Source organism: Melanerpes formicivorus, unplaced genomic scaffold (assembly GCF_026170545.1).
Source record: "Melanerpes formicivorus ecotype bairdi unplaced genomic scaffold, bMelFor1.0.p_v2 SCAF_3, whole genome shotgun sequence".
Lineage (NCBI taxonomy): Eukaryota > Metazoa > Chordata > Aves > Piciformes > Picidae > Melanerpes > Melanerpes formicivorus.
The window spans coordinates 33,242,316-33,364,211 of NW_027142355.1; the positions used below are offsets into that span (position 1 = coordinate 33,242,316).

The 121,896-nt window shown below is 42.8% G+C and overlaps 2 protein-coding genes across 4 annotated transcripts; both read right to left on the reverse strand.

Annotated features, from left to right (window-relative positions):
- Positions 1-26,339: 26,339 nt before the first annotated feature.
- Positions 26,340-66,966, reverse strand: GXYLT1 (glucoside xylosyltransferase 1). 2 transcript variants are annotated; one of them, XM_068170223.1, is made up of 8 exons: positions 66,683-66,966; positions 58,379-58,471; positions 43,242-43,416; positions 42,149-42,274; positions 41,075-41,326; positions 34,192-34,315; positions 32,950-33,122; positions 26,340-31,453 (listed from the first exon to the last, which is right to left on the reverse strand). In XM_068170223.1, the coding sequence occupies exons 1-8, from the start codon at positions 66,901-66,903 to the stop codon at positions 31,292-31,294; spliced, it is 1,326 nt and encodes a 441-aa protein (XP_068026324.1). In that variant the 5' UTR covers positions 66,904-66,966; the 3' UTR covers positions 26,340-31,291. The 2 variants fall into 2 exon arrangements, with proteins under 2 accessions (XP_068026324.1, XP_068026332.1); XM_068170231.1 differs by lacking the exon at positions 58,379-58,471 and having other exon boundaries at positions 66,683-66,965.
- A 9,975-nt stretch (positions 66,967-76,941) lies between these two features.
- Positions 76,942-120,762, reverse strand: YAF2 (YY1 associated factor 2). 2 transcript variants are annotated; one of them, XM_068170281.1, is made up of 4 exons: positions 120,456-120,762; positions 120,153-120,278; positions 89,521-89,673; positions 76,942-86,559 (listed from the first exon to the last, which is right to left on the reverse strand). In XM_068170281.1, exons 1-4 carry the CDS (start codon positions 120,479-120,481, stop codon positions 86,322-86,324), a joined length of 543 nt encoding a protein of 180 aa, XP_068026382.1. In that variant the 5' UTR covers positions 120,482-120,762; the 3' UTR covers positions 76,942-86,321. The 2 variants fall into 2 exon arrangements, with proteins under 2 accessions (XP_068026382.1, XP_068026385.1); XM_068170284.1 differs by lacking the exon at positions 120,153-120,278.
- Positions 120,763-121,896: the final 1,134 nt, after the last annotated feature.

Here is a 121,896-nt window from a genome sequence, read left to right on the forward strand (position 1 = left end):
AGAGGGAAGCAGAGCACCATCTGCTGTACAGCTGTGCAAATGTTTCAGAACAAAAAACACTTTTTAAACACTGTAAGTGTTTAAAAAGAGACTGGATGAGGCACTTAGTACCAGGGTTTAGTTGATTAGATGGTGACAGGTTGGACTCGATGATTTCAAAGGTCTCTTCCAACCTGGTTAATTCTGTATGAAGGATGGGTATTCACTTGTCACAATGTCCCTTTCCAAGGGATTCTTTCTTTAGAGAAGGGTCACTGAGATTTCTAAGCCAGCTTGAGCAGTTTTTTCTTCTGCAGTTACCACCATGAAACATAACCACAATGGAGAAGATGCAGTCTTTTTCTGTCTGTACTTTATGACATTTGTCTTGTGATTCATAAGAAGTGATTCTCACTTTCCAACCTGCCCCTCTTCCTGAAGGCTTCCTGTTCAGAGTTGATTGATAAATGAATGCATTTTCCAGACATGCTTTATTGCTTTTTTCCCCCCCCCCCCCCTCCTTTCCTTCCTTATTTATGAAATGAAGCAGTGAGGGGGAAGAAATGGTCTGTAAATGAGGCACAAAACCAGAGATTTATTGAAAGGTAAGAGCAGAATCAAGGGCCTCCAGGTAAAAATAGTGTAATTAGCATAATATCATATGATTAAACAGCTCCTGCTCCATCACCACCATGTTTGCACCCATTCCAGAACTGGGGGCAAGACTCTCACCCAAAATACCACACAGAGGAGCTCAGCCCCAGTAAGGAGGCCCAGCCAGCACCCATGGATAACACTGGAGGGGGCATCAATGCTCTTCCTACCTAACCGGGGGGCCACTAGGCCCCCCGGCCTTTGTTGTCACCACCACCATCACCCAGTGCGTGCCATGGGGACTCACCAGTGATGAGAGGAGGATCCTCAGCCCAGATGGGCTCAGCTTAGGGCTTCTGCTTTTCCTGGTGGGGATTAAATAGGGGAGTGGGTGGGGAGGGCCAAGTGGCCACACCTGGGGTGGGAGGAGATTCCAACAGAGCCCAGGTGCTCTGGGATTTGAGGGGAAAAAGGGGCAGGTGAGGGACTTTCAGGGTGTCAGGTAATGATAGGACTAGGGGGAATGGAGAAAATAAATAGAAATGGATAGATTCAGATTGGATGTTAGGAAGAAATTCTTCACCATGAGGGTGGAGAGACATTGGAATGGTTTGCCCAGGGAGGTTGGACTTGATGATCTCAAAGGTCTTTTCCAACCTGGTTAATTCTGTGATTCTGTGAAAAGGCAAAAGATAATACAACCAACACAGCCTTTCCATATAGTTAGGACATAACGAAGGCCATTTTAATGCAGTGTTGCATGACCATGAGCTTGAGATGGACACAGACTAACCTTAGAGAGAGACATGAAGAGCCAGGTTTCAGAGTTAGCCATCAGAAGCTACACGGAGGAAACAAAATAAGGCATGGTTGTGAGTTTTTAAAGTACAGAATTTGACTACCTATGTATGTATGTATGCCTCTATCTACCTATCTATCTCTATATACACTACTGTACTGACATCCTGTTTAGTAGACTCATTTGCCCAGACTAAAGCACTGTTGTGAAAAAATGCCCAGAAGTTGTGTTAGTATGCCTACACCTCATGAAAAAGCTAAATTATTATGCTCAGGGTCCACTGTCAGCACTGCTGTGCAATTCCTCATCATTTATAAGGGGCTGGTAACCTTTTGAAGAAGAGCCTTTGGGGAGGCTTTTATTTGGGAAAGTTAAAGTTCTCTGTGGGGATCTCCAAAAGCAGAGCAGGCTTGGGCATGCTCATCACACAAGGATGCAAGAGTTAGGAAAAGAGATGCCAGTGACTCCAGAGACACTCAGCAAGCCTGAGGGTAACCTGCAATCCAGCACCTTCACTGTGAGCCACTGATGAGTACAAGAGTCATGGAAAGTGATTGATTTCCATCCTAACTATAGAAAAGAAAAATCACTTTTCATACTACCAGCAGCCTCAATCGAGACCATCACCCCTAGCAGATAAGGAAAAGCTACTTCTAGGACTGTAGAGTTCAAATGTACATGGTTGTGTGCATGATATTACCAAAGACACTTTGTTTCTTTGATTATGGAAGGAGAAGACTATTCCAAAGATGAGGCATTTTTCATGAGCTGGGTGACAGGTAACAGAATGAAGCCACCACAATCCAAGGGGAAATGGCTAGTGACCTACTGCACCACTTGGACATACACAAGTCTATGGGGCTGGATGGGATCCAGCCAAAGGAGATGTCAGAAGTGCTCATCAAACCACTTTCCATCATTCATCAGCAGTCCTGGCTAACCAGAGAGGTCCCAGCTGACTGGAGGTAAAAAACTGTGATACCCATCTACAAGAAGAGACAGAGCAAGGACCCAGGGAACTACAGGCCTGTTAGTCTGACCATTAGAGCCAGGGAAGGCCATGGAATAGACCATTCTGAGTACCATGACACAGCACATACAGGGCAACCAGGTGATAAGGACAGCCAACATGGGTTTATGAAAGGCAGGTCCTGTCTGACGAACCTGATCTCCCTTCTTCATTGAAAGGGCTATGAAGCATTGGAACAGGCTGCCCATTATTGCACACACACAAAAATGTAGATAATCAGAAGCTGTTGCAAAGGCTTGCACAAACCCCCCACAACCTGACATCGTGATACAAGTAAAGACTGGCTAATTAATCATTATATCATTACAAGAGGAGCAATAATGAAGGGAAGAGGACATTATGAGGAGCCTCTCAGGTGGATGGATATGAATGAATTAAGTAAGTAGCAGTAGCGGAAGCAGAAGCTGGTCCCAGTTCTGGGCCCCTCAGTATAAGAAGGACATCGAAACACTTGAACGTGTCCAGAGAAGGGCAACAAGGCTGGGGAGAGGCCTTGAGCACAAGCCCTGTGAGGAGAGGCTGAGGGAGCTGGGATTGTTTAGCCTGGAGAAGAGGAGGCTCAGGGGTGACCTCATTGCCCTCTACAACTACCTGAAAGGTGGTTGTAGCCGGGAAGGGGTTAGTCTCTTCTCCCAGGCAACCAGCACCAGAACAAGGGGACACAGTCTCAAGCTGCACCAGGGGAGGTTTAGACTCGAGGTGAGGAGGAAGTTCTTCACCAAGCGAGTCATTCGTCATTGGAATGGGCTGCCCAGGGAGGTGGTGGAGTCACCATCCCTGGAGGCGTTCAAGAGGAGACTGGATGTGGCACTTGGTGCCATGGTCTAGTCATGGGGTCTGTGTTGATAGGTTGGACTCGATGATCCTCGAGGTCCTTTCCAACCTAAGTTACACTGTGATACTGTGATTTCCCCACACACGCATTCCCTTCTGCCGTGGACACTTTCTCAAGACAGAAGGCAGCCCACAATAAAATGAGCTAATTTCAAGAAGGCACAGAAAAAGAAGCTCAGTAACCAATCAGGAAGGTCCCTTGGGAAATAAATTGCAGAAGAAGGTCAGGTTATTGCATACAAGTACAAAATATCCTAATGTAAAGACATGAAGCATAATAAAAGTCAGTTTGGTCCAGTCATGCCTTCTTCAATGATCTTACATACAAATAATTGTACAAACAGCAGAAATCAGGTCAAATTATCAGGGATAACAGAATATAAAAGAAAACAACAAAAATGTAACAGCTAAACCAGAAAAGGATAAAAGTCATAAAACAAGAAGGATTATAAACAACAAAAAAGCTGTCGATGGAAATACCTCAGCTGGAAGGGAAGAAGAAAGGCTAATGAGTGTGCTAAGGAAGATTAAATATCCAACACTTCTTTTTGTTTCAGTCTTCACTTAAAAGGTCACCCAGGTGACAGAGCTAACACTAGTTCCACAGAGCCTGCATGTCAGGTTCTGCTTCCAAACTGACAGTCAACTTATGCACACACAATTAAGGCTTAAAACTATACCAGGGCAGCTGAATGTGACCTTTCTGGTTTCAAACAAAAGAAAGAAAAGCATTTTCTCTCTCACCATGTCAAGGGTGGGAACGTTCATGGGGTGTGATAAAGTGTATCTGCACAGCTGTCCTTCAGCTCAGGTTAGTGAACTGACTCTCTTGGATCTCTGAGAGATGTAAGATAAATACATTAATAGTAAGAGGAAGGGGAAGGAAAACCTCCACTCCTTGGTGGATACGGAGGGGAACATTGTAACCAAGGATAAGGAAAAGGCAGAGATACTTAACACCTTCTTTGCCTCAATTTTTACTAGAAGGGCAGAACGTCTTCCTGACAGCTGGCCTGCAGAGCTAGCAGAAGGAGCCAGGGAGCTGCACAGTTTCCCTGTGTTCCATGAGGCGGTAGTTGGAACTCTCCTTAGCAGCTTGGATCCCCACAAGTCCATGGGACCAGATGGGATTCATCCTAGGGTGCTGAGAGAGCTGGCAGATGAGCTGGCCAAGCCACTCTCCATAATTTTCCAGCAGTCCTGGCTCACTGGCGAGGTCCCAGAGGACTGGAAGCTGGCCAACGTGGTGCCCATCCATAAGAAGGGCCGGTTGGATGAGCCAGGGAATTACAGGCCTGTCAGCCTGACCTCAGTGCCAGGCAAGATCATGGAACAGGTCATCCTGAGTTCAATAACACAACACTTACAGGATGGCCAAGGGATCAGGCCTAGCCAGCATGGATTTAGGAAGGGCAGGTCCTGCCTGACCAACCTGATCTCCTTCTATGATCAGGTGACCCGCCTGGTGGATGTGGGGAGGCCTGTTGATGTAGTCTACCTGGACCTCAGCAAGGCCTTTGACACCGTCCCCCATAGCAAACTGCTGGCCAAGCTGTCAGCCCATGGCTTGGACGGGAGCACACTGCGATGGGTTAGGAACTGGCTGGAGGGCCGAGCCCAGAGAGTGGTGGTGAATGGTGCCACATCCAGCTGGCAACCAGTCACTAGTGGTGTGCCCCAAGGATCACTGCTGGGCCCTGTGCTCTTTAACATCTTTATTGATGATCTGGATGAGGGCATTGAGTCCATCATCAGTAAATTTGCTGACGACACCAAGCTGGGGGCAAGAGTTGATCTGCTAGAGGGTAGAGAGGCTCTGCAGAGAGACCTGGACAGGCTGGACAGATGGGCAGAATCCAACGGCATGAGATTTAACACATCCAAATGCCGGGTTCTGCACATTGGCCACAACAACCCCATGCAGTGCTACAGGCTGGGGTCAGAGTGGCTAGAGAGCAGCCAGGCAGAGAGGGACCTGGGGGTGCTGGTTGATGGTAGGCTTAACATGAGCCTGCAGTGTGCCCAGGCAGCCAAGAGGGCCAATGGCATCCTGGCCTGCATCAAGAACAGTGTGGCCAGCAGGAGCAGGGAGGTCATTCTGCCCCTGTACACTGCACTGGTTAGGCCACACCTCGAGTACTGTGTCCAGTTCTGGGCCCCTCAGTTTAGGAAGGATGTTGACTTGCTGGAACGAGTCCAGAGAAGAGCAACAAAGTTGGTGAGGGGTTTGGAACACAAGCCCTATGAGGAGAGGCTGAGGGAGCTGGGGCTGCTTAGCCTGGAGAAGAGGAGACTTAGGGGTGACCTTATCACTCTCTACAACTACCTGAAGGGAGGTTGTAGACAGGCTGATGATGGTCTCTTCTCCCAGGCACCCAGTACCAGAACAAGAGGACACAGTCTCAAGCTGCGCCAGGGGAGGTTCAGGTTGGATGTTAGGAAGAAGTTCTATACAGAAAGAGTGATTGCGCTATGGAATGGGTTGCCCGGGGAGGTGGTGGAGTCGCCGTCATTGAAGGTGTTCAGAAGGAGACTTGACGGGGTGCTTGGTGCCATGGGTTAGCTGTTTGGGTGGGTTGGATTGGTTGATGGGTTGGACACGATGATCTTGAAGGTCTCTTCCAACCTGGTTTGGTTTATTCTAATAAAGTTTATTCTAATAAAGAGACCAGATTCTTCTGTTTCATCACAGCATAAGCCAAGAACAACTCTGCTTGTAAAGTACAATGCAAAATTGCAAGTAACCAGCGCTAAGAACATGGCACATGTTCTGTCTTTTCTTAATAACTCATCATTTTACCATTTAGCCTTTCATTTGACTGAACTTTTGGGATCCTGGCCTTAAGGAAAATCTTACTGCCAGCAAGTCAGTAGGAACTCCATTGGAGGTCACAGATGTTCTAAAAAATGAAAGGGACCAGACCCTTCCTCTGTTCTGGGAGTAAAGTGAAATGGTAGAGGTGAAGCTGGCTCCATTGTGTTCCACCCAAGGATGTGCTGTGGGAACAGGCTCAAAGCAAGCAGGAGGATGTTGTGTGGGTGTTCAGAGGCTTGCTTATCAAATGCCCTTTAATTTGTGCAGATGTATAGTCAGTTCAGCTGCAGATACACAGGCACAGGCTTCAGTCCAAGACTTTTACATCTTGAGTCAGATTTTAAATTGCAGTTTCCTAGGGAATTAATACAGCAAATCTCAGTCTCTCAAGTGTGCTTGTCTAGCTGCTTTCTAATTTAACACTGGTCTGCCAGAAAAAGCAAACATGACAATATTAGTGATACTGGCTAGGGCTGAAGTTAGCGTAGTTGTGTGTGAAATTATCAAACCACATTGTCAGAGCTCCTAAAATGTTGAGATGAAATTTGGGATCATGGGAAGAAGCTTATGAAGTGTCAGCAGTGGTTTCATTTTTCTGACTAAAGCAGGTGAAGGATTCATTATTAGTGCACAGACATGAATTTGTTACCCTCACAGGGAAATTCAGATGGCTCTTGCTTAATGACTGTAGGCCAGGACCTTCAAGGTAGAAGGCCAATACTTCAATAGTTGTGTTTATAGCTTGTCCAGACAGGCCATGCTTTCAAAAAAATACCCAGAAGGGTGCTACACTTCTAGAGAGATAAAGAAACAGTAAGACCAAAAGCTATAGGTCATTTATTAGCAGATGTCTCCAGAGATAAATCAGAAATGCACTGGCTACCCAGAGATGCAGCTAGAGTATTATCTTGGAGAAATCAGTAATCCGTCAGTTTGAGAGAGGCAAGCTCCACAACCAGCTCTGCAGACCTGGTCATGCAATGCCATTTGTTCACCCACCCTACACAAGAAGCCAATGTACAATACATCTGGACTGATGTCCAGAACCCTTGACAGGGTGCTCTACACTCGCATGAATCCACCATTTAGCAGAGCAGAAACTGTGACTCTAAGGGTAGATGTAGAACCTCACTGAAAAGACATGGAGGCAATTTGCTTAATTATTACTACTGCCATTGGGATTAAGAAAATCAAATTGCCTGTGAAACACTGAAGAAATCCATTGCAAACAGTCCGCTTTGTACTTAACTTTGCAACAGGAGGAATTTCCAGCTCTCTGCTTCTCAGCATGCAGCCATGCTGCTGGCAATGGGTAGCCAGATGTGTTCATTATCACCCCACAAGTCACCCATGTAGCAGAACCAGTAAACATAGAAACTTTTATACACAAACCTACATACAAGCTCATATACAAGTTTCCCAGCAACACATCTCCACTCCTTTCACATCTCTGTGACCTGTTGGAAAAGGCAAGAGCTGTTCTGCTCACTTCAGCCCTGCAGCTTACTTAGTGTGGTTTCAGTGATGTTATAGGAAAGGCTGGTTCAGTCTTTCTCTGCTCTTAAGAGTAGTAGAAATGTTTTGATTGTTTTCTACTGAGCACCATATCACACCCTTGATAGGTCAGGGTAGTTTATTGCCTTGACCTGCCAGAAGAAACACAAGGTACACACAAGGACACGGTCTCAGGCTGCGCCAGGGGAGGTTCAGGCTGGAGGTCAGGAGGAAGTTTTACACAGAGAGAGTGATTGCCCACTGGAATGGGCTGCCCGGGGAGGTGGTGGAGTCACCATCACTGGAGGTGTTCAGGAGGAGACTTGACAGGGTGCTTGGTTGCATGGGTTAGTTGATTAGGTGGTGTTGGATGATAGGTGCCTCATCCAGTCTTATTTTAAACACTTTCAGGGACAGTAACTCCACCACCTCCCTGGGCAGCCCATTCCAATGGCCAATCACTCTTTCTGTGGAGAATTTCTTCCTAACATCCAGTCCAAACCTCCCCTGGCACAGCTTGAGACTGTGTCCTCTTGTTCAGTAGGAAAAACAGAAAACCACCAAAATTAGGCAGATTTCACCCTGTCCTGGTCTGAGTTATGATAGAATTAATTCCATCTGGTGATTTTACTTTTCAGCTCAGTCTCTTCAAAGTAGCTACATTTTCTGTAATTAACAGCACGTTTTTACAGACATTGTCTCCTAATGACAGTTGGACTCAATGATCTTGGAGGTCTTTTCCAACTGAAACCATTCTATAATTCTATGATTCTAGTAGTGATGATGCTTAATGTTTCTGGTTAGTACTGAGGATTGGTATGGAAGTGGACAAGGTCACTGCTAAATTTTGTGTATCATGTTTGAGGGTTTGGAGTGAAAAGCTGCACCTGCAGGGAGGAGTGGACAGGACACATAACACTAACAGACCAGTGAGGTATCCTATTCAATATACATCATATTCAGTACAAAGCTGAGGGATTACAAGGGTCAATCTCTCTTCTTCAATGGCCAATGTCTGAGGAAGAGTCTGACCATTCTGCCTTCCATCCGGTGGAATCCACTGTGAAAACCTTCTTCAACAAAATTAAGGCTTTGAGCATCAAAAATCCATCCATGCTCCTTTCGGTTTACTCCAGACCATAGGAATATGTTCATCTCATGGAACAACAGAAACTAAATTTATGTACAATTAATGTGTTTTCTTAGAAAATTCTGATTCAGACCAAGTAACCTCTCTTACAAATATAGTTGAGAAGGGACTTCCAAGAGCACAGCTTGTAGTAGCACCTCTACAGCAAAATTAGAAGGTAAAACAAAAAGCCTGAAATAAACACACATCCGATGCTATTAAAGCTGTACTGTTGCACTCTCCTTCCCCTGAGATTCTGCTGAATCTAGGGCTGCTAGATGGCTGTGAGCAGTAATGGTCTCTTACAAATGTGAAAGAAATGCAAAGCAGTTTGTGAACTTTTCCCGGCCGTAGAACAAATTGCATTATTAAAGACTGCCAAAACATTCTGTACTCTAATTGCTGCTCATGATTTAACTGCGCCCTGAAAAATAAACTTCTGTTTCCTTTTCAATTAGTGCCCAAGAGACATTTAAGAAAAAAAGCTGCACAGAAACAGTGATAGTTACTTGAGGTTCTATTGAGAAGAGTGCCACTTAATTCTCTTAATTTCATGCATTTCCCAAACGGGCATAACATCTAATTCTTTGCCAGTCCTGCATTCTGTACAATTCACAAGTGTACCTCATCGATTTTCAGTCCACAGAGTGCAGGGTGAAGATAAACAATAACTTTATATAGAAAATATTGATTTAAACCCATTGATTCAAAGCCCTAGGGTATCAAAAGATTAGTTACTTTTATGGAAAGTACTAAAGGTGACTTTTGGCTACTTTGTTATTGAAAAACACAAAGAAAATAAACCCTGCTATTCAAAGCAGCGAGATACTAGTGCAGAAGATGTTGCAAAGCGAATCAGTTTGACACAAACTAGATGAATAGAAAGAGACCAAACAGGCACTGGCAGCGACTGTTTCTGTGATAAAATAGAAATGCTACATCTTCAAGAGAGAAGGAAAAACAACCAACCAATCGACTCTTGGTGGTTTCATTGTAATCTCCAGCTAAAAAGGGAACAGCACAGAAAAAATCATTGTTCTGATATAAAATCCCCACAAGAACGTCTCCAAGCATATGATGGACCAGTAAAATAGGACAATGGAGTTGCCATCTGGTAGGCATCACTGCTTCCTCTTGCAGTGGCTAGGATTCAGGGACTCTCAGTACCTACAGCTGTGATATGATGGGGTTCCATACTAACCCCCTAAATCCAGGGCTGCTGCTGGTACCCTGACCCTCACCAGCATGGCCATGTGGCCCATTCTGGGCACTGCTGTCAGAGACAGGCTACCTGGGTGATGCCAGGAGGTTGTCTTGCACATAATGGGGAGAAAAGCAGGAGCATGAGGCATGTGTGGGCACATACAGATACATGGCAGAGATCATAGTATCATAGTATCAGTCAGAGTTGGAAGGGACCACAAGGATCATCTAGTTCCAACCCCCCTGCTATGGGCAGGGACACCCCACACTAGATCAGGCTGACCAGAGCCTCATCCAGCCTGGTCTTAAACGCCTCCAGGGACAGGGCCTCAACCACCTCCTTGGACAACCCATTCCAGGGCTTCACCACTCTCACGGGGAAGAACCTCCTCCTCACATCCAGCCTGAATCTCCCCACCTCCAGCTTCATTCCATTCCCCCTAGTCCTATCACTACCTGATATCCTGAGAAGTCCCTCCCCAGCCTTCTTGTAGGCCCCCTTCAGATACTGGAAGGCCACAACTGATGGTACACAGTGATTGTATACAACGATGGTACACAATTCACTGCTCCCTGGAACCGCCCTTGGGGAAGACAAAAAGCCTGATAGTACCAAAGGAAAAATATTTAATCCATTTATAAACTACTTCCACAATGTCCTTATAAAACCCAGGACTACATATAGTGAGGGAGGGCTATCATAGCTATATCTTCCATTATCTGTTAATTTGGTCATCTGCTTGTTCAGTTCTAACAAGTCTTGCTTCTGTCAACAGTTTCCTTTTCTTAGCACATTCTGATGCCACCTTTCAGTTGCAAAGGGACTCTGTGATAAGGAGAAAGATGACCAAAAGAAAACAAGCAGTAATCACTTGTCAGAAAGTGCCTTTCTTTCAAGTACAGCAGCCTCACAAGCATGCCTGCCTCTTTCAGTAGTCCTTTAAATGATGGAAAGGGAAGATAGTTTATCCCTAAATGGATGCACTTCACAGTCTATTTGCTGTTTATATTCACATTCACACTGTGCCGACAGTACAGCCTTGCTTAAACTCAGAGACCCCTACACATCTTGTTTGCTCTGCACAAGGCATAATTCTCTCCCACATGGTATAAACCTATGGGAGAACTTGCCAACACTCACCCAAGCATAAAACTGAAAGGTCAGAAATGGGAGTGGGCAGATGTTGAAGGTAATTCAACAAAGTGCACTTTGAAGATTATACAATTTCTTCTAAACCTTTCTCTTGTTCCCCATCAACTGTCCACATGTGGAGAACAGTGGTCATCACAACCTTCTCTCAGAAAACAAGAAAGCAAGATTGAACTGACCTCCAGTCTGCAAATGTCAGCTGAAAGACTGTGCCCAAAGGGCACTCCACCTAGCAGCCTTACTTATGTGGAAGGAATTTTATGTGCAGAGATTGTGCCAGGTTATAATTATGAACTACACAAGCAGGTTCCACCTTTCCTGTATTGCTGTCTTGCAAGCCTTCTTGTCATGTGTGATTCAGGAGGATGGTCTTATTCATAATCTGCTAAAATCAAAGTTGAAGAAGAGGAGGCTCAGGGGTGACCTCATTGCCCTCTACAACTACCTGAAAGGTGGTTGTAGCCAGGAGGGGCTTGGTCTCTTCTCCCAGGCAACCAGCACCAGAACAAGGGGACACAGTCTCAAGCTGTGCCAGGGGAGGTTTAGACTCCAGGTGAAGAGGAAGTTCTTCACCGAGTGAGTCATTCCTCATTGGAACAGGTTGCCCAGGGAGGTGGTTGAGTCATCGACCCTGGAGGTGTTCAAGAGGAGATTGGATGTGGCACTTGGTGCCATGGTCTAGTCATGGGGTCTGTGTTGATAGGTTGGACTCAATGATCCTTGAGGCCCTTTCCAACCTAAGTGATACTGTGATACTGTGATTGTTTCTGTGGCAGAAGCAACAACTCACTTTAGAGGAGCGAGGAGTCCTAACCAAGGAAATTCTAATGTTCAGTGCATGTAATGTCCTCTACTGCACATGAATAGGGTTTGTGAAGAAAGACAGAATGATCATCCTTCAGGACAAATAGTACTCATATAACCATGGGTGGAGATTTTATGCAGAAACCTTATCCTAGAAAAATCCAAACATACAAGAGATTAGACAGAAGAGTCCCTTTAAGCTTTTAAACTCAGATTTCACAGTAGTACAGGCTTTCCAGATGTTAAGAGCAGATGTTTTTAAGCAAATATACTACAGAAACACTAAAGAAAACCAAAACTGTTTCTACAAGCAGGCATAAAGACAAAAATGACTGTCAAAATAACTTTTACTAAGTTAATGGAATGGTTCCAAGTTTTGTATTTACTGTATCTCCTAAACTGACATGGGGAAGGTTTCCCTGGGGACAACTGATCCTTGCCCCTACACTAAGCTAAACACTGAGATCATGTTTTATCTTAGATCATGTTTTATGTACATGTCTGTCTTGCTGTTGACACAAATATTTCTCACTGCAAGTGAACAAACCCACTCTAATTATCTGAACCATCCACAATATGATGGTGCTTGAGATTCGGAGAGATGATCTTGGGGATTGACAGGAAAAAGTAGAAACTGTCATGACTGCAAACAAGAAAGAAGGTAAATAGAATGTCATGGGCAGAAATGGTAGTTATGATATTTAATTTATCACCTTCTGTAATGTACTCAGGCTGAGGGTCTAAGTGGAGGCTTGTTTCACAGAATCACAGAAACCTTCAGGTTGGAAAAGACCCTAGGGATCACCAAGTCCAACTGATAACCTTACTCTACAAGGTTCACTCCTAAATCCTATCCCCAAGCACCACATCCAAATGACCTTTAAACACATCCAGAGTTGGTGACTCAACCACCTCCCTGGGCAGCCCATTCCATTGTCTGACCATTCTTGCCATGAAAAAAATTTTCCTAATGTCCAGTCTAAACCTACCCAGTCACAGCTTGAGGCTATTTCCTCTTGTTCTATCACTAATTAGGTGGGAGAAGGAACCAGCACCAGCCTCTCTACAATGTCCTTTCATGTAGTTGTAGGGAGTGATGAGGTCTCCCCTCAGCCTCCTCTTTTCCAAATTAACCATCCCCAGCTCCTTCAGTTGCTCTTCATAAGATTTATTCTCCAGGCCCTTCCCCAGCTTCATTGCCTTCCTCTGCACTTGCTCCACACCTCAACATCTCTCTTGTATTGAGGCGCCCAAAACGGACACATTACTCAAGTTGTGGCCTCACCAGATCTGAGTACAATTTCATACAGTTTCATATAGACTCATCCTGGAATCAGAAAAGTATCTGAGTTGTCTCAATGACAGGTGCAGGGAAAAAGACCTTAACCTCCCAGCTTACAGAGAAGCGGATATGACATATCCCATGTAGAAAATCATCTTTAGAATGCTGTCATTACCCATTGATGATTTGATAAAGTAAAACCTAAGGATGTCCAGAAGGTAAATGACTGATAGGAAGGCTTGAATCCACCACATGGTGTCCATAGATTCACTGTCCCAAAATACCCCAGAAGTCACTGTTGAGTTGGATTTACCATAACCATAAGGGAGCACTCTGCTTCTACTTTGAGGACATTTAAATGCAAACATCAATGTATGAGCAGTCAAATACACTTTGGGCTTTGAGGTGACTGGAGAGGGCTAATTTTAAACTGCTTGGAGAACCAGAAGAGCATGACTAAATTGAATGGCACTATTTTTACAGATTTTTGCATCATCAAGAATTTTTCAGGACAGGGATGACTACAAGTCATTAACTTCATTGTTTTCTTATTCGTCATTTGATTTCTCTCAACTACTGTCTTAACTACTTAATAAATCCCCGATATGGCCTTGACATTTACTACTCTCTTCCAAATAACTGGGGAAGAGGAATGTTTATGTCCACAGTTTATTGGATACGAGCTTCTATTCAGCCCTTGATCACAAGACAGTGGGTGGGACAGTGAATACTGTTTCCACAATGCAGATAACAAATGCAGATCTTGAGTACAACATTCGGCAGAGAGTTGTTCAAGCTGCCGGCTGCCAGTAATTACAAGCACACACAGAGCACAAGTGAAAAAGTAGCTTTTGGAAACTTCCTAATTGATCTTGTTGGGCTAGATGGATTCCTTCCCAGAAATGAAAGACAGAAGGGTCTTATGCCAGTCTCTGAAGCTCAAACTTTTTTATTCTAATCATGTAATATGAACATAAAGGCCTTTTCTGATCAAAGTGCTGTTGGCAAGCTGGAACTGGCAGCCAGAATTAGAAATGCTGACTGAAGAGCAGAAGTAAAGGTAACCACTATTCAGCCAAAACTTTCAACAATACCCTACACATGCAATGTGCAGATGCTGTAACATTCAGTTGACTGAAGTTAGTTTGCTTTAAAATCACAGAATCATAGAATATCACAAGTTGGAAGGGACCCACCAGGATCATCAAGTCCAAGTCCCTGCTCCCTGCAGGACTACCTAAAACTAAATGACATGACTAAGAGCATTTTCCAGATGTTTCTTGAACTCAGGCAGTGCCATGATCCATTTCCTTGGGAAGGTGTTACTGTGACTGAACACCCTCTCTGTGAAGAACCTGTACCTGAAGTCCACTCTGAACATCTTTGATCATTGCTAAATCACCTTAAAGGTTACTAACATGAGCAGCCCAGTTCTGTGCCCCATGTTCACGAGTAGTTGAAACACAAAGGAATAAACTGTAAATGGACCCAGTTTTGGCTGGGATTCATCTTAGCTCACATTACCAGCCTGCACTGTGGCACTACCTTCTGAGCTAGAAAGGAAAAACCAACTAGAATACAATTTATTTAATTTATGGATTATGAGTGTCAATATTACTGAAGTGAGAAACAAGAATTGAGCAGTAGCTAAATTTTACATGGAAAGAACAGCAATAACTATAAGCTGCTTCAGAACAGGTTATCCAATATAAGCATACACAAGACCATTAAAAATAATTACATGGTTTTGTATCAATACAAGATTGCAACTTAAATGATTGCCATATAAAAAGTAATCTTCTACAGGCCTGCTCAAGGGCAGCTCAGACAAAAGCTAGGGCACGCTGATGGAAATTACTCTGACTGTACCATTATTAGGGTCTTCACTGCAGCAGAAATGTTTGCATGGAAAGAACGTCTCCATTCCTCTGAAGTTCATGATCTGTTTATTTCTTAGTATTTTGCTGAGAATAGAATAGAATAGAATAGAATAGAATAGAATAGAATAGAATAGAATAGAATAGAATAGAATAGAATAGAATAGAATAGAATAGAATAGAATAGAATTAACCCGTTTGGAAAAGTGTTCCGAGTTCACTGAGTCCAACACTAATCAGCTAAACCATGGCACCAAGCGCCCCATCCAGTCTCTTCCTAAACGCCTCCAGTGATGGTGACTCCACCACCTCCCTGGGCAGCCCATCCCAATGGCAAATCACTCTTTCTGTGAAGAGCTTCTTCCTAACATACAGCCTAAACCTTTCCTGGCACAGCCTGAGACTGTGTCCTCTTGTTCTGGTGCTGGTTGCCTGGGAGAAGAGACCGACCCCACCTGGCTATAACCTCCTTTCAGGTAGGTGTAGACAGCAATAACGTCTCCTCTGAGCTTCCTCTTGTCCAAGCTAAACAACCCCAGCTTCCTCAGCCTCTCTTCATAGGGCTTGTCTTCCAAACCCCTCACCAGCTTTGCTGCCCTTCTCTGGACACCTTCCAGCAACTCAACATCTTTCCTAAAGTGCAGGGCCCAGAACTGGACACAGGACTCAAGGCGTGGCCTAAACAGTGCAGTGTACAGAGGCAGAATGACCTCCCTGCTCCTGCTGGCCATACTGTTCCTGATGCAGGCCAGGATGCCATTGACCTTCTTGGCCGTCTGGGCACACTGCTGGCTTGTGTTCAGCTTGTGTTCTGCAGAGCTATCCTACCCTCTAACAGATCAACACCTGTCCCCAGCTTGGTGTCATCTGCAAATGTACTGATGATGGACTCAATCCATCAACCAGATCACCAATGAAGATATTAAACAGGATGGGGCCCAGAAATGATCCCTGGGGAACACCACTAGTGACTGGCTGCCAGCTGGATGTGGCACCATTCACCACCACTCTCTGGGCTCGGCCCTCCAGCCAGTTCCTAACCCAGCACAGTGGTCCTGTCCAAGCCACAGACTGACAGCTTGGCCAGGAATTTGCTGTGGGGGACAGTATCAAAGGCCTTGCTGAAGTCCAGGTAGACTACATCCATAGCCATCCCCACATCCGCCAGGCGGGTCACCTGGTCATAGAAGGAGATCAGGTTGGTCAGGCAGGACCTGCCCTTCCTATAGCCATGCTGATTCGGCCTGATCCCTTGGCCATCCTGTAAGTGTTGTGTGATTGCACTCAAGATGACCTGTGCCATAATCTTGCCTAGCACTGAGGTCAGGCTGACAGGTCTGTAATTCCCTGGCTCCTCCAACTGGCCCATCTTGTGGATGGGCATCATGTTGGCCAGATTCCAGTCATCTGGGACCTCTCCAGTGCACCAGGACTGTTGAAAAATGATGGAGAGTGGCTTGGCCAGCTCATCTGCCAGCTCTCTCAGTACCCTAGGATGGATCCCATCTGGTCCCATGGACTTGTGGGGATCCATGAGATACCATGATTAGACAGTTAACTCTAAGGAGAAAATACACTGCAAGGCACAAACTGTTCTGAAGCAGGCACTGGCCTGTCAGGTAAGGTCACAGTCTAAAGGGACATTAGTTGATTAGATTGTGTTGGCTGATGATCTTGAAGGTATTCTCCAACCTGCTAATTCTGTGATTCTGTGATTGGGTGTCAGGTACGTTCTCAAAAGAGTTTAGTTTTCAAGAATTTTAACAAGAGACAATGAACACAAATTGAAACACAAGAAGTTCCCTTTGAACACCAGGAAACACTTTTTTTATTGTGAGGATGAACAGCCACTGCCACAGGTTGCCCATGGAATCTCCATCCTTGGGAATATTCAAAAGCCATCTAGACATGGTCCAGGGCAACCACCTCTAGACAGCCCTGTCTGACAAGGGGATGGGACCAGATGAGCTCCAGAGGTGCCTTCCAACCTCAACTCTCCAGCAATTTTTTAGACTATTAAGAGCTCCTTTTCTTGTTACTGTTTGTAACCTGCATTCTGTCTCTGCTGCTTAGGCTCTACGATGTCTTTCCTCTTACTCACATTACCAGCTATTTTACATCCATAAGAAGTGGGTGCAGCATTTGCCAACATCAGTCATTTGTCTCAGAAGTTACTTTTTCAGTGTCACGTCTCTGTTCAATCAGGATATTAAAACATCAGAAGCTGCAGGAGGGAGTGTTGCGCTTCATTGTGTCTTTGTATTGATCATCCCCACACATGTACAGACAATTTTTTGTGCAAAAAACCCAAGGACAATAGGGGACATTATTTGTTTAATACCATAGCCTTTCTGAACCTTGCAGCATGATGCCAAAGGAAACAGAAAATTAAGGTATCTCCTCTTTTGGACAAGATGCCCAAAACATCTCCAAGACATTAGCTCTAAGATGATATTATGGCATTTTTGCTTACCATATGAGCAGAATTGAAAAGCAAAACTTCTTCACATACACATCCCCCTCACACCTCCCTTCCTCCTGCATGCTGATTATAGCAGACTTCAAATCTGTTGATTCTCCTGGGTGGAATCTCCTATACCAAGTTGGTTAGCCTGCTTCCTATTTTGTGTGTGAACACAGGAGGTCAAACATTGGAAAGTAAAGCTTTATCCTCTGGAGCAGTTTGAGTTTCATTAAACCTGGGATGAAAAGATTCAGAGAGTAACTGCAGGGTGTCCACAGGGAGAGGGGCTCCTTATAAGGGAGTGCAGTGACAGTATGAAGGGTAATGGTTTTAAACAGGATGAAGGTAGATACAATAAAGAAGTTCTTCACTGTGAGGGGGGTGAGGCACTGGAAGAGGTTACCCAGAGATAATGGTAGATATCCCTTCCCTGGAACTATTCAAGACCAAGTTGGATGGTGCTTTGAGTGACCCACTCTAGTGGAAGGTGTTCCTGCCCATGGCAGGGAGATTGAAACTAGATGAGATTTAAGACCCTTTCCAATTCAAATCATTCCATAATTCTAAGAAAACTTAAACGGCATGGGGTTTAGTGACAGAGTTCATGAGCTCAGTTTTGTTTGCTTACCCATAAGGAAACTGAGTGACTTGATGTGGGGAAGGCTGTTGATATAGTCTACCTGGACTTCAGCAAGGCTTTTGACACCGTTCCCCACAGCAAACTCCTGGCCAAGCTGTCAGCTCGTGGCATGGACAGGAGCACTCTGTGCTGGGTTAGGAACTGGGCTGGAGGGATGAGCCCAGGGAGTGGTGGTGAATGGTGCCACATCCAGCTGGCAGCCAGTCACTAGTGGTGTGCCCCAAGGATCAGTGCTGGGCCCTATCCTGTTTAATATCTTGATGATCTGGAAGAGGGGATTGAGTCAGTCATCAGTAAATTTGCAGATGACACCAAGTTGGGAGCAGACATGGACTGGTTAGAGGGTGGATGGGTTCTCCAGAGGGATCTTGACCAGCTGGACAGATGGGCAGAGTCCAACATGATGACATTCAATAAGTCCAAGTGCTGAGTGCTGCACTTTGGCCAAAAAAACCCCATGCAGAGCTACAGGCTGGGGCCGGAGTGGCTGGAGAGCTGCCAAACAGAAAGGGACCTGGAGATACTGATTGATCGCTGGCTGAATATGAGCCAGCAGTGTGCCCAGGTAGCCAAGAAGGCCAATGGCATCCTGGCCTGTATCAGGAATGGTGTGGCCAGCAGGAGCAGGGAAGTCATTGCACCCCTGTACTCAGCACTGGTTAGGCCACACCTTGAGTACTGTGTCCACTTCTGGGCCCCCCAGTTTAAGAACATTGAGACTCTTGAATGTGTCCAGAGAAGGGCAGCAAGGCTGGTGAGAGGCCTCAAGCACAAGCCCTACGAGGAGAGGCTGAGGGAGCTGGGATTGTTTAGCCTGCAGAAGAGGAGACTCAGGGGTGACCTTATTGCCCTCTACAACTACCTGAAGGGTGGTTGTAGCCAGGAGAGGGTTGGTCTCTTCTCCCAGGCAACCAGCACCAGAACAAGAGGACACAGTCTCAAGCTGTGCCAGGGGAGGTTTAGGCTCGAGGTGAGGAGAAAGTTCTTCACAGAGAGAGTTGTTAGCCATTGGAATGTGCTGCCTAGGGAGGTAGTGGAATCACCATCCCTGGAGGTGTTCAAGAGGGGATTGGACGTGGCACCTGAAGCCATGGTTTAGTAGTCATGAGGTCTGTGGTGGCAGGTTGATGATCTTTGAGGTCTTTTCCAACCTTACTGATTCTATTATTACAATATCCAAATACCTCCAACAGGAGAAGCTGCAGGTTACTAAGGACACTTTGTCTGGTGGAGAGAGGCATTAAAAATAATCAATGGCTGGAGGCTCATGCCAGAAAAATTCAAATAAGACATGAGGGACACAGTCATCATCATGAGAATGATGAACAATAGCAACAAACTGGCAAAACAAAGTATTTTCCCTCCTCATGCCTTCAAACTAGGACTGGATGTTTATCTGAAAGGTGTAATTTAGGAGGACACAAGTTATGCTTTAGCCAAACTATTGAGCCCAGCACAGAGGTAACAGAGAGAAATCTAAGAGCTTGTGATATATGACAGATGAAACTAGATGAACTAACACACCCCAAGGCTGAATTCTACTAATAGATGTATTGGTGCTTTATGCTGCCATCCACTGCTATGGCATCTGAGCACATTTGTATTAAATCAATAGCAACAGTGAAATCCCTCGTGGAGTTCAAGGAGCTTCTGGAACTTTCAGGAGTAAAATCAAATAGAGGAGGATTTTTGAGGTTTTCTAGAGGAGTTAGTAAGGTCTGCAGTTACTGTTCTTGTTATAGACTGCATATTACTATATAAACACAGAGGAAATACAGTATTTCAAAGCTGTGAGTTAGTGATTTCAGTCAGGCACAGTACTGGGGCTCTTACCCTTGTCTAGTTAGAGATGCCTCTGCTCACTGCAAGGGGGTAGGACTAGATGGCCCTTAGAGGTTTCTTCCAATCCAAAGCATTCTGTGATTTTTCCAGCACCTACAACAACAGGGCAGCACCAGGGCAAGCCCTTCACTGCAAAACAGGTGCCATGGCTCTTGTTTGTTCATGCTATTCTCCAAAGCCCCATTGAGTGTGTCTGCTTCAGGCAGGCAGAGTGTTTCAGAGCATCTCTGTTTACTTCATCAGCTAAGCTTTCTGACTGAAAGCATGCCTCTAGTAAAAAAGCCTTTATCTACACAGAAAAAAAATATTAAAATTTCATAATAGTCTACACTAAGCTGGAAGGAAAACTAAATTAGTTCTGCAAGCTACAGCCAAGAAACACATAACAGTGCTTACAACCTACTTGAGGTCCAGAGCAGCTTACATGCATAGATATGCTCATCCACGAGCACTGTGGAGAAGGCAGCACACCCACTCCAGGCAACCCTCTTAGAGGCTCAAAATTACACAGTTTGCAGATGACAGTAAAAGCTCAGTTCTGAAAGCATGTACCTGGTGGCAGAAGCAATATTGGCTAATGAGTGTTCCAGCCACCAAGATCCAGAAAGACTATTGTGAGAAGAGCAATTCTTCCGAGCTCAAGATCAGAGCATCCTGAAGTATAGGAAATCATGAAAGGGAGCCAGGTGACATGGCTAAACAGGGAACTGCTGGGAAAACTCAAGTGGAAGAAGAGGGTCTACAGCTCATGGAAGTAGGGGCTGGCCACTTGGGAGGAATGTAAGACTGTTGTCAGAAGATGTAGGGAGGTAACTAGGAAAGCTAAGGCCTCCCTGAAATTTAATGTTGAGAGAGGTCAGGGACAAGAGAAAGAGCTTTAAATACATTGCAGACAAAAGTAGCACTAGAGACGATGTAGGCTCACTGCTGAATGAGGTGCATACCTTGGTGACAGAGGATAAAAAGAAGACAGAGCTACTGAAAGCCTTCTTTGTGTCTCTCTATATTGCTGGAGACTCTCCTCAGGAGCCCCAGACCCCTGAGGCCCCAGAGTAAGTCAGGAGAAAGGAGTTTGCCTTGGTTGATAGGGACTGGGTTAGGGATCAATTAGGAATCTGGATCAATTAGGCAATGCGCTCCTGTATGATCTACTCTAGGTGATCCTGCTCTGGCAAAGAGGTTGGACTAGATGATCTTTCAAGGTCCCTTCCAGGACCTAACATTCTGTGAGTGACACTAAACCCTGCAAGAGACAGGCAGCAAGGAGACTGGAGGGATGGTGAAGAAAGCAGGCAAGCCAGGAACTGCAAGCAGGGAAGGTGAGTGCCTATGACAGACAGTGAACTCCCAATACATCAAGTTTATCGACTAGACTAGTGAAAAAAAACCCAAACCCAACTGTGGCAATGCCAGCAATGAGCAGTGTGAGCAATCTGGCAGTGCAGGACTAGAGCCTGACATGGTGGTAGGTCATGCTCAGCATAAGTGCAGAGCCAGCTAGCAGTGTAGCAAAACAGTGCTGTGCCTGCAGCATGTAACTAAAACAAGGCCCTGGTAGCTATAAACATGGACAGTTATCTTGGGACAACAGGACATGCACCTGCATCAACAAACCTTGCGTGCCGTTAGTAGCTGGACCAATAATCTATAACAGTGCAATGTGTGGTCATCATAGGGAACCAATGAAGCCATGCCAACAAGGCACTCTGAGTTTATATAAGTTGTAGAAGTTCCCTTGATATGCACTTCTGCCTTTCCTGTCTCTTCTTCTTCTACACTTTAGTTTACTGTGCTATACTTGCACTACAGGCCTGCACCATAGGCCTGCAACACTGGAACAATAAAGGAACAATACTTGATCATATTAGTCAGCCGTATTGATTCCAATCTCCATCGCCCATACCCAACAACATATATATATATACATATATATTTTTTTATTATATATTTATATATTTATATATTTATTTAATATTTATTTAACTATATAAATATTTAATATTTATATATTTTTATATATTTTATTTTATAAAAAAATATATCTATTTTATATATATATATATAAAAAACAAACCTGGGTAGCAAAAATGGTTTCATTTCTTGGGTTTGGCTCTGTAACCCAGATTCACTTTGGATAACACTAACCATGGCATAAAAATGTAAAGCAAGCCAGAACACTTTAAAATTCAAAAATAGGAGTACTGGTGACTTGTCAGAAAGTACCTGACATCATCATTCCTAAGTTTCACTATGGCAAGCATTTGTACCAGCTGCCCAGTGACAATACAGGAAGTTAGCATTCCAAAGCTAAAACATCAGCTTTAATTAAATTTAATTTCCTAGTCTTAAATCAGGAGTTAAAACTGATTATACAACTTTCATTTTCTTGGAAGCCTAAAAAAGCTGTGTGCCCTAAATCCTCATTAATTCAACAATAAAGATTTGGGTTTTCAGGTAACTTCTGCTTTTGTATTCAATTCATATGAATATTACAGACTGATTTGCTCCAGTAAGATGTGTAAACAAACGACTGGCAGAACATTCAGATTCTTAAGACACAGACATACAAGAAAAAATTAACTTGTGGTACCCAGATTATAAATCTAAGAATGAAGATATGATATTAAAATGGCCTAAAGGAAGAATAGGAGAGGAAGTGACCCCCTAGAATGTAGTAGAAAATACATTACACTAATAAATTGTTCATCTCAGTTGGTTTCATAGCTTAATGCAAACTAGATAAAATAAGAAAGGCCCTTTAGGAATACATGAAAAGCACTTTTAGGTATCAGTGTTCAATGCTAGAAATAAGTGAGGAAATTAACGACAGCGCAATCTAACAGCACTTCTCCAAGAAGTGAGGAAACTGCAAGTTAAGTTCCACATGTGCACTTCGTGACCTTACAGAAATCTGAAACACAAACCTTGAGCACTCCTGCTCTTGCAGAGCTATTTGGATAAACAGTGCATGGAACTATCCCAGCTTCAGTTCTATGGGTAAGGCCCATGACCCCTGACAGCATATGCATTTGACTGAACCAAGGATGCTAAGCATTACATCTACCAAATCAGAAATTAGGCTAGAAATTAGGATAGAATTAGCAGAAATGAGGATAGAATACTATTCTAAAATTGTTAATTATTTTTCACAATTTGGTAGTTCTCTGAGCTGTTGTGAAAACATCTGCATTCCTCATTGGAACACAAGCCCTGCGAGGAGAGACTGAGGGAGCTGGGGTTGCTTAGCCTGGAGAAGAGGAGACTCAGGGGTGACCTTATTGCTCTCTACAACTACCTGAAGGGAAGTTGTAGACAGGCAGAGGTTGGTCTCTTCTCCCAGGCAGCCAGTACCAGAACAAGAGGACACAGTCTCAGGCTGCGCCAGGGGAGGTTCAGGTTGGATGTTAGGAAGAAGTTCTATACAGAGAGAGTGATTGCCCATTGGAATGGGCTGCCCGAGGAGGTGGTGGAGTCTCCATCATTGGAGGTGTTCAGGAGGAGACTTGATGGGGCGCTTGGTGCCATGGGTTAGTTGTTTAGGTGGGTTGGATTGGTTGATGGGTTGGACGCGATGATCTTGAAGGTCTCTTCCAACCTGGTTGTTTTTAATATTATTGTTATTATTGTTGTTGTTGTTGTTGTTATTATTATTATTAATGTATTTTATCCCTGTGAGGACAGTTGGAAATTGAAATAGGAAAATTAAGTCAAAGATGGACATCTAAAAGAGAAAATGGTAGGTCCCTGGTTTGTGCAACTCAAGTGGCATTCAGATATGGGATGAGCATTTAAAATCCAGATCTAGAAGTGACAGTTGCTGCTTTGATTAAAGGATCTTTCAATCATATAGATCAAGAAAGAAGACAGTAGCCAAGCATCTATCATAAGAGTGGACAGGGATAATATTAACTGATTGAAGGAAGAAGGCACCACTTCAGCAGCCCAGAAACAAAATTACTTTACTAAATGCTCGAAAATTCCTTTTACCAAAACATCCTCAAATAGCAATCTGAAGAGGGAAAAAAAAGAAATCCAAACACAGCAGGGCTACTGGTCCTCTTTTAATTACAGGTCTCTGCAAAGACAGCTGCAATATCTCCCACAATCCTTATAAGCATTCAAATGAAAGAAGAGCTGAGTGATTACCTTATAAAGGCAGCGCAGTGCAGGGAAAAGGGGGAGAGAAGAAAGAAGCCTGGTAGAAATTTGCTAGTAAATATACAGGAAGGTGCACATTCATAAATTTAAATGAGGACTCTCTAAAGAATTGGATGCAGCTGTGCATAAAGGAACAACAAAACTGAAGAGACACAACTGAACTTCTTCATGCGAGAATTTCCAATTACTTAATATTCCTTCAAGAAACTTAAAAAATTAATAGGTCCACAAAGGCTTTTAAAATGCATTGGAGGACCACAAATCTTAAATTTTATGACAATGTCGGAGGACAAGCTGTTCTCATACAGATCAAATAAGTGGTTACAAGAGAGAGATTGAGAACTGTTTTAAAATGAGTTTTCCTCCTCACTTCCAGAAGTGGAAAATTCATTGCTACCTCTGCAAACATCATCTTCTTTAAAACTGAAATAATACTTTCTAGTAGCCTACTAGGACTACAAAGCAATGGTGAGGCCATCTGCATGTCTATAGAAAATCATCCTGCAGCACTTCACATGTGGCAGTTAAAATACAGAAAACAAGTTGTGCTTCTCTTTGGAGTTAAACTTGGATCAAACAACATTTTTGTTTTTTCCTAAGGGAACCTAAAATGCTTACACTAGTGTAGTGGTTTGAGCCTTAACTGAGAGTTAAAAGCTCAAATGGGGAAAAGGCTGAGAATCTCTTCCCCACTCCCCCGCCCTCCTCCCTCCAAACAGGGAGAAGGAAAAAAAAGGGTAAGGAGCAAATCCACTAAACAACAATCTGGAGTCAGCTTGGAAGTAGAGAGGGGAATGATTTTTTTCTTCAAATTATATATATGACAATAACAGGAAAAAAAAAAAAAAAAGGTTCACAAGGGCAAGGAACAAGAATGGATGGGAGGGGGACAGAAAAGAATAATACAAAACCAGTCTTTCTCTGAGGAGCTGCGGAGGCAGCAGGGAAAAGGATCAGGTCTGGCCAGGCCACGTGGCTGAGGAGCAGGAGGGCAGCTGCAGTAGCTCTCATCCAGCAGAGGCAGGAGCCAAAAGGGAGATCCAACAGCTATGATGTCCTGCTTTTTATACCCTAGCTGGGCAGGGAGGGGGGAGTGGAACAGACTCAGCTTTCCCAGGGGAAACGCCCTGCAGGGAGGGTAAAGTACCCGCAAGCCCTCCACCCTGCTTTGTTCTTTTGTTTTCAGAAAAAGGTGTTAACCCACCACAACTAGGTGTTTGCATTTTTGCATATTTGATTTGCTGGGTTCGTTCTCTGCCCACTTGGACAACTTGAGCAAATAACTTGTCTGTGATTTGCACAAAACTGTGTAAGAATTTAAATTATTTTTCTCAAATACATACAGAGTCTCAAGCTGCACCAAGGGCTGGTTTAGGCTGGATGTTAGGAAGAAGTTCTTCACAGAAAAGAGTGACTGGCCATTGGAATGGGCTGCCCAGGGAGGTGGTGGAGTCACCATCACTGGAGGTGCTTAGGAAGAGATTGGATGGGTCGCTTGGTGCCGTGGTAGAATAGCATAGCATAGCATAGCATAGCATAGAATAGAATAGGTTGGAAGAGACCTTTGAGATCATCGAGTCCAACCTATCATCCAACACCATCTAATCAACTAAACCACGGCACCAAGCACCCCATCAAGTCTCTTCCTAAACACCTCCAGTGATGGTGACTCCATCACTGAGGGCCTTGTCCAGTCAAGCTGAAATGCCCACGAAGATAAGTGTCCCGCCCAGCCTCTCCACACAACCTGCTCCAATATTTAATTGCCTTGACTATGAAGATTTTCCTCATGTTTGTTAGGTATGTAAAATTAGTTTTCAGATGTAGTGCTTGAAAGAACATGCTAAACACAGGTACATCAGAAAGTGTTTACAGTATCATTGTTGCTTCTCATACTGCAATGCTCGTCATATAGTATTGGATGATAGGTTGGACTCGATGATCACAAAGGTCTTTTCCAACCTGGTTAATTTTATTCTACAAATTCATCTGGACACAACTAAGTGCTCCCCTCCCCCCCCCCCCAAAAAAAAAAAAAAGTACCAGAATATATTTGAAACATGACAGAAAGATACTTAAGGTTCCTTATGAACAAATTATGATGTGACTCCTGAGTGTTTCTGCGCACAGAATTGCTGTCTCACAGCAACAGCCACAAATGACACATCTGAGATCTCTTCCAAGACCCATGGTGAAAAGAACCTCCCTGTTACTTCACACTTCTAATGTCAATGCTACAAAAGAATCTACTTCCTGCTAATAAAGAAAATGCCACACCCTCACATGATAGTTCTCTGCAACTTACTTTAATAGACAAAGTTCCAAATCCCAACTATTCACAAAGCAGTGAAGTGGGCAGGGAAGCTATGACAACTCCAATAATCACAGTAGAAACAACAGATAAAGAGTGTAAAAGTAGTAGATATTCAAAATGGATCATTTATTTTTAAAATGCATAAATGGAGACACAAACAGGCTACACACTCATTTCAATTATGCAGGAGTGTTCCACTTAAACCAGTTGACAAGGTCAATGAATGGATTTTGTTAAACCTGCTTGATTTTCTCATTTCCAATTATAAGATTTTTCAACTACAAAAAGAACTTAAAACTTGTAAGAAATGGCAATGCTGTGTGTTTAGAGACAATTTTATAAACCAAGCAGGAAAACCCAAATGTCTAGCGTTTTTCTACAGATAAGCTAAAATGTAAGAGCCTGATTTTGCCCCTCAGCACATCCGTAACTGTGGGTAAACAAGCAGCAGCACTTAATAATAAAAAAAGCCCTATAATAATAATAGAACAATAACAGAATAAACCAGGTTGGAAGAGACCTTCAAGATCATCGTGTCCAACCCATCAACCAATCCAACCCACCTAAACAACTAACCCATGGCACCAAGCACCCCATCAAGTCTCCTCCTGAACACCTCCAATGATGGCGACTCCACCACCTCCCTGGGCAGCCTATTCCAATGGGCAATCACTCTCTCTGTATAGAACTTCTTCTTGACATCCAGCCTGAACCTCCCCTGGCGCAGCCTGAGACCGTGTCCTCTTGTTCTGGTACAGGCTGCCTGGGAGAAGAGACCAACATCCGCCTGTCTACGACCTCCCTTCAGGTAGCTGTAGAGAGCAATAAGGTCACACCTGAGTCTCCTCTTCTCCAGGCTAAGCAACCCCAGCTCCCTCAGCCTCTCCTCATAGGGCTTGTGTTCCAAACCCCTCACCAACTTCTTTGCCCTTCTCTGGACTCGTTCCAGCAAGTCAACATCCTTCCTAAACTGAGGGGCCCAGAACTGGACACAGTACTCGAGGTGTGGCCTAAGCAGTGCAGTGTACAGGGGAAGAATGACCTCCCTGCTCCTGCTGGCCACACTGTTCTTGATGCAGGCCAGGATGCTATTGGCCCTCTTCGCTGCCTGGGCACACTGCAGGCTCATGTTCAGCCTATCATCGACCAGTACCCCCCAGGTCCCTCTCTACCTGGCCACTCTCCAGCCACTCTGACCCCAGCCTGTAGCTCTGCCTGGGGTTGTTGTGGCCAATGTGCAGAACCCAGCACTTGGATGTGTTAAAATAATATAATGCACATATAGACCATTTCTTACACCTTCGGCTTTGCCTCTTACATGTTCTGCTTTTAAACCTTCCAAGCAGACCCTGATCCTTCCCTCCTCCCACCACTACGTTGCAGTTATTTCCTTTTCCATGCTGTCTAGATGGAAGGCACAATCTTGGAGAAGGAAAGAAAGATTGGCTTCTGTCGTCCTGGTACAAAAAGTACACAGATGGAAGCTGTGCAAACTCGGCTGGATTACATCTAATATAGACAGAAAGCTGGTACAGCCCCAGGCCCCAGACCTGGGGTTCTTCATGCTGGAAAAGAGATGACTGAGAGGTGATATTCTCAATGCATATAAATATCTGAACAGTGAGGATCACGAGGGTCAGGATCTTTTCAGTGGTGACCAGTGAGAGGACAAAGGGCAACAGGTACAAACTAGAACATAGCTTTCTCTTGAACTCAAGGAGAAACTTTACTTTGAGGGTGATAAAAGCACTGGAATGGGCTGCCCAAAGAGGTTGTGGAGTCCCCTTCTCTGAAGACTTCTAAAAGCCACCTGGACGTGTTTGTGTGCAACTTGATGCGGGCATACCTGTGTAAGCAGGGGACGGGTGGACGGGATGATCTCTAGAGGTCCCTTCCAACCCCTACCATTCTATGATTCTATTACATAAGGAGAGAATCTTATGATTCTGTTCATAAGGATGTCCCTCATCAAGGGACAGCTGGCCTTTTATACGACCTACAAAGAGAGACAGAATTTTGTGCAAATGAGAGAACACATCTTCAAACAGATCACTTCACCGTGAGACTGCGATCCCTTTGAAAATGGACAGAACAATGGTACATGAAACATGAAATGTAACCTGAATGTACATTTCCTACATTAATTTTTGCTATGAAACTACACTTCTGTCAGCATTGAGTAATTTTTCAATAAAGAAATCAGTAAAAATGGGATTTATAAAGTTCTGTAAGTTGTCAGGTCTTATTTTGTTGTTGTTGTTACTTAGTCCATCTGCAGAAAAAGCAAAGCTTCCAAAGCTAGACAGCAATAAAGATTCATTGGCTAGATGAAGGTTTCCACACCTGCATACACCTTACCAAGCAGGTATTGAAATGTTTGGGAGTGTAACTGGTTTCTATCACACTACTTGATTTTTTTTTAAGTCTTCTTGCTATCTCCAAATGCTTTCTTTGTAAGTCAGATTGTTTTTTAAAAGGAAAGTCATCTTTCTAAATTTCAGAAACAGGGATTAGAGAACTAAAAATCTATTCCAAACCAGACAAATACTCTGGAGAGTTACTTAATGGAAACTACTAAGCAACTTGATGGTTTTTAAAGATCTTCCAAGTGTTCATGGGAACTATTGCTTGGGAACAGATAGTTGAGGTGAGCAGTTTACATTTATATTACTAAAAATGAACCAAAAACTATGGCACAAGACAACATATTCTGCTACTTGTAATATGTTAAGTAAACATCTCATGAAACAAGCACAAAGTACTCTTTTATCCTATAAAAAGCTTCCATATTAACCCTTTTTATTTTAATCCCTCACAAAAATTGAAATTGAAGTGGAAAGGTTGCTGCTAGTCTTCACATTCCCACTTTTTTCTATAATGACTCACTGGGTTTTAAGCAGGATCTTCCCATGCATACAACCAACCTACTAAAAAGCCAGTTCAAAACTGAAACTTTCTGCCAGGACAAAGAGAGGCTGAAAAAAAAAGTTTTTGAATAAGAACGCACAGTACAAAAAAGCTGAAGACAAGCAGATATAAAAACCAGTATTTATGTAAAAAAATAATGCATTGCATATTGTAAAGTCAGTCAACAACAGCATTCACCTTTACACAGATTTCTAGATTTTCAGATTTCAAAAGGTTACATAGCAAGGAAAAGAGATCGTAACTACATATAAGGCAGGCTCCTTCCTAGTTTCCATCCCAGAAATTTATACCCTGAGCCAGCAGGGAGATAAGGAGTAGAATATGGACTCTGCTTACAACAGAGTATGTCCTTTGTACTCCTGCAGTATTTTCCCAGCTCCCATGGATCTGGGAGTCAGAGCCAGCCTGCCTTTGTCAAAGAGCGAGCTACAACAATTAAGCTTCTAAAACTGGGTTGGAATGTAGGTGCAAGTCAGTGAGCGGATCCTCCACCTTCAACACACAGGAACCTTTTCTGGAATCCAAAACCTCACTGTATGAAGACTTCATCTCAGTTCAAACAGATTATCCATGTTCAAATACACTTTATAAATGCATTTCATACCATGCAAGTTTAAATAATGTTTTACTGTAACACCAGAACTCAGCCTTTTTCTTCATATTTTCCTCTGAAAAAGAGTTTGTATTACATAAGCAGAACTTCATTTTTGTTTTACTAAGATAATTAAAGAAAGCCTAATCCTTAATCTGCTGTAAATCACTATCACCCTACTGACAACAATGCATTCAGGTAATTTCTAGTCAGGAGGTCTGTGTTGATAGGGTGGACTCGATGATCCTCGAGGTCTCTTCCAACCTTAGTTATACTGTGATACTGTGATGTAGTTGAGACTCTGCCCCCAAACTCTTTTAAAGCCATGTTATTACAAAAAATATGGCAGCAGGATATAAACCCTAAGAAAGCCATCTAATAGACAGTTTGATGAAGCATCAGAACTCTGATTACAGCTCTTTGCTTACATGTACTAAATACTCTATAATCATCATGGAGGTCTTTTCCAAACAAAACAATTCTATGATTCTATCACCATTCTTAGGAATTTCCACTTGTTTGGGGTTTGGGTATTTTTCTACTTACAAAATGCTCATAACACCTATAAAGGTACAAAATCATGTAATTGAAAAAAACAAAATAATGTAGAATAGACAACTTCAATCTGAATTTCTCCTAAAAACACAACAAAACCAACCTCAACTCTGCTCTGCCTTTTGGCCACAGTGGCTTAACAGCATTGAAACAAATACCGCCTATTAAAAAGTCTCTGTATCAAGAAAACAGAGAAATCTACTATCACAGACTAGTCATTCATTTCTCATTGTATTTAGTGTGCAGTTTATATCTAAGATTGTCAAAACAGTACTTCAGCACGTAAGAGATGAACATACAAAGGCACAGATTGTCGATGATTAAATCACATTTCATTAAAAACAGTCTTTTCTGCACTTGTAAACAACTTTGTTTACACAAAGGCTCACACCTTTTAAAGTGAGGTTAACGCTGCTGAATCATTTATTGCTACATTCACAGTTTAACAGAATTTTAGACAATATATGAGGTATACTCCCAAATAGAGCCATCTTCATTTCTTCCTTGTTCATTTGATCACTAGAGAACTGGATTATGCAGACTAAAACTACTGACCACAGAAGCCAGTAACACCCAGCTCGCTGGGTGACTACAAGATAAACCTTAGCAGTGATTAAACTTCAAAAGAGCAAAGTCACCTTCGCAGAAAAAAGGTCCTGTTCTTCATTACATGAATATTTTCTTCATTTTTATGCATTCTAGGTAAGCTCTGGGCACATTAAGAGCTGATTCAAGCCATATTAGAAATTTTGCACCTTTTGACCAGTATGTTAATTCAATCTCTTGATTTAACAGTTTGGAGTAAAGATCACCTTCCCTTTGATCTTCTGGCATACAAGTCTCTTATGCTTTTTGTTAGCTGCTTTATGAACACTCTGTGTACTCTCCCACAGTATGTGTGCATGGTTTTCTGTAATTCCAGTTCGAGGGGCTGCAACAGGGAACGGACCAGATCATCTCCAAATGAATACTGCAGAGGTTAAGAAAGGAAGATTTATGGTCAACGTGGCAGAATGTCACTCAGACTTATTAAAGAGCTTCATAAAACTGCCTTTGAATATTGTCTTTTCTTCCCATAGGTTTATTAAACATTTCCCAGAACTCAGCTTTTGAATGAAATGTTTAGAATAGTCTATAATGCTTTCAGTAAGCCTAACCAGCAAGGTTTCTTTTAAGAAACCCACAACACAAGGAAATTAAAATATGTAGACAGGCCACAAGGAAATTCAAAATTAAAAGTTTGCAGACCAAAATGATTTCTGGTCATTTGTCTGCTGAAGAGCAACTTTCTTGAATGAATGCCATATAGCTTTTTTAAGGAACACAATTTCTTGGAACAATCAAATTGTAATGAAAACAGCAGTATGAACAAGTGGCACTGCTGAAGTTTTCATTCAGCTGAGTGATGGTCAAACACATACAATGTTTAACATGGACATGAAATGAAGTTGTTAATTCAACAGCACAATAGTTTTGTATAAAGAAATGAGAAGCTAAACCAGCATTTCAAAGCAGTGTTAGTTTGTTCATCTTATTACCACTGAATCTGTAGTGGTTTGCATACTTTTCTCTGACACGTTCATAAAGCAAATGGGATCATAAATAAAAAGAAACAAATTTTTTCTTCTGCTTTTGACAGTGCTCAGAGGAAACAAAGAAATCTTATTTTTATGGAGAAACACTCACTTTCCCCGCAATGTATTCTCAGACCCCCAAAAGTACTTCCTTCACTTTTATATCCATATGACAACACGCAATAAAGCACCATTAAAATATACTATTGATTTTTTGAAGGTTATACACACACAATAGCCTGCTATATTAAAATGGGCATCAGTGCTAAATTTTACAGCTCTTCAGTGAGTATACTGCTGCAGTGATAAATAGTTTATTAGATGACTTATTTGCAGAATGAAATGCAGTCATCAGGCTTAGAATTTAAAGGAGCAGCAACGTATTAATAGACTGAATCCCTACAAAAAGTCAAAACACAGTTATTAAAAGCAATTATTTTCTACAATCCAAATCTAGCTGCAATTAAATGTTAACATGCTGCAGTAAATACTAAACCAGCTTTACGAGGAAAAGGATTTTTCTGCTTTTTAAAACCTCCAGAAAAATGAAGCAGCTGGTGAGCTCCAAATGCTCATGCAAAGTTTACTACATGTACTTACTAAAGGAACAGGAAATAGTGTCTTTTAAATAGACACTGACAACTATAGGCAATGTTTTAGAATCCCAGCCTAGACATATTCTGTACCATGTGTCAAAAGATGTTCCTCACAAAAGGAATGTATTCAAGCAGTGAGTGAAAAAAAATCAGTGAAATACTCAACACCACTTAAAAGAGACAAAACAATTGTTGCAAAGAAGGTAAGCATCCACAACACATACAAAATGCATGCATCACTGTTAAAGAAAATACCTAAAAAGGCTTCACACAGCTATGGTACTGAAAACACTTACATTTTTTATTGCTTCATAGACAGCCCTAAACGTTGGTTGTTTATCATCATGGTAAACACCTCTATTTCCATGAAGAATAAATATCCCTTCTTCTTCAGCTTCCTTACAATTGCTTCCATAGATACAGTGGTCAGGCCGATAATTCCATTGGCAAGGAAAGATGTAAAGGCTTTCTGCAGAAAAATAACAACTCTGGATTAAGTATAAAAGAAACCCAAAACATTTTAGGTAATACACTGATCTTCCCCTCCCTTTTTTTTTTTTCTTAGCCTGCTTCATAGATTTCTATACAGTTGTTTTGAAACTTAACACAAGCATCCTCCAGTACTGTTTCTCCCAGTAAACACTTCCAGGAAATTATGCAAGTTAAAAGTCCCTGGAATACTTTCACTGAAAAGTCTGCTAGAAATATTTTCCTGGATTTTTTAATATCAGAAACGTTGTTAGATGAACATGAGCCTGCAGTGTGCCCAGACGGCAGAGAAGGCCAATGGCATCCTGGCCTGTATCAGGAATAGTGTGGCCAGCAGGAGCAGGGAAGTCGTTGTGCCCCTGTACTCAGCACTGGTTGCGCCACACCTTGAGTCCTGTGTCAAGTTCTGGGCCCTGCAGTTTAGGAAAGATGTTGAGTTGCTGGAAGGTGTCCAGAGAAGGGCAACAAAGTTGGTGAGGGGTTTGGGGCACAAGCCCTATGAGGAGAGGCTGAGGGAGCTGGGGTTGCTTAGCTTGGAGAAGACGAGGCTCAGAGGAGGCTCAGGGGTGACCTTATTGCCATCTACAACTACCTGAAGGGAGGTTGTAGCCAGGTGGGGGTTCGTCTCTTCTCCCAGGCAGCCAGCACTAGAACAAGAGGACACAGTCTCAAGCTGCACCAGGGGAGGTTTACGCTGGATGCTAGGAAGAAGTTCTTCACAGAAAGAGTAATTGGCCATTGGAATGGGCTGCCCAGGGAGGTGGTGGAGTCACCATCATTGGACGTGTTCAAGAGGGGATTGGACGTGGCACTTGGTGCCATGATCTGGTCATGAGGTCTGTGGTGACAGGTTGGACTCAATGATCTTTGAGGTCTCTTCCAACCTTAATGATACTGTGAAATGTTTAGGAAGAGACTGGATGGGGCACTTGGTGCCATGGTTTAGTTGATTAGAAACTGTTGGGTGAAAGGTTGGACTCAGTGAACATGGAGGTCTTTTCCAACCTGGTTTATTCTATTCTATTAGACTTAAAATTAAGTGGATTTACCTGGATTATGAAAAAACATAATGTTCAGCAGATCCTGATCACCCCACGTTATGTTCAACTTGTACTTCTTCAGCAGTGGCATAAGAATTTCTCCCCATTGTAACCGGACTGAGGTCATATCATTCTATTGAAGAAAGCAATGCAAAACACCACATATTCAGCACAACTCTAACTATAAAGAAGGAAATTCCCTACAGAATCACAGTAATTTGCTTTTCAGTGTTACAAATCTCAAAAGTATAAATGGTTTCTTTCTTTTAAACAAATGAGCACATCTAAGGAAAACAGTTCTGGACATTTCCAATACATCAACTTATTATTATCTTATATGGAAAACTATATATATCATGGCTTCACCAAGGGCAAATCCTGCCTGACAAACCTGGTGGCCTTCTATGAACAGGTGACAACATTAATAGATGAGGGGCCAAGCAACTGATGTAATTTACCTGGACCTAAGCAAAGCCTTTGACACTGTCCCACACCACATCCTGGTCTCCAAACTGGTGACACATGGGTTTGATGGGTGGACCATCAGATGGATAAAGAACTGGCTTGATGGCCGCACCCAAAGAGTGGCTGTCAATGGCTCCATGTCCCAGTGGAGGCCAGTAACAAGCAGAGTCCCTCAGGGATCAGTCCTGGGACCAGTCTTGTTCAACATCTTTGTCGGTGACATGGACAGCTGATGTCATAGGACATGGAATACCCCTTTGGTCACTTTGGGTCAGCTGGCCTGGCCATGTCCCCTCCCAAGATTTTGCCCACCCCCCAAGCCCACTATTGTTGGAGGGGAATGCTGGAAAAGCACAGCCTTGGTGCTGTGCAAGCAGTAGCCAAAACTGCTGTGTTATCAACGCCCTTCCAGCTGCCACTGCAAAACACAGCACTACAGAAGATGCTATGGGGAGAACCAATTTAATCTCAGCCAAACCCAACACAGCACGTGTATGTGTCTGTATATATGCATACACATACATACATGTGTGCATATATTTGTATATATAATGTACTGTACATATACAGAGTCTCAAAACACACAAGACAGATAGTTAGGACCAGAAGAGACAATTTCCATTAGGCACCAAAGAGAGCCAGATAGCTATGATGCTTGTCTGAAATGAATAGCCTTGACAGTTCTGAGAAGATTGAAACTTGAATTAATAAGTGTCTAAAAGACAACTTAATCCTGGAGCAGTACACAGAAATACAGGTTTTCTGCCTCTCAGGTAAGCACTATAACCATTGGCTCAACTTTCCAGTTCTCCTTTTCATTTACCCATCTTCTAGGCTCCTCCAACACAACAACAGAGAAAGATGTTTAAAAGGCCTCAAGCAGCTCAGCCTGTGATTTTGGACTGAAGAAACCACAAAACCCAAACTGATCCAAAACTTTCACAGTTTAAATGAGTGCTCTTGCCAGTAGAGAGCCACATAGAAAGGTCAACAGGCAGCTCTTTAAAAGTACAAAAATTCCCAGATTTATGTGCTTGAATGAGTGTCCTGAAAGAATATAAACAAATGTGGACCTTCCTATAAGGCAATGAAGCATTTTCTAGTTCTACTGTGTTTGAAAGAGTTAAGGAAACACAACATGTGAGGGTATCTAAAAGGACCAAAAGCATTTGTAGCACTTCTAGCAAGGGGTATTAGGATAGTCCCTATCCTCTAACTTGGTTTACCTCGCTTCTAAAGGCTTCAGACTAGTAGCTCCTTTGCTGTCAGTTACAAGGAAAGCTATGCTCTATCACACCTACCATGTACAGTCTCAACTACAATAAACCCTTTTCAAAGTTCTGCTGTGAGGCTGCAGTTTTTCATATTGACCAATCTGCCTTTTCAGACATTCAAGGAATCTGAAGATGAAATGAAAGTCTCTGCACAACAATACAGACAACTCCACAAACAGCAGAGTTTTTGTAATAAAGCTTGCACATGTTGGGGCCCTGTGACACTCCGCAAACTTCTGGGACCACACTCTAGGTACTAGAGGTGCATAAACTAAGTGGTTCCCCTGTTGAGTGCCCTCTAAGTCAATACTTTGATGATCAATATCATACAAAAGAAACTAATTTCCTGCTTAGGAAATTACCCAGGCTGCACTATCTAGCCAAGATATGAGAGGAGAATGATCCAGCACTATCATTCTCAAGTTTAGGTAACCTAGGACCTCTGATTAGACATCCTCAAACTTTTCTGACTGGGCTGAGCATACTACTGCAAGTATGTGATACTGTAGGACAATTCTCCAATCTGTCCAATAGGTGGAAGGACTAAGCAGCATGGGTTAGACATCATGAGGAAGTCCCCTGTCAGAAATAACTCTGAGCCTGCAAATAACAAAAAGTGTCCACTGATAAGTATGGTGATCACAGGCAAGATGATCTAACACAGTCTTAGTAAGCCAACCATATTCTAGAGAGTATCTCTACCAATTCAAAGCTTGAACAAGTAACAAACATTACACTTTCCAGAAATACACAAAGGCAGAGGCAAAACACCTGGATACTCAGCATTTGTTATACATGGGCCTGAAAGATACTCAGCTAAGGTTTTAAATCATGAAGAGCACCCAAAGAAGCCATTTCAAAATGCTTCTGCTGAACCAGAAAATTCACACTGAAACACCATGCATCAGAACACTGTATCTGTATTTACTAGTCAAGATAATCGGGCTAAGGCTCCAGGATAAACAAACAGGATGATGAAAGCAGGAGAGGAAAAGATAGAGCAACTGAAGGAAGAATGATGAAATTCAAGCAAGAAATATGCTCTGAACAGCCATGTTAAAACCTGCAAAACAAGTAAAATCAAATACATAAAAAACCCAACACTTTCCCCTCCAATCTTCAGGAAAAAAACCAACTACACAGAACACACCATTGGTTTTATTTCTTTTCTTCTTGCTTTTTACTATCAAATGAGAGTGAAAGAGCATTGATTTGCATCACTACTCTCAAACATTTGAGGAAAAGCCACAGTGCATACACATGGACTTCTGGACAAGTATGAAGGTACAAAGACATGCATTATTCTTAAATTCTCTGTATTTCCACAACAAAACAGCACCAAAACAAGAGGACACAGTCTCAGGCTGCACCAGGGGAGGTTCAGGCTGGAGGTCAGGAGGAAGTTTTACACAGAGAGAGTGATTGCCCACTGGAATGGGCTGCCTGGGGAGGTGGTGGAATCGCCATCACTGGAGGTGTTCAGGAGGAGACTTGACAGGGTGCTTGGTTGCATGAGTGAGTTGGTTAGGTGGTGTTGGATGATAGGTTGGACGCGATGATCTTGAAGGTCTCTTCCAACCTATTCTATTCTATTCTATTCTATTCTATTCTATTCTATTCTATTCTATTCTATTCTATTCTATTCTATTCTATTCTATTCTATTCTATTCTATTCTATTCTAAAAATACTTCACTTTCATCTTAACATTCTCGCTAAGTAGCTTTTAAATTAGAAATGGGGGAAAAGTCTAGTTGTTGGAGAATGGCCTAGAGTGAGAGGACAGGGACCCCTAGAAGCGTTGCACAACCCAGGCTTTGACGCTGATCAGGCTATTAGCATAAGAATTGGCCGAGCTGGAGGTCGATCAGCAAGCTCTCAAGGATGGCCTGCCCTTGAGAACTTGGTAAACCACTTGGGTGGTGCTGAGAATCAGGTAGAAGAGGAAGTAAACCACAAGTAGGAGGGTATGTGAGCATGACCTTTTGGGTTAGAGCCAATAAGACAATGACAAGTAGGCATACATTATCGTACGGTTATAAAAGTCTGATGCGAACCCAATAAAGTTGAACTTGCTTTATCACTCATATTGACTCGGCCGCTTGTTCCGCCACGTGAAAACTCCTCCACATCTACTGACAAGTTCATATTGCCCTTCCTACGGGTGCACCTTCCACTAGTTTCTGGCTGCATGATTTTTTCCCCTCCCTTAAGCAAACTTCTCTTAAGCGATAGGTTTTCCCCCTCGCACAACCTGCTTTTGTACTTCGGTTTCAAGTACACAAGAAAAAAAGTCCCATCGGTGAAGCAGTGCCCCTGTACCCTGCTTTGGTTAGGCCGCACCTTGAGTACTGTGTCCAGTTCTGGAACCCTCAGTTTAAGAAGGATGTCGAAACACTTGAACGTGTCCAGAGAAGGGCAACAAGGCTGATGAGAGGCCTTGAACACAAGCCCTATGAGGAGAGGCTGAGGGAGCTGGGATTGTTTAGCCTAGAGAAGAGCAGGCTCAGGGGTGACCTCATTGCTCTCTACAACTACCTGAAAGGAGGTTGTAGCCAGGAAGGGGTTGGTCTCCTCCCAGGTAACCAGCACCAGAACAAAGGGACACAGTCTCAGGTTGCACCAGGGGAGGTTTAGACTCGAGATGAGGAGGAAGTTCATCACTGAGCGAGTCGTTCGTCATTGGAACGGGTTGCCCAGGGACGTGGTTGAGTCACCATCCCTGGAGGTGCTCAAGAGGAGATTGGACGTGGCACTTGGTGCCATGGTCTAGTCATGGGGTCTGTGTTGATAGGTTGGACTCGATGATCCTCGAGGTCCTTTCCAACCTAAGTTATACTGTGATACTGTGACCATTTCTGCTGCTGTGCACACTGCTTTAGTGAGTACACTTATTGTGAACTGATTTCCCTACAAAAACTACAGCTTCAAAAGGTTCTTAGAGCAACAATCCCCTGATTACAATTTTAAAAGATCAAAACTTGTAAGATGTACAGTTAAAACAACTTACCAAATGCTTTAGCACCACCTCCTGGCCACTCTACTACACTAAGTTAGTTTACAGTACACATGAACTGTTTTCTGGGACCTCTGTTATCAACAGACTATCAACTCACAAGCTCTCTCAGAACTAAGAAAAATTAAAACAATGAAGTAGACACTTGAAATTCAGGAATTCCAGGTCTTACCGTTTTAGGCTGTGTCTTTAAGAAAGGGACAGTGGCTGGAACACTCTGGCTGAATATTTGGAAAACAAAGATAGGTCTAAACGAATTTCCTTGGTAGATAGGTAAGATGCGACTTTAAGTTTTAGTTCAGTTTGAGTCTGTCTCTGTTCCAGTCTGTTCTGCCTTTCTAGCCTGTCTGCTTCTGAGCAACTAGCTGGAGCTGACCTTGAGATAAGAAAACTAATCCTTGCATGCGCTTTTGAAGCCTAACAAAATTTCATCCTTATTACCTTTTCTCTCTCTATAGCCCTTTTTGGGAAAAAAGGGAGGTAAGGGGAGAGAGGGGGGACAGGGAGGGAACCCTCCTCTATCAAGAGGAGGGAGTTTTGTTCTGTATTACTTTCTTTGCTGTGTATTTCTGTGTGTATTGTAGGTACTAGGCAGATGTTAGTCAGTTAGAGGGTAGAAGGGCTCTGCAGAGGGACTTCAACCAACTGGACAGATGGGCGGAGTCCAATGGGATGGCATTTAACAAGTCCAAGTGCCGAGTGCTGCACTTTGGCCACGGCAACCCCATGCAGAGCTACAGGCTGGGGTCAGAGTGCCTGGAGAGCTGCCAAATGGAGAGAGACCTGGGGGTGCTGATCGACAGTCGCCTAAACATGAGCCAGCAGTTTGCCCAGGTGGCCAAGAAGGCCAATGGCATCCTGGCCTGTATTAGGAATAGTGTGGCCAGCAGGAGCAGGGAAGTCATTGAGCCCCTGTACTCTGCATTGGTTAGGCCACACCTTGAGTACTGTGTCCACTTCTGGGCCCCTCAGTTTAAGAACATTGAGACACTTGAACGTGTCCAAAGAAGGGCAACAAGGCGGGTGAGACGCCTTGAGCACAAGCCCTATGAGGAGAGACTGAGGGAGCTGGGATTGTTTAGCCTGGAGAAGAGGAGGCTCAGGGGAGACCTCGTTGCCCTCTACAACTACCTGAAAGGTGGCTGTAGCCAGGAAGGGGTTGGCCTCTTCTCCCAGGCAACCAGCACCAGAACAAGGGGACACAGTCTCAAGTTGCGTCAGGGGAGGTTTAGACTCGAGGTGAGGAGAAAGTTCTTCACCGAGAGAGTCATTAGTCATTGGAACGGGCTGCCCAGGGAGGTGGTTGAGTCTCTGTCCCCGGAGGTGTTCAAGAGGAGACTGGACGTGGCACTTGGTGCCATGATCTAGTCATGGGTCTGTGGTTACAGGTTGGACTCGATGATCCTCAAGGTCTCTTCCAACCTTTGCAATACTGTGATACTGTATATATTGTGTATATATAGACTTGCATTTCATCCTGCTTGTAAATATAGCTTTGCTCCTCCGACTGAGCTAGCTGTGGTTTCTTTCATGGGGGAGGGGGAACTTTCCCTCACCACCACAACAGTGAATGCCATTTGAAAAACCCAAGTCAGCTACTACTTTACAACACAGTGTATTTTTGCTGCATTGTTCCAATCACAAGAAAAATAGTTTGAAAAACACTGTCCCACCTGGATTTGAAACAGGATTAGAATTAGAATAAACCACCTTTATTTATTTAGAATAAACCAAACCAGGTTGCAAGAGACCTTCAAGATCATCGCGTCCAACCCATCAACCAATCCAACCCACCCAAACAGCTAACCCATGGCACCATGTACCCCATCAAGTCTCCTCCTGAACACCTCCAATGACGGCGACTCCACCACCTCCCCAGGCAGCCCATTCCAATGGGCAATCACTCTTTCTGTATAGAACTTCTTCCTAACATCCAACCTGAACCTCCCCTGGTGCAGCCTGAGACTGTGTCCTCTTGTTCTGGTACTGGCTGCCTGGGAGAAGAGACCAAGATCCACCTGTCTACAACCTCCCTTCAGGTAGTTGTAGAGAGCAATAAGGTCACCCCTGAGTCTCCTCCAGGCTGAGCAATTAAAAGATGCAAACACAGAGAGAACACACTGAAGGCAATACACATACCTTGAAATACTTTCTTCTGATACGTGTCATATTCATTAGCATGACTCCAGAATTTATTCCAGTTACTCCATAATAGGGGTGTCTAGCAAAGCGATTATACCAGCCGATACGAGGCTCTTCATGCTCCGGCGCCATTGCAGCAATTTGTGTGGAGTTGAACTTACTCAGAAAAGACCAAATGTCATCAACAGGTCTCAAAAACAGGATGTCAGTATCAACATACAGTAGCGAATCCACATTTTTCAGGATTAACTGTGAGGGAAACAAAATTCAAACCAAACTGTAGAGGTTTATTGAGCTTCTCTTCGTAAAGCAGAAGTTGCTGTCATTACGCAATAATGTTTAATACACATTTACTTTAGACTAACAGTTTGCAGGCGATGCATTTGTCACAATTCCCACCTTCTCTCACTTTTGAGAATTTTTGTAGGGTGAAACAGAGGTTTTACACAGAATAGTAATGCAAAGGCACTCAGTCTACATTTTATGTCCCAGGGCTCCTGAGGAGTAGGCTGCAGGCCAGGCGAAGCATTGCTGAGCAAGAGCTCCTATCTTCCTCCTGTTCCATTGCTTTCCTGTGCATTTAATCAAACAAAGAAGAGGTTGTAAGGGAGCCCCAGAAGAGACAGTGTTTGGGAGACAGCTGCCACCTTGGTAACTCACCTAGACTGAACTGTAATTTCTGAAGTGTCTTAGGCAGAGAAAAGGCTGCATAAAACACTGGCAACAATAACCCATTTCTTGTTTCATTTTCTCTTAACACCTTTCAGATCCACACATACAGAAAACCTTCCAACTAAAAGCAGAGGAGGCTTGAGAAATCCTTGACTCCAAGAGGATGGCATGACCTCTACCTCTCACTGAAGATACAGTGCCATTACGAAACAAGTGAGAAAAGAACTTTTATTCAATAATGTATAAGTGCCACAAAATTCAGATGCATTTTTAGGATGTCATAAAAGTAACTTTAAGGAGTAGTAGGTCTTAATTTGAAACTAAACTGAAATTAGATTCATGAAGATAGCTTTTTGCTTCATAAACAGACTTCCATAATTCTATTACAGAGTAACTTACTGGCAAGAATAGCCTTTGTGAAGCACATGGCTTAAATAATTTCTTCCATTCTGCTGCACTCTCAGTTGGAAATGTTATTGGATATAACGTGTAATTAACTTTTCCTTCATAGGGGAAGTCATCAAGCTAGGTGAAAAGAAGAGATCACAAAAATTACTTCAGCTCAATTCTATTACAAAAAACGAGATCAATCTCTGATTCAAAGCGATAACTGAACACAGCTGCAACACCTCTCTTCCGTAACAGAAACGCTTCTTCAACTACAAGAATCTGACTTGTGTTCAAATGCTTGAACAAAAAGTGTCACCTGCAGGCCACTCTGGAGAAAACAGTGTATCAGATCACACACAAGGTAAGTAAAATAAATCAGTATTTACAAAAAGTAAATATAGATTATCTTTCCCCATTCTTAAGTAGTTTCCACAGGAGATATACCAAAGAATTCTTTCTCAGTTTAAAATAAATATACCCAAGCTTTACCACTGTTACTGTTTGCACGACAAGTGCATATACATCAGTATGCATAACATACTAATGCCATGGTACAACATTTTAAGCATGAAAACAGTGAAATCCTCTATAGGTATACACTCATCAGCTTCTGATACTGGTATACTCCAGTCAAAATACTGTATTAATTAACTGGAATTTACTAAAATTAGACATAACCATATCTATGATTTTCAAATACTGATGGTTCACTTTGTTTCAAACAGACAGTGTTAAGGGTGACGCATGCTGGTAAGCACAGGGACAAAAAAAAAGGACAAATCTCTATTTTCTCATGTAAACCCAAGTCTAAATAAGCTCACAGGAGATAACCAGTTAGCATTCAGAACTTAACAGATTCAAGATGACAAATCAGGATGCTTTGGCCTGTGTCTATGAAAATCTTTGCTACCAGCAACCATCATTTTTCTGCAGGGGAAAAAAGAAAATTAATCCCCATCCAACATTATGAAAGACTTGCATATTACCTAATTTTTAGACCTTTGCATTCCTGTCAGAATATCCACAACTACTACCCAAGAAGTAGAGAAATTGCTACATATTGCTCAGAGTGTACTACAAATTCATTAAATTGGGTACTTACTATGTCTTTGAAACTCTTGTGCAACTGGTCCTCAGCAAAAATATGGAAGTGGAGAGGTTTGATGCTGAAAATAATGGCTGATCTCAACATAGTAACAGTCTCCTCCAGTCTTTCACCACAGGCCACCACTGCTAGGTGCATTTTCTCAGAAGGATGTGTTTTCATATAATCATATCTGATATAAAAATATTTTTTCATTTAACATGATTTCCAGCACAGGCTTTTAAAAAAAGTGCTCTTGCTTACTGCAGCATTCAATCTAACAAAATAGTCAGCAAGTGATAAACACAAAGTACAGCATTACACACCATATATAGCCTTACGTTTAACTTGGACTGCTCTCATATTCACGCCCACTATCCCAGACTATGAGGGAAAAACAAAATAGGGAAGAGCCATAGAGAAACTAAAATGATAGTAACTTTTTTTAGTGATCTTACTGTCCATTACTAATTAGCAAGGAATTCCACCAAAGTAGCTATGTTAAAGGAAAGATCACATGAAGTTACATTGAAATGTAAACAGCTGACAACACACTAAGTCTATGCACGCATTCATTTTCCCATCTTTCCCTGGACTAAGTATAGCAACATGACACATAAATAGAGTTAAACTCAGCAACAGAAGTGACTGATTCTATGATCTTGGGTTGGAAGGGAGGAAACTAATAGCTCAAACGGCCTTGGGGGATCTCCTGGTGCTCCCAGTGGTTCTGGAGAATCCCTCATATTCACCGACCACACGCACTGCCCACATCCTTGGGGCTAAACCACTGCAAGATGTGGGGATTTGGAATTCCTTTCTTTCTGAAGCCAGTTGTCCAGCACTTATGATAAGAAATGCCTGGTATATATTATACAGGGTACATTTAAAGTAATTTTATTACAATAGGCTAAAATTATCACTGGATAAATATCATTAGCTTGGTGACAAACACAGGAGGCACACTAAACCTAAACCAACCTTCTCCTGCATTTCCTATATATTTATGCCATTAGAAAAGCTTTCAAAGGTTTTCAAGATCAGCCAACTCAAAACCAGTCTTCAGAACAGTATTCTGTGCTTGAGCTATTCACACAGACTATTGGAGCATGGAGGCTAACAGAACTAACAGCAACTGAAATTTTAAACTACAAGATGAATTCCAAGTTATGCTGACAGAAAAAATTCTAACGTTAGAATACATTTCCCCAAAGTAGTGTAAGTAGAGATAGGCTTGGCAAACTCAACACCCATTCTTGGAAACTGGCCAAAGAGTGACACTTCAAAACAGAAAATAAACAGATTTGTTTCTTAGCACGATCTCCACCCAACGTACGTATGTAAAACATTTAGACACCAGTTTTCTCTCAAACTGACAAAAGACAATATGAAAATATGTCTCTTTTAAGGCATAGAAGAGTAACATAGAAGAGTAACATCTGGACTAGATGACCTTCAAAGGTCCCTTAGATCCTAGTGCATTTTTTTTGATGTTATGATTATTTTGAGTTCCATGAGGCAAAATACAAGCAAAGATATTGTGACCGCTTGAGGCTGTGCCTTTAAGAAAAGGGACATTTGCTGGAGCATTCTGGCTGAATGTTTTGGAATAATAACAAAAACATGATATTCTAAATGAATTTCATTGGTAGATTGGTAGAATGCAACTTTAAGTTTTAGTGCAGTTGGAATTTTTTCTCGGTTCACTCTGTTCTGCCTTTCCAGCCTGTCTGCTTCTGAGCAAGCAGCCAGAACGACCTTGGATAACAGATAAGAACTAATCCCTGCATGAGCTTTGAGGCCTAACAAAATTTCATCCTTATTAATTACCTTTTCTCTCTCTCTAGCCCTTTTTGGGAAAAAAGGGAGGTAGGGGGAGAGAGGGGGTACAGAGGGGGAACCCTCCTCTGTCCAGAGGAGGCAGTTTTGCCCTGTATCTGTCTTTGCTGTCTATTTCTGTACATATATTGTAAATACTGTATATATTGTGTATATACAACCTGCATTCCATATTGCTTGTACAGACAGCTCTACCCTTTTGCTTCTCCAACTGGGCTAGCTGTGGTTTCTTTCTGTTGGGGGGGAGGGAGAGCTAGGCCTTCTCTCAACCCACCACAGATATCACTAGAAAACTGATGAAGTTTAATGCCATAAGTAACAGCTGCGCTTAAAAAAGTTTTGGAAGAGTTGAATGCCTCAAAACTAGAAAATTCCAGCATTGCAGAGATTTAAGATTAGTAGGATTTTAATTAGAATATATTAGAATATAGTCTTAAATTAAATATCACATGGATGAAAGACCTCAGAGGTAGGATTCAGATCAAAAATAAGACACCTAAACAAAGATGTTGGTATATGAGGTTGTGTCCAAAGTCTCTTTAGAGCCAATGTAGACCCAGTGAGCAGGGTATGTTGCATAAATAACAATTAGTTTTATTTCAACATAAATACCCAGAACTTGAGTCAATTTTTTAACATAGGTATAGTGCCATCTAGTAAGCTCTAGAATACTTCATCTGACCCCCAGGTGCCACTCCAAAAGGATCTCAAAGATCACATTACATCTACTAGTCCTAAGGAGACATCTAGGAAACTCAAGTGCTTCTAGGTTAACTCCAGCCACTTACTGCTTGGCAGCTTAACAAGCTAGTCAGCTGCATCATTCTCTACACACTTTCAATTTTAATGAACACTTAAGATGTAGAATAGAATAGAATAGAATAGAATAGAATAGAATAGAATAGAATAGAATAGAATAGAATAGAATAGAATAGAATAGAATAGAATAGAATAGAATAGAATAGAATAGAATAGAATAGAATAGAATAGAATAGAATAAAATAGAATAGAATAAAATAGAATAGAATAAACCAGGTTGGAAGAGACCTTCAAGATCATCACGTCCAACCTATCACCCAACACCACCTAATCAACTAACCCATGTAACCAAGCACCCTGTCAAGTCTCCTCCTGAACACCTCCAGTGACGGCGACTCCACCACCTCCCCGGGCAGCCCATTCCAATGGGCAATCACTCTCTCTGTGTAAAACTTCCTCCTGACCACCAGCCTGAACTTCCCCTGGCGCAGCCTGAGACTGTGTCCTCTTGTTCTGGTGCTGGCTGCCTGGGAGAAGAGACCAACCTCTGCCTGTTTACAACCTCCCTTCAGGTAGTTGTAGAGAGCAATAAGGTCACCCCTGAGTCTCCTCCTCTCCAGGCTAAGCAGCCCCAGCTCCCTCAGCCTCTCCTCATAGGGCTTGTGTTCCAAGCCCCTCAACAACTTTGTTGCCCTTCTCTGGACTCGTTCCAGCAAGTCAACATCCTTCCTAAACTGAGGGGCCCAGAACTGGACACAGGACTCGAGGTGTGGCCTAACCAGTGCTGTGTACAGGGGCAGAATGACCTCCCTGCTCCTGCTGGCCACACTGTTCTTAATGCAGGCCAGGATGCCATTGGCCCTCTTGGCTGCCTGGGCACACTGCAAGCTCATGTTCATCCTACCATCAACCAGCACCCCCAGGTCCCTCTCTGCCTGGCTGCTCTCCAGCCACTCTGACCCCAGCCTGTAGCACTGCATGGGGTTGTTGTGGCCAATGTGCAGAACCCGGCACTTGGATGTGTTCAATCTCATGCCGTTGGATTCTGCCCATCTGTCCCGCCTGTCAAGGTCTCTCTGCAGAGCCTCTCCACCCTCTAGCAGATCAACTCCTGTCCCCAGCTTGGTATCATCAGCAAATTTACTGATGATAGACTCAATGTACTTGACAAGATGTACTTGACATAGACATCTATATGCAGATAATTTAGTCCAGATGGAAACCCTTTGTAAATCTTGCAGCAACACCTGAATAATAATAATAATAATAATAATAATAATAATAATAATAATAATAATAATAATAATAATAATAAAAAACAACCAGGTTCCAGGTTAACAGGGAGGAAAAAAGGAGAATCTAAGAATCTTTAAATGTAATGGAGGCATGCCCATTCAGACCTTTATACATAAAGCTAATTTAAACATTACACCATGTAGTAAGTAGTTAATGTAAAAAACACAAAGCACCCTGAATGTGATGAGGGTAGCTGAAACCCACAAATAAGTACACTGCTGCAGTCTCAACAAGCTGCAAGCAGCAGATTAGCTTCATCACTAATCCACTGAAAAGGGAATTACAGTAATTAAGCCCTGAAGTCAGGAAAGCCTACAGTGATATTGCAAGGTCATGTGAAAAATAAGGGCACAACCTACACCAACTACAGAGCTGAAAGCCAAGTTCCTGAACCACATGTAAGTACATGGCTTTCCATGAATAAGGTATGATGAAAATTACCTCAAAGCAACTCTAAAACACATTGAGATTCAAAGACTGCATTTTATTACTTTCACAGCTAGTGAAATCTGTGAATAAAAAGACAATTCAAGCTACACAACAAAACCCAGACAGGTCATTTTATAATGCTTTTACAGCCACTCTGTTCAGTCCTTGTTCTACAAGTTCCTGACTTCATGTGTTCAACTTTAAGATGTGCTTTAAAATAATTTTTTGAAAAGACAAAACAGTATTTAGAAAAAGCTAATAACTGAATTTCAGGTTGCACAATATGAGGAACAGCTGGACTCAGATCCTTCTAAGTCCACAATACAAACACTGGCCATTGGAGAGAGCCACCATTCCCTCTGGGTGCTACCCACCAAGACAAGGATGAGGTATATCTGTTTTCACAGACATTATAACAGGAGTAGTTATGAGACTCCAGAACTGTGGTTCTTACTCCAGACTCAATGAAGAGACATCCTTTAGTGATTACAAGCTGCATTTGAGTTCCCTGCATACAGATCACTGGCAATCACAACCTTTGTTAATAATCAGGCCTCAGTGCTGCTCCTCTCCCTTACATACATATCTTGCTCCACTCCCTGAGGGAAATCACTGCTCCATCTTCACCCAGGGTCATTAAATACTTAGCTCTTGTGCTAATCTTCTGCTACCAGCACCTTTCATCACTTTTCCCTCCTCCTCCCACTAGAAGCAGCATAAAGTTTAAGTTGTTCAGCAGAGCTTATGAGCTTGAACTCTGTAGTCTCACCTTCAGTATCAACATACTCCACCCACAGAGACAGTTTTCTATGCCATGATTCATCTCACTCCCTTCTTCATTATGTGTACTTAACTTCAGTCTTTACCCTAATTCCTTGCAAAACTGTCACCTCTCAACTCCTCTACTTCTTCTTCCGGAACTTTCTAGCCTATTACAACCCTTTCCCCATCTTTCTTCCACTGCTCTCCACTGAAGTTAGTCATACAGCTACCTCACCAGAAGACAAGGAAAGGAAAACCTCTCCTATGAGGACAGACTGAAGGAGTTGGGGCTGTTCAGTCTGGAGAAGAGAAGGCTCCCAGGTGACCTAATTGTGGCCTTCCAGTATCTGAAGGGGGCCTACAGGAGGGCTGGGGAGGGACTTCTCAGGATATCAGGTAGTGATAGGACTAGGGGGAATGGAATGAAGCTGGAGGTGGGGAGATTCAGGCTGGACGTAAGGAGGAGGCTCTTCCCCATGAGAGTGGTGAAGCCCTGGAATGGGTTGAGGCCCCGTCCCTGGAGGTGTTTAAGAGCAGGCTGGATGAGGCTCTGGTCAGCCTGATCTAGTGTGGGGTGTCCTTGCCCATGGCAGGGGGGTTGGAACTAGATGATCCTTGTGGTCCCTTCCAACCCTGACTGATACTATGATACTATGACTGTTCATTTATACAGCCCTGGGTCTGGTTATGACCTAATGATACAAAAATTTTCAGAAACATGGATTTTAATATATTTTTTCAGCAGTTCAGTAGCTGAGTTGTCCAGGAGCACAATCCAATGTTATTTACAACAACTCTAATTTGTCTGACTCTGAGTAAGTTTGGTATCAGAGCATCACAGCTCTGATATCAGAGCCTTATTGAACCTCAAGTCCAGGTTACAAAAAGTGTAAAGACACTGTCAAAAGTGAGGAGATACCTTTCAATAAAAAGCCCCCAAAAGCTCAGAGGTAACATGGAAGGCACAAAAATGCAAATGCTAGTTTTAGTTTCTAATTCCTAGTAGCCTGATATTTTGGTGTGGGAGAACTCCCAAGGAGAAACTGGAAAAATTAAACACAAACTGTACTTTAGTAAGACTTTTTTGGACAGACAGCCCTAATGTGTAAAGAAAAAACAATTCCAATAATGTGGCAGTCCTGGTTCCTGTGGGGAAAAAGAAATCCTCTGGTAATTAAAAAGGAAGAGCAAAGAATACACCTGTAATCCAACAGAAGATAGGAAGCCATAACAGGATTTGAGTGTTCAGGAACAAATAAGAGAACTTCATTTGCCTGAGGACACTAATTACATGTAGGTGTCAGTAAAAAAGAAATGAAATAAAACACTGAAGAGAGAGCACCACACATACTCCCAAGAGAAAAAATAAACAATTGAAACAATTCACTTTGACACTGTGAAGCAAATATGTACACTTTAAGCTTGAGAAGCCTAAGGCCAGGTACAAGTCCTGCCCTGAAGTTTTTGTGTTAAAGGGCAGACCTTCATTCTGTACTGATTAGTTCTGATGTGGGGTTAATAACCTCTGACAGGGTGCCATGGGTTCAGCCAGCTGAACCAGCTAATGGTATTTGATACTATGCTGATGTCATGACAGGTTTATAATGAAGCACGGGCTGGAGAAAAGGATCACAGGGCTTGGAGTTGAGGCTGCAACCTGAGATGCTTCCTGTTTCCAGGCGCTTTATTCCAGCTTCTGGTTTTGGGGTGGGGAGGGTTGGAGTCTCAACCACTTTGCTGGCTTGGATGCTGCACTTTTCCAATTGCTAGCTCCTTTGCTTATTGGTTTTGCTGGTTTGGATTGTTTGCTCATTCACACACTATTGTACACTATATTATTCCATTAAACTTTCTTTAGCTCAACACACAGGGCATTTTGTGTGTTTCACTCTCTCACCATCATGGGAATGAGTCTTGTTAGAGCAGGCTGCCTTAAACCAGGACACAGAGGAACATAGCTAGGTATCACAGAATCACAAAATTGTTAAGGCTGAAAGAGACCTCAAGGATCATCTAGTTCCAAACCCCCACCATGGGGAGGGACACCTCACACTTGATCAAGTTGCTCAGGGCCCCATGCAACCTGGCCTTAAAACCTCCAGGGATGAGGCTTCTACCACCTCCCTGGACAACCTGCTCCAGTGTCTCACCACCTTCATGGTGAAGAACAACTTCTTGAGATTGAATAGCCCCAACTCTCTCAGTCTGTCCTCACAGGAGAGGTGCTCCAGCCCTCTAATCATCCTCGTGGCCCTTTTCTCTGGACACATTCCGGCACGTCCAAATCCTTCCTGTAATAGGGGCTCCAGAACTGGACATAATATTCCAGGTGGGGTCTCACCAGAGCAGAGGGGGAGAGTCACCTCCCTTGACCTGTTGGCTATGCTTCTCTTGATGCAGCCCAGGATGTGATTGGCTTTCCTGGGCTGCAAGTGCACACTGGTGGCTCATACTGAGCTTCTCATCCACCAGCACCCCAAGTTCTTTTCTTCAGGGCAGCTCTCAAGCCAGTCACTGCCTAGCCTATATCGGTGCTTGGGATTGCCCTGACCTTGCAGGACCTTGCATTTGGTCTTGTTGAACCTCATGAAGCTGTCACGGGCTCACCTCTCCAGCCTGTCAAGGTCCCTCTGGATGGCATCCCTTCCCTCCAGCGTGTCTGCCACACCACACAGCTTGGTGTCATCAGCAAACCTGCTGAGGGTGCACTCAATGCCACTATCCATGTCGCTAAAGATGTACTGATCCCTGAGGGCCTCCACTTGTCACTGGCCTCCCCTTGGCCATGGACCCATTGACAGCCACTCTTTGGGTGCAGTCATCAAGCCAGTTCTTTATCCACTGAATGGTCCATCCATCAAACCCATACTGCACCAGCTTGGAGACCAGAATGTCATCTGGGACAGTGTCGAAGGCTTTGCTCAGATGCAGGTAAATGATGTCAGTTGCTCAGCCTTTGTCTATTAATGCTGTGACCTTGTCATAGAAGGCCGCTAGGTTTGTCAGGCAGGATTTGCCCTTTGTGAAGCCATGTTGATTGTGCCCAGTCACCTCTTTGTTATTACTCTGCCTCAGCAGCGCCTCTAGGAGGATCTACTCCTATGAATACCCAACATATGCTCAATGAATCTCCTACAAGGTTTTCAAGAACCTGTCTGTTAAGACACTGGCTTATGTTTAAAGATGCACACCATGACACACTGCATTTTAAATTAGCATTACTAGGTTAATTAAAATGATAAAGTAATAATTTGGTAGTAGGATATGGAGGTATGTTTTGATGGGTCGTAATTCTAGAACCTTCACTGCATCCCAGCTCAACTTGGAAAAACAAGCAAGCATACCTCAAATCATATCATCACTAAAATACTAATCAGAGAACCTCTCCTCCACAGGAAATGCAAATTATATTTATCAGAATATGCAGGAGAAATATTTTCACATAATCAACCTGTATTACTTCACACTTGGCACCATGATGTGCCTCAGAAAAACAAGTGGTAGATATGTAAACACAATACAGACAGCTTATTTATCACAGCCATTTTTCTTTTAATGCTTTGTATTTAATCTTAAAAAAAAAACCTGAAACCTTCAGTGTCTAGAAAAGCAAACAGGTAGAGAAGGCAACAAAGCCTGCACTGATTAGAAATCAACTATTAGATCATTTCCACAGTTATTAGAAGTAGCATCAAGGTAACTACAGAAATAATTTGGATTTGAAAGTGAGGAAGATTCTATTTTTCACTCAACTTATTAGCTTCCTACTGCTGCAGTGAATTAAAAATAGGTCATAATCAGAGCTTATTTTGTAAAAGGATGCTAACGATACCAGTGCGTAGGATGTCCAAATGTCATCCCTTCAATTACAAACTCAGTTAGTAGATGAGGTTTGAAGTTACAATATGTAAATAGTCTAAAAATTGACTATCACAGAATCACCAAGGTTGGAAGAGACCTCAAAGATCATCAAGTCCAACTGGCACCATAGACCTCATGACTAAACCATGGCACCAAGTGCCACGTCCAATCCCCTCTTGAACACCTCCAGGGATGGTGACTCCACCACCTCCCTGGGCAGCACATTCCAATGGCTAACAATTCTCTCAGTGAAGAACTTTCTCCTCACCTCGAGCCTAAACTTCCCCTGGTGCAGCTTGAGACTGTGTCCTCTTGTTCTGGTGCTGGTTGCCTAGGAGGAGAGACCAACCCCTCCTGCCTACAATCTCCCTTCAGGTAGTTGTGGACAGCAATAAGGTCTCCCCTGAGCCTCCTCTTCTCTAGGCTAAACAATCCCAGCTCCCTCAGCCTCTCATTAGGTTAATTTATTGACACAGTAAGAACAGAACACCAGAATCTCACAAACTGATTTATGATCCAGAGACATAATGTTGTTCACTTTTATGGATTAAACTCAGGCCAAATACAGCATTTAAGGTAAGGGTCAGTGCAGTTCAAGGACCAGACTGACATTTCTATGAAAAGCAAACTCATTGGAATCCCCATTATTTTGTTGACACATTTATAGGCAGTGGAGTTAGCTACACTGAGATTTTTGTCAGATATATAGCTCTTTAAAGTCCAGTTTTATTCTACACCTCACTACATTAACTGAATTTAACAAGAACACAAAGGCTTAAGTCAGCCCAGGATCAAATTACTGGGAGTAAGATGCTATGGTAAAACTCTCTTTCCTTTCCTTTCAAAAGCTAGTCAATTTAGAACTACAATGTTGCCCCTTTACAGAAAAAGCTCTCAGGAAGTTTTATCTTCATGAAGAAGCTTGAAGTAGCCCTGTGGGTACAATCTCAGCAAACAAGAACGCTAGACTCCATTTGATGCGGTTAATAAACTTGCAGGGGAGTTATTCCTCCAAAATTCTTACTGCAAACTTGAAAACAGCTACCAAGGATCTTTTTTTTCAAAGCTTATTGAAATTCTAAACCCTTCAGTTTCACAGTGCATCTAGTACAACACATATTTTGTCTGAAACAAACAAAATGATAACCCATATCCAAAGCTGAAACTGGACTGCAATTATCTCGTGTTAATTCTAAAAGCCATTGTACAGCAGGACAGCTATGACCTACTTGCCATCACAGAACAGTGGTGGGATGACTGTTATAACTGGAGTACTGCAATGAATGTCTATAAGCTCTTCAGAAGGGATAGGCAGGGAAGGAGAGGTGGTGGAGTGGCACTGTTAGTGTTTTGATCATGTAGAACTCAACAACTGCATTGGTAAGGTCGAGTACTTGTGTGAGAGTTAGAGGAAAGGCCAACAAAGCAGATATCCTGTTGGAAGTCTGTTACAGACCACCCAACCAGGATGAGGAGGCTGATGAGGCATTCTAGAGGCAACTGGAAGAAGTCTCCAGATCTCCACCCCTTGTGCTCATGGAGGACTTTAATTTACTGGACATCTGCTGGAAATAAAACACAGCAGAGAAGAAACAATCTAAGAGGTTCCTGGAATGTATGAAAGATAACTTCCTGACACAACTGGCAAATGAGCCTGCCAGGGGAAGTGCCTCACTGAATCTGCTGTTTGCAAACAAGGAAGGACTGTTGGGTGATGTGGTGGTCAGGGCCATCTTGGGCTTATTGATTATGAAATGATAGAATTCTTGATTCTTGGTGAAGTGGGGGAGGGGAGGAGGGGAGAGTCAGTTAAACCACTACACTCTGGACTTCCAGAGGATAGACTTCAGACTGTTCAGGACACTGGTTCAGAGTGTCCCTTGGGATACACTCCTGAAGGGCAAAAGGGTTCAGGAAGGCTGGACGTTCTTCAAGAAGGAAGTCATAGAGGTGCAGGAGCAGGCTGTCCTAATGTGTCATAAAACAAACTGCTGGGGAAGATGACTGGCCTGGCTGAACAGGGAGCTCTTGCACAGGCTCAAGAGAAAAAAGGAGAGTTTACCATCTTTGGAATGAGGGACAGGCAACTCAAGAAAGCACACCATCTAGTTAGGTCACACAGAAAGAACATCAGAAAGGCAAAAGCCCAGGTAAAACTCAACCTGGCTGCTGCCATGAGGGATAACAATAAAGGCTTTTACAAACACATTCACAATAAAGAGAAAGCCAAGGAAAATGTTCACCCTTTATTGGATGTAGGGGGGAACATTGCTATCAAGGATAAAGAAAAGGCTGAGGTACTTATGTCGCCTTTGTCTCAGTCTTTAATAGCCAGACCCATTATCCTCAAGGTATTCAGCCTCCTGGTAGGAATGGAGAGCAGCATCAACTCCCCATAAGCCAAGAGGAAACACAACCTGTTATGCCACCTGGACACTCCTAAGTCTATGGGGCCACAGGGGATTCACCTAGTAGGGCTGAGGGAGATGGCAAAGGAGCTTACCAAGCTGCTCTCCATCACCTATCATGAGTCCTGATTAACAGGGGAGGTGCCAGACAATTGGAGGCTTGCCAACATGACACCCATCTATAAAAAAGGGCTCAAAGAAGGATTCAGGGAACTACAGGCCTGTTAGCCTGACCTCAGTAGCAGGGAAGATTATGGAATACTTGGGTGCACCCACACAGCAAGCGGAGAATGACTGTAGGTCAGGCCCAGTCAGCATGGGTTCATGAAAGGCAGGTCCTGCTTGACCAGGCTCATCTCCTCCTATGACCAGGGGACCCACCTAGTGGATGAGAGAAAGGCTGTGGATGTTGTCTATCTGGACTTTAGTACAGCCTTTGACACTCTCTCTGACAGCACTCTCTTTGAGAAACTTGCAGCCCGTTCTTTACTGGATTAAAAACTGGTGGGACTGCTGGGACCAAAGAGTTCTGACAGAGTTAAATCCAACGGGCAGCTGGTCACAGCTGGTGTCTCCCAGGGCTTGGTGTTTGGGCCAGTTCTGGTTAACATCTTTAGTAATGATTTGGATGAGTGGATTGAAGGCACCATCAGCAAGCTAGCACATGACACTAAATTCAGCAGGAGTGTGGACCTGCTCAAGGGTAGGAAGGCATTGCATAGAGATCTGAACAGGGTACACATCTATGGTCTGAGGTCAATGGAATGAGGTTTAACAAGACCAAGTGACAGTTCCTGCACTTTGGTCACAAGAATCCCAAGCAACACTATAGGCTTGAGGCAGAGTGGTTGGAAAGCAGGCCAGTGGAAAAGGATCTGAGGGTGCTGGTGGATGCCCAGCAAAACATGAGCTAGCAGTGCACCCAGGTGGCCAAGAGGGTCAATGGCATCCTGGCCTATATCAAAACCAGTGAGTCCAGCAGTAGGGAAGTGCCCCTGCACTCAGCCCGGATGAGACCACAACTTGTGTACTGTGTTATGGGTGTCACAGTATAGGAAAGACAGAGGTCCTGGTGAGTGTCCAGAGAACAGCAACAAAGCTGGGAAGAGTATGAATGGTCTGTCATATGAGGAGCAACTGAAGGAGCTGGGGCTGTTCAGTCTGAAGAGAAGGCTAAAGGGAGATCTTATTGTTCTCTAAAACTACCAGAAAGGAGGTTGAAGCGAGGCTGGTGTTGGTCTCTTCCAAGTAACTAGCGATAGGACAAGATGACATGGGTTTAAATCATGTCAGGCTAGGTTTAGACTGGGCATTAGAAAAACTTCCTTAACCAGAGAATGGTGAAGCATTGGAACAGGCAGCTCAGTTGGTGTAGTCACCATCCCTGGAGGTGTTCAAGGAGAGCGTAGATGTGGCACTTTGGGATATGGTTTAGTGGTCATAGTAGCTGGGTCACAGTTGGCCTATATGATTTTAGAGGTCTTTTCCAGTCTTAACGATTCTATAATTCCAATACATGAAAGAAAATAAGGTTTAGGCAGCAGGTTTGTATACTGAGCTACTGTAATTGTTTGCTGCTATCCAAGGAGGGAGCAGTTTCTTCTCTGCCATCTTCACCACCTCCTCTCTTCCACAAACTCATTGCAGCTCTCTGAACTTACTAAACAGAGCAAGAAACAAATTTGGAGATAGACTAGAGAATCCACTGAAGAGCAGTGAGAAAGACTCAGCAGTCCCAAATTACAGGTGTGGTTCACTAGTTGACTAAAGATCAATCTAAGCCATCTCTTTAAGTAATTTCTTGGCAACCAATGAGCTTAAAAAGGACTGAGAGCACAGACACACAGAGGAGTAGGTGACAGATGTAAAGCCATTCTCAAAATCATGATTTTCAGAAATGTATTAGGTCTCATGAAGCTAAATCTATTTTCTCCCTTTCCGTCCCTAAAAAGATTCAAGCTTCAGGATGAAGGCAACCATATCAAAGGATGATCAGTAAAACTGTAAGAAAAAATTACTTACAACTTAAGTAACATACTGAAGGTAACTATGCAGTTTAGAAAACACACTGTCAAGCAGCTTAAGGTTTCTTCCTTTTCTTTTCAAGCTACTTCTGTAATCTAACAGATTACAGTGGTGAACGGTGATTGAGTCACTGTCCCTGGAGGCGTTCAAGAGGAGATTGGACGCAGCACTTGGTGCCATGGTCTAGTCATGGGGTCTGTGTTGATAGGTTGGATGTGGGTGACATGGACAGTGGCATTGAGTGCACCCTCAGCAAGTTTGCTGATGACACCAAGCAGTGTGGCGCAGCAGACACGCTGGAGGGAAGGGAGGCCATCCAGAGGGACCTTGACAGGCTGGAGAGGTGGGCACAGGCCAACCTCATGAAGTCCAATAAGAGCAAGTGCAGGGTCCTGCATCTGGGTCGAGGCAATCCCAGGCACAAATCCAGGCTGGGCAGTGACTGGCTGGAAAGTAGCCCTGAGAAGAGAGACTTGGGGGTGCTGGTGGACAAAAAGCTCAACATGAGCTCTCAGTGTGCACTTGCAGCCCGCAAAGCCAATCAGATCCTCGGCTGCATCAGAAGTGTGGCTAGCAGGTCGAGGGAGGTGATCCTCCCCCTCTACTCAGCTCTGGTGAGACCCCACCTGGAGTACTGTGTCCAGTTCTGGAGCCCCTATTACAAGAGGGATGTGGAGGTGCTGGAACGTGTCCAGAGAAGGGCCACAAGGATGATCAGAGGGCTGGAGCACCTCTCCTATGAGGACAGACTGAAGGAGTTGGGGCTGTTCAGTCTGCAGAAGAGAAGGCTCCGAGGTGACCTAATTGTGGCCTTCCAGTATCTGAAGGGGGCCTACAGGAAGGCTGGGGAAGGAATTCTCAGGATCTCAGGTAGTGATAGGACTAGGGGGAATGGAATGAAGCTGGAGGTGGGGAGATTCAGGCTGGATGTGAGGAGGAGGTTCTTCACCATGAGAGTGGTAAAGCCCTGGAATGGGTTGTCCAGGGAGGTGGTTGGGGCCCCGTCCCTGGAGGTGTTTAAGACCAGGCTGGATGAGGCTCTGGGCAGGCTGATCTAGTGTGGGGTGTCCCTGCCCATGGCAGGGGGGTTGGAACTAGATGATCCTTGTGGTCCCTTCCAACCCTGAATGATACTATGACTCAATGATCCTCGAGGTCCTTTCCAGCCTAAGTTATACTGTGATACTGTAACAGCCTAAAGCATCTGAGCAACCACATCAAAACATTTGAAATGATTGCTAAAGATGCAACTTTTAGGACACAGACTCTGCTTCAACATACTGTACCCTAAAGCATGTTCTAGAAAGGTTGTTTTCAGTCCTTCTGGATGAAATATTCTCCTCAGATTGTACAAAACATGCAATTTGAATCAGAAACCCTCCAAACTGAAATTAACCAAATGCATCTGCCAGTTTTCATTGCAAATTATGACATGGGTACTACTGTGCAGCAAGTTTTATTTATCAAACATAATTAGTTAATCAGTAACTTTCCAGACTATATTCAGATAGACTTTTTAGCAAGGTTAACAAGTCTCTTTTTTTCAGTTATGCTGATTCATTGAATAAAGTTTAATCTTTATAACAACACTTGAGTCTAGAATTTTAAACCCACAGTAAGACAGGAGAAAGCCCAGCTAAAAGCAGCCATAACAGAAGCAGGTGAAATGCCTATGAAAATATTTTGCTTTATCACCTTGCTATATAGCCCAAAATCATTATCAGCTCTACCTGTCTGTAATCAAATAACAAAGTACTGTTTAATAATAGATCCTACCTAAAAGCAGCTTCCCAAAAGCAGTTCATTCCACAAACATCAGAGGGCAGCATCCAATAGGAATTCCAGAAAGATACAGACACATTCTCACACCTAACAGGATAAGAAAAATAACCTATATAAATGTTACTGATTTTACGGTGAAGTTAAACGGATTTGTTTCTAGCTTAAGAATAATTTGCATCGTTAATTACCTGGCTGAAGACTGGCTATATAATGGAATTTGGATAATACAAACAAGGTGGATTCTTTTAAGGAATAGTGGTCCCCATCCTTTAGCTTTTCCTGTCCATACACTGTGAGTCGTTGGGATTTTTGAGGGTCATTCATTCTATGTTGTTCTTGGCTCAGTATAAATCCATAGGTAATAGACTGAAGAGCAGCACTTACTGATGGACAGTATTCCTTCACCATTGCAATACCTCTACTTCAAGTAGAAATTTAATTTTCAAAGTTACATTGTCCATTTAAGCACAATCCTTATTGATCCATTGCTCTATTTGGTGCAAACCTCATTTTTAACCAAACCCCCCCCCAGGGCTTTGCAATACCAATTCATTCCCTCATTTCATAAGAGAGCATCACTCTGATACAGAAATAACCATAATATCTGGCACAAGGTAATAATTTATTGACTTGTACTGACAACTAAAAAAAGCATGTTTGACTGGTCCACCACTACATGCTATGCAACAGTAACACAGGCAATCATCAAAAAGAGCAATGGAAATGTGTTTTCAAGGGTTCTGCTGAGGGTTCTGGGGAGGTGATGGAGTTGCCGTCATTGGAGGTGTTCAGGAGGAGACTTGATGGGGTACTTGGTGCCATGGGTTAGCTGTTTGGGTGGGTTGCATTGGTTGATGGGTTGGACACGATGATCTTGAAGGTCTCTTCCAACCTGGTTTGGTTTATTCTAATAAAGGTTATTCTATTTTTATTCTCATAAAACAACATCAAGATTTAAAATCTTAAATGAGCAAGTAGAATACTGCACAGCAACTCTGGAGTGCTCCCTCTTACTGCTCTGGTGACAAAAGGCCAATAGTGTTTAACCTCCTTTGCAACTCGGGGTCTGTGGACAAAAGACAGGCAAGAAAACCCATACAAAAACCCGATGATGGAAAGGTATTAAAGGCCTACAGCTCAGAAATCTACTGGAAGTTGGCTTTGCAAGTTTGAAAGGAATCAGCCTCACCTCGGCAGTGTTAGGGAAAGGTGTAGCGGTAAATGTTTCACAAACACCAGATTTGGTAGATTAATGTAGCACCAGAAATGACAGACTGCATTTCTTCCTTTTGTCAGCAGTTGAGAAAAACGACCTGATAAACACAGTGTTTCACAAAGCCTCGTTAAATGTTGGGGGAGGGAGGGTGGAGCAGTTCTTTGGTAGACACCGCAGGAAATCCTCACATCCTGTAGCTACATGCGTTTGCGAGAATTAGTGAAGGAGTTCTACCTCCTGACTTCAGAATGGTCTCCATGAATAAACATCCAGGTACAAAAAAAGATAATGCAGATTGTGACTGGGACAGCTGCACTTGGGGAAAGTAAACTGTATACAACCACTAGTTCTCTCTTCCAGGTTATTTCTTATATTAATCTTTGTGCCTTTTGAAGTTTCACAAAAACTTCAAGGCACATTAAGAGCTTGTGCTAATCTAAAGAACAGCCTTTACAGCTTCCACTGTGTACCTTTGTGAAGTAACTGTCTCTCATTGCTTTTGGATAAATTAATAGATTCTCTCACAAAAACAATTTTCTGGTTTGGAAGCTTGTATTATTATAACATAGGATGCCTCCTTCAGTTGTCAATTCTTGTGCTTTCTTAGCTGCCTTGAGCTACTGTCCCATCCAGACTAGTAAGGGAAGCTTGAATTAATAGAATAAACCTTTATTCAGAATAGAATAAACCAAACCAGGTTGGAAGAGACCTTCAAGATCATTGCATCCAACCCATCAACCAATCCAACCCACCTAAACAATTAAACCATGGCACCAAGCACCCCATCAAGTCTCCTCCTGAACACCTCCAATGATGGTGACTCCACCACCTCCTTGGGCAGCCCATTCCAATGGGCAATCACTCTCTCTGTATAGAACTTCTTCCTAACATCCAACCTGAACCTCCCCTGGCGCAGCCTGAGACTGTGTCCTCTTGTTCTGGTACTGGCTGTCTGGGAGAAGAGACCATCATTCACCTGTCTACAACCTCCCTTCAGGTAGTTGTAGACAGCAATAAGGTCACCCCTCAGTCTCCTCTTCTCCAGGCTGAGCAACCCCAGCTCCCTCAGTCTTTCCTCATAGGGCTTGTGTTCCAAACCCCTCACCAACTTCGTTGCCCTTCTCTGGACACACTCCAGCAAGTCAACCTCCTTCCTAAACTGAGGGCCCCAGAACTGGACACAGTACTCCAGGTGTGGCCTAACCAGTGCAGTGTACAGGGGCAGAATGACCTCCCTGCTCCTGCTGACCACACTCTTCCTGATGCAGGCCAGGATGCCATTGGCCCTCTTGGCTGCCTGGGCACACTGCAGGCTCATGTTCAGCCTACCATCGACCAGTACCCCCAGGCCCCTCTCTGCCTGGCTGCTCTCTAGCCACTCTGACCCCAGCCTGTAGCTCTGCATGGGGTTGTTGTGGCCAATGTGCAGAACCCGGCACTTGGCTGTGTTAAATCTCCTGCCGTTGGACTCTGCCCATCTGTCCAGCCTGTCGAGGTCCCTCTGCAGAGCCTCTCTACCCTCCAGCAGATCAACTCCTGCCCCCAGCTTGGTGTCATCAGCAAATTTACTGATGATGGACTCAATGCCCCAAGTCACTCCTCTAACGTATCAGGCCTTTCCAATGTCTCGTGTAGTACAATTACAAGGATGTCAGCCTTGGATTTGATTCACAAAGTTCACATCTGAAACAAAAAATGTTACTAGGATACATGTGTAGCTAATTTACCTCACACTAGACTAAGACTTTTCTCCTGCCAACAGAAGTCTCTCTCAACTGACCTTATACTACCACATTGCATAAAGCTTTCACATAAAAAGGATTAAGAGACTGTAATCATTGAACAGCATTTTGTTCTTTTAATTCACAATAAGGTAATTCAAAATGTCACTCATGAAGATGTTTTTTTGTTTTTTTACTTGAAACAAAACTCAAAGAAAGCTCAGACTACAAAGAAGTGCCCCAAGTGTTTTACAAAGCTAGGGAGATGCACTGTATCAGTTCATCACAGGCACAGTCATTGTCACCTGAGCAAGGTTACTAGTCAGACAGGAATAGTCTCCTTCAGCATTAGGCCTGGGTGTTTTGCTCAGACCTGTTATAGATGATGTGATTAAAGGCCAGTATTCACAAATAGAGAGCATAAAACATATCAGGTGATGAAAACCCAGTAATCTAACCCAGGCACATGGAGCACCCTGACCTGGCCCCAGCATGGAAAAGCAGTCAGCCCCATGAGTCAGCCCACTGGAAGAGACAACAGGAGAGGCTCTCCAGACCACCTTACCAACTACCTACAGAAGTTACTGCCTGCAGGAGTGTGTGGCATAAAAGTGAACTGGGAGGAGTTAGAATGCAAAAACGGAAAGAGGATCCAGACACATGCAAGCAGGTTGCTGCCAGTCAGCACAACCAGCCATGGAGGTCAAAGTGCCAGCAAATTAAAAGACAGGTGCAGGTCAGAGGCCCATGATCCTGCAGTGAGAGAAGCTGGAGACACACCTACACACAGTGCAGGTGTATGTGTTGGTGCACATAATCATTAGCAAGTATCAAGCCAGACTAGCCAGCAAGGACGGCAAGAGGCTTTGGAGTCAGGTATCAGGCTGGGCAAGACTTTGCAGAGAAGAGAGGTTCTGAGCCACTGAAAGACTCTCTTAATCTAGCTACAAGTGACTGCGGTCTGCAGGACAGTTACTGAAAGGATGGGAAGGTCTCAGCCAGCTACCCAAGAAGCCTTGGGGTTCGAGGGTTGGTTAATGTTAAGGCCATAGATCTGGACCAGCTATCCAAAAGGCCAATTCACTCAAGACAATCTGGTGGCCAGCTGCCACAGTGCTAAGGCCAGGAACTGGAAGGATCCCTGGTGTATTCACTTATGCATGCATGTGTGTATCCCAGAGGGCCTGAGTATCAGCAACTGAACTGGAGCTTCAAGCCTGGTGAGTTTGCCCAGACCAAAAGTATCAGTGTCACACATAACAAAACAGTATGGCTAAACTACAGCATAACTTTAAAATGGTTTCTTTCAAGAGGGTCAAATTCATTGACCTCACTGTATTTACAGAACTGATACCAGCTCTACTTCTCAAACATTATCTCCCTAACTGAAGTGCAATATTGATAAAACTAACTAAAAATGCACTTCTAAAAGCACAGTCTGATAATTAACTGATCTGAAAGTATGTGGAGAAAGTCTGACTTGAAAGGATACTCCACAGACAACAGACTTGAGCACTAGTAATTGACATGCATATAGCAAGTAACATTTATTCATCCTGTTGTACTGATTTTTTCACAGCCTGCTCTATCCATAAATCATAGTCACAAAGGAAAAAATGTTAACTACATACACTGGCTTTTGACTGGCTTTGTATCCCCTGAAGTAGACTCTTGAGCATTTTCCTATTTTCAAGTTTAGATCTATTGTTCATTCAGCATACTATGTATAACAGTACTGACTATTCATTACTATATTTCTCATTGGAAGGACAACTTAACTTCAACATTAATCTTTCTTCACAGCTAAAACACAATATTTAGATTTATTTAACAGATTCTTGAAATGTTTTCCAGCTATTTATATCAAGTTGCAAGATACACAACTTGAGTTTCTAGTCATCTTACTCCTTAGGCTACTGTGGCCTTTAAAACAAACAACTCCTTACCAAAATGATTACTCAACAAACTCCCCTGAATTACTATGCTTATTGGAGGATCTTGCCTCAACCTGTAATTCTGGTTTCACTATGGTACTTCCTCTTTAATTAAAGATTTCTACTTAAAAGCATCATCACTATTGCAAAATTCTTCCAGGTGTGGTACGATTAAGTTTTATTCAAAGCTTGCAGTTTTCATGTTTGCAGGCTTCTGAAAACTACCAGAAATCTTGGCAGCCCTCCCATCACAGAATATAATTGAGTGCTTTCTGCCCTTATGTCATACATGAACCAGATTGTTAAGGCAAAGTAATTCCTTCTTGGTTCAACAGAAGGGGACTTCACTGCTGACTGTGCAAATGCCCTCAGATGGCAGTGACATTTGCTTTGCCAAACTGTATTTTTGAAGCAAACAACTACAGAAGATCATTCCTGAAAAGTTTCTATTAATGCACATGAAATGTTAAACTTCATCACATTCAGTCTCCACTAAAACAGCCTACATATAGAAATGAAAACCACCGAAACATTCACCAAGATGTGTGCACCAGTTAACACAAGTCAATGTCATACGACTTAATACTTGGCAATAATTGAAACATGCATCTAAAGGAACATTATGTGGGGCACTTTTTAACTGGCACAGAACAGACTTTCATCCCCTTAAACAAAAGCCTCTCAGAGACTATTCTAAGGAACTGATTCACACCCAAGTTTTACGCATACTGTTTGTACAATAAGCGCATAAAACTTCATCAATTTACTATAGACAGTGGTCTGTAGGTGAAGACTTCCCACACAGGTGTCAAACAGACACCGAATTTTGCAAGCAGATATGCCCCCATGGAAGTGCACATACGAGGAAAAATTTACAGCTCATAAGACCTTTGGAAAATAACTTTCTCCGTTTCTAAAGTTTTCCCATGTTGCTAAACAGGGCAGATTTCCCTCTCACATTCCACTGCACTCCAGCAAGCAAGAAGCTTCTTGTACCTTGTTAGAGTACTGGCCTGCATTAGGAATGGTGTGGCCAGCAGGAGCAGGGAGGTCATAGTGCCCCTGTACTCTGCTTTGGTTAGGCCGCACCTTGAGTACTGTGTCCAGTTCTGGGCCCCTCAGTTTAAGAAGGACATCAAAACACTTGAGCGTGTCCAGAGAAGGGCAACAAGGCTGGGGAGAGGCCTTGAACACAAGCCGTATGAGGAGAGGCTGAGGGAGCTGGGATTGTTTAGCCTGGAGAAGAGGAGGCTCAGGGGTGGCCTCATTGCCCTCTACAACTACCTGAAGGGTGGTTGTAGCCAGGAAGGGGTTGGCCTCTTCTCCCAGGCAACCAGCACCAGAACAAGGGGACACAGTCTGAAGCTGTGCCAGGGGAGGTTTAGACTCGAGGTGAGGAGGAAGTTCTTCACCGAGCGAGTCATTTATCATTGGAACAGGTTGCCCAGGGAGGTGGTGGAGTCACCATCCCTGGAGGCGTTCAAGAGGAGATTGGACGTGGCACTTGGTGCCATGGTCTAGTCATGGGGTCTGTGTTGATAGGTTGGACTCGATGATCCTCGAGGTCCTTTCCAACCTAAGTGATACTGTGATAGAGCTCTCCCCCACCCAGTATCTTCGATTTGAAAGCTACACTTTAGTAGAAAGTACAGCTTTTAAAATAAACACAGTTCTTTTGCTAACCAGGAGCATGATGCACCTGAAAGTAGTTTCCAGGTTTACTAACCAGAATTAATTTTTTGTCTAACAGGATTTCTTCATGTAAATTTAATGTTTTCTTTGGTAAAACAAGTATGACACTTATCATTCTTTCTATAAAAAATTGATAAAAACAATTAAATCTTACGTCAAACTGTTTAACTCTTATTCCCGTTACCATGCTCTTTTAAAGCTAGCAGATTTCAGCTTCTCACAATGAGATTTTAATCAGGAACTTGAAGTGATGAACAAGCATCCCCATATTTTAATCTGCACTAAAACAAAAGCATGGGGGGGGGGAAAAACAGGAACACGTCCTCTGAAGTAGTTACACCGTTCAAAAAGAGGGGTCCACATTTCTGCGCAATCCATTCCCAGTAACTTTGAACGCTGTTTCATGATGTTTCAAAAGGATTAAGTCAGAGCTGTCATCTCCCTAACTACTTTGCACCAGCACCATCACTTTCATAATTACAGGATGAGGCAATTCAGAGGGCTGAGCTGGCCAAAATGCAGGCAGGTCAGTGCGACAAATCAACTGACTTGTGTGATCAAAGGAGCAGAAGCAGCGGGGGAGTGCCAGAGTGTCTGCAGCATTAGGAAAGAGCGAGAGCGGCCAAAACATCAAACAACGTTGCTTTAAACTGCTGCGGAGCCTAAACACAGTGAGAGGTCGGCTGGCCCAGAAAAGCCTGATCCTAATTTCTCCTCCAGCTTTAATAACTGATTTCTTGTCACCCCTCTTTTCTTGGCATTAGCATTCTAGTAGCCACAGGTGAATAGAATCATGAAACTAACCTAAAGGAAAAATAGTACTTCTTTTCTTTCTGTAATCTCACTGTGCAACCGCATACACATTTCTGCTGATGAAGGCAGAGGCAGGCAACAGAAATAAGCAGCTGTGCAGAATGTGAGCTGCTCAGATTTACATCACTTCAACTGCAGAACTGAAATCACAGTTGCCTGTGAGAAGACGAACTTTATTAAACTATCTCTTAAGTATTTTTGCTTAAATAAAGTTATATTCGACAAACAAAGTGATCAAGTTTCAGAAGTAACATCATGAAAGACTCCTAGCTTGGGAGAAGAAAATGCGCCCTCCTCACTTCATGTACCCTGCTCCAACAAGGGAGCAGAATGATTTTCACACGGGGCGCTGGGAAGTCGTAAACTAGCTCCCGAAGCAGCATGCCAGCCTCCTCCCGCCTGCATGTCACCGTGTCTTGGCAGCGGACACACGCGCAGACGGGGCACGTCCCGCTGTGGGGACGTACATGGGGGCCGGCTTTAGCCCCTGGCTTTCCTGCAACGCCACTTCTTAAAAGTTTTCTCCATTTTTGCTTGCTTTTAAGGCTTTTTCAACTTCTGTTCCCTGGTAATCGGCCCGCGGGATGACGGAGCTGATCGGGAGGGAGCACACAGCGACATCACCACCCCCACCCCGCACCCTGCTGAAGCGTTTGCCCTGCCCGGCATCGCCGCGGCAGACTTGCCTCCGCCCCACCACCCAAGAGGAGCGGCCGCTAAAGCACTGCCGACCGGCACCGATGAGCCGGGAGCGCCCGCGGCCCCTGCGGGAGGTTAGGGCTGGTGCTGAGCCCCGCTCCCCCCGCGAGTGAGAAAGCGGCCGGCGCGCTCCCGCGCCTCCTCTGCCCTCCCCGCAGGAATGCGAGGAGACCACCGCCCGCCGGCGTTCCCGCCTCCCCGGCCCGGTTCCCGCGCCTCGTACCTGCTAGCCCCTGCTTCGCCTACTCCTGCGCTCCCCCCTGCCGCCACCCGGCCGCCGCCTGCCTGCCGCCGGGCACTGGGCGCGGCGGAGTCTTGGGCCTGCCATTCCCGGCCTCCGCCGGGCTCCTGCTCCAGGGAGAGAGCCAGCTGGCTGAAACCGTACAGCAGCGAGCAGACGCCGCAGCCCAGGCACAGCAGCGCTACCCGCGCGAACCGCCGCATCCTCCCGCGCCGGCCCCGGCAGCAGCGCCAGGCGGCGGCCGGGGCCCAACCAGCAGCGCGAGCCCCAGCAGACGCGGCGGCGGTAGCGCGAGCCCCGGCATCCGACGAGAGGGGCCGAGAGGAAGGGGGCGGAGCTGAACAGGGAGGGGCGGGGCTAGCGGCAGAGGGCGGGGCGAGCCCCGAAGCGCCCGTGGGTAGCCAGGTGCCACCGCGGGTAGCCAGGTGCCACCGCGGGGTGGGGCGGGAGGCCGGGCAGGGCGGTACCGTAGTGGCGGTTGCATGTCTCCGTTTACTTGCCCGAAAAGCAAAAACACCTTGAAGACCCCTTTTACCGCTGCAAATGGCTCGGAGGGCGCCGGTGCCGTGTACCCCTCAGGGGTGCTGGTGGAACGCAATCCACTGAGGAGGACCCGGAAGAAACAGCTTGGCTCCACCAGAATAACCCCGGTGTCAATTTGGTCTCGCCGGCTGCTCAGAGCTCTGGAAAATGAGTCCCCGGGAACAAACCGAAAAGAAATGTCCCTGGCAGAGGGACCCTTGACAAACTCTTAAATCCGCAGGTTCAGCACACGGGCTCATGTCTCGCCCAGTCTTTGTTAAAGGAAAAAAACCGAGGCTAAAGTACCCTGCAAATAATATCTTTTTCATTCACTCAAGGCTGCTGTTGTGGTATCTTTTAATTTTCTTATGGAAAACATTCACAACTGCCTCTTCACAAGGATATTCCCTCGTGTTCAACAAGGATAAGTGTTGCACCTGGGGAGGAGTAACACCATGCACCAGTACAGGTTAGGAGTACCTCCACGGAGGACCTTGGAGTCCTGGTTGATAATAATCCACAGGACAGCAACATGCCCTGGTGACCAATGGTATACTCGGGTACATTAAGAGGGTTTCCAGCAGGTCGAGGGAAGTTTTCCTTCTCCTCTGCTCAGCTCTAATTAGACTACATCTGGAATATTGTGTACAGTTCTGCACTCCCCAATTCAAGACAGGGAACTACGGGAGAGAGTTCAACCAAGAGCTATGAGGATGATTAAGGGACTAGAGCATCTCTCTTAGGAGGCAAGACACAAATCTGGGGCTGCTTAGTCTGGAGAAGAGAAGGCTGAGGGGGGACCTTATCACTGTCTACAAATATTTAAAGGGTGGCTGTCCAGAGGCTGAAGCCAGTCCCTTTTTGTAACGCCCAGGGAGAGGACAAGGGGTGGTGGATATGAACTTAATGACAGGAAATTCCATCTCAACGTGACAATTTTCTGTTTTTTACTGTGATGGTGATGGAGCACTGAACAGGCTGCCCAGAGAGAGTGTGGAGCTGAAGGATTGGTTAGCAGTCACCAGCAGAGAGGGGTATCCCAGCTCACTAAGTCATGCTTCTAGAGAACAAGAAGCAGGTCTGGGAAGTGGCACAGTGGGGAATGAAAAATATTAGGTGTGCATCGTGCTGGAAAGGAGGAATGTTGATTTGGCTTCAGCTGAACCTGATACACAGAATGTATCACATTCTGCTTTGTGGCCCAGTCTGCTGAGCAAAGGCCTGACAGCTTGACAGTCCACTACTGCCAAGCGAAGCATTTTAAAGCCATGACTCAGTGCTTCTTGCTCAGCTCCTGATAGTGTTGCTTTTTACAGACCCCACAAACTTGACATAATTCTGCTTGCCCTTTTTTGTTTGTTTGTTGGTTTGTTTGTCCAAACTGGAAACATAATTTTTTAAAACTGGTGATGATATCCCTATCTAATCATATCAATTCAAGACCCTGCCTTTCAAGAAAAATACCAATATCATTTCCAATAAAGCTTCAAAAATGTGTTCTGTAGTAGATTCTGGAGCCTGAGAGTCTCTGGCATATGTGAGTGTCCACAAAACCTGAGCCATACCTCACTGCTGCTCTTGGCTGTGCTAAAAGAAAGGGAAAAAGCAGACTGCCAGCTGGCAAACTCTAGTAGCTGGAAGAGAAGTAACGCCAAAATTATCATGCCAAAATTGTTCATCACTGCTTCCTCAAAAGTAGAAGCAAGGAAAAAAATTGGCCTTCAGAAAATACTAGATATACAGATACATTTACAGTGCAGATAAAGGGATGATTACTGAGAGACACACGCAGGGAAACTGGGACTGAAATAAACCAAACCAAACCAAACCACGTTGGAAGAGACCTTCAAGATCATCGCGTCCAACCCATCAACCAATCCAACCCACCCAAACAGCTAACCCATGGCACCAAGCACCCCATCAAGTCTCCTCCTGAACACCTCCAATGATGGCGACTCCACCACCTTCCTGGGCAGCCCATTCCAATGGGCAATCACTCTTTCTGTATAGAACTTCTTTCTAATATCCAACCTGAACCTCCCCTGGTGTAGCCTGAGACTGTGTCCTCTTGTTCTGGTACTGGCTGCCTGGGAGAAGAGACCATCATCCACCTGTCTACAACCTCCCTTCAGGTAGTTGTAGAGAGTGATAAGGTCACCCCTGAGTCTCCTCTTCTCCAGGCTGAGCAAATAAGTAGAAACCAAAAGAAGAAAGGAATGAGGGAGAAGCAATGATGAGAATTCAGGGCCAAAGAGAGCAGGGTGATGATGGGAGAGTCATAGATGAAAGGGAGGAGGACTTGTAGAAAGGACTCTCTAGAAAGAATTTAGTGAAGTAAGGGAAATTTATACTGAGATCCATGTGCTGCCATGCATCGTAGGAAGACCCAGCTCCAAAAATGCCTCTTAGATTCTTAGCTGGGCTGTTTCTCTTTTTTCTGTTTCCTCTATGCTTTCTGCCACAATGGATGAACATGCCATTCAGCTTTCCTGAATTTGTTTTTACACTCAAAATCTGGCTTATCGCTCTCATGGCATATCTGACTTGTGTCATGAATTCGTTCACTGTTCAGTTTCACAACCCTTCACATACATTACTAAGTCCATGTGACAGGAAAAAGTAATGCAGCAGTATGAGAGTCAAAGTGGAGAGATGCAGTGGAGTATTTACTGACAAAGAGCATAAAAGTGAAGACCAGTTAGTCCCTACTGAGGTGTGACGCTTGCCTTTTGTACTGAAGAGTGGGAAAACTAGGTCTGAAGGCTTTTATAGACAGACAAAAATTAATGTGGCAGCTGGGCAACAATAATGCTTTCATGCTTCAGAAGAAATTATATTCCCAAATAGGAGTTTACAGGATTCACTTCACTCAGTGCTGTCCAATAATGCCTGAATAATTAATGAGTGAGAACATATCTGCAGTGCTCTAAAAATATAACTGAGGCAAGGTCAGAGAGAAAGTATTCAGTATCTGAAGGGGGCCTACAGGAAGGCTGGGGAGGGACTGCTCAGGATCTCAGGTAGTGATAGGACTAGGGGGAATGGAATGAAGCTGGAGGTGGGGAGATTCAGGCTAGATGTGAGGAGGAAGTTCTTCACCATGAGAGTGGTGAGACTCTGGAATGGGTTGTCCAGGGAGGTGATTGAGGCCCCGGCCCTGAAGGTGTTTAAGACCAGGCTGGATGAGGCTCTGGCCAGCCTGATCTAGTGTGGGGTGTCCCAGCCCATGGCAGGGAGGTTGGAACTAGATGATCCTTGTGGTCCCTTCCAACCCTGACAGATACTGTGATACTATACTACTATGATAATATGAAAGTTGGTATCTTTTGTTAAGATACCTGATGCTATTGGGGAGGTAAAAAAAATGTTACACTTACACACAGAAGCCTTTTTTCACATTGCAAAATCTGTCCATTTAATCCATCATACTTCTCTAACATACTTCTCACTGCAACCTGGGCCTCATGAATAACACAGATAGGCAGAAGTGACTGACATGTCATGCCTAGGTTACAGTATCACAGTATAAATAAGGTTGGAAGAGACCTTGAGGATCATCGAGTCCAACCTATCAACACAGACCCCATGACTAGACCATGGCACCAAGTGCCACGTCCAATCCCCTCTTGAACACCTCCAGGGACAGTGACTCCACCACCTCCCCGGGCAGCACATTCCAATGATGAACGACTCACTCGGTGAAGAACTTTCTCCTCACCTCAAGTCTAAACCTCTCCTGGCGCAGCTTGAGACTGTGTCTTCTTGTTCTGGTGCTGGTTGCCTGGGAGAAGAGACCAACCCCTTCCTGGCTACAACCACCTTTCAGGTAGTTGTAGAGGGCAATGAGGTCTCCCCTGAGCCTCCTCTTCTCCAGGATAAACAATCCCAGCTCCCTCAGCCTCTCCTCATAGGGCTTGTGTTCAAGGCCTCTCCCCAGCCTTGCTGCCCTTCTCTGGACACGTTCAAGTGTTTCGATGTCCTTCTTAAACTGAGGGGCCCAGAACTGGACACAGTACTTTTCTGAGGTTGTATCTCAGAAAAAAATGCTATCAGGTGGTATCCAATTATCTAATTCAGCTTTTAAAATTCTTTAAAGAGAAATCATTATGCATCTTTATTACTCACCATAAACAGCTAATGACAGTATGTAACATTTTATGCTACTCTTTAATAAATCAGGAAGAGGTACAATCAGATACAATGTTCTCTCCATTTAGTATTGGTTTTAAATCTTGAAATCCTTTTCTTGATTGGAATTTAGTTACTTAACCATGGCAACCTTTGTATCTTTAGGATTCAACTCTATTTAACCATGTCCAGAAAATAGCAATCTTAGTGAACTACAGAAGTCCAATAAGTGGTTAGGACAACTGTTTTTTTTAAAGAATTAACATAGAATCACAGAATCAATAAGGTTAGAAAAGACCTGAGAGATCATCAAGTTCAACCTATCACCCAGCACCTCCCGATATCTAAACCATGGCTCCAAGTGCCACATCCAATCTCTTTTTGAATGCCTCCAGGGATGGTGACTCCACCACCTCCCTGGGCAGCACATTCCAATGGCCAGTTATTCCTTCTGGGAAGAACTTTCTCCTCGCTTCCAGCCTAAACTTCCCCTGGCCCAGCTTGAGATTGTGTCATCTTGTTCTGGTGCTGGTTGCCTGGGAGAAGAGACCAACCCCCACCTGGCTACAACTACCTTTCAGGTAGTTGTAGAGAGCAATAAGGTCTCCCCTGAGCCTCCGCTTCTCCAGGCTAAACATCCCCAGGTCCCTCAGCCTCTCCTTTTGTGTTCAAGGGTCATTGGAGCCAGAAAATGAAATAAAAATTGTAACAATTACTTAGATCAAGAGATAAATCAGATCAATTTTAAGAAAAATAATTATTCACAGTTCTGGAGGAGGATTATCTCATGCAAGGGAGAGAACAAAGAGAGAAATCAATTTCCACTCCAGCTTTCTGCTGATTAAACCCTCCCTAATCCTAATCAGATACGTTTGTATTAGTCCTTCAGGTTTTGTTCTTTCTGGAACTTAAAACATTAGGTTAGGAAAGCAGGAAGATTTTGTGCTGACAGATTTTTGTCAATACTGCCTTCTATGCAGACGAGTTAAGGGTTTTTTCAAAGGCAAAGACACTTTCTTTGATGTTGCCATGTGCTTTTGTACGACCTGCAGTGTCAACACTTTGCTGTGATAGATGGCAAAGTCGGGTAAGCAATGGGAAACTGTTTCACTACCACGTGCTGTGCATACCATATCATCAGACTGCTTGGTCTTTTTTTCTGTTGCTGCCAGACATCAGCTTTCTTCTCCTTTTTTGCAATTATCCTTGGTAACAGCAATATACACACCTAAGGACAACAGTACACAAATTAAGCTGCATTGTAAGCAGTTTGGGAAGTGATACTATACTTTGCCACATCCCTAGTTTCTTCTGATTTGAATCAATTAGTTCTTCAGCAATACTTCAGCATACTCTTCCTAAATCACTTCAACAATTTTAAGTTATTAAACAAAAGGGAATCAAAATATTAGTGTAATTCCATTTAAGAAAGTTCAGTTTGTCTCCTAGATGAATAAATATGCATCTAGAGATGCAAACTTGCACAATTTTTAGAGCCCTACTACATTTAAAAAACCCAAAAAAAACACCCCAAAAACCCAACCAAATCATACTAATTTCTAGTAACACAAAGAGGATTTTTTATCTTTCTTTAGACATCTACAAAAAGAGTTTTCATTGCCTTTTTTTCCTGTAAAATATGATGCTCCAAAATATCAGTCCAAAAGGGATTCTCAGTGTTCAGCTTTTGGTTTCTTTGCTTCATCTAATATTCTAATTCTAAACATCTAACATGGCATGGGGATTTGTGTTTAAAGTACTCCTGGAAGGAGTCAAAGCAATCTTATGCAAGTATGTACCAGGTACAAAGATATACAAATAAAGTAAGCAGGCCTGGCTTTTGTTTCTTTGTTTATATGTAACTGTACTCCAGAGGTCCCTTCCAAAGCAGTGCATTCTATGATTCTGTGATCTTGTCCTGACATTGGTTGATCTCTTCTCCCAGGCAACCAGCACCAAAACAAGAGGACACAGTCTCAAGCTGCACCAGGGGAGGTTTAGGCTGGATGTTAGGAAGTTCTTCATAGAAACAGTGATTGGCCACTGGAATGGGCTGTCCAGGGAGGTGGTGGAGTCACCATCACTGGATGTGTTTAGAAAGAGACTGAATGGGGTGCTTGGTGCCATGGTTTAGTTGATTAGATAGTGTTGGATGATAGGTTGGACTCGATGATCTCAAAGGTCTCTTCCAACCTGGTTAATTCTATTCTAGTCTAGCCTAGTCTATTCCTACAGCAGCAAGCACTTTGAGTTCCCTAACATAACATTGGGGCAATGAAGTTGGTGAGGGGCTTGGAATACAAGTCCTATGAGGAGAGGCTGAGGGAGCTGGGGTTGCTTAGCCTGGAGAGGAGGAGACTCAGGGAAGACCTTATTGCTCTCTACAACTACCTGAAGGGAGGTTGTAGACAGGCAGAGATTGGTCTCTTCTCCCAGGCAGCCAGCACCAGAACAAGAGGACACAGTCTCAGGCTGCGCCAGGGGAGGTTCAGGCTGGAGGTCAGGAGGAAGTTTTACACAGAGAGAGTAATTGCCCATTGGAATGGACTGCCTGGGGAGGTGGTGGAGTCACCATCACTGGAGGTGTTCAGGAGGAGACTTGACAGGGTGCTTGGTTACATGGGTTAGTTGATTAGGTGGTGTTGGATGATAGGTTGGACGTGATGATCTTGAAGGTCTCTTCCAACCTGGTTTATTCTATTCCATTCTAAATTTCTACAAAACATGATTTTCTCTTGTAATAGAATAAATATCTACTAAGAGTAATCATATACAATACAAACTTTGCATTATGGCTTGCAAGTTCAAGTTTTAAGATGAAATATATCTTCTACAGTAATGCTACTTGTAATAGGTATACTCATCCTAGACCCTTAGAAGGAATGCATGAGCTCAGTACATCCTCACACCACAGACTGAAAAACACTGCCTTTTTTAGCTAATTTTTCATACTTGATGTAAAAACTTTATGCATTTATTAAGTGCAGAAATCTGCATGGCTAGGAGAGTGAAATGGGATCTGGCAAACACCTAAAATCATAACTGCCAGCTGTCCTTAGAAGAGGAAACAGGGTTAGGAGAGTTGTCAGGGACTCAGAGAACCATTCAGCAATGCAAGCTAGATGATACATTGAAGGCAGTGAGCCAGGTAGCCATTTGCCCCTCTTTCAAAACAGAAGCATAGCCTGGAATGGAAAAGATGACAGACTTTCCAAGTTCAGTAAGAATAGGTTTTGGAAAGCAGTCAGTCAGCCAAACTAAGCAGAGTCAATTTACTTTGTAAGCCCAGGTGCTAGTTTACATTTTATCTGTACCCTCCTTTTGCTCCCTGATCCTCTTCAAGCACAATTTACCATTGTAAACCAACACAGAGACATATCAAGGACAGAGAAATAAAGTTTTAATGTTGTCTCCACATCTGTTTCTCTAAGGGTTGCTTTATTTCCATAATTACTAATGTAAAAACCAGATCACTATAGTCAAAGGTACCAGCTTTCTAAAGCATTAAACATTACCTGCTTTTGTTCAGACTGCTCTTTTTAAAACTGACTACAACAGCCACATAACAGACAAATAACTGATACAGAACAGGCTTAGGTACCCAGTATCCTTATACAAATCTTAGTCATGTCCAAGTTCCTCAAATTAAATGCAATGAGCAGTCAGCTTACCTTGCATAGTCCAGCATCGCTCCCTGGAGTGTGCAAATGTTACACTGATCGACTGAAGGTGTCATTAAAATTGTGGCCTCCAATTATTCCACTGCATGAGTAGCAGAATTGGGCAGAGTAGTTGGGATAGTGTTGTGCCACGCTTTAAGCCTGAAACAGAGCCGGTGACTCATGACTGTACTTACACATTACTTCACCATTTTTTAACCTGTAACTTTAGGGAGAGAAAAAAGAAGGGGGGGAGGACAACAACAAAACAGTCTTGTCTTTTTTTTTTTTTCTTTCTTAAGGTCAAGAAAGGGTACAATATAATTGGACACATCCTAAGTTATCTCCAGGCACCAGAGCCTTAGTGGAATGCTGTGATCTCCTATGCCTGCCAAAACATTTGTGTGGAATTTAAGAAATTTGTTTTGATCTTCAGACCCATAATTGTGTAGCAGAAGAAATGAATAGAAGGGTGATGGAAGGACTTTACAGCTTGCCCCTCTTTGAAATGTCTTCTTTGGTGAGCAAATAGACTAAATTAGACTCCCTTAATTAGTGACAATAGCTCCATTCTGGTATCTCGTACCAGTTTAGTCTGGTACAGGTCAGTATTTCTGCTAGTATCTATTTGCTACCACTCACTGCCTGCACTTTGGGATCTATGCCCAGCACTTAGAGGGTGGCATTAAATGCATTCTGCACCTATGGATATATCAGCTTCACACATTACCTCCTTAGAGTGAAGATGAGCTTACACACTCATGGCCAACACTTGTCACCTGGTACACAAATGGAAACTTTACAAGGGAACTGACTTCTTTCAAGAATGCCATATAGGATCTTAACCTTAAACTGCAAAGCAACACAAACAGTTCAGAGAATTGAACATGTGAACTGTATGTAGCTTGAAGATACCTGGAGACAACCCACCCAGACTCATTTTTTTAAAGCCTTCTTTAGCAACATACTAGATGAAGCCGATGAAGCCTTAGCTGAAGCTTCCTCACTCAACTTTCTTACCTCAAAAATTGCAAACATGGATGTTTTCATAGTTTCTCACCTTGGGAACAGTACTCCCAGGAGAATCTCAACTTCCATCCCAGCCAAAAAGGGTAATGAATTACCTGTTCCAATAAGTTAGCAGAGGCTGGTTGGGAATTTGATCTCAATATGCCAAAGTCTGCTGTTTATCCCCAAATTGCACACTTGTATTTCTTGCACTTTTTCCTAGACAGTACAAATAAAGCTTTCAGAGAAGGGTTCTGAACAATTTAGTAGTTTTATGTATGATAACACACCCCAAGTATCAACACTTCCCATCAAGACTGAGTACAATGCACCCACAATAGTCTTCAACAAAAATACATTCTTGCTGGACTGTTACACGCAGGAAGTATTAATTTATTCCCAGGGAGGGCATTTCAATCTGTGTCACTACTGTGGGCTTTGAACTCATTGAGTTATGTTCATCTGGAACCAAATGCATGTTATCAACCAATGTGAAATAACTACAGAGTTGTAATTTTAAAACAATTCCGTTGCCCTTACTGGTGTAGCATTTGTTCGGGGGGGGGGGGGGGGTGGTGGGAATTAAATAAAATCATCTTTTCCCTGTGAATCTTATTGCTTCTCTCTTTCCAGACATCTCCCCTCAGCTTTTTTTGTCAGTCCTCCAGCATTTTAAATTGTTTATCTTTGAATTGAGGTCAGAAAGGTCAGCTTCAGGCAGTGTCCTGATGGGTTATTAGACACTGAGCTACATGCGATGCATTGTCATCTATATTTAAGGGAGTGCTTCACTGGAACTGAACATAGTTCATCACACAAAATGATGTGAACTTATTACTGTCCCATTTTCCTTAAGAGTACCCTTTACAGTTTTTATTTTGAATTCATATCTATTAAAAAAAAAAATTACAGCCACACACAATCTTTTGTTCACGAAGATGTTTATTTTTGTCTTCAATGTTTGTAGGGAATACGATTTCACTACAAAAGTGTCTCAGAGAAACTCCATTCAAAGTCTAGGCTTAAGAATGAAGGGAAAATATACTTTCAACTGTACCAGTCCTGAGCAAAGTTTAAAAAAAAAAAAAAAGACAAAAAAACTTCTTTAGAGATAGGAAGCAGCACCAATAAAACTAGAGGGTCTCTTACTGATACCTGCTCATGCTTTCTTTTCTGCTTGAGTTGGTAAAAACTTAGGTAGGAAGAATTACTTTATTAGAATGTGGACCTAAGATTCATAGTCCCAATGTCTCACCAAATACCACACATTACAGTCAGAGGTCAGGGCCTCAGTTCTACTTTCCATTGAGTAGTCAGGACTGCTAACAGCAAGACTGTTTCCCCCATGTCGTAACATTTTCTCTTACTTAAGCTGGTAAATAAATATTTATTTAATAGACTTCTTTTAATAAATATTTATTTCCTATCAATATCAAGTTCCTGAAAAGTTACATGGTTCTTAGAAGTATACTACTCATAGCAGTTATAAAACTTCTGATAATGTCAGGTCTCAAAATAATTCAAGTGGCTTATATTCTGTCTCTTTTTCTTGCAGTGAAAGGATTTCAAGCCATTGGTAACACTCAGTACTTAATAGCTGGTTTATCCAGGACATTCGGATTCCATCTGACAAAGCAAATACTTCTAAGAGTCAGAACAGAAAAGGCACTTACTCATTTTGGGGAAGACACCTGGCAGGTAATTTTTATTTTTTTCAAAATAACAAGCCCTTTTTCTGACAATAAAAATCCTTAAAAACTACTGTTGGATAAACACAAACCCTATGAAGAAAACCAACTTATGTACCCCCTTCACTAATACACTAATACCATCCTTGATCGAGAAACCAGGAAGTGTGAAAGCACCCAGAAATACTCCAAAGTTTTACTCACTTCTGTGATATTCCAGTAGGGTATCACAGTTAGCTAGAAGAAAATAAATAATCTCCTCCAAAGAATGTGTGTCTTACAAACTGAAAGACCTCAGAAATTTCTGGACTGTTTCTTATTAGTTACTTGTATCAGCAATAAAATACATGACTTTAGCGTGTTGGAACGAGGAACATCACCTTGGATGACTTATGACTCTCTCCAGAGGTGTAAATCTGTTATCAACCTTCCTTTCAATAGAATCATTGCCTCAGTGATGCTCTGCATAAGGCACTTAGTAAATTTTAAGAGCATCTAACAGTGCTGTTTGTAGTTTTGATTTGTTTGAGAGGATGTTCTTCCAAATGCTTCAAGATTAATGGGCTAAGGTGTGGAATAATCACTGAAAACAGTCATAGGAGCTACCAGCCACAAAACCCTTCAGAAGCCACATCCATTCTAGTCTGAGCTCTTATTACCCTTCCAACACAAAGCTAACCTGTTTCTAGTGGTCCAGGAATTAGACTTGAAAATTGGGCATTGTCTAAATGTACAACAGGAATTTATTTTGTTCCTGACTAGCTTTTTAATCAAAACTTCTGCCCTTTCAATAAATGACCTCTATCCAAGAGTGAAATGTTCATGGTATTAACTATTAAATTCACAAAACCCTACATTTATCCTTAGGCCAAAAGTCCCTGACCTAACAAGTATCAAGAATTATCAAGCAACACACACCTTTAAGTGTGGGATACTGCCTGCTTCCAATACAGTACACAGAGAAAGGAATACTATACACACAAACAAGCCATTAAATAGGGGCATTTCTAGGGATTCTGAAAATGCATTTCCTTTGTTCTCCCCTCCCCCTTTTTGTTGGGGCGAGGGTTTTTGAAGGTGCTTAACGTTTCCACCGGAAAGCTGAGAAAGCGCCCAGGATCTGTTCATGCTCCTCAGATCTCCTCCTCCAGCTGGCACAGAGTGTTTTCTTGCACCTTTCAAAAACCCTCCGGGTACTCAAAGTCACTTGGCAACACTACACCTCCATCAGCTGGAAAGTATTTTGCATATTTGTATGTTTGGAAGCTTCCCAGCAATAGAATTAGACCAGTTGCAGAAATGCAGATAGGAAGACCAGTAATTAGCATCCCACAATGCCAGCCACTTTAACCAGAATGCCTGAATGGGACAGGATTGGTTTTTAAGAAGTCAGCTTGGCAAGAATCTGTTCAGCTAGTCAATTATACAGAAACAAAGACAACAGTGACAAAATTGAAAGTTACCTCTAAGCTTCACATGCCATTGTTTGTCTTACAGAAACCAAGCTACAGCTGAAGAACTGGGAGCAGCAGTCAGATTCCCCACTTACAAAAGCACGCATAATAAATTATTTCAAATTCACTGCATCTGCTTATATTATAAACACACTTAAAAAAAAAAGAAAGAAAGGAAAAGAGAGAGAAAGGCATCAGAATGTGTTTTCTTTCAGAGGTGGGAGCAGTAATACTTAACTGTAACCTGAGGAGATTTCCCTTGCTGAGATTAATACATAGCTGAAGGGCTGTTACAGTAAAAGATAATCAGTCAGATGGCAGTATTTTCTTGCTCAAAGACCTGTGCTGTCAGGAACTGGGCTTGGCATTGAAGCATTTTGATTAATTCTGTGCAAAAAAGTATCAGCTTTAAATAACGTATTGATGGATGGTAGTTATATATTAGATACATATAAATAGCTAATTAAACCTCTGTATTCCCAGAGTGGATATTCAGAAAGTAGGATTGACCTGACCACTCATTCCTCTTAACTAACAGATGCTAAGTTATTGAACGTCTCCATCCTTTCCAAGTGACAAAATACCTGCAACTGCCTTTGAAACAAACAGAATTTGTAGTCTGTAGAATCTAGTGATCTTGGGAAGGGGGTAAAAAGCCAAATTTCAGTAGCTCTGGATACAAAATTACAGAATGGTTTGGGTTGGAAGGGACCTCCAAAGGTCACGTCGTCCAATCTCTTTGCAGTAAGCAGAGACATGCTCCATTAGGTCAGGTTGCCCAGAGTCCTGTCAAGCCTGACCCTGAATTATCTCCAAGGATGGGGCCTCAACTGCCTCTATGGGGAACCTGCTCAAGTGTTCCACTACCCTCATGGTAAAGAACTTCCTCCTAATGTCCAACCTACATCCACTCTTTGATTTAAAACCATTGCCCCTCATAGGTCTATTTCCTTCTTCTGTGTACTACTTCTTTCTACAGAAAACTACGAGCATGTGGTTAGCAGATTATCAACAAAGACATTAATATCTTTTTCTCACTTCCTAATTCCTCTGTAAATTAGAGCTCCACTGGTTTAAAACCACACTTTTTCAAATCCTGGGATTAAAGGAAGCTTAATTTCACAAGCACTTTGACTAAGATTAATATTTATATGCAGAGAAGAGTGTAATTAAAGATTACACTTTTCCAGGTGGCTGAGATTCTGAACATGTAGTCCTGAAGGGCTTCTTGCTCAGATACACTTAGCTCTGTCAAGATACACCATACTTTCCACAAAACAATTAACATTTTGGGAACAGTCTTTAAATTATTCTTACTGGAACAACATTCTCCTGCTGGTATTTCTCTTTTAAAACATAAAGAACAGAGTGATAATGCTGCCATTTTTCTTTTACAACCCCCAAATGCTATAGCTATCTCTTGTGGTTGTTGATAGTAACACTGATTTGAGCTAGAGAATATGCTTTTGTCCTTTGCCTTCCATGTTTAGCTCTTTACAAGTACAGCTAAAATTTCCTGGGCTCCTTAAACTGTCTGCTCCCAAAAATCCCCTATCAGTGGACAGAGCAAATTCTTTCCAATTACTTTTATCTGTTTACCATAACAAAAGGGGCAAGATTAGGACTGACCTAATCTCCTGAGGTATTAAGTATTTCACAGTGGTGGTTCATTTTAACTAATTTTCACTGATGCGGTTCAACAGAAGCCGTAAACAGCTCATGCATTACTAAGAGTCTGGGATGTGAAACTAATTTATTTGTCCACTTCATTTTCTTTTGCTGTTTGAATTCAATAGTGTAGTTTAAGCAGAGGGAGGAGACACCAGAGCCCCTAGGATTTGTTCACAGACAGATCACGATCATCTTCTGCAACATCTTATGAAAGTCACTTAAACATCACTTGCTATCGAATAATACTATTCACTACCACGCACACAGCTATCCATTGCTGTTGCACCATTTACTTCATTCTAGACAGGAAGTTACAGTAACTTCTGTGAAGCACTGGTTTGTAATTAACCTGTGAAGTGCTTTTCCAATTTTAATTTAGTAGTTAAATCCTGTTACATTTATTAAAGCATGGTTTCCTCTTTAGATGTCAAACTAACCTTAATATCCAATTGTCATCATAGGCAAGTCCCTTAAGTCTTTTAGCAATTTCTCCTCTTGTTAAAACTTTGCTAGTACAAAAGAAAACCAAATGAGCTTCCTCAGTTTAACTGATTTTACTGTACAGCTTTTGCTAGTTTGTGAAGTTGAGACTGCTCTGACATAAGCTGCGATCAGTGGCACAGTCTAATTGGAAGCCTGTGGCTAGTAGCATTCCCCAGTGGTCAGCAAGGGGTCCATTCTTGTTCAACATATTCACCAATGAACTGGAAGAACAGATAGAGTGTACCCTCAGCAAGTGTGCTGAAGATACAAAACTGAAGGAATGGCTGATGCACCACAAGGCTCTGCTGCCATTCAGCAAGACCTGAACAGGCTGGAGAGTTGGGCTGAGAAGATCATAATGAAGTTTAACACAGCCAAGTCCTGCACCTTGGGATGAATGACTCCACACACCAGTACAGGTAGAGGTTGACCTGCTGGAAAGCAGCTCTGCAGAGAAGGATTTCGAAGTGCAGGTAGACAAGCAGCTCACCATGAGCTAGCAATGTGCCCTTGTAGCCAAAGACAATGGTATCTTGCGGTGCCTAAGTGTGGCCAGCAGATAACATAAGGTTCTTCTCCCTCTCTGCTCTGCCCTTATGAGGCCACATTTGGAGTACTTGCACAATTCTAGGCTCCCCGGTTCAAGAGACAAGGAACTAATGGAAAGAGCCCTCAGCAGAGGGCTAAGAAGATGAGTAGGGTACTGGAGCATGTCTCTTAGGAGGAAAGCTGAAAGACCTGGGGCTGTTAAGCCTGGAGAAGTCTGAGAGAGGATCTTATCAATGTTTATAAATAGCTAAAGAACAGGTGCCAAGAGGATGGGGCCAGACTCTTCAGTGGTGACCAAGCTGGAACACATTTTAAGTTTCATCTGAACCTAAGGAAAAACTTCATTGAGAGTGATGGACCACTGGAACAGGTTGGCCAGAGAGGTTGTGAAGTCTCCTCCTCTGAAGATATTAAAAATGCACCTGGTTGTGGTCCTGGGCAGCCTGCTGTAGGTGAACCTACTTTAGCAGGGGGGTTGGACTAGACAATCTCCAGAGGTTCCTTCCACTCTGTGATCCTGTAATTTGAGGCATAACTTCACACAAGAAAACCTTTGACAGCTAAAACTATATTTCCAACGCACCCAAACCTCAAGACAGAGTATGCATTTGCAAAATATCCTATCTGACTGGTCCACTAGCCAAAACTACCATTACATTTGTCATCCAATCTGTCTTATCCCTGAGTATGCACAGGCCAAATTTACTGTTAGTGCCTTCGGAGAAATTAAATTACATTGCATTTCTATTTCCATGTAGTTTCTGATACTGGAAAGGAAGTATACCAAGACTCTCTAGTAGGAAGCAGAGTCCAATAAAGCCACGTGACAGAAAAACCCCCAAGCAGATACAGTTAAAAAAACTGGATTTACACAAAATGCACAATAGACAGTTCTGTGCCAAATCCACTTGTACAACAAAAGTATAATCAGTCAACAAAATGAGGGAAACTGTCAGGCTTTGGAGGCAGAGCCACACACTTGTCAAGTTTAGACAACCTGCCTGAACAATACAGCAAACTGGTGGAAACAAACTGTAACAAGTACTCTTGTCTTACCCAGCTACCTAAAAATGTGCAGTCTGTAATACCACAAAAAGTGCACAAATTACAACAATCAAATTTTGAGACTTAAAATCTGTACCACACAATATCAAGGATCTAGAGAAACATGCCAGGTTAAAACTTCAGTTGTATGTCTTCATCTCAAGAACTTCAGTATTAAGAATTTTAACATTTTTAACCTTATTTTTTTTCCTACCACTTCTCTCAGAATCAAGATTTTATATGGCATAATTTAACCTGCTACTGAGTAGAACAACTTCTGTTTAACTCCAATATGTAGACTTACAAAAAAGGGATTACAGTCTACAACTGTGTATTTATTCTTTTCCTTATCCCACCTACAATTAGTGGCAAAGTTAGGAAGAGATTGAGTTGTTGTACACTGTATCAATGAACTATTCATACTTAATTTTTCCCCATTTCTTCCCCCCTCCCCCCTTTTCCTTTCTGAAACCAGACAATCAGCACACAAAGGAAGTAATTTACATGGAACACTATCACACTTGTCTCTGATGGGTCACCATTTCATGAACAAGCCAGGATGTAGGGCTGTTGAAGACTGGTGCATATATAAAGTTAACAAATAACAGCTCTTACGCAGAAAGCAGTCACAGAGAAAAATAGCTAATCAAAACACATTACAACATTAAATTTTCACTTTTTATAAATGGAGCAAAGATGCTTTTAAATATATTTACAGTTAGAAAAAGGACTTAGGATTACCACAAGTCAAAATGATTTAGAAATTAGGAAAGTGAAGTTCATTTAAATTATAACATTATAAACAGAGTAAATTGCCATTCTACTTAGAATTTGTCTACTCTGGTGTCAGTGTTGTCACATCCCTTTAATCACAAACAGGAAAAAACATTATCTTTATTTAATGCCAAAAAAAGGCATCATTGCAATGTAAACACTGGCAATGTAATAGTTCAGCTAAACCCACCACAGCTCAGTTTATAGATCCTAACTGACTTGTGTTGCACCTGCGGTTAGAAATGTCTTTTCTAGATCTCATTCCACAAAGAACAGTGAGACGTTTCCACGTTCTTTTTGGTTATAAACACACTTGGTACCACATTTTGGAGACTGTTCTCTAGAGACAATTGAATCATAGTAAAATCCACACCATCCTCCCTTCCTTCCAAACCAAATGACTACTTATTTCTGAAGATACAAAGAGACCTCTTGTTGGCAGTGCTGGGTGGTTTATTCACAAGAAAGTTAAAGGAAAATGCGTTCCCCATTTGGTGAACTCCTGGTAATAGACTATTACTTGTTTGCAAAGAACTCTGAAATGTGTCAGCATTCAGCATATATTAAATTAAAAACACATTTCATAAAACATCTTGCAATGAGATTTGCTTTCATTAAACTGCTTACTTGAAACAGTTTCAGCTCTCTTGCAACTCCATTACATCAGTATATTCTGCACATAGTCCCACCTAAAAATAAAATATAAAAAAATAAAGTTGAGAAGCATGTATTTTTCTGTCAAAAAAAAAACAAACACTAGTGTACGTTGTTCTGAACATCCACCCAGCCCCCAAAACATTTAAGAACCTTAAAATGCATTGTATTACAGATACTAAGACTTGGCCGGGTAACAGCAATGAACGGACACCCTACTCAGTAAGATAAAGCAGAATACATAATAAACAGGTCAGTAGTTATCCATTTGAAATAGCCTAGAATTAACATTTGATGCCTAAAAAGTTTAAACAGCAACACCAAGGAATGAGGTATGTATGTTCTCAGATATCACATCAGACTTCCATTTTATGCAACTAACTGTATTTCACAACTAGCATCTTACAAAATAGAACAGTACCGTTGTGCCTGGAGAAGTACTGCATTCAAAACAAAAATACATTACTACAAGAAACCACCAAAACATCACAATTGTCAGGGGCTACAAAAATCCATCCTTTTAGCTGTTAAAAAGACATATCATATGTTGGTAATAATTTGGGGCTGGATTCACTACCGAGGCGGTCCATCCAACTTTTTACAGGGGCTTAAAAAATATCTTCACTTTGAATGAAACAGGAAAAAACCAAAAACAACACAACATCATCACAGGAGTGTAAGTAGACTACCTCACTAAAAAAGGAGCTAAATGGACTTTTGTACTGAGCCTGATTCTACACTTTAAAACCTAGACACGGATTGCATGTGTGTGTCAAAACACTTATTGGCTGTAAACAAAAATGCAAAATCTGTATTCACAAAAATATTTTATTGGTAATTTTACACAATACCAGATGGGACTGAAAATAGTTCTGTCTGTTTATATTGCTAAGTGCGGAAAGGGTGACAGTTTATGCCATGAAGTAGGATACTGAGTCTTTTCACATGGTTTATGACGTAATACATTCTAATAGGCCAAATCGCCAGTAAAGAAATTGACTCGGGAACAAAAAAAGTTATAGCACTCTTATTTCCTTATGCTTGTGCAATGCTTGTTACTCCTGTAATGAAACGGTGAAGTGACCATGGGACTAGAGAAACCTGGGGTAAGGAAATAACACTAAGCAGGAATGAGAAATGCACTTCTGTTATTTTTAAAGCTTCTCCAAACTTTCCTATTTCCAAATGTTACGTTTTGCCCATTGCGTCCTCGTCCGAGACACAACATCGAATGCCAGTGTACAGTGACAATGTAGACCTCCACCTGAATCGCAAGGTTAACCAATCAATGCTTAGAATGCGTTCGCTGTTTCGCTTGTAAACATTACAATAAGTGTTTTAAAGTGTGAAAAAATAGCGGTAAAACCATCAACATAATTCAGTCATCTAGTAAAATGTGTCAAACATTGGCAAAAATTCATACAAATGTTTTATTTAATAACATTTTTTCCTATTTAACCACACCAAGTACCAGCAGGTGTTTTCTTAAGATAATTATGAAAATTCTGTTGCAGCAATAGTTAAGTTGATCTTTGACTTGCATACATATAACTATGTTTCACAATTCTCAAATAATACATATTTAGGCAGCTTGAACTATGTTATAAAAATTTAAATTCAGTACATGCCAATAATAAAGACTCCAAGAGATGTGTTAGAATTTGCTAAACTAAAAGTGAAAATGGACTTACTAATAACACTGCATAATGAACATTCAAACCACATTTTCATGGCACCTTTACACATGAAAATTAAAAGGTTGGTCTGAAAAAATGCTAGGTAAGCATTTCTAGATTGCATTTAAATTATTGTTTCTACCACTGCACTTCTTCCTTTTTTTTTTTCCTTTTAATGCATAAATTATGTTCCAGTCAACATACCAATTGTGCATGAACAACCTGTCATGAAAATGTGGTAACAGGTGACAGAAGTTATGTATTTGCATGTTTTGAAGAGAAGAGACTAAAGAAACTGGAGGAAATAAACTTTAATGAGATTCCCCATTCAGTGATGATGCTTCTCCTCTGGGTGAAGATGACCTGGACATTCCTCTTTCCGTGTTGTCAGAGCTAGAACCACTCTGACTGTGCTGATCTGCCGAAGCAGCACTGGAAGCAGGTGGTGACTTAGTTTTCTCCTTAAAGTCTGTAATTATGACTGTCAGATCTCCAACGGTAACTTCCAAATGCTGAGCACTACTTCGATCCACATTTTTCAATCTTGGCCTAAATAAAGGAAATAGTCATTAAAGGCACACCCACAGTTTTATTATCTTGTCTTCCTCCTATATTTTAGGGCCTCTGAGTGACAAGAACGGAGACAGGGATGACAGCACTCAATATGAGTGATAGTAATCATCCAACTTTATTGTTCCACACTTCATTATTTGTAGTCTTATCTTATGCATAGTTAATTCTGTTCTAATTTAACACATACTATTGGTTTCTCTCTAAAAGGTTACATCATTGTTTTCACTACTCTGTGGAATTTTTCTACTCAGTCTAACTGCTCTTTTTCCCAGATCTCGCCTCCTCCTTATCTTGTTTGCCTCCCTTCTCAGGGGCAGCTTGACTTCAGCATACCAAGAAATCAGCACTTTCCCACAGCTCCTACTCCATTGGTATATTAATAACAGAAAATCCTTCAAGGCCTGAATTGCACAGGTGTTCCTGGGACCCATGTCCCCTCTTGCCTAATCCAAACCCCAACATCTGAGGAACACAAGACTGCTATGTGCAACATGTAACACGCAGGAAAACAACATACCATAAGCAGTTACGGTGGAGTGTTTCCTAGTATGTTTTATATTAAAGCAGCTGAACACAACATATTACCTTCTCCTAAGATTATTTAAAAGTTGACCTTATGAATAATGTAGTCATGCAGCAATAGGGATGTCTTGCACATGTGAAGGTTTTTACATTTAAAACTTAAGTTGTTCTTTATTGCGGCTAGAGAAAGTTGCAAATTTGATCCAGAGAAAGATCCATTTCTGCAGCAGCCTTAAGCAACAATTCTAAGTAGAGACTGATGTTCAATAATGAAAATGCTGGTGTCTGTTTTGAGCTCAACAGCACAAATAAAGTTAACTTCCAGCAGGTATTACTTCATTTAAAAACCCCTCACTAGGTCTGCTCATATACTATTTGACTGGACTTTGCATTGCACAGAGTAACTCTGGTATTCCTGGCACATTCTGGGATTTACATTATGCACAGAGCTGAGCACTGTACACTTTGTTAGGCTAAGTATCTTCATGCAATCTTTCAACTGTTTGATTTTCACAACAAAAAGAACAAAAGAACATTTTTTACTTATGTTTTGCCATCACTTTTTTGCTAGTGATGAGCATAAAGTACTTTCAGTTCACTGTTTTCCTTTGACTGCCATGAAAAACTGTCACCAGACAGACAATTGATACAAGTGGCTATGAACAGCATAGCTTTATGCATTTAACAGACTCCACAGCTTTTCACTACCTCAAGGTGCAATAAAGTATCAACATCGTGTTAGCAGGTGTGCTAACAGCAAAGCCCTAACCTTTACCCCATCATCTGACTTTGAAGTAGAACTGGCTCCCAATCACTTCAGCTGAAACACCTCATGCCTTTCCTGCACTAGAACAGAGAAAGGCATTCACATCTTGTTCCCCTGAGGCTGAAGTATCATGACTGAAGAATTGAAGAGCAAATGAAAATCTGCTGGTCTGTAACATGGGAATGGAGAGAAAAATTCAGCACTACCAGCCTGCATAAGTGCCATGCCTGGAGCTTATTAATTATATTGAGTGTACATGCAGGTTTCTAAAAATAATGTACAAGGCAAAGAGAGAAGGATATCCTTTTCCCAAAGGATACTGCAGAAATCTGTGTAAACTAAACCAAGCATTTTTTAGCTTGCTAGCCTACCAAGAAAATACATTCTGTGAAAAAATGAACTGTTGGAAGCATTGAAAAAAAAAAAAGTAGCCTAGTTATTTCAAATGGTAATTCCTCAGGAAAATCTTAATACTGGTGTTTCAGATTTTGCTTAAATATTCTCCCCCACTTCCTCACCTCACTTTGGCATTTTTAAAATGTACTACTGCAATTCAACCATCAATATGTCAATTTATAATATTTAATTAGCTTAACTAAAACTCACTTTGTTCATTCCAAATACTTCCTACCTTAAGCACTTCAGCTGCATGGGGCAAGCTAATAAATTTGAGATTAAAAAAAAATAATAATAAAATAAGATAGTATCTTAGTATCCTTAATCCTAATCATGACTTCAAAGACCATTCTTCCTTGACTCTCAATCTCCCCCTGGTCTCAACAATCTTATTCCAGGAACAGGAGAAGCATCTATACCTTCTCTGCATAACTTAATTCCAAAGGATCTTCCCTGGCTGGACTACTTTGGAGTGGGCTGGAATGTTTCCAAAAAAAACCAAACCAAAACAAATTAGTAGTTCCTCCCACATTTGATTAGACTGTAAGTCTTATATACAGATTATCTGGCAGAGCACTTTTTGCCACAATAAATTTATGCTTAGACGATGATGATTTAGGGACTAAAACCTGATGCTTTTGTTTTGTGGTCTGCGCCCTCCTGCCTGGTCTTACAGCAAGATCAAGGCCTTTGCAACTGCTTGTCTGTACTGCAAGATTTAATGTTCTCAGTTCTAACAGTTCAAGGTTTCTTTAAGCACCCCAGATGTAGCATAGAAATTTTTATCACTAGGTAATATACATGTCTTATGTCATCACATTAATTTATACCCTAGTGTGGCTTTTCAAAGTTTATTCCATGTTACTTTCCCACTCTTTTGCAGTCTGGTACTGGTTCTCTCTCTCTCTCAATGTGCATGAAATCTGATCACTCATGTCCCCTCTCTTTTCCACAGATAAGCATCAACTGTTTGCCTATTACAGTTTTGTGTGGCATGAGAAACATCTGTAACCTCTAACACAAATAAACAATCCTCCTCTATATTCAGATGTTTTCCATTTTCTGGTAAAAATCACAAGCTATAGGTTTTCTTCATATTTAATAAGGATCCTAAATCAAGGAAGCTTCACAAAAACACATTTAGCCTTATTGCTGAAAGAGTTTACCACAGAACTTACAAAGCAGTAAAATCAATGAACAACTTTTTTTTAGTTATGTGTTACCAATACTGCAGAAGTTTGTAGAAGTTTTACCTTGTTTTCTTATGACTGTTCTTTTTGCTTGTAGTCTCCTTTTCACTTTTTTCCTTTTCTACTTTGTCTTTTTTCTCTTTCTTTGATTGTGTAGGGGGCACAAATTGTTGTGGAACCTGTTGTGCAACCAGCTGAGAGACAGGTCGAGGTTTCCTGTGTGCACACATATACAGACATGCATAATGCTCAGACTTCATAAGCCTCAAGCTCTCCATACTATTAACAATCACCATGATAATAAACATTGCTACAACTTCTCTTGCTGCTAATACTTTGTTAAAATACCACATGAAATTTAAACCCATTACAGCCTTTTGTTTAACTTACTTGCATTATCAATGCATGAGCTGGTTGGTTGGTTGGTTTGTTTTGGGGGGGAGGGTGTTGTTTGTGGCTTGGTTGTTGTTTCTTTGGGGCTTGTGGGGCGGGGCGGGGTTGGTTGTTTGGGTTTTTGAAGGACTTAGAGACAAGGCTTTTTCATGTGCCCTTTTCTCCCAGAGAACACACAGACTTACACAGAGTGAAGTCAGAAGATGAAGCTTCCAGAGGGAATATTTTACCACCCACTCCCAGCCCCCTCCAATGACAAGGCAGTCTATTTTGAGTGTACTCCAGTACACAAGTATACAATCCATTCCACAAAAAGGAAAGAGCTGACCTTTCGGCTATCAGAGCTAAAGCCACTGTTGGCCTTAGAGAATAAAACTTCTTTTCAGCTCCAAAAAATTAATTGAGAGCAATGACAAACGCTGTTGTGTATCATTTTTATCAAGCTGTTCACTGGAAAAAATTATTCTTCACTATTAGCAAGATGTAGCTGTCAGCACATATATACTTCGAAAACTGGCAACAGAAACTTCTGACTGCATTCCATCAGCACACACAGCGCAGGTCTTGTTTTCTAGTTTTGATCCAAACTAAAAACCAGGGTGAGAAGAGGAACAGCAGGCAAAAGAACTTCAGTTTACTATTTTTATCATAGTATCATTCAGGGTTGGAAGGGACCACAAGGATCATCTAGTTCCAACCCCCCTGCCATGGGCAGGGACACCCCACACTACATCAGGCTGGACAGAGCCTCATCCAGCCTGCTCTTAAACACCTCCAGGGACGGGGCCTCGACCACCTTCCTGGACAACCCATTCCAGGGTTTCACCACTCTCATGGTGAAGAACCTCCTCCTCACATCTAGCCTGAATCTCCCCACCTCCAGCTTCATTCCATTCCCCCTAGTCCTATCACTACCTGAGATCCTGAGAAGTCCTTCCCCAGCCTTCCTGTAGGCCCCCTTCAGACACTGGAAGGCCACAATTAGGTGACCTCGGAGCCTTCTCTTCTGCAGACTGAACAGCCCCAACTCCTTCAGTCTGCCCTCATAGGAGAGGTGCTCCAGCCCTCTGATCATCCTCGTGGCCCTTCTCTGGACATGCTCCAGCACCTCCACATCCCTCTTGTAATAGGGGCTCCAGAACTGGACACAGTACTCCAGGTGGGGTCTCACCAGGGCTGAGTAGAGGGGGAGGATCACCTCCCTCGACCTGCTGGCCACACTTCTCCTGATGCAGCCCAGGATCTGATTGGCTTTGCGGGCTGCAAGTGCACATTGAGAGCTCCTGTTGAGCTTCTTGTCCACCAGCACCCCCAAGTCTCTCTCCTCAGGGCTGCTTTCCAGCCAGTCACTGCCCAGCCTGGATTTGTGCCTGGGATTGCCTCGACCCAGATGCAGGACCCTGCACTTGCTCTTATTGAACTTCATGAGGTTGGCCTGTGCCCACCTCTCCAGCCCGTCAAGGTCCCTCTGGATGGCCTCCCTTCCCTCCAGCATGTCTGCTGCACCACACAGCTTGGTGTCATCAGCAAACTTGCTGAGGGTGCACTCAATGCCACTGTCCATGTCACCCACAAAGATGTTGAACAAGACAGGTCCCAGGACTGATCCCTGAGGGACTCCGCTTGTCACTTCCGCTTGTCACATATTTTCTGAAACATTATTCTGCAATGGCTTCACTTTTAGAATAACTGTATTCCAGTAAAAAATAATGCCATTTGAAACAAAGTATTTAACTCTGTCCAATGCAAGTCTCTTTCTTTAAGATTTTGGAAGTTAGAAATTTCAGGTAACAACATATAAAAAGGAAGGTTCTGTGATTCTATTGAGACTCTGAAGATGTACATTTCTTCTCCAAAAGAGTGTTTACCCTATAAAATTCTTTGGTTCCATTACTTGGGTGGTGTTGATGGGTCTTAGAAAGAGCACAAATTATATGCACCGTGGTACTCCAAAAATACAAAGCAGTTATTAAAGCAACAGAAGCTATCAGCTTCTCAACCCACAGGATCACACTACTGACACTTCTTGCTTAGGTTATGAGTAAATTAACAAAAGCAGAAATATCAAGGCAGCTCTCATTAGCAAGTTATATTTTTAGTAAGTATTGCAATAGTTCATGTTACAGAATGAAAGCCAAGTTAGAAGAATGCATAAAGCGCGGGGAAAGGCAGTTAATATAAACCATCTGAATTTTCACGACCCTTCACAGCAAGTTCTTAATGAATTAAAGTAAAAATAGAAACTACTAATAATGTCAACACAATAGAAGTTTGGGGTGAAAACTAGACTACCACATACCCACTCATGAACTAAGTTCACACTATCTCATGGAGAGCTCAAGATCAGCCACAGATCACTTAGTGAAAACTACCTAAGTTATATTAATTGACAAATACATGACTGTTTCTTTTTTTTCCAAGAGAGCACTGTAACTAGGACCTTGGAAAAACACAGAGTATAGGGACTTTAAAAATCACTGAAATGACAAAATGGACTCCAATTGTTTACATTAACAGAGTACATAGGGCATTTTTAAGAAAACTTGTCTCAAAACTGGTTTGACCTTTCATCATAGTAGTTCATAAAGCAAGAACAACCAAGATGTAATTGATGAAGGAGCTTCTCATTTCAGGTGGAAAACATTTGTGATATATAAACAAAACTAATAATCGGTCTTGAAGATTGCTTCAGGAGATATGGATACGGGAAGTTAATATTTCTGGTGACAGCCAAGTAACAATCTTGTCATTACTACATAGTGACCTGAGAGAATCACCTGACACGTTACTATGAAGAAATGTCAACTTATCAACATGGAATTAATTATTTCCCAGGGCTGTGGACAACACCATGACCATGGAAACTTGTTAAAAAGGGACAGAAAGGGAAAAACAAATAGCCAACTATTTGAGGAGCACTCAATTTGCAACAATTTCAATTCCTGAGGGCAAACTAGATAACTCCTATTAGACCACAGCAGGGAAATTACAATTGGAACTATGTCTTAGGTTTAGAACTTCTTTCTCTAGCACCATAAAACAAAGAAGACTGACAAAAAATACTTTTGCCACAAGGAACAGAAGTCAGTCAAGACAAAAAAACCCCATAGAGAAATTATGTTTGGGAAGATGCAGTGCAAATTAGTCAAGAGGTTCTTTGTGGTCTTGCTGTGACAAGGAATTCTATTTGGTCATTTCATTCCTATCAATTAAGCATCCATCTTTTTGTTGTCAATTATTTCTACAGCTATCAGTTATACCTATGTTCCAAATGTTATTACCTGCATTCTCAGTTACAGATTTCTTAAATGAGGCATGCAATGTTTTTATATTAAAACACTGATAAAAATAGTTAATATAATTCAAATCTCTAAGAGTGCCTTTCAAGTGTTAATTATTCTTTTTTCCTCCTTTTAGGTACTCGAAAAACAGCTACTAAATTGTAACCAAGCACTCTGCAAGTCACGCCGGCTTCAGGAGACAACTTTAGTACTCATGTAGCTTTAACCTGAGAGATTTAGCGGTAGCTGAATCATGTCATTCAAGGATGAAGTAATTCATACAGGGAAGGCTCCCTCACATGAGATAAGTGTAGAAAAAAACACCCTGTTGCTGTACAGAAAATTGATTTTGATGAGTTGCCAAAATGCAACTTTTTAAATCACTGGTTTTCTAAACCAGTTAAAGACTCCTTGTCTTGGATGCTACAGATTAAGCCAATACAGAGCGTGTAAACATTACCATAAACATATTAATGAAAAAGAAGGCAATTTGCTTTTTGAGCATATTCAAGAGCACCCAGGCAAATTGGTGTTTAGAAAGAAGCTCTATAAACTCCTGCATTATAATTACAAGCATTTTTGCCTTTACCACGGGAAAAGACTTTACAACTGAACAAGAGAGGCAGAAACACTTATAAATACAATACACATTGCCTGGTGAGGCCCTCAAAACTTTGCCTTTTTTATCTAATAATAACCTCAGTCACTTTAAGTGGAACATTGATCAAGAGAGGCATACACTATTACAAAAGAGAAAAGCTATCAATTCCTTCCAACAGAGGTGAACTTAACAGTGGAAACCCTGCGTACTGCAGCCATACCAATAAACTGATTTACTGAGGTTCCAAGAGGTCACTAAACCTCACAGCTCAAAATATCATGCCTTGATTCTACCACTCAATTTTGCTTTTCAGCAGTGCTATCTTTCTATGGCATTAGCCACACTTCTACCTCCATTTTTGTTCCAAATGCATCCATTATGGTTCTGATAATTATCAAACTCCCAACACTGATTTCAAGACCCTTTATATTAATACGTACTTCATAATCAATTTTATCAAAATAAGGCCACTAAAATTTTGGGGGGCTTATTAAAAAGCCAACAGACTAATATAAACACTCAAAGATACAGTTTTTTGCCTTCTCTACAATTATGATTAATGCTTAATGACAATGATGTCATCAGTTTATTCTTGCTGTAGCATACAACTGCATTCATTGCATTTTGCAGGATTTCTCTAGCTGGTGGTTTAGAGGGTGTATTTTTAGAGATTGGCCTATGCAGATTTTGTTTGCAGCAACTCCTTCAACACTGATGCTCTCAAAGGAAAAATATTTAATACTGAGAAAGAAAAGAAACCCCAAACCTTTATAGCACAGCAATTTATGTGCCTAAAGATGAAAAACACTAATTTAAGAAGACACACAGTACACAAAATCAAATTATATTTGGAGCTTTTGATCTGAGTAATTTCCCTCTTGCACAGCTCAAGACAATACCTTCCTGCTCATAAAGAACTTTGGACATCTTACAGAAGTTCACTCTGCCTTAATTTCCTTCACCTGGTATTCACCAGTAATCTATATTAAAAAAAATTCTCACCATCATTTTCACTTGGTCTCATTACAACAAAGTGGGTCCACTTGGAAAACACAGATAAGCAAACAAATCCGTGCTAATAACCAACACATGCAGCAGAAGTACAGCAAGCTCTCCACCACCTGAGCTATGCATTGAACACACAGACAACCAAACTGGCTTAATGCTGAGGAACCACTGAGTCTGGTTGAATTTGTTTAATTTATACAGAGCACAACTATATTTACACAGTGTTGCTTCCACAAACATCACAAGTCCATCAAACAGTCTAATGTCTCCTGCACTACTCAGAATACAAGCTGAAATTCTGACAAACCTGAGCTATTTATCTGTCAAACATGCTCTAGGGTGTGTCTGCTAGAGTCTGGAAACAAAGGGCATAATGTAGACAACTCTGACAGTTTTTCCATGAATTAACCCCAAGTCTACCTACATCTTAAAAGAGGCCTCTGTCACCACGATGCACTTCATGTGTGCAGGGTTCGAAGGAGATTCATTCTTTGGTCCTGCATATCCTGAACATACAGAACAAGACTGCAGAGCAGCACACAGGAAATATGGCTGCTGAGAAGCACAGCACAGAGACATCAACAACCCAACAGAGCAGCCAACGTCTTAGCTTTGATTCATTGTGGGTCATGATGGACTTGGGCTGGTCCACACAGAGCCAGTACCCACATTCTTCCAGTATTCACAGATGTCAGAACATATCTTACACTCTTCTGTACACTGTGCTGTAATTGAACCTCAGTGTCCAATACAGACACCTTTCCAACCTGTTGTGGGAGAAATGTATTGTCATCTACAACATGCAGCTTACAGAGTTCAGATATTCTGAAGATGACATACTCAAAGGCACACTCATTTGAAGCTAGATCTCCTCTGCTTTGTGTATTTTACCACTGCCAAAGTATTAAGATTACAACCTCCCAGTCTTAATAGAAATTAAGAAAACACTGTCACCTCAGCTTTCACTCAAGCTGAATCCAGAATAATACCTGCCAAGCAGAGCTTCCATTCTTTCCTTCCCTTTCTTCTTCTCAAGCCCACCCACTTCCCAGCTTCAATTCAGACAGAGTCCTTGCTGGAGGCTTATCTGTGTGGAGTGGCAAATTCCTTGTCATGTAAAGCAGGTGCCCCACACAACAAATCTGAAGACTAACCACCTGTTAAGTCAGATATCTAAGATTGCTATTGAATAAACCTTTATTAGAATAAACCAGACCAGGTTGGAAGAGACCTTCAAGATCACCTCATCCAACCCATCAACCAATCCAACCCACCCAAACAGCTAACCCATGGCACCAAGTACCCCATCAAGTCTCCTCCTGAACACCTCCAATGATGGCGACTCCACCACCTCCCTGGGCAGCCCATTCCAATGGGCAATCACTCTCTCTGTATAGAACCTCTTCCTAATATCCAACCTGAACCTCCCCTGGTGCAGCCTGAGACTGTGTCCTCTTGTTCTGGTACTGGCTGCCTGGAAGAAGAGACCATCATCTGCCTGTCTACAACCTCCCTTCAGGTAGTTGTAGAGAGTGATAAGGTCACCCCTGAGTCTCCTCTTCTCCAGGCTGAGCAACCCCAGCTCCCTCAGTCTCTCCTCATAGGGCTTGTTTTCCAAACCCCTCACCAACTTTGTTGCTCTTCACTGGACTCGTTCCAGCAAGTCAACATCCTTCCTAAACTGAGGGTCCTTGGTCACTCTACTTACCACACTTCCTCAATAACTAGAGCAACAGTCTAGTTCAGTTTTAATTACCTATCCAACAAGATGATACAATTCTGTATTCAAATTCCTTTCAATCCCTAGTTTCCTATAAAATTATAAACATCTTGCCCCCATCTCTAAAACTACCTGAAAGGAAGTTGTAGTGAGATGGGGGTTGGTCTCTTCTCACTAGCATCAGGGATAGGACAAAAGGAAATAGTCTGAAACTGTGCCAGGGGAGGTTTAGATTGGATAATAGGGAAAATTTCTTTATAGTAAGAATGGTCAGGCACTGTAACAGGCTGTCCAGGGAGGCAGTGGACTCACTGTCCCTGGAGATGTTCAAGAAATGTCTGGACATGGCATTTTGGGTTGTGATTTTATGGTCATGCTGGTGTTAGGTCAATGGTTGGTCTCAACAATCTGAAGAGGTCTTTTCCAAACAAAACAACTCTATGACCCTAGAAATCAGGAAGAAATTGCTGTGAAACACTATTTCTACATCGGGATGTTATGTTGTAGCTGCCCAATATAGTATCAATCAATTTTTGGTTCACAGCCTCCAGTTTCTCTTCAAGATACCAATAAACTACCTTTTGAATGACAGGATTCAATAAACAGATAAGATGTTCATACTACCAAACAGAACAGATAACTGTTATATACCAGGAATCATGTATTCATCAGGACAGTTCAAGCTTTCAGACTCATCAGCAATATCTTCTCTCCTATCGTATTTTCATCCCCAGAGAAGACCAGCACCTGAGCAAACCAAAGCCTATGGTATTTCTTCAACATTTTTCCACTTGCTTTTATGAAGAACTCTACACAGTATCCCACATAGTCCATAACTTTTATTTGGCACATGAAGTCTTTCCTCCACTGTAAGAGATCATCACTTCTTTAAAAAAAAAAAGTTTCAGAGACTTGAAGAGGTTTTATTCAAAGGCTTCCCTAATCCTTCAGCAGTACCATTTATCTCAACTTCTCTTCCCTGCAGGGAGACACTGACCTTTTGTTCAAGACAGCAGAATCATCCCTCAAGAGAGGTTAGAAATATCTGGAACAAAAACCTCACCAATTCTGTCTTGCCCTTGGTCACAGAATCCTTTCCTCAAAAATGAAAAAAATCCACACTGCTCTTTAAACACAAAGCATTCTTTCCTTGCAGGCAATGCAGGAGAACAGAATAAATGCTACCAAGCTAACGGAAATTCCCAAATCCTTTTTGCTTTAAGGCCTTCACTGCACAGGACTCAAGCAATGAGACCAGCGCGTTTTGAAACATCAACTTCATTCATACTTCTGCAATCTGCCCTGTCCCAGCAGCAAGGTATTGCAGAAGTCATTCTTTGGAAACCAATAATGTAGTCAGTCAGCATCCTGATTTCACTCTCCAGGGTTTTTCCAAGAATCATGACGACTGTAATTGCCAAAAGGTTTTACAAGCAGTAACTTAATACATTTACACATGTCATCTTTGGCCAAACTTGTGAAGTTTATTGCTAAAACACAGGATGAGTAAGTATAGAAAGCAGCCTTTTCCAACGCCACAGTGGTTTTTTGTGATGTCTCTTTGGGAAAGTCTTGGGGTTTATTCTAACAGCTGCATTATAAGCACACAGTATGCTGACGCACTATGGATTAAACCCAGAACACTTGTCACAGTTCTAAGGTAGTAGAAACTCTAAAATCAAAGTTGGGTATTTTCAATCAAGTACCTTCAGGCAAAGCAAAATGCAAAAGTTCAGTCAGCTTCTAGGAAAGAAAATACCTAGCATTAATCACTAGGCACCAAAGTCAGTGAACTCACTGAACCACTGCAAGTTTTCCTGTATTCCACCACCTTCTTCATTTACTACTTATGGACAACTGCCTAAAATCTCCAGCCTCTCCAGAGGTGGAGGGTGGGATTTTAGGGTGGCTTTAATAAGTTTCTTTCATCCCTTATTTACCATTTGCATTGATAGGTGGTTATGACAGCTGAGTCACCGGAGTAGGCTTAGTCCAGGATTTAAACTAAAACACAGTTTGGAAACTAAATACTGTATTTAACTTCATTTTCCTTCCACAACTCTTTCTAAATGTATAAAATGGCAGAAATGCTCAGGCAAGAAGGATCTGAGAACAGAAAGGAGAATCTACTCTGCCTTGGACTTCTTTCTACAATCTTTTTTTCTTCCCCACCCCCCTCCTTTTTATGAAATGACAGAAGATAGAACAGAAGAGATCATCGTGTCCAACCTATCATCCAACACCACCCAACCAACTAAACCATGCAACCAAGCACCCCATCAAGTCTCCTCCTGAACACCTCCAGTGATGGTGACTCCACCACCTCCTCAGGCAGCCCATTCCAATGGGCAATCACTCTCTCTGTGTAAAACTTCCTCCTAACCTCCAGCCTAAACCTCCCCTGGCACAGCCTGAGACTGTGTCCTCTTGTTCTGGTACTGTAATTTATCAGGTACCAGCAATCTTCTAAACTGAACCTTTCCCCTCTCCTAAGAAAAAGCACAACTGCCTTTGACAATGCCAATGTCCCACACAGCACCATCCCAAAATTAAAATGTTTTTAATTTGCAACTCCAAAGGGAAAAAAAACCCAAAACCAAAAAAAGAGGTCATTGTAATCACACCCAAAGTTCTCATTTCTCCTTATTTACAGCCTTTAGCAGCCATTCTGTCACAGGGAGATGGTTTTATTATTACTCTAGGCTCAAACCCCAGGTTTTTTTTTCACAACTACATATTCCAAAGAACAACTGCAAAGACATAAAGGGAAGATTCTGGCTTATTTAATAAGATATTTCATTTTCCCCTGTAACAAGCAGCAATTCTCGTTGAGGCCATAAAGTGGACAGGAAGAAAACAAGCAAAGGGAATTCTTTACCACTGTGTTATTTATAACTTTGTCCCAGAGAGGATCATCTTGGTGTGGGAGAGAAACCCTGATGCTTTATCACTCCGTGTGCCAATGCAGATATGGAAATTAAGCCATCTCCCAGCAGATGAACATAGCACTAATAAGGATACTGCTGGAATTGTCTGGGAGAAGCCTCTGGAGGCAAAAGACTGTAGAATTAACCACTTTGTTATTAAGGTTCTCTCTCTTCAAATGGATGATGAGATTGTGACCGTTGGAGTGAGTGATTAGCACAGATCAATTTGGTGGCCCCGGCTGAATAAAAGTGGCTGAAACCAGGAAAATGTATTAACTGTCATCTTCATTAAAATAGTTTATTGCTGGCCTCTCCCCAGTGTGGGGTAATTAATCAGCTTTGAAGGAGACCCAGGGATCATTTTGCAATGAGCATAGAAAGTGGTGGAAGCCTCATCCCTGGAGGTTTTTAAGGCCAGGCTGGATGTGGCTCTGGGCAACCTGATGTAGTGTGAGGAATCCTTGCTCACGGCAGGGGGGTTGGAACTGGATGATCCTTGAGGTCCTTTCCAACCCTGGCAATTCTGTGGTTATATGAAAAAGAAACCTTTCCAAAATTACACCCTTCTGACAGGCATAAGGAAATTCATTGACAAACTTTTCTTTCATTTATCTCCAAGTATATTGCTTGCTTCTTTTGACAGCCCTGTTGTCTTGAATATATAGAATATGTCCCAGAGACTTACAGAAATGCAATAACCATGGGTAAGCTGACACGCAGTCATCAGCGATGGACCCTCTTAAGCCACTGCAAATGCTCAGTAACTTTGGACAGAAAGCAATTTTACTGTGGAGCCTTCCCACAGGCATTTCTGACAACAAGGTGATTCACAGAAATGTTATGTTACCATAACAAGTCAGACAGCAATAAAGACACTTTCCAAAATGACTGCCAAATGCAAGGGGAAAATTGAAGGGGCTCTCAAATTCAAAACAAGTACCTTCCCAACCTTCTATTACAGTAAATATGTGATACTTCAAAGACCAATCATCTCTATTTTTCAAAATCCATTTAGAATAGAATAAACCAGGTTGGAAGAGACCTTCAAGATCATCATATCCAACCTATCATCCAACACCACCCGACCAACTAAACCATGCAACCAAGCACCCTGTCAAGTCTCCTCCTGAACACCTCCAGTGATGGCAACCCCACCACCTCCTCAGGCAGCCCATTCCATTCTCTGTGTAAAGCTTCCTCCTGACCTCCAGCCTGAACCTCTCCTGGCGCAGCTTGAGACTGTGTCCTCTTGTTCTGGTGCTGGCTGCCTGGGAGAAGAGACCAACCTCTGCCTGTCTACAATCCCCCTTCAGGTAGTTGTAGACAGCAATAAGGTCACCCCTGAGTCTCCTCTTCTCCAGGCTAAGCAGCCCCAGCTCCCTCAGCCTCTCCTCATAGGGCTTGTGTTCCAAGCCCCTAGTATTCTTATTTTATATCTTACTAGTTTTCCCCTGAACTATACTCTTCTATACTATCCCCAGTACCAAAACATCTGATTTTTGAGCTATTCAACCATGCCAGATGGTTCAGGCATCAAATACAGGTTTACACTGGCTAAAAGACTGATAATGCTGCTAGATACCTGAAAATACCATAGAACTTACAGTAACAGAGACATTAGGTTCTAAAACTACTGTTAGCATGACACAAGCAATTTCTGCTTTAATTGTAGCTTGTTGTCCTTCCTCCTCTTGGGATGTCTGTTTTCGTTCTGAAATACAAACTTTCAGAAGCCACTATTGATCTTTTACAGGCTGGTGTTGCACCAAATTTATAGTTTTTACATTGTATCAAACCTAGTAAACCTGTGTTTACCTAGAAGTTACCAGAGATTTACACTGCTATGAAAAAAGAGACTGTACTGCTCTCTCTCTAGAGCCCCAGACTTGCCACCCATCTCTATTTACTACAGAATCACAGAATGTTAGAGATTGGAAGGGACCTCAAAAGATCATCCAGCCTAACCCCATTGCCAGAGCAGGATCACCTATACCAGATCACATAGGAACACATCCAGGTGGGTTTTGAGTATCTCCAGAGATGGGGCTCTTGTGTGTTTCTAAATGAGCTAAGATACTCAGTGACTTTTTCAAATGGAATTCTAATTTCAACCATGTACTAGCACTCCTCAACCACCAGCTTTTGCTATTCCCTCATAGAATCAATAAGGTTGGAAGAGACCTCAAAGATCATCAAATCCAACCTGTCACCCAACACCTCATGACTACTAAACCATGGCACCAAGTGCCACGTCCAATCCCCTCTTGAACACCTCCAGGGATGACTCTACCACCTCCCTGGGCAGCACATTCCAATACCTAACAACTCTCTCTGGGAAGAACTTTCTCCTCACCTCGAGTCTAAACCTCCCCTGGTGCAGCTTGAGACTGTGTCCCCTTGTTCTGGTGCTGGTTGCCTGGGAGAAGAGACCAACCACCTCCTGGCTACAACCACCCTTCAGGTAGTTGTAGACAGCAATAAGGTCTCCCCGAGCCTCCTCTTCTCCAGGCTAAACAACCCCAGCTCCCTCAGCCTCTCCTTGTAGGGCTTGTGCTCAAGGCCCCTCACCAGCCTCGCTGCCCTTCTCTGGACATGTTCAAGTGTCTCAATGTCCTTCCTAAATTGAGGGGCTCAGAACTGGACACAGTACGCTCAAGCTAGCGACGCTTTCAGAAATGCCTTCTTAACATGCCAGACATTTTCCCAGCATTCAATTACTTTTTAAATCTGGAAGCAAATTTAATTCTTGTGACAGGGGGTAGACTGTAAGTCTTTAGTTGTCTGTATTTTGTAGTGCATTGCTACTGGAAAGAAGAGTAATCCTTGATATAGGAGGACTGATCTTGCAATTAATTAAATTTAGTCATCTCCTTCATATAGCATCAACCTTTATGCAGAAAATAGCAGGATGAGGGCCATTTCCAATGATGATGATTTTTTTTTAATGCGTTAACTGTTTGCTAAGAGCAAAGATGTATTTTACTTAATAGCATCATTTTAGTACTGTACCTTGAATATAAGGCTATATTTCAGTTATCTGTACATGGAAATGCATGCTGCTACGATACACAATATTCTGTACCACTCCTTTGCTTCTTCATTTTTTTATTATATATATTCCTCACCTGCAGACAACACAAACAAAGCCAACTTCATGATGAGTATGGCTGTCTCATCCATGAAATCATATAGTATAGAACAGACCAGACCAGATTGGAAAAGACCTTTGAGATTGAGTCCAACCTATTATGCAACACTATCTAATCAACTAAACCATGGCACCAACCACCCCATCCAGTCTCTCCCTAAACACTTCCAATGATCGTGACTCCACCACCTCCCTGGGCAGCCCATTCCAATGGGCAATCACTCTTTCTGTGAAGAATTTCTTCCTAACATCCAGCCTAAACCTCCCCTGGTGCAGCCTGAGACTGTGTCCTCTTGTTCTGGTGCTGGTTGCCTGGGAGAAGAGACCAACCCCCACTTGGCTACAACCTGCCTTCAGGTAGTTGTAGACAGCAATAAGGTCCCCCCAAGCCTCCTCTTCTCTAGGCTAAGCAACCCCAGCTCCCTCAGCCTCTCCTCATAGGGCTTGTGCTCCAAACTCCTCACCAGCTTCATTGCCCTTCTTCTAGACACATTCCAGCAACTCAACATCCTTCCTAAATTGCAGGGTCCAGAACTGGACACAAGACTCAAGGTGTGGCCTAACCAGTGCTGAGTCCAGGGGCAGAATGACTTCCCTGCTCCTGCTGGCCACACTATTCCTGATACAGGCCACATAAAATCTTACCATTTGATACCTGATAAGTTTCATAAATATCTCTTCATAGGTATCACTTGGCTGGATAATTTCATAAAGCTTTTAAAAGATTCTCATACATTGGCTAGTCTAAAATTCTGCAAAACTACATTAAGAACAATTGAAACCATTTACAATACTTCTGCAAGTGTTTTCAGAGTAAATTTGCAAGACAGCATCACAGAATGTTAGGGGTTAGAAGCAACCTCAAAAGATCATCTAGCCCAACCTCCCTGCAAGAACAGGATCACCTAGAGTAGGTCATGCAGGAACACATTCAGGTGGGTTTTGAATGTCTCCAGAGAAGGAGACCACATAACCTCCCTGGACAGCCTGTTCCAGTGCTCTGTCACCCTCAGTGATAGTTTTCCCTTATGTTTACATGGAACCTCCTCTGCTCCAGCTTGCACCCATTGCCTATCATTGGACATCACTGAGAAGAACCTGGTTCTGTCCTCTCACCACTTGCCCTGCATGGATTTATAAACATTAATGGGCTCACTCCTCAGTCTCCTCCAAGCTAGAGATCCAGTTCCTTCAGCTTTTCCTCATAATGGAAATGTTTCTAATGCATTAGCTCACCAAGAAAAAAAACAACCAACCACATCTCTTTGTTTGAAAGAGCTGCATATCTAATGAACCTACAGACCACCCTGCTCAACACTTCTTGGACTCACCAACAAAACCAAAAAGACAAACTCCTGTAAAGCTAATATTAGAGTAAGCACTTGTTAGCTTCTTAAATAATTAACAATGCAGAGGGACCTCGACCGACTGGACAGATGGGCAGAGTCCAATGGAATGGCATTTAACAAGTCCAAGTGCCGAGTGCTGCACGTTGGCCACAGCAACCCCATGCAGAGCTACAGGCTGGGGTCAGAGTGGCTGGAGAGCTCCCAAACAGAGAGGGACCTGGGGGTGCTGATCGACAGCCACCTGAACATGAGCCAGCAGTGTGCCCAAGTGGCCAAGAAGGCCAATGGCATCCTGGCCTGCATTAGGAATAGTGTGGCCAGCAGGAGCAGGGAGGTCATTGTGCCCCTGTACTCTGCTTTGGTTAGGCCACACCTTGAGTACTGTGTCCAGTTCTGGGCCACTCAGTTTAAGAAGGACATCGAAACACTTGAACATGTCCAGAAAAGGGCAACAAGGCTGGGGAGAGGCCTTGAGCACAGCCCTGTGAGGAGAGGCTGAGGCAGCTTGGATTGTTTAGCCTGGAGAAGAGGAGGCTCAGGGGTGACCTCATTACTCTCTACAACTACCTGAAAGGTGGTTGTAGCCAGGAAGGGGTTGGTCTCTTCTCCCAGGCAACCAGCACCAGAACAAGGGGACACAGTCTCAGGCTGCGCCAGGGCAGGTTTAGACTCAAAGTGAGGAGAAAGTTCCTCATCGAGCGAGTCGTTCATCATTGGAATGGGCTGCCCAGGGAGGTGGTGGAGTCACCATCCCTGGAGGCGTTCAAGAGGAGATTGGACGTGGCACTTGGTGCCATGGTCTAGTCATGAGGTCTGTGGTGACAGGTTGGACTCGATGATCCTCAAGGTCTCTTCCAACCTTGGTTATACTGTGTAATTTCATTTCAAGTAACTCAGTTAAGAATATACCATTGTGAACTAAACAAAACTACTGAAAGAAATAATGTTAGCCTTAACTAAACCCCAGCAGAAATCTTGCTATGCTGATCTTTGCATCATCCATGTCTTTTAGAAGTCTGAACAGAATGGAGTTAATGCCCTAAAATCTTGTGGGGAACATAGTTGAATCATTCAAATCTTACTCTGTTCTTTCATTACTAGACTTGATCATTTCCCAGTACAAATGTACAGGCTTTAAATATCTTATAATTTATTTGAAGATCATTTTCCACTCATGTCTATCCTAAATATTAATATCTTGAGAAGCTAATAGAAATCTGATACCCACAGTAATACTCTAATCTTCATTTTTCTAGTTCAGTCATTACCAAAACCTCAAGAAAAGCTTATCCGTGAATACTTTCTACTTCATCATCGTATTATTGCTAGTCCCTACTCGAATCTCCTTCAGCACATGTCCTCATTTCTCTGAGGTCCACATTCTCACACGGTAATTAGAACTAAAAATAAAAAGATCTTCCTAATCTCCAAAGCAAGCTGATGCACACGAGGACTCAGTTGGAAAGATGCACGATTTTACAGTCAACAGCTCTTTAAACAATCAGACAAAAAGCAGCATACAAAAAAGTGGGTTTAAGTAGCCTAAGTGAAAGATCACTCCTGTAACATATTGTTAGGAGAACATTTTCACTGAGGTATGACTGTTTTGAGAAATTCTTAATAGCATTTATTTCAGTAACTTCTACAGGGTACAGATATAGCTTACTATTGTAGTGATATTATTGTAGGGTGCATTTTCTGTGGGTTTTCAGAAAGTCATTAATGGTGCAAAATTTTAACTGTAACTTTGTAATAGAGCATACCTGTGACCTGCCCTATGATCTCCAGAGGAAAAAAATCAGCAGCTTTGAAATGTGACTTTTCTAGGATGTAGATTTAGACGACAGGTACAACTACCTGAGGGGTGGTTGTGGCCGGGAAGGGGTTGGTCTCTTCTCCCAGGCAACCAGCACCAGAACAAGGGGACACAGTCTCAAGCTGCGCCAGGGGAGATTTAGACTCGAGGTGAGGAGGAAGTTCTTCACCAAGCGAGTCATTCATCATTGGAACGGGCTGCCCAGGGAGGTGGTGGAGTCACCGTCCCTGGAGGCGTTCAAGAGGAGATTGGACGTGGCACTTGGTGCCATGGTCTAGTCATGGGGTCTGTGTTGATAGGTTGGATGTGGGTGATCATCGAGGTCCTTTCCAACCTAGGTTATACTGTGATAGTGTGACTGAAAAATATTTCATTCTGGAGCCTTTCTAATTCAGTTTCTGCAACAAGCAACACAGTAGCTTGAAGCAGAAATTACTATGAAAATAACTTTCCTCCCAGCCACTACACAATTATTTTTAATGCAGTTACATCCCTTCCCCAACTTTTATATACTGATAAAGAGCTACCTTATAAACATCAAGTAATTAACATTCCTACTTCCTCAGGCACATCTCTCTTTTTCAGAAGTCTTCCTGCAAAGCAGGTTACAATGGTCCTAATGATTTCTGCAGCGATGCCCTTTCCCAAGCCTCTTCTCCCTCCCACTGTAAATGGCTTCAATAATAGCAAACGTAAGCAGCTTCACCCAAGTAGAAGAAAAAATTAAACTCAGCTATCCTAAGCTTTCATGTTTTGAGTTGACTTCTGCCTGCTAAAAGCTTAACTTAAAAAAAATCCCTAACAATTGCTTTGAAGTCTAGGAATCCATGAAAAATATTGGAAGGTTGAGGCCTGTATTTATATAGGCATTTAAGTAGTATTGATGGCTGTAAATAAAATAAATGGAATAAAATTGAGTTTAACCTTATAATCTTGTTATCATGGCTAACAAATGCACAGGAGAAGAATTTTCTAAGAATCAATAAATTGTCGCTTAAGTTCTTTATGATAGGGAAAGAAATCAACAGAACCCAGACACACACATTTGTTAAGTCACTGCAGTTACTGTCCTTGAGTAATAAAGCAGACAGTCAACAATCAGTTTGACACATAGTGAATGGCAGAATCCTATTAAACTTCAAGTGAGAAGGCAAATGTTTAAGCCTACCATTTTAGGCCATTCATTCCATTTTATGCACAAGTCTGTATTGTCAAGGTGCAAGCATGTGCAATCTGTCTGGACACAAGCCAAGGGGGAAATTCCCTATCTTTACCCTATCAACTTCCCCATCTATTTTACTGATTTTTCTTCATGCCTTAAAAAGGCAATGAGTTTTTCAAGGACTGGTTTGACAGTAAACATTTAAAGCATTAAATATTTTTTCAAGCTTCAACAGCAGAGGACTCTTTTTGTCAAATCAAAACACTCATTCCCCAAATAATGAGGGAATTGTCACACATCTCTAAACACAAAGCACACAGCAGTTTTTAATATATCCTTCCACATATTTACAGATTAGTAGCTACAATGTTTTCAGACTTCATTTTATTCCATCAGGCAATTTTTTCAACTAGCTTAGCAAAATTTACATTTTTAATCACCTTTCTGGTTTAATGGACTATGACATTTACTGCACAAGCTCTTTGTGCAGCATGAGCCTCTAGGTTCTGCCAAAATTCCAGAGAAACAATATCCCAGGAAAAATAAACCTTCTTTATCATCTCCACTAAAAAACACAGCACAAACATTTGTTCAATTACCATTGCTGATTTTTGTCATCAAGCACAATCAGACCACAAACTACCACCTAAGATAAAAGAGGGGGGGCAGGGGGAAGTGGTGGTGGGAACTCATTTCTGCATAAGCACATTAGGGATATTATTTAAGGCAAACAATCATCAGGAACATTGTTTATACTAAGTAGTATTGCAAACACTAACAAATTATATCTTGCAAACTCTGGCCTACACAAAAGCTAGCAGTTCATAGTATCATTCAGGGTTGGAAGGGACCACAAGGATCATCTAGTTCCAACCCCCCTGCCATGGGCAGGGACACCCCACACTGGATCAGCCGGGCCAGAGCCTCAGCCAGCCTGGGCTTAAACACCTCCAGGGACAGGGCCCCAAATACCTCCCTGGACAACCCATTCCAGGGTTTCACCATTCTCATGGTGAAGAACCTCCTCCTCACATCCAGCCTGAATCTCCCTACCTCTAGCTTCATTCCATTCCCCCTAGTCCTATCACTACCTGACATCCTGAGAAGTCCCTCCCCAGCCTTCCTGTAGGCCCCCTTCAGAGACTGGAAGGCCACAATTAGGTCACCTCAGAGCCTTCTCTTCTGCAGACTGAACAGCCCCAACTCCTTCAGTCTGTCCTCATAGGAGAGGTGCTCCAGCCCTCTGATCATCCTCGTGGCCCTTCTCTGGACACCTTCCAGCACCTCCACATCCCTCTTGTAATAGGGGCTCCAGAACTGGACGCAGTACTCCAGGTGGGGTCTCACCAGAGCTGAGTAGAGGGGGAGGATCACCTCCCTCGACCTGCTGGCCACACTTCTCCTGATGCAGCCCAGGATCTGATTGGCTTTGTGGGCTGCAAGTGCACATTGAGAGCTCATGCTGAGCTTTTTGTCCACCAGCAACCCCAAGTCTCTCTCCTCAGGGCGGCCTTCCAGCCAGTTACTGCCCAGCCTGTATTTGTGCCTGGGATTGCCTTGACCCAGATGCAGGACCCTGCTCTTGCTCTAGTTCCTGTAATGATGTCACTCCTGGTTTTGAGCAGCTGATGCCACATTATGAAAAGCAAAAAAATTATTTCTTATTAGCAGTTCTTGTCGTGGAAGTACAACAGTTGCTGGCAATTAAATCAAATCACTAGCAGGAAAAGCAATCTTTGCATTCTGACACAGATCAGCTCACCCTGCCTCAGTCATCAGTACTCTATTAAGCTATTCATAGAATCGAAACTATCAGATTAAACTGTGTTTAGCTTGCCGTGTCACATGAACACGCTCACACTAATCGCCACACAAAGCCATCTTGCGAGAAGCGAGTCTTTATTTCTACACTGAAGCGGTTCACGATTAAACGCATCTTCAACGCCAGTAATTTAGGTGGTTACCCAAAATTGTTTGTTTCACTGCCATCACTTCTGTCACATCCTGGAGTGCCAACAGTACATGACACAGCCTCTGCAAATAACACAACTGAAGAATTATGACGGTGCAAACAATGGAGCTAGTGGTAAGGGGAATCATACCACAGAACTATGTGTATATTGCAGAGTAATAACACAATCTCTGCACATTCTATATGTGTATTTCATAGTATCATAGTATCATTCAGGGTTGGAAGGGACCACAAGGAACATCTAGTTCCAACCCCCCCGCCATGGGCAGGGATACCCCACACTAGATCAGGCTGCCCAGAGCCTCAGCCAGCCTGGGCTTAAACACCTCCAGGGATGGGGCCTCAACCACCTCCCTGGACAACCCATTCCAGGGTTTCACCACTCTCATGGTGAAGAACTTCCTCCTCACATCTAGCCTGAATCTCCCCACCTCCAGCTTCATTCCATTCCCCCTAGTCCTATCACTACCTGAGATCCTGAGAAGTCCTTCCCCAGCCTTCCTGTAGGCCCCCTTCAGATACTGGAAGGCCACAATTAGGTCACCTTGGAGACTTCTCTTCTGCAGACTGAACAGCCCCAACTCCTTCAGTCTGTCCTCATAGGAGAGGTGCTCCAGCCCTCTGATCATCCTTGTGGCCCTTCTCTGGACACATTCCAGCACCTCCACACCCCTCTTGTAATAGGGGCTCCAGAACTGGACACAGTACTCCAGGTGGGGTCTCACCAGGGCTGAGTAGAGGGGGAGGATCACCTCCCTCAACCTGCTGGCCAACTTTCAGACAGCTCTGGTTTCCAGTGCTTTCATATTCCCAGCTGGTTTGCAGCACGTATCATTTATTTGAAATTCACCCATTTAGTGCATTTCTAGCAATTCTGCCTTTCAGTAAAAGCTGATTCAATTAGAACAGACTTACAAGACCCATATGGTTTTATCAGTCCCTGTATAAATGTGCAGAAAACTACCCCTTGAGGCAGTGTCCCTATTTAATCATTCCCTTAAAGGGATTGCCCTATTTTCCAGATGACATTTAACAGATGAGGGCAGAAAGTCTCCTGAAGACAACTGCACAACAGTCTAAGAAGTAGTATCCTAAGAAGAAATAATCCGTGTCAGGACCCTTAGAAAGCCCAAATTCATCCTCACTGAGTTTTATAAGCAGATATCAGATATAAGTGTTCCAACCACCAGTTTTAAGGCTTCAATCTCTTGGACACGATTGTCAGGAATTGTTCCCTGTAGGCCACAAACTGTGGTTCACCAATGCTCAGCATAATAGCTGTATTGAAAATACCCTTTGAGAAACATACTGGTATCAACCCACTCGTGTTTCCTAGATGACAAAAAGCTCAATTTCCTAAACAATAGCCCCTGAGAAGGCAATATTTGGAAGCCTGCAGAGAAGGCTAGTCCTTTAAACCCCTAGATCCTTAAGATTCATGGGGAAGCAACTTCCAAGCCCACAAAGGATTGGATCCTCCAGGCTGCTCCTCTGTCCCCTTCCTGTAGAAACTGTGATGCTTCTTGAACCTAAGCAAAAATACACACGCAAAACGTGATGTTCATACTGATGCAGCAGCACAGTTACTGCTGTACATAAACAACAGGAATACTTGGCACAGCAAGCTTTGTGACCAGACAGGAAGAAGCTTGCTTCTGACCTATGTTATTTGCTCTGCACTGTAAGTGTGATTTTCCTAGAGGGTTGCAGCATTCTAGAAATTTCTTCCATTCAGAGCCAGCCCCACAAAGATGTCTAATTTCACTAGGAGAAATGACTACACACTTTCCCTGAAGTGTCCCTAACACTCTTCAGAAAAGATGTATATCAATTAACAGGAAAAGATACCACATACCTATCAGCCCTCACCTTTTCTTTTCCTTAACTACAAAACATGGAATCATAGCATTGTCAGGGTTGGAAAGGACCTCAAGGACCATCTAGTTCCAAACCCCATGTCATGGGCAGAGACACTTTCCACTAGATCAGATTGCCCAGAGCCAAATATCCAGCCTGGCCTTAAAAACTTCCAGGGATGGGGCTTCCACCACCTCCCTTGGCAACGTGTTCCAGTGTTTCACCACCCTCATGGTGAAGAACTTCTTCCTAACATCTAATCTAAACCTACTTTCCTCCAGCTTGGATCCATTCCCCCTAGTCCTATCACTACCCAACATCCTTAGAAGTCCCTCAACAGATTTCTTGTAGGCCCCCCCTTAAGATACTGGAAGGCCACAATAAGGTCTCCTCAGAGCCTTCTCTTCTCCAAAATGAACAACCCCAACTCTCTCAGCCTGTCCTCACAGGGGAGGTGTTCCAAACCTTTGATCATCCATGAGGCCTTTATCTGGACACATTCCAACACATCCCTATCTTTCTTGTAATAGGGACTCCAAAACTGGACATAGTACTCGAGGCCAGGTCTCACAAGAGTGGTGTAGAGGGGAAGAACTTCTAGCTCATGAACCTAATATTACACAGAATTCAATGATATCTGTAAGGAACAGCTTTCCTTTTATTGAATGCATCAAACTTTTTTTATCTTTTAGTGAGAAACTCTATTTTTTTTAAATAACTTTTAAGCCTTCTAACCATTTGCACATTTTTTTTCTACCAAGCCATGTCACTTAAACTGCAGAGTTCAGATAAAGTATACTCAAGTATCAATGAAAAGTAAAGAGAAGTCCCAAACTTCTAATAAGTTAGAATGGGAAAATTTACAATTGCTCATTTCCTCCCCACCCCCCAACTCCTAAGAAAAGAAGAAAAACCTGTAGCAGACATCAAGGTCATCTCTTGTCTGACTTCTGATAGAAAGTCTGCCAGCCAAAAGCCTAACAGCAACATTCTGCAGATGAACTCTCCAAGTTCAAGCCTGCTCTACATCAACGTACCACATACCAGTGGAATGCACTTCAGAGAAAACAAGACAATCCTTAGAATCTCTATGTCCTACTTAGACTAGGATCAGCTACTGTATGAAAGCATTAGAAAAATGAACACTTTAGATTTTGTTCCACTAGCCTACTTTGAAAGTATTTTGTAGCTGACTATACCAGCCAACAAGACAAGACATCATCTGATACTGAGAAAATCTTCTGCAATGCACACTGTTGTAACCTGACTTTCAAGATGAAAGGTACAGACACTTCTATCAAGTCTTAAACAGGAACAGGCATAGTGGGCTGTCACAACAGTGAAAGAAAAACTGGTGTAAAAAGTCAAGGGGCAGAAAAAGCCACTTCTCATCACTCCACAGTGATAAAAAGAGCTTCATTCTCACCAGCTAGACTTCTCTGTTAACATACTTAATCTTACTGTAGGTGTTTATTTTAATCCCAGTATTTTATAGTCCAGGACAACCAATAATTTCCTCTAGAGAAGACACACTGAGCAGGAATACTACCTGGTTAGTGCTAGCACTACCACTAACAAAATAAAATGAAACACACACTACTTAACGGCCCAAAAGAAAGAAAGAAGTCTGTCAAACGTGGAAATATGGCATAAAGGCCTCTTTGCTTCAGCTCCTACACAGAGGTCTAATTCCATATAACCAAATTAAACAAGGGGATATGAGTACCAGTTAGAATAAGAAACAGATCTGGCTACTGAATGATATATATGGCAGTCAAAAGTATCTAATGAAATTCATCTTCAGAAAGAAATTGTTTACAGTGCTACAGGAATACGGAAGAAGTCATCAAGTATTGCAGGAGAAGAAGAAGGGGGGGGGGGGAAAGAGACATCACAAGATGGGTAACTGAAAATGCACAAAGTAGATGATTCAGCCAAAATCAAATTTCAGAAAGACATTAGAATGAAAGTATTTTACAATTGGGAACATTAAAAGATAAAGCAAATCCACTTGACACAGGTCTCTCTAATGGTCCTACTGACCAGGAGAAAAGCCATACACATCCCAAGCCTTGACTTACACAACAATCAAAAATACATTCTCCCACTCAAGCCAGACTATGACTGGGACAACCATCAGCTGTAGATGTAGGATACCATTTATAATCATGTTTTACAGGTATATGATTTAATAACCAAGCTTTGGACAAAGGAATAATGACTAAAACAAGCAAACATCACTCTGCCAAGATCATCGCAAGTTAAGATGAAATCCAGGGAAGACAGTGTATGCTTAAATAACTATGGGACATAAAGGACACCAGACTATACTGGATCAAGTAGATCACAAGGCATAGAGATGATACTGCCAACATCATGAAATTATTGCACAAAATGTAAAAAGATAAAAAGTCATTATTCAGGGAAGTACAGACATCAGAATTTAGGATTCTGGAAAGGCACAGTCCCACTATATCCTACATTAGAAATTACTCTGATGAAGGTGTCATCATTCTGGGCTACTGCTGTTAAGAAACAGGTGTGTCAACTGAAGAATAAAGAATAACAATTATTATATAAACAGAAGAAAATGGTCACATACAGGAAAGGGCTACTGCAACTTTGTTTCTGTAAGAAAAACTTAGAGAAAGGAAATGGGTAAACATGGAAACCACAATCCAGGAACCAAAGAACTACAAATGCAGTGAGTAATGCACTGGGGATAGGGAAAACATAAATCAACTTCTTTACCCAACAGAAAGAGACATAGTTTAGTGGGCATGGTGGTGTTGGATTGATGATCTTAGAGGTCTTTTCCAAACTTAACAATTTTGATTCTATATCTGGAAAAACATCAAGGGTTAAAAGCACCATAACTAATCTGTCTGAAGGAGGTAGTCTCCTTCACTGAAGACTTGTCAGCACAAGTTGTCCAGATCCTCCTTCAACATGGGTAGAGGGTCTAACTCACTGGAAGAAGAGTTCCTAGTGCAATATGGAAAAGCCAAATGAGACATATACCTTCCTTAGAACCATTCCTATAATGAACTCAAAATGTATCCAAAGCTTTTACTACCTTAGTAACTGTGGAAAACAAATGCTAACAGATTTTGCTTGGCTTTGGAACAATGCAGCTGAACAAGCCATTCTTAACTGGTAGAACCTACCTCTAACCCTGCAGTGCCCCTATCTCCTAAACCCACAATCATATCAGAGATCTTGGAAACAGGGTGCTAAATAGTTTTTCTTCCTGTTTGGCATCTCTGATATGACTAGTTATCACAGCAAGGGAAAAGAGAAAGTTTACAGAAAGCAGTAGGTTTCTTTCTGCTCCATGTTTGCTCTTCAATTGCCTAAGGTATACACACATAGAAGGCCAAGTCACAAGGACAGCTACCTACATTTCCGGCCAAAGATTACTGCTGATATAACTACTATTTACAATGTGATTTAAAAAGAAATATGCAAGTTTAAATCAACCAAAGACAGATCAAACAGGTCCTACCAGGTCTTAAGCCAGGACATTTTTTTCCACAAGTTGTTTAGAATCAGGGGTTAAACACAACAATGAAACAAAACCCAAACCCAACTACTCATCTAGACTTTCTAAATTGAGAGCTTTATCTTCTTTTGATAGGCTGCCCATTGCATTTTCTTATTGCCCATACAAGCTATTCCTGTCACCAGCATCTGTCATAACAGAGCCACTCCAATCAATTAAAAATTACTTCATTATCATATATGGAAACCCAGAATCTCTTTGAAGCTGATGTGTGCAAAATTCTCAAGTTTCACTACATTTTCCAGTGGAAATAATTCCTAAATAATCCCTAAACAATTCTGAAGGTTCCTTGTTAAAACTCTTTTGAAAAATTACACTGTCACTCTAGAATGTCTGGAATAGTTGACATCTATCTACAGAGCAGAAGAGAACTATTTTCACATTGAAGGTAAAACACAAAGCTTGTAACATACAGCTAGGTAAAACATGGATTACACGTGACTCTTCCACTCACTTCATTCCTACAGATATTTCCTTCTTCAAACTACCACAAGTAATGAACAGCTCTTCAGTCTGTTAAGCTTGAGCTGGGCATGTATCTGTAAAAATCAGCAAGACAGGCAGCTCTTCCTCTTTTTCTCCTTCACAACCTTACCCTGACACGCATGTGCACACACACACACACACAGAGGCTGCACACTGGAAGGCAGAAGACAGTCTTTAACAAGCTGTTGTAAAACAGACAGATTAAACTAGATGCACAAAACAAGTACCAAATCTCTGTCCTGAACAGCACTGCATTTCAACAGAAATACAAATAGCAGATTTGGTTAAATGTATCTGATTTGTGCTTATAAACATCCAGATGGTGCATGACTAAACAAATTGCACATATTTTCTGAAGAAAAATGACCTTGATAGCCCAGTTTAAAAATTCAACATTTTATTTATGCCTCTCAAAGCATAAAACAAACTTGTGACAGCTTCAAGTAAAGACCTGCGTCTCCTGTTTAGGATATTGTCAGACAAGCTTACAAATACATGCACTTACTGAATGTCCACACTCTCAGGCACATTCAAGGAGCACAGACAAAACATCAAGCAAATGTACAAAGATGGCGACAACCTAGTTCATTATACTTCAGACTCTTCTGTCTGGTATGATTTAGAGTTGGCTTTTTGTACCTCAGGCTGGGAGAAAAGGAATGATTCAGTAATGGAGATCAATAGAGCATAGGACACAGAAGCCATGCCCCCGTTCAGCTGGTTATATATGTCTCTACTGCAGCAGCACATGATGTTAAGAGGTTTAGATCCCAAATCCACAAAAATTCATCCTGACTCAAAATTACCCTCTCGTTCTGGCCATTTTATGCAAATGGTATTGGTTACAGAAACTCACTCAAGATGTGTATCAGAGAGGAATATCTTAACAAAAAACCAAAACAAAACCCAACCCAAAACAAACCCTAACCACTTTACAGAAGTCACTTGCACCTGTTTTGTCTCCTTGTTCTCCCCTCTTTCCTCTATACTTTGAGTTTGAATAGTGTGCACTCATAAATTCACAGGTGAGATTAAGTTTTTACTGAATTCAAAGCAAGCCATAAAAGTAGCTCTTAAAAAATAAATAGAACTGTAACAAGTAAAAGCAGTTACATCTTCATACAACTGCTCAGAGAACACTATGGGTGAAAATATCCTTTGGAATTCTGCCCTATTTCCTAACTTAAAAATCCACTTTGGAAAGGGGAAATTGATCACATATCCATGATCCTCTTTTTTTCTTTATTTACACAGCCACTAACTATCATGCCAAACATTTCAAAGCTTCAGCAGCCAAATTTGCAGATCCTCCTGTAGCTCTCACTACACTCCCCTGGATGCTCATCCTTCACAACAAACGGAAAAGCAGCTTGTCCTATCATGGAAAAAGAATGGGATCCTGCAACTAGAGACCAGATCAAAATGCACACATGTAAAAACTACATTAAAAAACCAAAGTGACAGGTAAATTTAAACCTGGATGCTGTCAGTAACTGGAAATGAGAACATTAATGTGATCTGAGGAAGATGGAGCAGAGAGGTGGCGGAGCAGTAAGGCAGCCTCCTAGAAGACAGAGTAGCAAACGTACAGCCCTTGGGAGAGAATGCTAGTCCTCCTGTGTACTTCTTCCCAGCAAATTGGTACTCTTAATTTTCAGCTTTATGTGCCTAAATTACAATGACTAACTGTATCAGATGGCAAGAACAGAAGAAACAAAACCCAAACACCTGCAGAAGGACAAACGGGGAGCAAATACTTGCTGCAGTAAGGTTTGTCCAAGGTCCCAGCCCAATTCTTATAGGTCTTGATTTGGGTAGTGTCATGAGGAGCAGAAAGAAGAAAACAAAAGAAAAGAAATGGCAGTGTACCCATGAAGGCAACTTTCTTCTGGTGAAGCAGTATTTGTGAGAGTCAGACCAAATTCAGCAGCCCCACTATAATCTCTAAGGGAGCCAAATAATTCCCTTGTGGGTTTTCAGCATAGTATCTTTGCCACTGGTCCTTTCACACTATTGCTGCTCTGGGCTTTTTCACTGTTCTAGCAATTACTTTTCTGTACAACACGAGTGACAGAGGGGAAATGATGATTTTTCAAGTGTTCACATCTCAACAAAACTTAATTTCACAGGGCAAGGAAATCAAGCCACTTTTTTAGTGTAAGGACTCTTCCTCTTGCCAAACTTCAATGGCTTTCACAAATACAGCTTCTTGAAGAGATCATGCCATTTCTTTGTAATGGGAACTACTAGGCAACCTAAATATAAAGTCTGTTACCAGTTCCTACTACACACAGTATGTTAAGATTCTATTCAACATTCTTCACTGATGTTTATAATGAACTCAGCAGGGGATTTGTCCAAGTAAGGAACGATTACAGTTACATTTATACATCTTTCATCTAGAAAGATTTGGTGTTTTAAAGGTCACATATAGAAAATTACTCCATTCAGTACAGTCACCTATCAAGAGGAACATAGCAATTTCACAGTACCCAAGCAACAATATGGAACAATTTAGTTTAGAAAGTAAACAAGAAAGCTGTGTGTAGAGAGAGCACTTAGATCCTCAGCAACATTACCAAATTAGTGTTGTACAGCAAAGGGGTTTCCAACTGGCACACAGGTTCTTAGTTTTACATTTGACTCCTGGCACATCTAACTGGCACCACACTGGGACACTCCTTTACTACTAACACACAGAAAATTGGAATCAGCTACACTACTTCCTGCAGCATCTAGGACTTCTCTTGGACATCTCAGCTCCAAGCACTGGCCAGTTTAAAGCGATACTGCCATGCACAAAGTTAATTTAACTTCAGCACCCAATCTGCTCAAAAATAAAAAGCTTTTAATTTTGAAGATTTGATCTAGAAGTATATTCAAATATAATCAAGAAGTCACAAGGATTATTTCCACTAATCTTAATAATCCCACCACCAGTTGTTAAAGACCACAACCTACGTCCAGCCTCTGGCATGAAAGAGAATTCTTTCAGAAAGAAGAAATTATTCCACAGTGAGGAAACACACAAACCCTATCCTGCACCTGAAAATATTTCTGTAAAGTTAATTAATAGCACGTGATTAGTATAAAGAAGTAAAGATGGTTTAATCAACTGCACCTAATTTACGATGGCCTTCAAAACCATTAAGCTTTTCTATGATTACCTGCTTTTCCTCCTGCAAATCTGGCTCCATTTACTGAATTTTAACGTGCAGAAGCAGGACATTAATCTGTCCACCACAAAACCAGATTTCTCTGTCCTAATGTACATCAGTAAAAAGAGACTGGAAATTTTGAAGAATCATAGCATGGTTAAGAATTGTGCTGAAGCATCATCTTAACCTACCATAAAGCTTCAAAAATGTTAAGACTGGGAATATAAATGAAACATGCACTCAGTGACATCAAAATGCCCTAGTATTGTCATTTTGACCAACGCTGATGAGCAACATTTTGTTGTAGATGCAGTACCAGCCATGTTTTAACAAGGCCCCAGTTTGGCCTCTTGGACTCCAGCTTAAAAAAGAAATCCACCCAAATGGCCTTTTGTGTCTCCCTGGCACCCTAATGATTCTCTCCATCGACACAAAGGTCTACTTATCATAGTATCAGTCAGGGTTGGAAAGGACCACAAGGATCATCTAGTTCCAACCCCCAACTTACTAGCTCAAATCTAATTTCAGAACTGGGGCCTAAAACCCCAACCTGTATTTATCTCATGCCATGTGTAAATCCTGGAATTCACAAACACAGGAAAATGCAGCCCATCTAAACCTTAGGGGGAAAACAAACCCATAAACCTACTCAGCTACACTCTGCTTCACAGTTTAAGCAGAGAAACAAAAATCAATGTATCAAATAAAGCTCTGCATACCAGATCACTGTGGGGAGAAAATGGAAACAAAACAACAAAAAAAAGGCATTTTTTGTTGCCAGAATATTGTAAAAAATTATGAAATATTCAAGTGGGGTGAAAAAAAGAAAGCATTCATGGGGTTTTTTTCAGTACTGTCTATTTTCCCCACATTCTTTTTGTTTTGCTGGGGAGTTTTCAAGTTTTAGTGATTTTATCCAGCTGAGCTTCCACTGCAACACAACATAACATTAAACTGACTTTAAAATTGGGCCTATCAAGTTGACTCGAGGCTAAGAAGGCTTCATTTGAGCTGTTTTAAAGATTTTTGCATTAATTGTTCAACAGTATCATATTGGCGAGTGTTAACAGTCTGTAAACACCTGCCTGTGATATAAACACAATGCCATTGTTACAAGTGTGAAACACGACATGCAATTCCTCTCCGGTGCATTTACCTCACTGATTTCCTCGCTTAAAAACAAATAAACAAACAAACAAACAAACAAGAGAATTAAATACAATCCACTAATATTCAAAACTGAAGTTGTGAGACTTTCTTTCCACATTCATTCCAGTTTTCAAAGTCTAGGAAATCAACTCCAGAAATAAAGACTCATCTTTTTTGTCAAGTAATCGGATGCAACATTGCACTCAATTTCAAAATGTAACATTTAATGCAAGCCATATTCGGCACTACCTTGACTGACACCTAGAATGTAATAGCTGCTTTTTATAGGATTGCAACTTTTATTGCCACTTAAACTTCTCTTGCTGACAGGATTAATCCATAGGTACGGTAAACGTTAACAAAGGAATCATAAGCAATTTTCTCTTCGCTTAACATGAAACAGCTTCAAGAGCACTCCGGTTGGTTTTTAAAAGCCTCCATTCCCCAAGCACGCACATTTAGGCCACAATAGTGAAAAATACTGACAGGTGCAGGAAACAGGTAATTCACCACGAGTTTTCCGACGCGTGCATTTGAGAAAAGGTCCTCCTGGGAAGTCAGAGAGACGCAGGGCGGCACATCCACACGGCGCAATTCAACTAGCCAACAATTCCTCCCTAAACAGCGAAGGGTCATTATCCACCCCCCCAGCCCCCGGAAACCTGCACAGGGATGCTCTATGATAAAACGTGCACTACGATAATAGCAACTTTAAAACGGGGAGCATTTATAAAGCAAAGTTAAACTCATAGAAAGAATTTAAAAGGGAAAAGAATAACAACAAACCCAGACACAAACATTAAACCCAAACATCCCAGGGGACGGACGGCTCTTCTTCCTGCCAGAGGCATTGCCTCCTCGGGGTCAGGCTGGGCAGGCAATTATGCCCTTCCTGGTATTTATTATTGCTGTTTTCACACACGCCGGCGCACCGCTCCCCGGCTTGGGTCACGTTTACCGGGGAGCTCCGGGCTGGGGCTCCGCAGTAAACGTGACCTGATTCCCATCACAGCCTCTCTCCCTCACTGCCCGGGGCGGCGGGAGCCCACCTAACAGCTCTCCCCACCCCAGCCCCGCTTCCCCCTCAGCCGCCGCCGGCGACCCACCGTGTGGAGGTGCCCTTCCTCACGTCGCACATCATGCACTTGAAGGCCTCGGCGCTGTTGCGGAAGGTGCAGACGCTGCAGTCCCAGTAGCCCTCGTCCGAGGAGGGTTTCGGCTGCCGCTTCGGCCTGCGGAGACACACGCGCGCCAGGGGCAACACCGGGCGCGACGCCCTCACGACGACGCCGCCGACGCCGCCACCTCCCTCCCGGGGGCGCCCCGCCGGCCGCCATCGCCGCCGGCTCCGCGCACTCGGCCGCCACCGAGAGGGCCTGGGGAAAGCAGGAGGCCGCCGCTGCCCTTACCTGGTTGGGCTCTTCTTGTCTCCCATGCCGGCTCCAGACGCGTCCCCGGCGCGGCCCTTTGTGTGTTTGTCAATAAGGAGGAGCACAGGGGGTCTCTTGGCTCTAACGGGGACCTGGGGAGGAGGAGCTGCCTCCGCAACCTCCAGCTGTCGGGGAAACTCCAGCCGCCGCCGCTGCCCCCTCCCCCCTCACGTGTCCCCCCGGCGCCAACCAGCGGCCGCCCGCAGGCCGCGGCACCCGCCGGGCCGCGCACGGCGGCAGGTTCGCAAGCGCCGGCGGCTCGGGCGCTGCGAGCCGGGGCGGCGGGGCCGGGGCGCCGCGGGGGCTGCTGGGGGCGGCGGGAGGGGAGGGGAGAGGCGGGGCAAGGGCAGCCGCGGCGTGGCTGCGGGCCCGGACTTGAGGTGGTAGCGGGCGGGGCCCAGGGGCCGGTGTCCCGGGGGCGGCCCTGGCACTGGCTGGCGTCCCGCGGCCATTGTCCTGCCGGGGAGCGGGCTGCCCGGAGGCGTGGCGGCGTTCCGTCTGCCGCGGCGGCGCCGGGGTAGGCCGGGCGGGCGGAGCGGCCGAGGTAGCGGGGGTTGCGGTGAGTGGGGCCTGGCGGAGAGGAGCTGCTCCGCCGCTCCCGGGCCCCTGTCGGAGGCCGCGGCCGTCGGAAGGCCGCGAGGAGCGGGTGGCTTCGCTGCGCAGCCCTCAGCCGGCACAGTCTGGCCGACGGGAACCACGGCGCCCGCCGAGCGGCGAGGGAAGAGCTGCGGAACCGGCGGAGGGGCCCTTACTGCTGGGGAGGCGTGAGGTGGTTCTGGGCAAAACGGGCTGACCGGGAGTAAAAACGATTCAACTGGCCTGCACGGCTTTCCCCTGGAAAACTGCTTTTCTGTATCACTGGGCATTGCTTGCAATAGTGTCTAGATTGCCTTGTTCTCCTTCCCAAATATATTGCTCCAGGCCGTGCATTACAATAAGAAAAGAACAGGGAAAGAAGCTAATCACAATGTTCTGCTTGGAAACCTTGGTCGACACCAGCCTGTTACCCTGAGGCGGGTGGAGAACATGATCGGTAATCATATAAAAACCAACGGAGTGGTGTTACCTGGTGCCCATGTGTCGTGCTTTTCCGCTTAAAAGCATACAAGTACAACGAGGTTCGCATGCAAGACAGCAACATTAAACGAAGCAGTGGTATTTATTACCTGTATTTTAGCGCACAGGAGCCCAAGTTACAGGCTAGGATGCCATTTTGCAAGATGCTGTACAAACAGAACAAAGAGCACATGTCCTAAGTACATAACAAAAGACGGCAGTTAGACACAGGTAGATGGCAGAATGCAGGCAGACAATGAGGTGGTACTGGTAAGCCTCGTACAGTGGTCAAAGCCGGGTTTGCTGTGTTTTATCAGGAAATTACCATTTCAAAATCGAAATATACCCGAGGGAAGATTTATCC

What these genes read in the sequence shown, in the direction of transcription:
- GXYLT1 (XM_068170223.1), bottom strand. Translation starts at nt 66,903, where the DNA reads ATGCGGCGGTTCGCGCGGGTAGCGCTGCTGTGCCTGGGCTGCGGCGTC. An exon ending in TCAGAAGAAAGTATTTCAAG is followed by an intron (nt 34,316 to 41,074) that starts GTATGTGTATTG and finishes TTTCTTCAATAG; the next exon opens with AATGATATGACCTCAGTCCG. An exon ending in TCTATGAAGCAATAAAAAAT is followed by an intron (nt 31,454 to 32,949) that starts GTAAGTGTTTTC and finishes TAACCTCTGCAG; the next exon opens with TATTCATTTGGAGATGATCT.
- YAF2 (XM_068170281.1), bottom strand. Translation starts at nt 120,481, where the DNA reads ATGGGAGACAAGAAGAGCCCAACCAG. An exon ending in GACAAGAAGAGCCCAACCAG is followed by an intron (nt 120,279 to 120,455) that starts GTAAGGGCAGCG and finishes GTGTCTCCGCAG; the next exon opens with GCCGAAGCGGCAGCCGAAAC. An exon ending in AACAGTCATAAGAAAACAAG is followed by an intron (nt 86,560 to 89,520) that starts GTAAAACTTCTA and finishes TCCTTTATTTAG; the next exon opens with GCCAAGATTGAAAAATGTGG.